We start from the raw sequence: 125,533 nt of genomic DNA, 5'->3' as shown, positions 1-125,533 counted from the left end.
AAGGTGTTCTTCACCAAATATCAAAATTTTTATATCAAGTTATATATTTGGAAGAACTTTGCAAATATTAAGGTGAGTAAGTCTACATGTTTATTAATTAATATTACAAATGCAAACTATTAATTATAATTTTGTCAATTCCTTACACAACAAATGAAGATTTCAAGCGAATTGAAGTTCAAAAACCACTAGAAACTGATTAGAACTATGCCATTCTCTTGCCTAGTCAATTTCAAAGCATAAATTCCATGCAGATTTGTGGTCATGTTATACATAAATGTTGATAGCTTATTTGAGAGAACAAAGAATTTGGACAACCAAAAGAGGAAGCCAAAACAAAGAGCTTATAGCCTTTAATAGAACATCACATTCCACATTAGTTGAACACATCATCTCTCCATTTGTAACCTTTTAACTCATTTGACAGCATATGTTATTCCAATGCCAAGGAATATAACCAATGTTAGGGAATATGAATCATACTCTTTTTTCCCTTTTAATGGCAAAATGGTTGAGGTCAAATGTCAAACATCACAACCATATTTTGTAGACTCTCCAACCAAATTTCATATATATGTCAACTCAAAGTAGGTGTTTTTTTTCACTTATTTTCCTAAATTAGTATGTATACCCTTGTGTTTAATCTTCATTAATTGGCTAGTATTTGAATATTAGAGTATAGAATTGGTATTGATGACTTTTAAGCTTTGTTATGATATTAGATTCATATTAATAACCATAACCATGATTAGTCATAGTCTACTTAAATAAACACGGAATAAATTATTTTTTTGAGGGTCACATATTTTATACTAAAATTTGTAGGAATAAATATGCTACTCCTTTTTTAGTTTTATTTTTTTGGTAAACTAAGATTGACAACTTATCAGTTTAACCATTTAATTATGAATAGGGTCAAAGATTCCTTTATAGATGCACTCTATTTGTTGATTGTAATGGCCACACTTTGGCGGGTGAGAGAGCATTGACTTTTGACTCGTAAATTATAATATTATTCTTTAATCAATTGATACATATTAATTGATCATTTTAAATATAACGATACACACAATATATGAAAAATGAAACGACACTTCGATCTGAATCAGTATATATTATCCATATTAAGTAGTATGTTGTGGTACCACAAATCTTGAACAGATTTGGATCATATAAATAAAACAATTTAATTTATTAAAAAATAAAATAAAATCTAAAAAAAAACTATTTTGTGATGAAAATTAAAGAGAAAAATTCATTCGATATATTTCGTCTGATCATTAATTTGGTTGCTAAATACTTTGTCATACGATATCTGATCAAAATCCCGTCTATTCTGATGAACAGTTGAAATCAGTGTGATCACAGAACGTGGAATAGGATATGCCCATTTCCATCAGAATCTACTCAACGGTGACAAACCCCCTCCGGTCTTTTCGCTCGCACTCCCTTTTTCCCATCATTCCACGGAAAAAGAACTCCAGCATGATGATGCCCTCCGCACTCTAAAGCAGCCGCCTTTCGCCTCTCATCCTCACACGAAACCTCAGAGCCTCCAACTTTTGGGATCTTTCTCATCATCGCATCACCACCATCCTTCGATTTTGTGATTTGTTAATGGTTTCCTTTCTGATGTTTTCGGCTCCCAACGGTTCACATCATCCGTCGCTTTTCGCGGAACGTCAACGTTACTCATGCAATCATCGCGTTCGATGTTGTTATGGGGTCGTTTTCCCTGCTTCCGGTTCGCCGCCGATCTAGATCTGTGTATATAACAGTGTCCAGTGTGATAAAAATCCTTTTTTTTTTGTTTTTAGGTAGAGGAAGTGTGGGGAGGGCGCTGAGGCAGGGGGCTCTGCTTCTCTCTGCACATGCCGATCGTTGGTTCCGAGTCGCTGCGCCGCTCGGTTTGCGAGAAGTGGGAGAAGGTATGGACGAAGCGGGCTCTGATGGGGTTGGTGCTGGGCCAGTTCGTGTCCCTTCTCATCACCTCCACCGGTTTCTCCTCCTCCGAGCTCGCTAGAAGAGGTCCCTTCCTTTCTCTCTCCTCCCTCTTCTTTCGATGCGATCATCTTTCCTTAGGGTTTTTCTTCCTCGTAAAAATACAAAAAAGGTGGGATTTCGATCGATGTGGTTTCTTGAAATGGGTCGTTGTCGTTTAACATCATCTACTCTTTTCCCCGTTTCGATGTTGTTGTTTTCGTTAAAACATAACAAAGGAGTTTTTTTTTTCTGACTCGTGGTTTCTTCAAATGGTTCGTCGTGGTGGGATGCAGGCGTGAATGCTCCGACGTCACAGTCCTTCTTGAATTACCTACTCCTCGCGACATTCTACGGCGCATTTGTTATCCGCCGAAAACGGCCGCTCCAGGTGCTGTGATCACTCCCTGCCTTCGCTTCATCTTCCCTTTTAGTTGATTGTTCTGTAGTGTCCGGAATACTTGTTTTTTAGTCTTCTCTAGATTGTACAGGTGGGTGTTTGCTTTGATCCTTGATTTTTCTCATGTTTCTGCATGTTTGAGCCTAAGAAGCACGGATACGACATGGTACGGATAGGGTGACAGGTGTCTGCGGGACGCCTTGAATCCGATGCTCATCCTGTGCTACGACCTGGCGACGAGGGTGCCCTTCGTGTTGTCGTGGGTGGAAGCCGTGGAGGAACGCCAAAGGCACAGATACGTAGTTGTCGCTGAGGCACGTGCCCAAGCGAATGGAGTCGATGAACGAAGGGAAGTTGAGGAAGGGAGTGAAGTTGCGACGGTGGTAGTCAGTGATGCTGAGGAGGAGCAGGTCGTCATCCATGCAACTCAGCACCACACGCCAGCCGCTGAGCGGTGAGGAAGGGTGCACGTGTGACACGGATATGCAGTGTCCAAAATAAAAAAAATAAATTAATAAAAACAGACATAGGTCGGACATGTGTTTGGTGGTGTCAGAACAGATACACCCATCGAATTGGCGTGTCGGTGGTTCATAGGTTTGAGCATTACAAGAATTAGTTCTTGAAATGGCAACCATTAGCTTAGTTCCTTGATCATCTTTGTTACTCATAATCAGAATCATTTTGTCTGTCTACTAGAGTCTATGTGAATGTGCATATCTATGTGATAGGTGATAACTATCTTAACTAGTCTTGGCTAACAAGTGGTTTTTGGATTTTATTATCTTGACTGCACACATGCTAAGAATTATTCTCCTTTGACTTGCATATTTCCTTTGGAGTGAATGCTAGGCGTATTTTATCCAACCAGCCGAGAGCAATGTGTTAGGATCGAGAGCACTAAGAGGGGGGGGGGGTGAATTAGTGCAGCGGAAATCTTACAGCAATTTAAAAACGAAAGCTGCGTTCGTCCGATAAAAAACTATTTCGATATAAAAGCAGAATCACAGTGCAGTTTGCGTCTAAGCGCAGTTTTGCGTCTAAGCGCAGTTTGCGTCTAAGCGCAGTTTGCGTCTAAACTCAGTTTTACGTCCAAACGCAGTTTTACGTCTAAACGCAGTTTTACGTCTAAACGCAGTTTTACGTCTAAACGCAGTTTTGCATCTAAACGCAGTTTTGCATCTAAACGCAGTTTTACGTCTAAACGCAGTTTTACGTCTAAACGCAGTTTTACGTCTAAACGCAGTTTTACGTCTAAACGCAGTTTTGCGTCTAAACGCAGTTTTGCGTCTAAACGCAGTTTTACGTCTAAATGTAATTTTACGTCTAAATGTAGTTTTGCGTCTAAAAGCAGTTTTGAACCTTGAAAAGCGTTTTACGTAGAAAGCAGTTTGCAGTTATAAATGGAATCCGAATGTAAGCGTAAACTGCAGTGTGAAGATCGTACGAAAACACGATTTACGTTTGAATGCAAATTCTGAAAGATCAGAGCTTAGAAACTCGTTCGTAAAGGCGCAGAGGGCAGTAGCAATGTAGGAGGTTTGCAGTAATGATAAAGTGCTCAAGGTAAAAGCAAACCAGAGATTTAGAGTGGTTCGGTCAGTCTTGACCTACTCCACTTTTGGCTTCCTCCTCCGACGAGGTCACCGACGTCAACTAGCTGCCTTCCTTCAATGGGCGAAGGCTAACTGCCCTTTTACAGTTTCTCTCCTTTTGACAGGCTTAGGAGACAACCTTTACAGATCCTTTCTCTCCTCTCTTTACAACTCAAGACTTAAAGAACAGAAGGAGGAGAACTTTAGGATTTTACACAAATTTGAGCTCTTAGAATCACTGAAAAGATCAAGAATTCGGTGTGGATCTATATCCTTTCAGTGTTGAATGGGTGGGGTATTTATAGGCCCCAACCCAATTTAAATTTGGAGCTCAAAACGATCAAATCCCGGAATTCCGGGATCAGGCGGTTGCACCTCTTGACTGGAGAGGTGGCACCGCCTGGCAGAGCTCGAAGACTGAGCTCAGGCGATTGCACCTCTCTGCCAGAGCTCGAAGACTGAGCTCGGTGGTTGCACCTCCTAGCAGAGCTCGAAGACTGAGCTCGGTGGTTGCATCACCTGGCAGAGCTCGAAACTGAGCTCAGGCTGATGCACCTCTCTGCTAGAGCTCGAAACTTGAGCTCTGGCGGTGCTACCTCTTGACAGAGGAGGTTGCACCGCCCAGTCTAGCTCGAAGACTGAGCCCTGGGCGGTTGCACCTCTTGGCTGGGGCGGTTGCATCGCCCAGTCCCGCTGGAAGACATGGCCTGGGCGGTTGCACCGCCCAGTCCCGCAGCCCAGGCGGTTGCACCTCCTGGCCTAGGCGGTTGCACCGCCTGGTGCAATCAGGGTCCGAATGGTTCGCTCCATTCGGCCCAATTTGAATCTTTTCAGGGGCCCAATTGCCCCAAGATTAAGCTAATGGGATCACCTCCCATTTTCAAGCTTAATCATCATGCTAACTACGATTAACTCTAAGACAACTTCTGCAGCTATGCTCCGATGCGTCAATCGCTTCTTCCGGCGAGTTTCCGACGAACTTCCGTCGATCATCCGATAAACCCTCGGTGATCCTTCTGCGGACATCCGGCATACTCCTGGACTTTGCGACGATCCACTTGGCGAGTTCCGACGAGCTTCGCTTGGCAAGCTTCTGGACTTCTCGGATCTGTTCTCGCTGAACCTCCGACGACCGTCCGAACTTCCGTCGAACTCTCGAACTCCCAACGTGATCATGATCTTGACTCCGGCGCAACACCTGCTGCTTGTCTTACTCTCATCGTAGTTAATCCTGCACACTTATCTCAACACATAGATTAGATAACAAATGACAATTGACTTCATCATCAAAATCCGAGATTCAACAATCTCCCCCTTTTTTATGATGACAATCAATTGATAAAGGAGTTGTCCTTAACTCCCCTTATCTATATGCCATAGTTGAGATAAGTCAACCTTGAATTCAAGACCTAAGAATTCAAGTGACGTATTGATAAGTTAGATCAGTTAAACTTATCAATGCTCCCATCATGATGCCCATCATGATGTATCTCTTCAAGAATGATGTCAAGGCATGACATACATCATCAAGTTTGTATGATAGTGTTTGTAACTATTCATCATGTAATCATATAAAGCTACGAAGGACTTTTTACATGATGCACACATTTGAGATTTTCTAGCAAGTTTGCATTTTCTTCACAATATAGAATATCAAATCAAGACATGATGCAAACTATAGCACATGTTCACATATCTCTTGGTGATGCAAGGATGGCATAACTATAACATTGTTTATAGCATCACTCAAGTATTTGCAACTATGACATAGACATGATTATGGCAGTTCAGCTATGACATAGTGTGTATCAATTCATATGTTTCTCCCCCTTTGTCATCAACAAAAAGCATGATAGCATTATCAAGCACATAAAGGAAGTCATGACACATATAATTCTTTGAATATCTCTTTATTGTTTGTTGCTTGAAGGAGGAAAGTCATTTTTTAAAAAAGTTTTCATAAGAGTGTACAGGAAAATCCCATTTTTAGCATACAAACCGAAAAATGAACTTCTTACATGCATTTGGTTAAAAGTATTTGTCACATAATTTGCAACATGTTATTTGATCAAGCGTTGTCAAGGCATGTAATAGTAATAACTTCCGAAAAATAATTTTAACTAGTTTAAGTATTCGGACACATCAACATTCCTAATTCTCTTCTTATGTAATCAAATTGTTCTTCACATAGGGGTTTTGTAAAGATATCAGCTAGTTGATGTTTGGTATCAATAAACTCTATGGTTACATCATGATTAGTGACATGATCTCGTATAAAGTGATGTCTAATATCAATGTGTTTTGTTCTTGAGTGTTGTATAGGATTTTTAGTTAAGCATATTGCACTCGTGTTATCACATTTAATGGGAATATCTTTAAGATTCACTTTGTAATCTTCTAAAGTGTTTTTCATCCATACAACTTGTGCACAGCATGCACTTGCTGCAATGTATTCAGCTTCGGTTGTTGATAGAGCAACCGAGTTTTGTTTCTTAGATGACCAGGATACAAGGGCATGTCCTAAAAATTGACATGATCCTGATGTGCTTTTTCTGTCTAGTCTACAGCCAGCGAAGTCCGCATCAGCATAAGCTGTTAATTCAAAATTTTCTGATTTTGGGTACCATAACCCTAGATTGGTAGTTCCATTAAGATATCTGAGTATTCTTTTGACTGCTTTGAGATGAGATATCTTAGGGTCTGATTGAAATCTAGCGCAAAGTCCTACACTGAACATGATGTCTGGTCTGGTGGCAGTGAGGTAAAGTAAACTTCCTATCATACCCCTATAGGTTTTTTGATCGAAGCTTTCTCCATTCTCATCAATTTCTAACTTAGTGGAGGTGCTTATAGGAGTGTCAATGGCTTTTGATTTATTCATTTTGAACTTCTTTAGCAAACTCACAGCATATTTGGTTTGACTAATAAAGATGTCATTGCTTAGTTGTTTGATTTGTAGGCCTAAGAAGAATGTTAACTCTCCCATTAGACTCATTTCGAATTCACGACTCATAGTTTTCGCAAAGGATTCACAAAGAGATTCATTTGTAGAACCAAAGATAATATCATCAACATAAACTTGAACAATGAGAAAATTGTTTTCAAAATTCTTGATGAATAATGTAGTATCAACCTTGCCTTTTATGAAATTATTTTCAATAAGAAAAGAACTAAGTCTCTCATACCAAGCCCTAGGAGCTTGTTTTAAACCATAGAGAGCTTTAGTTAATTTAAACACATGATTAGGGAGACTATTATTTTCAAATCCAGGAGGTTGTTCAACATAGACTTCTTCGGAAATAAAGCCATTAAGAAAGGCGCTTTTAACATCCATTTGAAATAACTTAAAATTATTACTGCTAGCGTAGGCAAGGAGCATCCTTATGGCTTCCAATCGTGCCACAGGAGCGAAGGTTTCTTCGTAATCGATACCTTCTTCTTGGTTGAAACCTTTGGCCACTAATCTAGCCTTGTTTCTAACCACGATACCATTTTCATTTTGCTTGTTTCTGAAGACCCATTTAGTACCAATAACTAGATGATCATTTGGTCTAGGAACAAGCTTCCACACTTCATTTCTCTCAAATTGATTTAATTCATCTTGCATTGCGATAATCCATGAATCATCTTTCATGGCTTCATCAACGTATTTGGGTTCAATTTGGGAGAGAAAGGCAGTATTTGCACAAAAGGTTTTAAGAGAAGATCGTGTTTGAACTCCTTTTGATGTGTCTCCTAAGATTAGCTCCTTAGGATGAGCATCTACATACTTCCAATCCTTGGGTAAGGAAATCTGAGAAGTGGATGCATCCAAGTTGCTAGTTGGAGACGGGGTCTCGTTTAAATTTAAAGAGTCAAAATTAACATCATCGTCAAGATCATTTTTCGTGATTTCAGAAGTCTCATTGAAAACAACATGAATGGATTCTTCAATAATTAGAGTTCTTTTATTAAAGATACGAAAGGCTTTAGAAACTGTAGAATAACCAAGAAAGATTCCTTCATCGGATTTAGCATCAAATTTTCCTAAGTTGTCTTTTTCATTCAAGATAAAACACTTACACCCAAAGACTTTGAAATATGAAACGTTGGGTTTTTTATTGTTCCATAACTCATAGGGAGTTTTGGTTAGTAGAGGTCTCACTAGAACTCTATTTAAGATATAGCATGCAGTATTTACGGCTTCGGCCCAAAAATATTTGGGTAGGTTATGTTCATTCAACATGGTTCTTGCCATTTCTTGTAAATTTCGATTTTTTCTTTCTACAACTCCATTTTGTTGAGGGTTTCTAGGAGTAGAGAAATTATGGTTGTATCCATTGAGTTCACAAAATTCTTGGAAATCATGGTTTTGAAATTCACCACCATGATCACTTCTAATTGACGAAATCATAGAACCTTTCTCATTCTGAACGAGTTTGCAAAACTTGGTAAAAGATCTAAGGCATTCACTTTTCTATTTTAAAAAGTAAGTCCATGCGTATCTGCTATAATCATCTATGATGACGAAAGCGTATTTGCTACCTCCTAGGCTTGATGTGGAGATGGGTCCGAACAAGTCCATATAGATCAATTGTAAGGGCCTAGAGGTGCTTACTTGATTTTTAGATTTGAAGCTACTCTTAATTTGTTTACCTAATTGGCAGGCATCACATACATTATCTTTGATGAACTTGATATGAGGAATTCCTCTTACAAGTTCTTTGGATGATATTTGAGTGATTAGCTTCATGCTAGCATGACCTAATCTTCTGTGCCATATCCAAGCATTCTCATTTAAAGCAGAAAAACATGTTTCATTACATAAATCATCGATGTCAATAGTGTATACGTTATTTTGTTTTAATGCAATCATAGATATGTTTTTGTGAGGTTTTTCAATGACGCAAGCATTAGATTCAAATTTGATGATATATCCTTTATCACATAATTGACTAATGCTTATGAGGTTATGTTTTAGACCATCAACTAGCAAAACATCTTCAATAGAAAAGTTGGATTTGTTACCTATGGTTCCTTTGCCAATGATTTTACCCTTGTTGTTGTCTCCGAAGGTGACATATCCTTCGTTTATGCTAGAGAGCTTAGAGAATTGGGATGAATCTCCGGTCATATGCCTTGAGCATCCACTGTCAAGGTACCATCTCTTGCTCCTAGCTTGCGATGGTTTAGTTTTCTACAAGAAAGGATGATGTTTAGGTACCCATTTGCTTTTGGGTTCCTCACAAATAGATCTACATTTTTTATCATGTTGCATAGAATTTGTCATGGTTCCTTTAGGAACCCATATCAATTTGTTTGGACTCAATTTCCTGAATGGACAATAATGTGTCTTGTGACCAAACTTGCAACAAAAGTTGCATTTGCTTCTAACATGTAAGATGGGGCCTTTTACAAAGGTAGTTGGATTTTGGTGAGGACTCCTCACAAATCCAATCCCACTTCTTTTGGGAGCATGACCCTTGTTTGTAAGGATCATGTTTAATGACTTGCTACCCACCTCGAATTTCTTCAAGGTGTCCTTAAGTAGCAAGTTTTCTTTTTGACAGATTTCTAGATCATGACATTTTATACATGAATTTAAACTATCATGATATTCGATTTTTAACTTATTAAAATCACAGGTAAGACTATCATGTACCTTTTTTAGCAATTTGTATTTTCTATTTATAACTTTGCATTCATCAAATAAATCATGGAAGGCATTTAATAATTCATCGAAAGATAAATCAGCATCTAATAAATCCGTTACCTCCTCTCCGATGGCCATTAAGGCGTAATGAGCAACTTGCTCGGTGTTGGACTCCTCTTCTTCAGATGCGCTCGAGTCATCCCATGTTGCTTGAAGAGCCTTCTTCTTTGATGTTCTTCTTTTGACTTGGGGACAATCATTCTTGTAGTGTCCCGGCTTTTTACATTCGTAGCAGATCACTTGGTCCTTCTTGGGTTCAAGTTTATTTTTCACATCGTTTTTAAACTTATTTTTTTTTAAGAATTTCTTAAACTTTCTTGTCAAAAGTGCCAAGTCATCATCACAGTCCTCATCACTTGAGTTTTCTCTCAAGTGGCATTCAGAAGTTTTAAGTGCCATATCCTTCCTGTTCTTTGGAAGGATGTCTTCTTGCTCTTCATGAGCTTTGCAAGTCAATTCGTAGGTCATTAATGACCCGATTAGTTCTTCAAGAGGGAAGTTGCGCAGATCTTTTGCCTCTTGAATGGCAGTGACTTTAGGATCCCAACTTTTAGGAAGGGATCTTAGTATTTTATTTACGAGTTCAAAATCCGAAAAACTTTTCCCGAGTCCTTTTAGACCGTTGGCGACATCCGTGAAACGGGTAAACATGTCGCCAATGGTTTCACTCGGTTTCATTCGGAAAAGTTCAAAAGAATGCAGCAACAGATTGATTTTTGACTCTTTCACTCTACTTGTGCCCTCGTGGGTCACTTCAAGTGTGTGCCAAATATCAAATGCAGTTTCGCAAGTTGAAACACGATTAAACTCGTTTTTATCAAGTGCGCAAAATAAGGCATTCATAGCCTTTGCATTAAGAGCGAAAGCCTTCTTCTCCAAATCGTTCCAATCGATCATTGGAAGAGAAGACTTTGAAAATCCATTTTCAACAAGGTTCCACAGTTCAAAATCCATAGAAATAAGAAAGATCCTCATTCGGGTCTTCCAGTAGGTGTAGTCCGTTCCACTGAACATGGGTGGACGTGTAATAGAATGCCCCTCTTGGTTTCCGGCGAATGCCATCTCTCTTGGGTTTTAATCCTTTAGAGAGTTAACCTTGCTCTGATACCAATTGTTAGGATCGAGAGCACTAAGAGGGGGGGGTGAATTAGTGCAGCGGAAATCTTACAGCAATTTAAAAACGAAAGCTGCGTTCGTCCGATAAAAAACTATTTCGATATAAAAGCAGAATCACAGTGCAGTTTGCGTCTAAGCGCAGTTTTGCGTCTAAGCGCAGTTTGCGTCTAAACACAGTTTGCGTCTAAGCACAGTTTGCGTCTAAGCACAGTTTGCGTCTAAACTCAGTTTTACGTCCAAACGCAGTTTTACGTCTAAACGCAGTTTTACGTCTAAACGCAGTTTTAGGTCTAAACGCAGTTTTGCGTCTAAACGCAGTTTTACGTCTAAACGCAGTTTTGCGTCTAAACGCAGTTTTACGTCTAAACGTAATTTTACGTCTAAATGTAGTTTTGCGTCTAAAAACAGTTTTGAACCTTGAAAAGCGTTTTACGTAGAAAGCAGTTTGCAGTTATAAATGGAATCCGAATGTAAGCATAAACTGCAGTGTGAAGATCGTACGAAAACACGATTTACGTTTGAATGCAGATTCTGAAAGATCAGAGCTTAGAAACTCGTTCGTAAAGGCGCAGAGGGCAGTAGCAATGTAGGAGGTTTGCAGTAATGATAAAGTGCTCAAGGTAAAAGCAAACCAGAGATTTAGAGTGGTTCGGTCAGTCTTGACCTACTCCACTTTTGGCTTCCTCCTCCGACAAGGTCACCGACGTCAACTAGCTGCCTTCCTTCAATGGGCGAAGGCTAACTGCCCTTTTACAGTTTCTCTCCTTTTGACAGGCTTAGGAGACAACCTTTACAGATCCTTTCTCTCCTCTCTTTACAACTCAAGACTTAAAGAACAGAAGGAGGAGAACTTTAGGATTTTACACAAATTTGAGCTCTTAGAATCACTGAAAAGATCAAGAATTCGGTGTGGATCTATATCCTTTCAGTGTTGAATGGGTGGGGTATTTATAGGCCCCAACCCAATTCAAATTTGGAGCTCAAAACGATCAAATCCCGGAATTCCGGGATCAGGCGGTTGCACCTCTTGACTGGAGAGGTGGCACCGCCTAGCAGAGCTCGAAGACTGAGCTCAGGCGATTGCACCTCTCTGCCAAAGCTCGAAGACTGAGCTCGGTGGTTGCACCGCCTGGCAGAGCTCGAAGACTGAGCTCGGTGGTTGCATCACCTGGCAGAGCTCGAAACTGAGCTCAGGCTGATGCACCTCTCTGCCAGAGCTCGAAACTTGAGCTCTGGCGGTGCTACCTCTTGACAGAGGAGGTTGCACCGCCCAATCTAGCTCGAAGACTAAGCCCTGGGCGGTTGCACCTCTTGGCTGGGGCGGTTGCACCGCCCAGTCCCGCTGGAAGACATGGCCTGGGCGGTTGCACCGCCTGGCTGGGGCGGTTGCACCGCCCAGTCCCGCAGCCCAGGCGGTTGCACCTCCTGGCCTAGGCGGTTGCACCGCCTGGTGCAATCAGGGTCCGAATGGTTCGCTCCATTCGGCCCAATTTGAATCTTTTCAGGGGCCCAATTGCCCTAAGATTAAGCTAATGGGATCACCTCCCATTTTCAAGCTTAATCATCGTGCTAACTACGATTAACTCTAAGACAACTTCTGCAGCTATGCTCCGATGCGTCAATCGCTTCTTCCGACGAGTTTCCGGCGAACTTCCGTCGATCATCCGATAAACCCTCGGTGATCCTTCTGCGGACATCCGGCATACTCCTGGACTTTGCGACGATCCACTTGGCGAGTTCCGACGAGCTTCGCTTGGCAAGCTTCTGGACTTCTCGGATCTGTTCTCGCTGAACCTCCGACGATCGTCCGAACTTCCGTCGAACTCTCGAACTCCCAACGTGATCATGATCTTGACTCCGGCGCAACACCTGCTGCTTGTCTTACTCTCATCGTAGTTAATCCTGCACACTTATCTCAACACATAGATTAGATAACAAATGACAATTGACTTCATCATCAAAATCCGAGATTCAACACAATGAACATGACTTTATACTGTAATTTTAAACAAACAATCCTTCCCTCTAGAAAGAAATCGTTCCCTTTGAATTTTATACTAGCTTGTTATGTTTTCTTTGGCTCTTACCATAATTTTGTTACATTGACAAGTTTGACATTAGCTTCTGCTTTAACAAAAAGATAATAATTCTTACCTTGTTTGATCTTTTGTGCAGTTAAGTTGGTACTACTATCTGGTGCTTGCTGTTGTTGATGTGGAAGCCAATGTTATTGGTGAGTAGCTTTTGTTATTAATACACAAAAACAATTATCTGCTGAGTGGATGATGTAGCTTTCTATGATAAATGTTGGTCCTTAACCAGCATGCTTGAGTTTATTATTTCTTTTATGGGGTTAACAATTTCTTACATCTATATCTTATGGGGACTGTCAATCAGGATTGATCGAGTTAACACTGCTGATGACCATGAGTTCTGGTAACAACTCATGATCACAATTATCAATGGTAGTACTTGGCTAGAACACACAAGCAGCCCCATACTGTCTGAAATAGATAGATTTGGGTGAGTAAGGGTCATTAAAATTCACTCCAAAGATAAAGGGGATAGGTTCAGGTATACCACCTGAAAACCTGAACCTGCCAGGGCAACATGTTTGGCTTATTGGTGCAGTTTGATCTAATTTTTATAGCTTATAAACTAAAATCATGGAGAAGAAAACCAGATGAATGCTCATTGGTTCTCTAGCTGCTCTAGCTTCAATGACCTCAATATTGACGTCAGCAAGATCTGAACTCTTCCAATTGTCTTTTCTTGTCAGGTAAGCTCTCCTCACCTCTCAACCATCAGCACTATGCTACCATCATTATACTGTCTCCAAAACTCTGTTTCCATACAATCCTCACTCTGCTTTTATCTATATTGCACTTTTTTCTGTAATCCAATATAGTGGATTTTACTCAGGGAGACTTGAATCTGAACAAAAACTTGACTGTATTGGTACAGTTGAGTTTGGTAACACAATTGTAAATGAGTTGGGTCCTGACAGGGTAGATTTATGCAATTTTGAAATTTGCCCAACCTAACCTGGCATTGTGGAATATTTTTCATGTTGTTGACTTGCATTAAAATGAGAGACGGTTTGGTTTTTGTTATGGTGCTTATTTAATGTATTAACTAATAAGTGTTGTAGCTGTTTAATGTTTGAGATAAATTTTAATTTATTCATTTAATTGATTATTTAATTGTGAATATACCTAAACTTTTTTGTTTTGTGAATAGTTGTCAAGGCCTACCAGTACACATCTTTGACAAGTGTCATGCTTCTGGATTGTTGGTCAATTCCATGTGTTATACTTTTCACATGGGTGTTCTTGAAGACAAAATATGGATTTAGGAAGTTTGCTGGTGTTGCTATTTGTGTTGCTGGACTTGTAATGGTTGTGTTCTCAGATGTTCATGCGAGTGACCGTGCAGAAGGTAACTTGATGCTAACTGCTTTCTGCAATTCTATTCTAGTTGTGATAGTGTCGCTATTGTCTTGGATGGTACAAGGAGTTGCCAATCTTCTTGTTGTAGTCAAATTTAGTGTCTGAATGTGTGAAATCCAATTATGATTGGAAGTCATGACTTGTGCTTTAGCTTAGAATTTTGCTGTTCTGAAGTAGTAGTTGGATGTAAAAGATATTACTAAATTCTCCCCCTTAAAAAAAATACTGGTGCTGATTACCGAAACTGGTATCCGACCAACATTTAAACCAAAGTCACCTTTACAACCTCAAACATAGCTGAACCATTTTATCCTCATCCTATACTATGTCAAATACTTTTTCATTTTTGTTTTTATTCAGAAGTAATGTTCTTCACATTATCATTTTTGTTACAATGTTATAGTATCTTCTTTGTTGCTACCATTAATTATTGAATCTATGCCTAAATAGTGAACGTTGTACATGTTTGATACAAAGGCTACAGACTAACATAGACCAATAGACTAATCTGGTCTCAGTTAGTTTGTTGTTTCTGTATCAGACATGCACAACCTTTACTATTTAGGCATAGATTCGATAATTGATGAAAGCAACAAAAAATATCCTATAGCATTGTAACGAAAATGGTAATGTGGAGAACATCGCTTATGAAATAAAAACAAAAACGAGAAAGTACTTGGCATAGTATAGAATCTACATAGAGGATAAAATGATTACGCGAAGTTTGTGGTTGTATAGTTGACTTTGGTTTAAATGTCTATCTGATACCAGTTTTGGTAATCAACGTCACCAGTTTTTTATTTTTTTTTCAAGTGGGGAATTGGTAGTTTCAGTTAGGTGCATGTTCTTTCTTTTTTCAAGCTCATTTCAGCATTACAATTTATTTTAAAATATAAATTTATTTTTAATCTAGCTTGTTAATGTACACGTGATATTATTGAATATAATGCAATAGCCCATCTCTTATTTTTAACAAATTAAAGAATGACACAACATGCTTACATCTTGCGACATTTGACACCTTTCTTATAAGAGCCTTTTGTTGGTACAAAAAAAAAATCTGGAACTTATCTTAAATTTTCTCTAACTCATACCATGAGCTCAAAAATTTTATTCTGTCATGGATAAATTTATGTTTTTGCTCTCATTTTTTATCCCTATTCTATGGTTCGCAGGAGGACCGAACCCTGTCAAAGGTGATATCTTTGTCATTGTTGGATCTACATTATATGCAGTTAGTAATGTTGGTGAGGTATGCATTTCATGTTTCCCTTCATTATTAAGAAAGCTTTTCTTTTCTAGGTTTATCAAAGCTTCCTAGCTTATCATCCATTACTTTGAATACTTTTATATATAACTTCATTTATAGAGAATATTACTTGTTAATGATGATCCCTTTTTTCCCCTTACTGTGTTGGCAATGAACATGGCTTGGTGAAGTGAACTACTGTATTTGTAATTGCTGCTAATTACTTGATCTCATTTACTTTTAATCATTGGTTCATGGTTCATTCATTGAATGGTTCATGTTCTTTGATCATTTATTATATAACTACGATGAGAAAAAAAAATGTGGAGTGAGATTGGAAAACATTGTATAGGTTAAGAAAAAGTAGGGAGAGAAAAGGCAAATCGATGGTTCTTGGTTTCTTTTATTGTATATCAAAAACAGGATTGGACTTCTCCCTTTTTGGTGTCATGCAATAGTTAAGAGAGATAGGCTTCAAGTACCTTGCTTGTTTTCCTACACTTATTTTCAAGGTGAACACTCTCTTGTTATGACCTTGTTTAATATTGGAAGCCACCTTTTTGCTGTTCTACAAATATAGTCATGATATACTAGCAAACTCAGGACTGTCAGCATGAATTTCTACCTCCAACCTTTTTTCTGTTCAGAAATGATTGCTGCATCATTTCTGAACTATTCTTTTAGTAACTTGAGGAAATTTATTATTCCCTCTTGAGTGGAAATGAAATTACTTATCTTATTTGTGCACCTAATATCTACTATGAGGGGTGTTTATTCTCCATGTCTACAAGATTAACATTTATTTAGAGATAAAGTTTGTCTCTTAGCCTTTCTTCTAGAGGCATCTAGCTCTAGTGGGACTTAGTAGATCGCATAAGTTGGAATAAGGTAGATCATTTTTATTTGTGAAATAGTTATTTGGTTTTCATGAAAGTCTCTCTATCTCGCTGGTTGACATTAGGTTGATGGCAATTGAAAAAGTTGTCGTTTGATACAAGGTTCGCAATACCGTACCGTACCGGTATTTCGACCTGGGCTTGGTACCGGTACGGTACGGTGTACCGAGCACTGTAGCACTGCTACAGTGCGGATCGGTACTGGGCGGTCCACGTACTGCTGGCCTGTCGGATCGGCACGTACCGCCCATACCGGACAGTACGATTCGGTATGGCAGACACTGGTTTGATAGAGCCTTGATTTTTATAACATACTGTAGGCAACTGCAAATTGATGGGAATAGGTTGTATGCAGGATCTTTCTAGTAGTCTGCAAGAACTGCAATTATAAAAAGTAGCAAGGTGATCAACTTTGTACATGGTTTTCTGGGGTTAGAATTGTAGCTTATCATATCTTTTGAAGATAGAGATTCATTAAGTTAGCAGGAAAATCCAGTTCTTTCCATGATAAATATTAAATATTTGAATTTTTGATCAGATTGGGATGTAGAATTAGTATTACTCCTGTGTTGTTGTACTTGCTTCCTTTGAGGTTAAACAGAACAATTTATTCTGAACTAAACATTTTCATCTTGTTTTTAACATTTTTCAGGAATTTATCATCAAGAAGGCCGATAGAGTTGAGTTGATGGCGATGCTTGGAGCATTTGGAGCAGTTGTTAGTGCTATTCAAATGTATCCTTGGTCTCTTTGTGCCTGCATGATATATTCTAGAATGCTAATTGCACTGGCAAGCCTCTATTTATCTGTTCACATCTATTTGAAAATTCAATCAGAATCTCAATCTTAAGTGCTGCAAGTGTTTAGACTTGCGAAATATTAGCTAAGTTTCTTAAAATCGATTATGACTACAAGCATTTCTGGTTCTACTTTTATCCTTCATATAGCAAGAGGCAGAAAATGTCTCACTAGGTAATATCCTTCTATTTGTATATTACCTATGTTTTTAATTCCGAATGATACTGCTCGGTATGGGTGGTACGTACCAATCCGCCCGTAGATCGGTACACAGACCGCCCGCTACTGGGCGGTATCAGTCTGTCTACGGCGAGGGAAGAAGTGTTGAGGGAGATTGCGCTCAAAGAAGAGGGAGAATTGGGAGAACCTCGACGCTTTTCGATCCGGCACCGCCCTCCCTCAACGATCTCGATCCAGGAGGTAACGGAGAGGCAACGACTTGACTTCTTCTTTGTCGTATCCTTCGCCAAAGGCCGGAGATGCTTGCGGCCTTTGCCACATTCTTCGCCAAAGGCTGAAGACATCTGCGACCTTCGATTTCGATGTCTTCGTTGAACGTCACAAATGAGAAACTGCTTTCTTCTCCTCGTTACGTCGTGCCGAAGGTCGGAGACATTTGCGTCCTTCGACGTCTTCACCGAACACCGCAGATGAGGAGATGACCGCGTTCTTCTCCTCATTGTGTCGCATCGTGCTGAAGGCCGGAGACGTCTGTGGCCTCTGCGTTTTCACCGAATGCTGCGGATGTAAAGAAGACCACGTTCTTCTCCTTGTCGTGTTACACCGAAGACCGGAGATGTCTGCGACCTTTGACGTCTTCGCCGAACGTCGCAGACGAGGAGAAGACCGTGTTCTCCTTGTCTAACGCGACGAGGAGAAGAAAAGGAGGCGACTTCATCGAGGCAGCATACACATCCTTTTTTTAATATTATATATATATATATATATATCAAGGTATGCAATACTGTATCGTACCGGTGTTTCGAGGTTGGCTCGATACGGTACGGTACCGTGAACTGAGCGGTATGCCAGGGCGTATTAAGCGGTACACCTAATTTAGGTGTAAAACCTTCCGAAAATACCTGAAAAAAAAAAGGTTATGATAGAGTTTTTAAATTAGAAATAAATATAATAATAGCATAGGTTCTGCAAAATCAATGTAAATTAGGTAAGAATAGTATCATATATCTTTTTCAGGCTTTGAAAAATATCTTGTGCAAAGTTCGTATTTCAGTCCATTATGGATTGTCTTTATGTAAACATACCTGTTGATTAGAAAGTTCTTACTCTTAATCTTCCCAAATTAGCCTCCATTCAATTCATAAATCGTTATTTTGTAAAGTTTAGGAGAGTACAAATGTGAGAAAAAAAGAGTTTGAGATAGTTTAAGAGAGTATAAAAATGTAATGAAGTAAAATATGGGAGAAGAAGGGTTTAAATACTATGAGAAAGGGTTCCAACGATCAAATTGACCGTTGGAGCATTGTATCACTGTTACCGAGCGGTTTTAAATATGACCGTTGGAGCACTGTATTATTGTTACCGAGCGGTTTTAAATATTTCTTCCTCTTACCGTAACACTGTAGCACGTTCCGTCCGGTAGTGGGCGATCCACGTACCTGTATGCCATCGGACCGGTACGTACCGCCTGTACCGAGCGGTACTATTCGAAATTACATACCTTGATATATATATTAATATATATACATATCGAGTGGTACACCCTGGCATATTGCTCGGTACGCCCGTACCATATCGTATCGAGCAAAGCTCAAAACGTCAGTACGGTACAAAATTAAAAACCTTACTATATCCTATATACTGTGGTATTTGGGCCAAAAAATTCATGTTTTTGTTAATGTTTAGATTGCCTAATCTGATCATTTGCAAAAACCCAGTAAGCTGAAACTGTGGTAGTCAGATTCATAGAAGACAGCTTTTGCATCTTAGTTTTACCATGTCAGAAATTTTATGATGCAAAGTGCTAACATAGAAAGATTTCAACTTTGGTTTTCTGAAGTTCACATTTAATTTTCTGATTTTCTTAAATTACTCCTAGAAGCATACTTGAGCGCAGTGAACTTAAAGATATTAAATGGACAGCTGGTGCAGTAAGTCTCTCTCTCTCTCTCTCTCTCTCTCTCTGTGCGTGCACATGCACATGCATTTATGTACAATTTTGTTTGTATTTCTTATTCTTGATGAACAGATATTAGATGTTTGAACCTTAGCTACAGTTGTACATGAGTTTTTTTTGTACAATTTTTTTTCGGTAAGAATATTTGCATATGCACATGCACAATTTATTCTCTTTAAGTACTTTTGTGGTAATTCATGTAATCATGCGTATCCTGGTCTGGAAGGAAGCTGTGATTTTATCAAATTTAGACACAACTGAAGATATGAAAGCTAGCAGCTTTTTTGGCATAACATGCATAAACTGAGAAAGATTTCATTTTGAACAATTTTTATTGGTCATTTCATCTAATTCTGTGACCACATTGATATTACAAAGTTGCTATGCCTTGGTGGTGAACGAGCTTGCATGATCAATATTAGTACTTGCAAGATCCTGAATATAGATGTACAGCAGCCCTTTGTAGTTTGTATAACCTAATGCATCTAGAAAACTGTGGGATACTTTTCAAAGATCATGGCTGAGATGCTATACATCTGAACTTGAAATCAATTGACATGCTTTTTAAAATTTTAAGAATATTAGCTGCCTCTTACTTGATTTCATCTTCATATCCCTGTAATCTCTATCGTCCACCAAAGTCCCCTATGTAGCTTTTTTACCCTCCAACTGGAACACTTGAATTTTGTCCAACACATGCAACAAGACAAGGCACAGGAACCTCTGCTTAGGTAGATCATCCTGCAGTTTATATGCTTGCTCAGAGTAAATATCACCTTTCAAACTTTTGGGATTAAGTGTAATGATCTAATCATAGACCCCCTATGCTTGAAATCCAGTATTCTGGTCCAAATTAATCAAAGTAACATGTAATCTCCAATCTACCTGTGGCCAAAAGACAATTTCTGGAGTCCTATACATATATAACAACTGTCCTAAAATGAATAGAAATCCCAAATGCATCATTAAAAGTTTACTTGAAGATCCAATTTTGATTTTGATCTAACCATCTTTAAATACAACTTAGTCAAATTCTAACGAATCTAAACAATTTATGTTACACTTATGTATCTTCATTTTGGTTCAAGTTCATGGATGGCTAAGAGATACCTGAAGTTTTGCTTAAATGCTATATACTTGATGTCAAAAAAGTTCACTAAGAACATTTAGGATTTGTGGATCACCAATATAGAACCTCATTTATTGGATCTCTGACATAAAAGTCCAAATTTGGGTGTTAATTGTGAAGCCTAGTTCTCATTTATGTTCTTTACTAGCACAAGTTCCAAGCATTGCCCATTAGTTAAGCCAAAAGTTGGATATGAAAAAGTACTTGATTGAAGTAAAATATGCATGTGCCAACTTCCAACGATGCTGCTATATCCTTGGTTTTTTAAAGACATTACTAGAAGTTGAAACAAAGATGCAAGTGGATGTTGAAAATAAAGCATTATTTTTTATATGTTGCCCAATCATGTAAAAAGTTGCTGTGCTTGTTTAGCATGAACCTGTCTGAGTGCCTGGAGTTTGTGAACTTTCAGTCTAATCCACGTCATGTTAAAGATGACAAAGGTCAATGTTGGTGCTATTTAGGGAAAAAGAAACACTTTTTTTCTGTAAAAAAGAGATCTATTGATTTAAGCCTGTGTTACAAACTGAAGAATTGATCGATCAGCAGCAGAAAACATAAAACGAGGGTTCTATGATCTACCATAATGTGCCGAAGAATGACTAGCAAAATTGCTTGACCTGAGAATGCGGATAACGCAGATGACATGGAGAGAGTGAAAAAGAGAAAGTATGAATAACTTCTGTAGGGACGAGGGAACAGGAGTAATTCCCGTTGCAATATTGACAACCTCCACTGAGTCTGTGTTGATCTCAATAGAGGGTAAATGAAGCTCTTGGATAGCTTTGAGTCCCTCCAAAAGAGTGATAGTTTCTGCCATTAAAGGACTCGATGCTTTGCAGCAGTTGCCCCCTAACCAAAGGTGTTCACCATCTGCAGTTTTGAGGAGGAAAGCAGAGCCTGCAGGTTGAGAAGTTATAGAAACACTTATGGGAGCCAGCAGGTTGGGAAAAGAGAAACACTTGCAAGGATAATTGAATAACCTGTCCATTGCCTGATTGAAAGAATCTTACAAGCTCATAGTGATTTATATTGTTGTAGTTTGAGACTGTTTGCACAGGGATCACAGTTGTAGACTCTCATACCTGTGAGATCCATACCAGTTGTTGTGTTCTTTAGGTTATTTCACCTCTGTTTTCCTTTTATATGTCTTGATGAATACATGATATTAATGTCTTATTTGTCTTGGTTTATTTTTTTTATTTGGAAGGAACATCGCGGCATCGATGACTTTGAACTTTTTATAGTTTGGTGATATTTTGATAACCTCATGATGGCTTGGTCATATTTTTGAATTTGCAACTAGTTTGAAACTGAAATTATGAAGTGTTTCATAGTTATCATTTCTTCAAAATATGGTAGAGAACTAGAGATATTATTTTCTAGTTGTGTATGTCAAGTAACTTTATTCTGAACATGTGATTTCAGGTGCTACCATTTCTTGGATTTGCAATGGCGATGTTCTTGTTTTACTCAACTGTTCCCGTCATTCTTAAGGTAGGATCAGAGCATGTGTATCAGTCACACAATGCATCATTACCTATATCTTGTGATAAAGATTATTAAGATCCTTTTACAAGATAAAAAATAAGTACATTGATCAAACATATGCCATCATAGGATGAGAATGGACTGTTTCGATTTCTGGATCTTGGTTTTAGCTAAAGTTGATATTTGCTAGCTCATTTTCAAGTCAAAGAATTGATTAGATGGACATGTCTGATGAATTGCAAACACGGAAACTAAAGTTGAAGAATTGTTCCAACATATTGTTAATACCAAATTGACATCCTTCTCCAGCAAAATTGATCACCACTTTAATCCTATGTACCAGGAGCAATCTCTTAGTTAACTTTGCCACAAAAGTGAGTGGGCAGAATTAGCTGCCAAATCAGGAATTACTTCCAGATAGTTATGTACCTGCTCAGCAATCTGCCGGTTGAAATAGTTAGCCATAGAATTAAGTAGAACTGGTGAAGGGAGAAATCAACCTCATTTGTTGCTTCAAGTCCTATTTTCCACTTGGTAATTCTTTCATTGCAGATATGTGGAGCAACGTTGCTCAACCTTTCGCTGCTGACCTCAGACATGTGGGCTGTTCTAATCCGCATTTTTGCCTATCACCAGAAGGTTAATATTGTTGGAATTCCTACGATTACTTGAGTGAAAAGTTCAAGGTTTATATGACAAAGCAATTTCATGTCCCTCCAGGTTGACTGGATGTACTTCATAGCTTTTGCGGCTGTTGCAGTTGGGCTCGTGATTTATTCAGTGTATTTATCGTGCAGGATCCTGTTCTTTATGCATCAAATTCTCTTCTAGAGGATTGAACTTTTTTTGTTTTTTGCATCTGTTTGTACAGACAGAGGAAGAAGGATGAGGAAGGTGCCCAAGTCGCGGAGGCCAGCGATGAGCGGCAGAAAGGAAAAGGATGAAGAGGCTGTAGTTCTTGACAATTTGACTCGAGGTTCCATTGTGGCTGTTGAGGGCCAGAGATCTGAGGATGTCAAGCAACAGCCTTCCATTACAAGTTTGCCCAAGTAAGGTTTCATCACAACAACAAGCCACTGTGGTTAGATCAAAGTGTTTCTGTGATGGTGGTTCCTTTGTTCCTTGCTTTTCTTTCCATGGGGACAGATTGAAGCAGCAGTAACGACGATCGCCCCAGCATAAGTAGTTTCCATGGAACTCCAATGCCTGCTGTATTCAATTGTGGTCTTGTTGTCGATGTAGTACTGAACTGAAGTATGATAGAGCTTTTCTTGCGTGCTTATATGGTTAGAACTGATCCAGCATCAGTGAACATATTTCTAATTAGTGAAAAAAAGATAATTTTTTCTTTAATTTTTTTGATCTCAATTTGTTTCATGTGATACATAAATTGTTATCTTTGATTTAATATTAATGTGTCAAATTTGTTTTTTTTTTTTTTTTGTATCCACTATAAATCTGCTTGCTGGTTGCAGTGACTGTGTGAAAAAAATATTTATCTTTTTTTTGTTTATTATTTAGAGTTTTTATGTAAAGAACAAAGTATTAATATCCTGAGTTGGATATGCAGAAATTAATTCAATTAATTAATCGCTAGATCGAGTCTGATTCTTAGCTGTGGCTCATGTCAATTGAAGGTTGATTGATGTTCTTTGACACTGTTGATGCCAAAGATAAGTATGGTGATTCCCTTTGATGGGTTACGCAGTTATGATCTATCACATTGATTGAAACCATGGATTAGTAAGAGGAAGAATATCCCAATTTAAGGTTTTGATGCCCCCGAAAGACCTCCATCAGTGATGCAGTCGGCGCTCTTCGAGGCAGCTGCTTGGTCAGCCCAATCTTACCGACGATGAAGCGGAAGAAGTGGAGGGAGGAGGAGGAGGCGACGCTGATCCGGGAGTACGCGGCCCTGCTGTCGCCGCCGTCGGGAGGCGCCCTCCTCCTGGCCAGGCTCCGCACGCGGGAGAAGAAGTTCCAGCCGATCGCGGACCGGGTGAACGCTGCCCACCACCTCCGCGACCCCGTGGCCTTCCCCTTCCGCTGGTCCTGGCGGGACGTCTCCGTCAAGATCCACAACATGCGACACCAGTTCCTCCACGTCAAGCGCAAGCTCCTCCCCCTCCCCGCCCACCTCCACCCCGACCACGCCCTCCACCTCTGGCCAAACTTCCTCCTCTACAAGCAGGTCTTCGGCGATCATCTTGACCCCCACCTCCGCCCCTCCTCCAAAACCCCCGCTTCCGACGGTGATCGTGAGGATGATGATAGCCTCAACGAAGAAGATTACGAATATGAAAATGATGACGTTGAGGAGGAGGACGAGGCGCAATTGGCCACCGATCTCTCTGCCTCCGATCAAGAAGTGGCGGGCGATGAGGAAAGGATCGATGCAGAACTCGTGCATCGAGAAGAAGAAGAGGAGGAAGCGCTAGGGTTGCGGCGTCTCCTTCCTCGCCGCCGCCGTGGGAAAAAGATGGGATTTTTGGGAGCCGACATGGTGAGGCTTGGCGAGATCGCGATGAGGAGGGAGGAGCGAAGACGCGAAAGGGAGGCATCGAGGGAGGAAGAAGATCGCGAAAGGGAGCGGCGGAAGAGGGCCTTGGAGCACCAAAGACAGATGGATGAGGAGGAGGAGAGGAGGGAGCAGTGGCGAAGGAGGATGAGTAGGGAGGAGAGGAGGGAAGAAGAGGAGATGGAGTGGAGGGAGAGGATGCTGGTGATGCAGATGGAGCACGAGAAGCAGGTGATGCAGATGCAAGCTGATGCTTTCCAGGATCAGATGCAAATGATCGCCATCCTGGTCAGGGTCATTTGCCAGTTCCTTGGAGGAGGGACGGCGGGTGGTGGTGATGGTGGGATTGGGGGAATTCAGCACCATGTGATGCAGCAGCAGCAGCAGAAGCAAGAGGAGTCACCAGAGAGCTTAGTGGGCGATGGTGGGAAGAATGGTGATCATTCTGGTGGGCGCTATACTTAGATTCATGTAAGTTAGCATCTTGTTACTTTGTTTTCATTATATTTTCTGACGCACTGATTGTGATAGATTTATTACAAGGATAAATATGATTTCTGTTATCTGTGAAATTTCTTGATCCTTCTTTAATATTAAGTAATGTCGCACTTGCAGAGACTTGTTGCATGAGTAGCTATATTGATTATTATTTGTGAAATTTTGTGATCCTTCTTCTAGTCTAAATAATGTTGCATTATCATCAACTTGTGTGAATTTTGATAATTATTTGTGAAATTGTGCGGACCTTCTTCTAGAACAGTGTTGCATTGTAAATTTTTATCTTCATGAAAGAATGGTCTTATATGCTACTAACTTTGTGTTTGGGTCTTGCAAGAATGAAGAATGTTTGAAAGAGAAAATCAGTTTGGTTTGGTTTGAGCTGGTTAGAATGTAAGACGAGAAAATCAGCACAGGTTCTCTACTTTGCTATGATCTGTTCATGATATCTTATATTTCTTTCTTCTTACAAAAATACTAAATGAAGGGTATAAGAAATTCATCTAGATTCATGTCACCCAGAGGAATATATTTAACGCATGTATACTGACCCTCTCCCGACATCATACTGGTGGGAGCCTTGTGCATACATTGACCCTCTCCACACCTCATACTAGTGGGAGCCCTGTGCACTAAGCTGTTCTTTTTTTTTTTGTCTGATTTAATTCTTTATTTTTGTTTCAGAACCTGGGAAACTCTAAATATTGTCTAGTGCACAAGAGGCTTACTGTTTTTGTTTCTGATAGGCTATCTGAATTTTTTTTTCTATCAATGAGAACAATATGCTGCAATATATAATACAAATATCTAGAATGACTTTCATCACCAACTAATATGAATTTAAGTTGAATCGTGAGCATGTCAAAGTTGTCAAAAATGGATGAGGTATACAGGTTGCCGATCTGTCACACAATGCATAGGGAGGTAAATGACTGCCCAATGCACAAGAATCCTTCCAATGTGGGTTTTGAGGTGGGTTTATCACTTTATAAATGTAACCTTACCATTGCATACAGGTTGATTGTTTGCATGACTCAAACCATGATAGCTTAGATGCTAAAAATAGTGAGTCCGCATATGGATTCTTGTGTCATTAAGGTATAAAATACAAAATGATTTATTTAAATTGCCAAAAAATTATGAATATTCAGACACAAATTGTAGACCAGCTCGATGAAAATGATAATGGAAGCAATGCTAACAATTTTTTTATCAGATTGAGATAAGTTACTTAAAGAAATAAAATTGTTGGCCATCAAAAGTTGAATAAGAAGAAAAGATGGAAGACTGGGAATAAGGTGTAATAGATGATGAAAAATAGATAAGAAAAAATAGTGAAGTAAAGTGGAGATAGAGGATGGGGTGGTAGAAAGTAAATATAAGGAAGAAAAAAACAAAGATATAAACTAACAAACAAACAAGATCACAAGAGAAAACAACTTAGCCTACATTATCTAAATCAGATTGCCTATATGGGCACAACCTTACTGGCTTGATCTTTGGCTTTAGATAAGAATCTTTCAGATTGTAACTTGATCTTCCAATCTCTTTTCCCTTCTCCAACAGAAATTGAAATAAAAATTATTTTTTCTAGGTTGGCCTCTTTCTCTCCCTCAAGATTTTGAACAATTTAATGTTTTTCATGCCTTCTGCTGCTATTGTTCTTGACATTTATGTGCAAACTTGTTGATTTGGCAAAATCAAAATATTTTACCTAACGTAATTAGTGTACTACATACCATGCAATTGTATCGTTAACAGATATAAATAACGTACTCTGTACCACCTACCTACTATACCATGATTAGAACTTCCACTTTCTTAGTAACTTTGTCTTTTGTCCCATTTGTTAACAAATTTAATTTTATCTCTTGATTCACACAAAAAAATATGTATTTAACAAAAGCTGTGCGGCACTGAAGACACATCTCTAAGGAGAATAGACCTTTTTTAAAAGCCCATGAGATATGAATCTAAGATGTGTTTCTGTGTGACATGTGAGCCTCCGGCGAGTCAAAAGGCTCAAGATCTGAGCTCTAGGAAACTTTGTGCATAGCCACACCTTTGTAATGCTGGTTGGAATATTATTGCAATTCCAATCTGTAACATTTCCTAACCGAAGCATTTAAACCTCTAGTTTGGTTACATGACCACCTTACTTCCAGCATCCACTTATTTACATGCTTGAATGATTTATTTATCCATGACAATATGTTGCACGAATATTTTGATGTATATATTGGATAAAGTGGCAGAAACATGCTTATGCTCCATATCAAGTGCAATTTGGTAGCCATCAGCATGAGCAAAAAATCTGCAGTCAGGAAAAAAATTGAGCAAGAAAATATAATTGATTAGAAAGAAATGTATAAAATAAGATAAGAATCCTTAGTTCACTTTGGATGGCCTTCATAAGCAATAAATTATGATCATTGAATTTTTCTGCAGCCTGTTCATATAATACTTTTGCCTTCTCCCTTTTAGCCACACATCTATTTACTTCATTCTTTTTTATTTCGACCATATGTTAGCATTTCTGTCCTAATATGATTGTTTTAGTCCACTGTGTATCTGTTTTAATTTCTTAGACTCAACCTACAAAATAACTAGATGCAGACCACTTTACTTTTTCTTTTTCGTGATAAAAAACTATTTAGCTTGCTATAAACTCATGGGTGAATCAAAGTATTAAATGTACATAATCATTAAAATTATAGAACATTGGAAATTAGCAATTTTTTTAGACATTTCCTTTCAGCCAGATATATAAATTTGTATTTTGCTTGCTATATAAGCATTACACTTGGATCCATTTTCATCCATTTTCCTCCATTTCATTTTGGTAAGTTAGATATTATGCCATTCCATAATAATATTATATGATTAAGTTGAAGATAAAGCAATGAAATGCCTAATTTTGTTATTACATGTTCCACAGTCATACTAATTGATCTTCTTTTCTACAACTATTGGTTAATTTGTTCTCAGATATTGTTGCTTCATGTTTGAGGGTCATCTTTACCTGTCTATATTACTGGCAACTACCAGAGGTTTTGCACCTTAATGTGTTTGCCATTTGTTGCAGATTCATGTGTGGTTTTTTGTTTGTCATATTATTTCTACTACTTATTTTCAGCGTTGATGACATGATGTGAAAAGCTTTCTTAATTTATTTGGTTATGCATGACTTTAAGAAGGTAATAGTTCAATTGTTGACTTTTTAATGACTTATGACAGCCACTGTCTTGACTTTTTTCTTTTCAGGCTGTATCTTATACTGACGAAGAAAATTATGTTGTATTTAATTTTCACTGTAGGAAGATAAAGAACCAAGATTGTCTTCTAATCAAGATAAGCTAGTAAGCAATCATCAAATCATGCTTCTGTTGCTTCAAATTCTAGTGACCGATAACATGATTATCAATTTATTTGACCTAGCCTTGTTAGCAGGAATAATTGCACTTTGCTTGGTAGTCCAACTTGTTCTGTACAAAGCTCATTGCTAAAGAAATCAACAAATTTTCTGACTATTTATTACAAGCATGCAGAACTTTTTTCCTTTTTGTTTGCAATGATTTAAAGAAGAAGAAATTGGTGAAAAACTTAAGCAATTTGATTATTCCAATTTAAAATGTCTTGTAGGTAGTACTCCTTTGTGCTATCTCTTGTCCAGAGAAAAATCTTAAAATGAAAATAAATACGTAATATATCTTGATAAATAGTAATTTTAGCCTAAACTCCTTGTGGGAGCTCCCAGGTTAAGGACTTCCTTAGCAATAAGGTTTTCTTTTGAATCGTATGATGCTTCTGCAAGTATGTTCTGAACAAACTTTGTCCATCTTCTAGCGTCTATTAGAAATTATGAGGGTCTATTGAGATGATATCCCTTCCTTTCTTGCACTGAAGGTGTCTCATTACCGTCAGATTCTCTTGCACTGGCAACTAAGCCCACGTGTTGATCATTTAAAGAAGAATAAATTGTAAGAGAAGAATATTGATCAAGAATATGAAACTAGAATTTAGCTTAAGAGTTGCATGGTCAGTTAAGTATGGGAATGATCCCTTTTGTTCCTATTCAAGTCTCATCTCACCAACCAACCCTGTGAATGGCAGTGATGGGACTTATGTGGGTTCCAATTGTGAGGCCATTCCTGCATCCAGTCACAAGTCATGTAGGTGAGATTGGTAAGCCATAACTGGTTATGAAAAGTAATTTTGAGTCGACAATTTATATGAATAATGGGATCTCAGTTTCTGATTTGAAATTTCATAGGTTTACTGTTAGTTGTTAACCACTTCATCGTAGTATTTACTTATGAGTAGTGTATTAGTGCAAGAAGAAGGTACATGGTGATGCTTTTATCAGCAGGATCATCAACCATGGATATAAGTAACTTTATGGTTTGTGCTTTATATCAGCAGCATCTTTCTATATGCATTCTGCTGTGATAAAAAAGAAAGTACAGAAATCTGTATATATTAATCTAAACTTAACAATATGACACAATATTTTAATCCAGCAAAAGGAGATTCATATTGTAATATGTAGGCTGTTATGGATATAGCTTGATTTACATTTAGGATAGCTTAGATTATTTGCTGGGATAAAATTGTTGGTGACTTATTGCAGCCTCCATATCGTATTTGTTGATGTTTATTTCAATAAGTCAGCTTACATGCTTGTGCAGGGAGAAAAAATAAAAGAACAACCAAAACGGTGGAGTTGCCGCAAATTGTTTTCTTTTTATTTCTGCAAATAATTTTTAATTTTCTTTTTTATGTTAAGATTGTCAACAGCCACAATTAGTCGATCATAGCACCTTGTAGGATGTAGAAGTGGCATTTTTCTTATATTTTTACCCAGAAGATTTCATAAAAGAAAATTGAATTGTGAATGATGAAAAAATTTCTGTTCTTCTGCAGGAAATTGACGGGTGTCAGCTAAATGCCCACCAGATAGACTGCCGGCTTCCACTTCCAAACTATGATGAACCACGAGTTATATGATCTTTTATTCTCATGGTTGCTAAATTTTTACGCGGAAACATGATGTCAAATTTGACCTATGGATATAGCTACACAGAATGTTTATCTCCAATTTAATTTTCCCATTGTTTCAGTAGCTTAATGGTATCCCTTTGAGTTATCCAAATGGATCAAGATCAGGTTTAATGTCATTCTGGTGTATAGAAGGAAAACTATTAGTTTCTGGAGCAGTACCTATCCGTTTACTTGGAAATTTAAACCTCTGAAACTTCACTTGTTTCATGAACCACATCAATTTTATCAGCTCAATGAATCCTGCATTGTCCATTGAGGTTTCACATTTGGGAGGAGACATGAAGTGGCCGTGTCATTATTCGGCCCACTGGATAACTGATTCCACTTGTTTGGGTCCTAACTTTTCTTTCTTGTCCAAAATGATTATACTCGTTTAATTCTTATATGTCGATTCAAATCTTATTTCACTCATAATCTTATTTCACTCTTTATCGTAACTTATCCTCCGGTCGTGATCGATAACCCTTTCTATCTTCTCATGATATCATTTGTTACCTAATCCAATCCCATAGGATTATAGATCCAGCTTTAATCTTTGATCTAAGATGCTTCCAATAATAGATTCATATTATTATTATTATTATTATTATTATTATTATTATTATTATTATTATTATTACATCAAAAAAAATTAAACCATAAGTTAAGACAGTATCTATAATTTTATGTACTTGACTAATTTGCACTAACACATAATGTCATCCATACCACCTCTCTCCCTTGTACCAAAAATCACCACCACCTCCCCCTACTACTTCAAATCACCACCTTCACTCATGCCAACACAAGTCCTCTGCACCCCCATCACCTTCTCCACCTCCACTAGAACTTTGAATCCCAATACCATTTGAAGTTACCAGTTCATATCGTTGTCACTTCCTTGCTGCAATCTACACAGTGATTACATGCCATGTGGAACTTCATTCATTGACCTTTCATGTGAATTACTATCACGATGAAGAAAGTTACAAAGCTTAGTGATTGTTTTCTTAACTCAAACTCAGATCATTTAGCACGAAAGTTACAAAGTTAACCCTCTCGAATAATAATAATAATAATTATTATTATTATTATAGAGATAGTAAAAAAAGGATTAATTTTAACAACTTTACATAGTCTTTTCTAACAGATGATTCTTCTGAATCACCCCAAAATTAACAGCCAGTAAGAACTGTGCCAAGTTAAGTTGCATCAATCCTCACCGGCCATTACCAAACCATCAGAAGAATTCTCATGCTGAGAAAACCAGAAATACTTTCACCAAAACAGATGGAAGCAATCATGATCAGGAGCAAATGCCTCTCTCCTTCTAATGCAATGCAGTCTCTTCTTTCCCAACCCTAAGCATCATTCCACACTGTGAACGGTGGAGCTCCATGGTCAGCAGCCATGCCGTTCGACCTCGACGCCATCGCCAGAGCTGGCGCATGCATCCATGCATTGTTCTGCTCGTACTCCCCGGCTTTGGCGTTGCCGGAAGACAACTGATGAGCGAGATAGTAAGCATTTCTGCTCGAAGAATAAGGATCTGCAGTCCCTTCTTCGTCGATGAGATTACCACAGCCTGCTTGGTTCGCTGCGCCGCTTTGATCCGTCACCACCGTGCTCATCGGCATCACGTACCCGCCGCCATGATAGCTTCCGCCGTACACCACCGAGTTCGATCCCGTGCTGTGTTCCAGCGACGAGGCGTCGACGCTTACAAGGCTGTGATGAAGCACCGACGACGGCTGGAAGAAGTTGTGGGTGTTGGTGCCCGAGTGGAGCTGGTGAAGGTCCTGCAGGCCGTGAGCGGTGGCCACCTCCTGCTTGCACCAACCCAGCGTCGGACCGTAGGGAAACTGAGCACCCCACCGCGGCGGCTGCAAGGGCGGCGGCTGATGGAAAGCGACAGTCGTCGGCCAGCCTTGGTGGTGAGAAGCGCCGTAGCCACCCGTCCCGTCGAACCGCGGGGCGAGACGGCTGTCTTCTGCCCTCCTCCGAATCGCGCCGGGCTCGGCGTGCTCGCCCACGTCCTTGAGCCGCTTGGCGGCGCCGCCGACGGGCAGCATGTTGCTCTCGAGGATACTCTTCACGTCGTACCGGCTCATGTCGAAGTTGGTGACTGCGTTCAGCCCCCGGAACTTGATGGCCGCGATATCGTACGCCTCGGCGGCCTCTTCTTGGGTGCCTGCGGAGTACGTAGCAACGAAGCATAGGATTCATTACGACTACATGAAGTCAACCGTTAGGGTTTTCTGCATGACTTCGACAGACAAACTTGGGATGATTAGAGTTGTCTTCTTAAAGAAACATACTGAAGGTTCCCAAATAGAGGTCTTTGTTCCCTGCGACTCTTCCTATCCTTGCTTGCCATCTTCCATGCTGATGATGCCTGCAGAATCATCTTGTATCAGCCTTGAATCAGGTAGTACGAAGAAAAGGAAGCTGGTCCCGTCGATGATGAACGCCAACAAGGGTTCCTCTCAAACATACCTTGTTACTCCACGATAAATAGATGCACCCCTAGAGAACCCGCTGCTCTTTCTGCATGAACGTCCAAAATATCATTCATATCAAGCATGTAAGAATCGAAATATGGGATCAAACAGGAACGAAAGAGTACACCTTCTGAGTGATGCAATGAATTCCTGCCTTGTCATGTGCTTCATCTCTTCCAGCTCATTCTCGTAGTTGCTTATCTAAGAACACACAAGTTGAACATGAAGCTTCAGTTAAACCAGTACACTATCCAACATGCATCGAAGAAGGAGAGGGAGAGAGAGGCACACAGGGAAGTTTGTGGTTGTAGTAGGACCCCAGTACTTGAGAGCAGCCAAATCATAAGCCCTAGCTGCCTTGTCTTCTTTGTCATAGCCACCTAAACATCACCAAAACATGAGGGAAAGGAAAAAAAGGGTCCATCTATCCCACCTTGTTTCCTACAATAAAGGAGAACGAAGGAGATGGAAGAACTCCATTGTATGCTTACCCAAATAGACTGCATGCATGGAGTTGGGGAATGAGACATTGGCCGCGCATTGTGCCCAAGAGGGAGAGTTACAAGAGAGAAGCACAAAATCAATACAAATCAAATGCTTGGTAGGTCGATTCATGAGAGAGATGCAAGTGGAAGATGTACCTTGTCTACCCTTGCGTGTCTGTCCTTCTCTTCTGCAACTGTTGTCCCATAGATGAGCCTCGTATCTACCTGTCCATCTATGCCTGGCAAAAGATATATGAAATGTAAAGGCATGTTATAGATAGCAGCTATACAATTATTTGATTGGAAGTATGACTATAAGAATGGTGGTATGTTTGATTCGATTTGCATGATATTTTCTTGATCATCCTATCCCCTAAAATGAATCATATAATATGCTCCAATCAGTGCAAAGATGACTGCTTATAAGGGAGGAATCGAAATTAAGCTCTTATAATTAGCAGTAGGAACCAAAATAGTTTCGATAAGAGATAAAAAGGGTTATACAGATGTTGAACATGACACACCAACAACCCTAGATTTCATTCGAGGAAGACGATCCGCACCTCGTCACGCCCCGGTAAATGGAAGTTCTCTGCCCAAATGTGTCCACGGCCTTCCGAGGAACTGCTTCCATTGGACCAGTCTGTGCATCTGCGCCACCTGCAGTGCCTTTCTGCTTGTTGTCCGACGACGAGCTCTGACCTCCACCGCTTACCCCTCTCACCAGTAGCGGCAGAGCCGAGCTCGACTGCGAGCCTGTGCTCATGGACAACGATAAGCCCTGGGAGTTCGTTAACGTGCCGATAACGTTGGCTACCATCGCACTGCTGCTACAGCTTGACCCTCCACCCCCGGCCATGTCGTTGGCCTGCTGCTGTGGGATGGGTTGGTTCCTCAACCACGTCTTGATCACGGACGGCCCGATGGAGTTGCTCGAAGAACCACCGTTGCCGTCGCTCATCAGGCCTCCACCGTGAGCATCGGATGACACCATGGAAGCGTCTTGCGCCTGGAAGGAGGAGGTGGAGAACATGTACTCATCGCTGGTAAGTGCAGCAGGTAGAACCTTTCGATCATGATCCGAGATCGAATTCCCACCGAGGAAGTCTTCGAGCTTGGGCTCATCTTCCTCCATAGTGTTCTGGTTACTTCTCGATCCAACCAGAACGGATAGTTCCGAGGGGCCACCGAAGCTCTTCATGTTCCAATCTGCGAGTGAAAGGGAAGAAAGAGATAAGACCAAGAAACCAGAAGAGTAAGCAGTCAAAATTTGTCGAACGGTAATGGGGAAAGATCGACCTTGGGTTTGGTGGTGATGGTGTCTGTCGAAGGCCTCTAAAATACAGAAGGATAAGTCAGGTCTCAGGGTGGGTATTCCCATCGGCGGCTCCGATGTGGAGTCGGCAGAGAAATCGTAGCAGTTGGTGGAGACATCGTCGCCGGAGATGAAGTGGGAGACATCAGCAGATGGCGAATGGCTCTGATGAGGCTGTGAGGAAGGGAGCTCATGGGGGGAGAGAGAGAAAGCCAACCAGTTATTCATGAAGAAGGCCAAATCAAGGACTCAGGTCGCAGAAGAATCGCCTGAAGTGTGTTCGAGGAAACTGAGGAAGAAGACCATGGATCAGTAGCTCTCACACTAGAAGGAAAAGCTAGACACCATGGATCGATGCAACTCCTGAGATCAGGATAGAACAACCAACAAAGCAGCAAGAGAGGTTTGGGAGAGAAGGGGAAAGGTCAAAAGAAGCTGAGAGGAGAGAACATTACAAACATCTCATCAAACAGGTGAGTTTATGTCCATGTCTCTCTCTCTCTCTCTCTCTCTCTCTCTCAATTCCATCTACTATTCTCTCTCATATGGTGCATGACAAACTGGCTGGTTGCAAATAGCCAGTAACAAAACAAAGTGCTGCTGTGAGTGTACTATGCTTGGCTTAGAAACAGGGAAACTTGCTCTAACAAATGCTTACACTGTATAACAATAGGTAACATATCTTAGATATTGTTGAGACATGTAACATGCACTGGAAACATCCTCTTTAGGAAGGGATCTTGGAGACTGACTAAATGGTCAAAAAGTAGAGAGAGACTAAAGAAACCAGTGTTGGTAAGCATGGAGGGAGGGGAATCATGAGGGCTGACATATCTGGTTTTGTGATCTAGGCATGAACAACATAGTATAAGCCTCATCCACATCAACTGGCAAAACAATAAAAGAAACATGATGTAGAACTGGAATACGTAGGATTTACATGAGTATTCAGCCAATTCATGGATTTACATCTACAGCTACAGAATGGGGATAATAATACATGTTTAACCTTGATGTGTTTTATACACTTCATGTACTTAGAACACTTGGAATAGGAGAGCACAGTAGCTAAGACTGACCAAAGATATGATCTACCTGATTAGTGTAACCTTAATAAGACTCTGGATTTGTGCTCAGTAAATACCATGTCATTTCTTTTCAGATTTGCCGAGCTTACTGAATACATTGTGCATGCATTTGTACTCCAAACTCATCAGCACGATAGAAAAAGCTAATCTCTGATAAGGGGTCACCAAAGAAGACTGATCTCATTTGTCCATCCTTCATCTCACCCATTAACTCTCTCTCTCTCTCTCTCTCTCTCTCTCTCTCATAATTACTGCCAAATCAATACATCAAAATCCGGGGACTTTCCTCGTGCGTTCTCTCTCTACGTAGACCAAGCGCCTGCTAATACCAAGAAAGGTAAAAATGAGATAGAAAGAATAACATAAGAGAGAGAGAGAGAGTAGAGAAGATGAGTGTGCTACCTGCAACCCATACGAGGACACGAACCCTTGTCTTCCGGGACCTTGGGGCTATTTCATTCTCCAAATGCTTCCCAAAGTCCTAGACATATCGGATGATACTGCTTACCCGACATAGGATCCTCCTCGTTACCTTTAATATGTTGCTTCCTCCCCTTATCACACTACCAACCTAATGTTCTTCATCCACAGTCACTACAATATCATTTAATGGTGGAGAGAGAGAGAGAGAGAGAGAGAGAGAGAGAGAGAGAGAGAGAAAGGAGTGGACTCTATCTCGGTTGATGCACAGCTTGCTGAAACTTTGACCGTCAAAGACGAGAAAGAAAGGTCGTAAAACACATGGCCTCCATCCTCTCTCTCTTGAATGCATATTATATACGCAAAAACCCTAAACAAAGAATAGTTTAATGCAGATGGTAGTAACTAATAACCTTCCAAAATGGCAAAAGCAAACAAAGGAGACACCTCTAGGGTTTCTGCCATGGCAGGACTCACGTGCACAGCCACGGTGCTTTGCGGCAAGTACCCTTTTCTTCTGTGTCTCCTTTTATTGTATGATTAAACAGCTACGTACGTCCGAGCTAAGAGGTTCGAGTGGTCTGTGCAGGTTCTATTACATGTCGAGCGGATCTTCACATGCATGCAGACATGCATGTATCTGTTCCACGTCCCAGTGAGTGTCCCCAAACGTGAGATACAAGGACTCATGCGATGGACAAAAAGTAGAAAGAATGTGTGCGCCTCTTCATCCGGGAGCCTTCCCCCTAGGGTTCGATTCAGTGCACCGTAATCACAGCCCTCTTGGACACATAGCAGAGAGAGAGAGAGAGAGAGAGAGAGAGAGACGGCTGAAGGGGGGTGGTCGGCAACACAAGAGTGTGGTGAATAATCAATGGAAAAGTGGGAACGGTTCTTGCGGTAAGTGGCCAACCAATGGCGCCTGGGAGAGAACGACGACGCTTCGTGGGGAGAGTAAAACGCAAGGAAAGGTTAAAACCTAAGGTTAAACAAAAGGAAACATAATCTATTGCCGTCACTCTTCAATCTACCACATAAACAATGGAGCAATCCACGCCCATTTGCACATTTTATACTCATACTTGAGCCATCTTTCTACTCCGGCTGGTACAACAACAGTTCACCGAGTTTTACTAAGTGGCCCATAAGACTGGGTAAAGTGAAAACAAAGAGGTGGAAGAGTGAGAGACAAAGAGAGAGCACAGTGGTCAAGGAGAAAGTGGGAGGAGTCTTCATTATTCAAAGGGGTTGGCCTGGGAGAAATCAGCGGACGCCCGTGCCTTCTCGGAAAGAATAATTCTTGAACTTTTTCCATGCACAAAGATCAATGCAGAGAGAGAGAGAGAGAGAGAGAGAGAGAGGAGGAGAGAAAAGGGTGGGTTGAGGAGGGAGAGAAGGATCCAATCCCAGCACGACCAACCTTAGCGCGATTTCCATGAACGTTACTCGGTTCTGCCATAGAGCTCGCTAGGGTTTCATACACCTTCCTCTTCTTGAGCTAGCTAGCCATGTCCAAATCCATGCACAGTCTAACCTTGAACTTTGTTTTCACTGTTCATGACCCACAATGGACATTTACTTTCACGTATTGTTGTACTTGTTTTGACCTGTTCTCTGATTAGGGTTCGTGGGGGTAGAAAGAGAGAGAGAGAGAGAAGGTGAATACATTAATTGACTGCATGCCTGTCTTGGGTTTGTCGGATATAAACCCCTCCTATTTTCCAAATCGAATCTTGTAAACCCCAAGGAAATCCTTGTATATTGCACTGCTTTGTGGAAGGAGGAGGGAGTTGAGTACTCGCACAATGATGAAAGAGTAGATTTAGATTCATGCCTTTTGACTCGGAAGACTTGTCATGTCGTTCTCCACAAGCTGGTAATTCAGGTTTGGAGAAGAAGAAACACAACATGTCGATCCTCCTGCATCACCTGCGCGCGCAGGTGAGCTCCTGCACGTAGATTCGTGCACGCAATCAAAGCCACCGTGTGCTGCGGTAGCATGAATCCACCATATGCTTCTCCTACGTCTTAATTGACATTAATCCAACATTTCATTGTTTTGTAGGTCGCCATGGAATGAATGCTTTTGGTGCACATAATATTGGATTCGGATTTTAATTGGGTGTAAATATGAATATTATTACATTAATTAACATCACCAAAGAATACTTAACCACAAACGATAGTGATACAATGATTTGCCATTGAATCTCCTTTTCCAATTAATGGTAAAGTTATTCAAAGTTTGTCATTAGGAATATATAATGAGAAATGTGAAAATAGTTAGTGATGAAAATTTTTGTGGAAGTTTTAAGAAGGATATTTTAATGATAAATAATGTTTCATCATTAAAAACTTCCTTGGTAATTAACCCATCAATAAATCACATTTTAGTGATACATCTGAATGTTTGTAGCATAAAGTTTGTGGCTAATTAGGGATATAATAAAATATTAAAACAAAAAGAAGAATGAGAGTATAATAGTAACACTTTCAATGACTAATTAGGGATTTTCTATTAGCTTATCCTTATTTAATTGTTTGTTGAATGCTAATTGGCAATAATAGCCTTTAAAAGCTCATTATGATGGTAAGAACATCAAGAGAATTTTAAACATTTAGTGTATATATATATATATATATATATATATATATATATATATATATTTGAAGAAATAAGATATTTATACAGAATTAACTTTAAAATATTAACTAAAAATTTCTTATGAGAAGTGCTAATAGTTTGTGACCTTTGGAGTTCTACTAAGTTTTTTGGGCCTATAATTAGTAGTCAGCTAATTGATTTCAGAAAATAATTTGTAAATTACTTGAAAAAAAGGCCTATTAGTTTATACAAAAATAAATAATTGATTAGTATTTGAAAAAAATAAATAATATTAGTTTAGTTTAACAATTAACCTTTTGATAAAAGGAATTAATACGCATTATATTCCTTAATATTCACAGGAATATTAATAAAGTGCATAAATAAGTGAAGTATACACATGTGTACGAATACATATGTATACGTATAGATACATGTATACGAGGCAACATGTAAAAGGCGTTAAAAGAGGGAAGATATCAAGAAAGGGGGGAGGGATTCGACGGACGGCGATGGGGATCCGATGCTTCGCCTCCCTTCTCCTTCTCCTCTCCCTCTCCTTCTCCGACTTCGGTCGAGCCGTCTCCTCCCTCGATACAGATCTCGGAACCGCCCGCGTCGTCTTCCAGGTTCTTCTCGCTCCATCCACTTCGTGATTGTCCTAGTCAATTGAATCTTGGAAATCTCAGCGTTGTTGGAATCTGAATGATTTACCGCATTTTTTAGGTCAGGGTAATAATGTGTTTGATCTGAGATCTCGCGGTTAAGGTTAGATTCTTGGGGTTCTTGGGATCGGTTGTGCTCTTGGGAGACGGAACAATCGACTTTCCTGATCTTAGTTCAGGGTTTCTCAGATAGGCTTTTTGCTGATGCGTGCGATCCGATGATGCTGCTGCATGGGTTCGCTATTTCTCGCTTATGAAATTGATGTGTACTAACAATTAATTGGTTGTGATTGTTCATCACGAACACTTTGGACGCGTAAATTCTCTTTTACTTCGTTGCGTGGATGTAGGGAAGTTACATTGAACGAGATATTCTGCAAGTACGACTCAGAAAATTAGTTAGGCAGAGAAGATATGAAACAAGAAAATTTGTATTCACCTGATGAAGCTTAAAACTGTTTAACCAATCTTTGTTATGATTTCATGGCATTATGACAGAGTTAAGACAAATAGAATAGGTTTGGTGGGAACGTTGGTGGTTTGCCCGAGAGGGGCATGGCAATATTTGTTATGATCTCTCATGGTATAATAACAGAGTTAAGACGAATAGAATAGATGTCTAGTGAGAACATTGATGGTTTGTCAGACGGGCATTGTGCAGTGATGCACAATCAGAAATAGTGAAGGAATGAGGTATTCAAAGCCAATTTAGTTACTGTTTCGAGCCTCATGGAAGTTTTTGAAATCTCATGAATAGATGTATCCTAAGCCTTCTGAAGCTAAAAAGAGAATGGCCTAACCTAAATATTTTTGGATGATTTTATGATCGGTGCTAAGGAAGAGAAGGAATAATCTACTGAATATAATGTAAAAAAAGATAATAATTTACATGGTTAACCTTGAATAGTTGCGGAGGTCATAAAACATTTCTGCTTTGTGCCATTTGTTGCTTTGGAGTCTTCAACAATTTTAAGTTAAATGAATACTTTGGCTTCTAAAATATTATTCCTTTGCCATTTTGGAGCTGAGTGAAGCTTCGGTCAACATTTGGAATGAGTTTAGCTCAGGAGGAAAGGTCAGGAACAATATCTAAAGAAACATGGCTTTGGAAGCACCTAGAGAGTATGGCGTCTTATGTACAGTGCTCCTACTGTTAGGGGAGACACTGATTGGCCGATTAATGTACAACTTCTGGTCTTTCTTGATAATAATATGCTGTGGAATGATTTGGCCATATAACTATGTATGTTAGATTGTACCTTCTTTTTTAAGAAGAAACTTTGCCTACACCACTAACCTTTTTGAATGTCTCACAACCAGTTTTTTCCAAGTTTTAAATTATAAATTTTGAAAATTTGATGATTCAATGTTGTTCAGGATATGTTTTATATAACTATATAACATTGCGCCTTATGTGCAGACAGCTTATGGTGACATTGAATTTGGTTTTTTTCCTCATGTGGCCCCCAAAACTGTCAAGCATATCTTCAAACTTGTGCGGCTTGGTTGCTATAACACAAACCACTTCTTCCGGGTAGTGGTCATAACGCTTAATTTTCTTATGTCAATACAACAATAAAATATTTAATCTTTCACAGTAAAGTTGACTGTCAATCTTGACAGGTGGATAAAGGTTTTGTTGCACAAGTGGCTGATGTTGTAGGAGGCAGAACTTCTCCAATGAATGAAGAGCAAAGGTTGGAAGCTGAGAAAACTGTTGTAGGTGAATTTAGTAGTGTCAAACATGTGAGAGGCATTCTTTCAATGGGAAGGTAACTTTCTTAATATATAATGGCTATTTGATCCTAAGATTCATTGAGATCTGTCATCAATTGCCTTTGGCTTGTATATGTGTCTGTGATTGTCTCTATTGGGATTATTAACTTTATTGCAGGGTTTTTTTCTTTCTTTTAGTTAGAATATAAATGTGTTATCTTGTTATCATTTTCTAACCATTATCATGTTATCTTAAAATGATACATGGACTGAAAGGTTTTAATTTTTGGACCACTCTAGAGGATGAATACCAATTTTGCTATTACTATGAGTCCAAAGGGGATGATCTTAAGTTTTACTAGTCATCAATTAGCATCAAAATATTTGCGTTGGATCTGGTAGATATCCAAAATTTTCATGTCAGTTTGTCAAATCAAAGTAATGTTTTTTCAGCCTATAACCATACACTATGGTAGTCTTCCTTATCAATGGATCGGTTCCCTAGATTGCTTTATATCATGGTTATGTACCTTGGACTGTTATATCTATGACTATTAGAGTCAAAGCTGCAAATAAGATAAGATATTTTCTACAGAGAATTTCACAATTAGCAAGATAGAATATGCATAAGAACAGTAATTTAAATTCTGTTCAACTGCACTAGAAGACTATATTCTAGAAAGTGTCTGAAACCTCCCTGTGAAAATATCTATTAGGTCTTATAAATGGTAACGATGATGCAAGTGGTTATTAACTTTGAATAGACTGCTTTATTCTGAAATATGTAAATGGAAGCTTTTCTGCCCTTGCATATGAGCCTTTTGCTGAGTTTTAAGTCTTCCTTTCCTCTAGGTACTCTGATCCAGATAGTGCTTCATCTTCTTTTTCTATTCTTTTAGGCGATGCACCTCACCTTGATGGCCAGGTATTGCATGCTTGTTGGTTGCTTATATATCTGAATTTCAAACTGAAAAGTTCTTCCTACACTGACATTTTTCTGACATGCAATAATGTAGTATGCCATTTTCGGAAGGGTGACTAAAGGTGATGATACATTAAAAAAACTGGAAGAGCTTCCTACTCGACGTGAAGGGATCTTTGTCATGGTAAGTTTTCCGAGTTAACCACTCGGTAATCCAAGTATCTGGCCAATCGCAACCTTTTCTCTACTAAACATTGTTCAAACGACCAACCTTACCCCTCAACCCTGTCTATTCATTGCTGTTGTACATGTACTCACTATTTGTAGGCACATCATTGACTGAACCAAATATATGCTTACCTCTATTTGTGACTCCTAGATTCTTCTGCTATGTTTTCTTTGATGAAAATCCTGTAGTTGTGTGGTAAGTGCAGGCATGCTGAACATGGTACGTAAAAAGCACCAAATAGCTGGAGCTGCATGTCCGGTCACCAGTTTTACATTATAACTATGGCTTTCTTATGTACTACTTAGTGTTGTTTCTATTTTTCCTGTTTGTGTACTGAAGTCATTCTTGCTTTTGCAGCCTACGGAGCGCATCACCATCTTCTCAACTTATTATTATGGTGAGGATGATCAATTTTTCTACCTCACATTGTTCAGAAGCACATATATCTCAATGTTGTTAAAGGAATGAACGATAGAATTCTGATGAACCGGTTTCCGCTTTTTGATAGTATCACATTAAAGTATGCTTGATCATATCATCTGTTGGTTCTTTTAATATTTTTTCTGAGTTTCATTTTTTTTCTTTGGCAAAATAAGAGTAGCCTCTTGTCCTGAGGCTATGTACTTGAACTGCATTCTGTAGTTTACTGGCTTTCTTTAGAAATTGATGATTGGCATGGACTTGGATCTTGATCAGTCAGTTCCATAAGCATTAGAATACCATGATCACCTGTTTGACATTGGTTGATATCTATTTTATGAAATTATCCTGTTTGTTGATTGCCTGTTGTTTGTTGATTATATGTTCTAACATCACTAAAACTGAATTTTAAAGTTCATGCTTAAAGTTGGAACAAACACGTCTAACCATTTTGGTTGTTGTCTTCCTAGTTTTAACTCAATTTTTCATAGGTTTCTGTTCCTTTGTAAAAGAGTTACCACAAACTCTCTGATCAACTGTCCTTTATATGGTGAAAAGGAAATCTCTCTATATTTGCAAAAAATATACTTTTTTTTTGCAACAGATTCCTCTTCAACTGGTTGCATGTTACTGTCATTTCAGGTGTAATCTCATTTGCAGCACCTCCTTACATGTCCAGGACTTACAATCCTATTCTTGTGGTTATGTGATTAGATGTTGAAATCAAGTGGTTGCAGTAGTTTAGTTAGGAATTTTAGCTTATACTGGATCAGCTTATTCTCCATGTGAAATTACACTGTTTATTTTCTTTTATTATTTCTGTCTAATTTTCTGGTATTATTGTTTTATCTCTATCTTCTAGATACCAGGGTAGAGAATTGTGAATGGGAAAAGGAAAACCTCAAGAGAAGACTTTCTGAATCTTTAATCGAAGTTGAAAGACAGGTGGGTGAAAAATATTTGGGTGTTGACTAAACCTAAAGAATCTTTCATTTGATTATTGTTCTTCTTTGTCTAATTTGCAGAGAATGAAATGCCTCCCGTAAATGGGCCAGAGGTATGTGTAGATGACTAAAGTATCTGACAGGGCAAACTCACTGGTTGATATATATATCAAGAGCTTTTTTATTTGCAGTAATGGATTTAAAAAAGAAAAACTAACGATGATTGCTCTATTGTTAAGATTTTAATGGAATCAAGAGTTAATGCATGGTGGAACACAGCCGCAACTTGGTAAATCAAGTGTTAATTACGACCCTAAATGTGTGGCCGTTTGCTTCCTGAATGTTCTGCACGGTTTTTCGTGTAAGTGACCAGTGTAAAAAGGTTGTAGTGCAGAAAGGAAGATATATTAGGCTTGGTCACTCATATCTGGAATGATCTTGCTTGTGATGTGTGTATTCTTCAAGGAGTCTGGAAGAGATTAGAGGTCAGATGAACTAGAAGGCTTGTGGTTACCTAAAAAATTATATATATATATATGCCTGGTTTTGTAATTTTCAGTGGCTCATATTCCCCCACAAGAGCTTTGGCCATCTAGTTAGGTTTGGTTGAAGTGTCAAAACAACATGGTGCTCTAAAGAAACACCACTTGATCTCCTCCGTGTCACATGATTCCAGAGCACCCAACTGTGAAATTAGTCTCTTGGCATTTTGATTGCGTGCCTCCCATCTTTGTGGCTCAAGATTTTTTGCTTCAAAATAAAGAGTTAGATTCGTCATCAGCAAGTTGTGCTTCCCCGGTTCTTTTGGGGGTGTAATACTTGGCTGAAAGCTCGTGATAATATCCTTATGTAGCATGATATCACAATGTATAATTGACATACTCTTGTTGTCAGCAACAACCCCTTGTGTGACTAACAGTGGCCATAAATTAAGCAACCATCGGTAATCTCATCTTTGAGGAGAAGCTTCTGCTCTTAATTGATAGCCCCAATGATGGGCAAGATGATTGCCTTGGTGCCATGGCCATCAAATTGCCTTATCCCGGTGCTTTATAGGTTCATAGGGATAGAAAACAGCTGACAATGTCGGCTCCCAACCAAACCGATACATGCATTTGAAATGTTCCAGATCATACTTGAGCTGTGTAACAGCTCTTTGCTTGGGAACAGTTAGCTACTAACTTTGGTTTCTCTTGTATAATGCATGAATGAAATAGTGTCAGAGATACGACCCTAAATGCTTGCATCTGTACCGGTAGTCTCAGCATGCAATGCGCGCACTGAAATCAACTGGTTAAAATCAACCTATTTGGGTTGTATAATTGCTTTTGTAGACCTTTTTTGCTGTCATTAGTCCCCACGAGCTTGTCATTGTTTCCGACACTGTATCTCATCATTGCTTGAGCTGAACTTGGGTCCCTAGGAAACCTGCCTGGACTTTGCTAATCCATTAATATTTTCCAGCTTGGATTCAAGTCGTGTTAGAGAGAATCTGTGTACCTTGCGAGATAATAAAAGTTTACTGATTTCACCTGCTTCCTTATTGAAAACTCGATGTGGATGTTTCTTAGGCTAAAATAAGGTACTTGTATAATTGCATCGACCTGCGTCCACATGATCCGTCGATTAAAGAAACAATGATTCCTGATGACTTCTGTAAGGACCTCTCCATCAATCGGGCTGAAGCTCATGTGCCCCATGATGCACGCTGCAGCAAACAGAAAGCTCAGCAAAATAATCTGTACTTGGTCGATTCCACTTCCACAGTCAGCAGCTCTAATCTACGAAATCTAAAGCAGCGCATACTGTTCTCATTCTCAAACCTCTCTAACAGTTGGTTTAGCCCAGCACTAGTTCAATTAAACCACGGAATGCTTATAGACTCAGTAGTAGTCCAAGTTCCATGATCGAGTAGCCTCTATCGTTATCATGCAAAGCTCATCATCTCCTCTTGCATGTGAAAGGCAACCTGTGGGATATTGTAGCTCTCGTTTGCCACCACACCTTGTGTAACATTCCTTCAGAGGCAACTAGTTACGAGTTTGTTTGTAATGGTCAGATATGGTAGAAGCAAGCATGAGTAAGCATGACTTCAGAAACTCCAAACATCTTTTTGCTTGCTTCACCTCAAGGGGTGTGATTCGTAGATCCACAAGCAGTGAATCTAATATTTAAGTTGGATGTAACGTGGCCTGCGTGGTTCCCCCTGACACAACCCCTGTGTCGTTGGCTGCTTCTTCGCCGCAAGTCCCACTTGCATGCACACACAGTCTCTCTCTCTCTCTCTCTCTCTCTTTCCCTCTCTCTCACATCAATGTTTAAATACGGCAATTATCTTTCTCCATGCACTTGTTTTCTCATCACCACCTTCTGTGTCTCTCCCTTGTGCCCTATTTACCTCTCTCTCTCTCTCTCCTCCTTTTCCTCACTCCTGATCGCATCCCTCTTCACCTCCTCTTCTCATTGTCTTTTCATCCGTCAGCTCACACTCTATCATCCTCAAACTCGACTGACCATCCTCTCTCCGGAAGTAAAACCTTAGAGCTCCGACCTCTTCCATCTGCAAACACATTGCTCGAACCACTCGACCGTCACCAACACCAAAGGATGTCCAGCAGGAGATCTCGATCGAGGCAGTCGGGCTCGACAAGGATCACCGACGAACAGATCAACGAGCTGATCTCGAAACTCCAAGCTGTTCTTCCTGAAGCACGTCGCGGAGGCAACGATAGGGTATGGTGTGAGACAATGTGCCTAATTAGTACTGTTGGTTTAGGTGGTGTTTAAAGTTTCGCGTTCATGGGTGCAGGTGTCAGCAGCCAAGGTGTTGCAGGAGACTTGCAGCCACATCAGGAGATTGCATCGAGAGGTTGATGACTTGAGTGAGAGGCTGTCGGAACTGCTCGACTCAGCTGACCTAAATAGCGCTCAGGCCGCCTTCATCAGAAGCTTGCTGATGTGATTCCATCCACGCCTGTTCACCACATTAGTAGTGCTCATTTCGGAGTCTTTGATCGATGTACTGAAAGCTTTGCTTGATCTTTCCCGTACTTACGTATGATCAAACTCTTCTTTTCTCTGATTCCAAGAGTTTTCTTGTTCATCTTGACCATGACTAATTGCCCGAGCCTTGATTGACACAATGAGATACAAATGCACTTGTAGAAGTGCATCATCCATTAGAGAGCTCCATTGCCAGATCGGTATGAGAAATGCCAATTGACCATTTCATTGGAGTGTAGGACAAGAACATGGGTAGTATGGGAAACTGTTGGCATGGTTTGTATCTGGGAAAGATAAATACTATATCTATGGAATTCATAAAATTTATCCATAAATTATATGTTAGCTATCTGTACCTGAAATTAAATCATATTAATCGATTACATAATATTCTTATTTGTGATGTATTTATGATCAATTACATAATAAGAGTAATTACTTTGAGACTTGAGGGCTCGCTGGCTTACACTGATCTAACCTTCAACACAGTGAAACTACTGAATTTGATCTCAAGGTCTTGAGATCCACGAAACTTAGACCCCATACTTTATCATGGATATCTTTTTTTGCTGAGGTTGAGTGAGAAGCCTTGAGTAGTCTAAAGCATCACTATGAGATTCCTCAGGCACAATAGTATGCTCATGTCCTACTCAGATTTTAACTTTTCTGATAACAAAGCATAATCATTGTTAATATCAATTTTGATCCTCCGCCCATTGGGTTAAGTTTCACATGAACAAGCTGACTTTAAAGAGGGAGGGGAAGTTTTCTCGAGGTAGAGGATGACTTCGGCACTTGATCGTAATGCCTAAAGTTTCTTCGAGATTTATGTCAGGAGTATGTCTAACAAGACTCTTTTGTCGCCCGACGTAGACGTGAAAAAAAAAAAGAGCTTACACTCGGAGAGATCATAGACTTAATTCAAAGAATATTTTTGTTAGGATCTAATAATACAGATGTGTCATGGTAAATATCATTAGTCTATGTTGGTGGGATCTGATTGACTAGGATTGATCTATCAAACTTTGATTGGTATAAAAACATTCATCATCTCAATAATGATGTTAATTGAGCTCAAACATTTATTGATGGCTGGCTTGGCATGAGCTTGAATTGAAAACAATGCATACTAAGAACTAATTTTGCTATGTTCTTTCAGTGTTACAACAGTAAACTATGTTTGTATGGAAGTCCGAATTATATTAACCATAATTTTCAGCAAAATGCACAGTTCAATATTTATTGCACCACATAAATTGTTCTGCTGATAAAGGAAGCAGAACAAACGCTGTGTCATCTGACTGCACACCTGACGGAGAACTGCTATATTCTTCCATGGTAAAAGAACAACAGAAGCTAAAACACTCACCAAACCCGAAGCACTGTCGATCACTGCCATTGGAGTCTTTGTAGGGAGACGTGGTCTTTGGGGGGCAACGAGTGGCTCCTGGGGAGTGGGAAGGGTTGTCGCCGGCGGCCGAGGCGCGGGTGCTTTGAGGTGGTATAGGGAAGCTGTAGCTCTGCAAGTAGGGACCGGGAGAAGCGTATGTAGGTTTCTGGAACACCAATCAATGTGAAGCTGAGCCTCCACATTGCTTTGGAAACCGAGGATACACACGAGGAACATTCCCTGAGAAGACATCCCTTGGGATGTGGGTAAGATTGCAGGTGACCGTGGGAACTGAAGCAGAGAGATATATGTCTCCGATAAGGAGTTCGGAGTCAAACACATGGAAAGAGACGGAACGGTGAGAGTTCGGTCCTGCCGTCAGAACTTTCAATAGAATGTGTAATCTATTTTATTTGTTGGCATCCATATATAATTTATTATTAAGAGATTTATATTAACGTTATAAAAATACATGAAAAAAATATTTATTTTGCATTTTAGACATAAATTCTTTCTCTTTTGTAAGAAATTCGAAAGAGTTTTTTTTATCTGATTTTCAAGTTAGTAGTATGAGGTATATAAGTATAGATGTGAATAGTAAAAAAATAATTAAAAAATAATAATTTTTTTTATTATGTTGAAGATGAACTTTTATACTTTGATCGTAAAGGAAAAAAAATTTCATAAAATATTTATAGGAAAACAACTTTTAATTATCTATAATAGTCTTTCATTAACTTTTTGTCCATGTGGGTAATAAGAGATAACGATAACTCATAAATCATCTATCTTGAATTCTTACCCATATAGGTAGATGGATGAAGGATGTGTTGGGCTGATGGCCCATATTCAGCCCATGTGGGCTTTATCAGCCCACAGCCCACACCCCCTCTTAACCTAACCCTAATTAAGATTAGGGGGTGTGGTGGCTACGTTTTAGAGGCAGATTAAAGCTATAAAAAGGTAGCAACGAGGCAGATCTTTGAAGCCACGAGATTCCAAAGAGAAGAAGGAGAACAAGGCAGAAAAGGAAGAGAAAGAAAGGGAAGAAGACAAGGACAACGCAGAGAGACTGTTCTCAAACATCTAGTAGTGTTCTCATCTCAGGTTAGATCAAATCTACAGTAGGCTCTTGCTGTGATTACTTGGGAGGTTTTAGATATTGTGGGCAGTGACGTGATCCTTGTATCCCAATTATTCTCTTATGGTTATTGCTAGGGTTTTGGGCAAGAGATTGAGATTTGTACATTCATTATTCTCATAGTGGATTATCTCTAGTTTGCCCCGTGATTTTTACCCTTCACATTGAAGGGGTTTTCCACGTATATCTTAGTGTTTTGTTTGATTGTGTTTCCATTTTATTCCGCTACGTATTTTGGTCTTCTAGTATTTGTTCCTATACAAAGGTTATTCCTGTTTATATCCCCATCAACTGGTGTCAGAGCGGGGTTTTGGTGATTTAATTTTTGTATTTGAACATGGAGGCCAGTAATATTTCTCGCATGATTAGTTTGAATGGAAATAATTGGATGATATGAAAACCAAGAATGAAAGATCTCTTGTATTGCAAAGATTTGTATGGACCTTTGCAGGGGGATAGTGCAAAACCTACAACTATGACAGATGATGAGTGGAAGAGGTTAGATCGAAAAACAATTGAGTTTATTAGATAGTGGCTTGATGATAGTGTCTTTCACCATGTTTCTACTGAAATTTCTGCATATTCTCTTTGGAAAAAAATGGAAAGTCTCTATGAAAGAAAAACAGCCGGCAACAAAGCTTTTTTGATCAGAAAACTTGTGAACCTAAAATATAAAGAGGGTGCTTCTATTGCTGAGCATTTGAATGAAATACAGAGTATTACTAACCAGTTATCCTCTATGAAAATGTCTCTTGATGATAAGTTACAGGCATTGTTACTTCTCAGTTCATTACCAGAAAGTTGGAAGACACTGGTGGTTTCCCTCAGTAATTCTGCACCAATGGTATTATCACTATGAGTCAAGTAACAAGCAGTTTGTTGAATGAGGAGTTAGAAGAAAGAGTTCAGCAACATCTCAGAATGATTTACAAGCACTTATCTCAGAGAATAGAGGAATGTCAAAGTCTAGAAGCAATTCATGTATGGGTAGGAGCAAGTCAAGATCAAGAAAAGATATTGTTTGCTATAACTGTGGTGAGAAATGATATTACAAGAACCAATGTAAGCAACCTAAGAAGAACAAGAAAAAGGAAAAATAAGTGGAGTCTACAGAGTCAAAGGATAATACTACAGCTACAGTGCAGGGTGGTGATTATTTGATTTTGTCTCCTTCTGATGATATTTTTTCTTGTGTGTGTCAGGATCTTGAGTGGGTGATTGACACAGGTGCTTCTTATCATGCTACACCTCGGAGAGAGTTTTTTGCTACATACAGGTCTGGAAACTTTGGTGTTGTCAAGATGGGTAACTATGGCACAGTAGACATCATTGGCATGGGTGATATCCATTTAAAGACCAACCTTGGCTGCAAGTTGGTACTTAAGGATGTGAGGCATGTGGTTGACTTGAGGCTGAATTTAATTTCAGTTGGAAGACTAGATGATGAAGAGTATGAAAGCAGATTTCACAGAGGGCAATGAAAGCTCAGTAAGGATTCTCTTGTTATAGCTAGTGGAAAGAAATGTCATACTTTGTACAGGTTGCAGGCTAAAGCTTATGATGAGCAATTAAATGCTACAGAGAAAGACTTCAGTATGGAGTTGTGGCATAGGCGATTGGGACACATGAGCGAGAAGGGGCTGCAAGCTCTTTCCAAAAGAGAGGTATTACCATATCTCAGAGGTATACATCTGAACCATTGTATTGATTATTTGGCTAGTAAACAACATAGAGTTTCATTTGCTAGTGCTGCTTTGTCTAGAAAAATGCATGTCTTAGACCGTATGTGGTCCTTTGAGGACAAAAACTCCTGGTGGATCTGTTGATGTTCTTGGTATAAGTTGTGCACTTTATTTTGTCACTTTTATAGATGATTTTTTCAGAAAAGTTTGGGCTTATGCTTTGAAGACCAAAGATCAGGTTATTAATGTCTTCAAAGAGTTTCATGCCAGGGTTGAAAGGGAGACAGAAAGGAAATTGAAATGCATAAGATCAGATAATTGTGGTGAGTATACGGGATTGTTTAATGACTATTGCAAGTCACATGAGATCCAACATGAGATGACAGTTCCTGGTACACCTTAGCATAATACAATTGCAGAGAGGATGAACCGCACCATCATGGAAAAGATCAGATGTATGCTTTCACAAGCCGAGCTACTCAAAAGGTTTTGGGATGAGGCTTTGAGGACTGCAGTTGATGTGATCAACTTATCACCATGTACAGCCCTAGATGGTGATGTTGCAGAGCATGTATGGTCAGGGAAAGATGTTTCCTACAGACATTTGAGAGTATTTGGTTGTCACACATTTGCACATATTCCAGACAATGAGAGATCCAAGCTGGATGGTAAGTCTAAAGAATGTATTTTTCTTGGTTACTCACATGATCAGTTTGGTTACAGGCTTTGGGATCCAGAAAAGCAGAAGGTGTTCAGGAGCAGAGATGTGGTCTTCTTTGAGGATCAAACCTTTGAAGATTTGAAGAAGAAGGCACTAGCCAAGACTTCTGCAGAAGGATTAGCAGATTGTGACCCAGTTATTCCTCTAGTATATCAGGGTGATGGGGGAGATGTGCAGGAAAATAGTGTAGAGCCTGATGTTGATTTACCTGCAGGACATGTTGAGCAAGAAGAAGTAGGAGATCAAGTTCCCGCAGAACCTCAATTGAGAAGATCTTCTAGACAACGTCAACCTTCCAGAAGATACTCTACAGATGAGTATGTGATGCTTACTGATGCAGGTGAACCAGAGAGTTACCAGGAAGCAGTTGAGAGTGAGCAGAAAGAGAAATGGTTAGTTGCTATGCAGGAAGAGATGGATGCTCTTCAGAAGAACCACACTTATGATTTGGTGCTGCTACCAAATGGAATGAAGGCCTTGAAGAACAAGTGGGTTTTTAGGTTGAAGACTCAAGAATATTGTTCTCAACCAAAGTACAAAGCTAGATTGGTTGTGAAAGGCTTTGGTCAAAAGAAAGGTATTGACTTTGAAGAGATATTTTCTCCTGTTGTTAAAATGTCTTCTATTCGTGTTGCTCTTGGTATTGCTGCTAGCCAGGACTTGGAGGTTGAGTAGTTAAATGTGAAGACAGCTTTCCTTCACGGTGATTTGGAGGAGGAAATTTATATGAAGCAACCAGAAGGCTTCAAAGTCAAAGGTAAAGATAATTTTGTCTGCAAGTTGAAGAAGAGCTTGTATAGGCTAAAGCAAGCTCCAAGACAGTGGTACAGAAAGTTTGATTCATTTATGACAGAAAATGGATACAAAAGAACGGCTTCAGATCATTGTGTGTACATCAAACGGTTTGGTGAGGATTTTATTATTCTCTTACTTTATGTTGATGACATGCTTATTCTTGGGAAAGATATGTCTAAAATTGACAGGTTGAAGAAGGAACTGAGTGAGTCTTTTGCAATGAAAGACATGGGGCCAGCAAAGCAAATACTAGGCATGCAAATTTCCCGTGACAGGAAAAATAAGAAGATTTGGTTGTCACAGGAGAAATACATCGAGAAGGTATTGGAAAGATTTAGTATGAGCAATGCTAAGCCAGTTGGTTCTCCTCTTGTAGGTCACTTCAAGTTGTGCTCAGAACAGAGTCCGTCAAGTGATGAGGAGAAGGAGAAAATGCAAAAGGTACCTTATGCTTCAGTAGTTGGAAGTTTAATGTATGCAATGGTATATACGAGGCCAGACATCGCATATGCAGTGGGTGTTACTAGCAGATTTCTTGCAAATCCAGGCAAAGAGCACTGGGCAACAGTAAAGTGGATTTTTAGATATCTCAGAGGGAGCTCTAAGGTTTGTTTAAGCTTTGGAGGTGGACCACCTGTGTTAACAGGTTACACAGATGCAGATATGACAAGAGATATAGATACGAGGAAGTCTACTTTAGGTTATGTACTTACTTTTGCAGGGGGAGCTGTGTCATGGCAATCCAGGTTACAAAGGTGTATTGCTCTCTCTACCACAGAAGCAGAATATATTGCTGCTACAGAGGTATGCAAAGAAATGTTATGGATGAAAGAATTCTTATAAGAATTGGGGCTGAAACAGGAAAATTATGTGGTGCATTGTGATAGCCAGAGTGCCATCCATTTGTGTAAGAACCCAATGTTTCATTCTAAGTCAAAGCATATAGATGTCAGATACCACTGGATTCGAAATATATTTGAAGAGAAGCAGTTGCAGCTTCAGAAAATTCATACAGATGAGAACGGAGCAGACATGTTGATGAAGACCTTACCAAAAGAAAGACAGGAGATATGCCGACAGTTGGTCGGCATTGCTTCACATTGTGGAGTCATGGGACAGCCTCCCTTTTGGGCTGAAGGGGGAGGTTGTTGGGCTGATGGCCCATATTCAGCCCATGTGAGCTTTATCAGCCCACAACCCACACCCCCTCTTAACCTAACCCTAATTAAGATTAGGGGGGTGTGGTGGCTGCATTTTAGAGGCAGATTAAAGCTATAAAAAGGCAGCAATGAGGCAGATCTTTGAAGCCACGAGATTCCAAAGAGAAGAAGGAGAACAAGGCAGAAAAGGAAGAGAAAGAAAGGGAAGAAGACAAGGACAATGCAGAGAGACTGTTCTCAAACATCTAGCAGTGTTCTCATCTCAGGTTAGATCAAATCTACAGTAGGCTCTTGCTGTGATTACTTGGGAGGTTTTAGATATTGTGGGCAGTGACGTGATCCTTGTATCCCAGTTATTCTCTTGTGGTTGTTGCTAGGGTTTTGGGCAAGAGATTGAGATTTGTACATTCATTATTCTCATAGTGGATTATCTCTAGTTTGCCCCGTGGTTTTTACCCTTCACATTGACGGGTTTTTCACGTATATCTTGGTGTTCTGTTTGATTGTGTTTCCATTTTATTTCGCTGCGTATTTTAGTCTTCTAGTATTTTTTCCTATACAAAGGTTATTCCTGTTTATATCCCCATCAACTGGTGTCAAAGCGGGGTTTTGGTGATTTAATTTTTGTATTTGAACATGGAGGCCAGTAATATTTCTCGCATGATTAGTTTGAATGGAAATAATTGGATGATATGAAACGAAGAATGGAAGATCTATTGTATTGCAAAGATTTGTATGGACCTTTGCAGGGGGATAGTGCAAAACCTACAACTATGACAGATGATGAGTGGAAGAGGTTAGATCGAAAAACAATTGAGTTTATTAGACGGTGGCTTGATGATAGTGTCTTTCACCATGTTTCTACTGAAATTTCTGCATATTCTCTTTGGAAAAAATTGGAAAGTCTCTATGAAAGAAAAACAGCTGGCAACAAAGCTTTTTTGATCAGAAAACTTGTGAACCTAAAATATAGAGAGGGTGCTTCTATTGCTGAGCATTTGAATGAAATACAGAGTATTACTAACCAGTTATCCTATATGAAAATGTCTCTTGATGATGAGTTGCAGGCATTGTTACTTCTCAGTTCATTACCAGAAAGTTGGGAGACACTGGTGGTTTCCCTCAGTAATTCTATACCAGATGGTATTGTCACTATGAGTCAAGTAACAAGCAGTTTGTTGAATGAGGAGTTGAGAAGAAAGAGTTCAACAACATCTCAGAATGATTCATAGGTACTTATCTCAGAGAATAGAGGAAGGTCAAAGTCTAGAAGCAATTCACATATGGGTAGGAGCAAGTCAAGATCAAGAAAAGATATTGTTTGCTATAACTGTGGTGAGAAAGGACATTACAAGAACCAATGTAAGCAACCTAAGAATAACAAGAAAAAGGGAAAAGAAGTGGAGTCTACGGAGTCAAAGGATAATACTACAGCTACAGTGCAGGGTGGTGATTATTTGATTTTGTCTCCTTCTAATAATATTTTTTCTTGTGTGTGTCAGGATCTTGAGTGGGTGATTGACACATGTGCTTCTTATCATGCTACACATCGGAGAGAGTTTTTTGCTACATACAGGTCTGGAAACTTTGGTGTTGTCAAGATGGGCAACTATGGCACAGCAGACATCATTGGCATGGGTGATATCCATTTAAAGACCAACCTTGGCTACAATTTGGTACTTAAGGATGTGAGGCATGTGGTTGACTTGAGGCTGAATTTAATTTCAATTGGAAGACTAGATGATGAAGAGTATGAAAGCAGATTTCATAGAGGGCAATGGAAGCTCAGTAAGGGTTCTCTTGTTATAGTTAGTGGAAAGAAATGTCATACTTTGTACAGGTTGCAGGCTAAAGCTTATAGTGAGTAGTTAAATGCTACAGAGAAAGACTTCAGTATGGAGTTGTGGCATAGGCGATTGGGACACATGAGCGAGAAGGGGCTGCAAGCTCTTTCCAAAAGAGAGGTATTACCAGATCTCAGAGGCATACATCTGAACCCTTGTATTGATTGTTTGGCTAGTAAACAACATAGAGTTTCATTTGCTAGTGTTGCTTTGTCTAGAAAAATGCATGTCTTACACCATGTTTATACAGATGTATGTGGTCCTTTGAGGACAAAAACTCCTGGTGGATCTGTTGATGTCCTTTGAGGACAAAAACTCCTGGTGGATCTGTTGATGTTCTTGGTATAAGTTGTACACTTTATTTTGTCACTTTTATAGATGCTTTTTCCAGAAAAGTTTGGGCTTATGCTTTGAAGACCAAAGATCAGGTTATTAATGTCTTCAAAGAGTTTCATGCCAGGGTTGAAAGAGAGACAAAAAGGAAATTGAAATGCATAAGATCAGATAATGGTGGTGAGTATACGGGATTGTTGAATGACTATTGCAAGTCACATGGGATCCAACATGAGATGACAGTTCCTAGTACACCTCAGCATAATGCAATTACAAAGAGGATGAACCGAGCTACTCAAAAGGTTTTAGGATGAGGCTTTGAGGACTGCAGTTGATGTGATCAACTTATCACCATGTACAGCCCTAGATGGTGATGTTGCAGAGCATGTATGGTCAGGGAAAGATGTTTCCTACAGACATTTGAGAGTGTTTGGTTGTCGCGCATTTGCATATATTCCAGACAATGAGAGGTCCAAGCTGGATGGTAAGTCTAAAGAATGTATTTTTCTTGGTTACTCACATGATCAGTTTGGTTACAGGCTTTGGGATCCAGAAAAGCAAAAGGTGTTCAGGAGCAGAGATGTGGTCTTCTTTGAGGATCAAACCTTTGAAGATTTGAAGAAGAAGGCACCAGCCAAGACTTCTGCAGAAGGATTAGCAGATTGTGACCCAGTTATTCCTCCAGTATATCAGGGTGATGTGGGAGATGTGTAGGAAAATAGTGTAGAGCCTGATGTTGATTTACCTGCAGGACATGTTGAGCAAGAAGAAGTATGAGAGCAAGTTCCCGCAGAACCTCAATTGAGAAGATCTTCTAGACAACGTCAACCTTCCAGAAGATACTCTACAAATGAGTATGTGATGCTTACTGATGCAGGTGAACCAGAGAGTTACCAGGAAGCAGTTGAGAGTGAGCAGAAAGAGAAGTGGTTAGTTGCTATGCAGGAAGAGATGGATGGTCTTCAGAAGAACCACACTTATGATTTGGTGCTGCTACCAAATGGAATGAAGGCCTTGAAGAACAAGTGGGTTTTTAGGTTAAAGACTCAAGAATATTGTTCTCAACCAAAGTACAAAGCTAGATTGGTTGTGAAAGGCTTTGGTCAAAAGAAATGTATTGACTTTGAAGAGATATTTTCTCCTGTTGTTAAAATGTCTTCTATTCGTGTTACTCTTGGTATTGCTGCTAGCCAGGACTTGGAGGTTGAGCAGTTAGATGTGAAGACAGCTTTCCTTCATGGTGATTTAGAGGAGGAAATTTATATGGAGCAACCAGAAGGCTTCAAAGTTGTGTGTACATCAAACGGTTTGGTGAGGATTTTATTATTCTCTTACTTTATGTTGATGACATGCTTATTCTTGGGAAAGATATGTCTAAAATTGACAGGTTGAAGAAGGAACTGAGTGAGTCTTTTGCAATGAAAGACATGGGGTCAGCAAAGCAAATACTAGGCATGCAAATTTCCCGTGACAGGAAAAACAAGAAGATTTGGTTGTCACAGGAGAAATACATCGAGAAGGTATTGGAAAGATTTAGTATGAGCAATGCTAAGCCAGTTGGTTCTCCTCTTGCAGGTCACTTCAAGTTGTGCTCAGAACAGAGTCCGTCAAGTGATGAGGAGAAGGAGAAAATGCAAAAGGTTCCTTATGCTTCAGTAGTTGGAAGTTTAATGTATACAATGGTATGTACGAGGCCAGACATCGCATATGTAGTGGGTGTTACTAGCAGATTTCTTGCAAATCCAGGCAAAGAGCACTGGGCAGCAGTGAAGTGGATTTTTAGATATCTCAGAGGGAGCTCTAAGGTTTGTTTAAGCTTTGGAGGTGGACCACTTGTGTTAACAGGTTACACAGATGCAGATATGACAAGAGATATAGATACGAGGAAGTCTACTTTAGGTTATGTACTTACTTTTGCAGGGGGAGCTGTGTCATGGCAATCCAGGTTTCAAAGGTGTATTGCTCTCTCTACCACAGAAGCAGAATATACTGCTGCTACAGAGGTATGCAAAGAAATGTTATGGATGAAAGAATTCTTATAAGAATTGGGGCTGAAACAGGAAAATTATGTGGTGCATTGTGATAGCCAGAGTGCCATCCATTTGTGTAAGAACCCAATGTTTCATTCCAAGTCAAAGCATATAGATGTCAGATACCACTGGATTCGAAATGTATTTGAAGAGAAGCAGTTGCAGCTTCAGAAAATTCATACAGATGATAACGGAGCAGACATGTTGACGAAGACCTTACCAAAAGAAAGACAGGAGATATGCCGATAGTTGGTCGGCATTGCTTCACATCGAGGAGTCATGGGACAACCTCCCTTATGGGCTGAAGGGGGAGGTTGTTGGGCTGATGGCCCATATTCAGCCCATGTGAGCTTTATCAGCCCACAACCCACACCCCCTCTTAACCTAACCCTAATTAAGATTAGGGGGGTGTGGTGGCTGCGTTTTAGAGGCAGATTAAAGCTATAAAAAGGCAGCAACGAGGCAGATCTTTGAATCCATGAGATTCCAAAGAGAAGAAGGAGAACAAGGTAGAAAAGGAAAAGAAAGAAAGGGAAGAAGACAAGGACAACGCAAAGAGACTGTTCTCAAACATCTAGCAGTGTTCTCATCTCAGGTTAGATCAAATCTACAGTAGGCTCTTGCTGTGATTACTTGGGAGGTTTTAGATATTGTGGGCAGTGACGTGATCCTTGTATCCCAGTTATTCTCTTGTGGTTGTTGCTAGGGTTTTGGGCAAGAGATTGAGATTTGTACATTAATTATTCTCATAGTGAATTATCTCTAGTTTGTCCCGTGGTTTTTACCCTTCACATTGAAGGGGTTTTCCATGTATATCTTGGTGTTCTGTTTGATTGTGTTTCCATTTTATTCCGCTGCGTATTTTGGTCTTCTAGTATTTGTTCTTATACAAAGGTTATTCCTGTTTATATCCCAATCAGGATGATCTTTATCCTCTCTTTTCGTCTTAGACACCATGTGTGGTTACGTGTCGGATGAATATTGATTGATGATGTATTCCCTATTACTATAAGATTTATACTAAACTTATAGAAATATATGAAAAATTATTCATTTTGTATGAACCATATATGGTTTAAGCACAAATCCTCTCTTCCATAATGAATTCTGGAAAGCTTTCTTTCTCCTAACCTTTGACTCGTATAAAGTTAATTGAAACTCTCAACATCAAAGTTTTTAATTATTTTAGATGAGCTCGTACAATTTTACCTTAGTTCAGACATCTTCGAGAGCGAAGAGCGAGTCAACCAATACACGATAAAAAAAAAATTTTGACTCATTTATTCTTTTAAATGAGTCAACTCGACAAGATTAATAAAAAAATTCACAAATAAAAAACCATACAAAAGGATTAATTAAACTAGAAATTAGTAGTACAAACGCGAGTCGCCTTTGAGCCCCTATGCTTTTTGTGGATTATCATGTGAAGTAGAAGAAAAATCACATTCACAACGCGTAAACATGAATACAATAAATTGCTATCACCTTCCTCGATATCTATCTATATATTCACAAGAAACCAATCTCGTTTGATGTTTGATGGAAACAGCACGTCGATTTGTCATCATACATGGCGCACGGACGACTGTGACTCGATCACTCATGGGCCCATGCATGGCATGTCCTCAAACCATGTCACTGCCACATCAACATCAACATCAACGTTGACCCACCCCCTATGTCATCTCAACTTCCAGCACCATCCTTGTGACCATTAATTTGGGACATCAACAGTGAATTCATCCAAAGCAAAAGCCATCAACGATCACTCAAGATTACATCTCGACTATGTTCAGTCGAATCCAATCGAGTTAGAATTGAAATTGTCATCCCTGATCACATGGCATCACAAAAGAATCCATCCCTAAATTCCTGCAATGGCTTTTCTCTTTCTCCATCCAATCTTTCTATGTGTAGTTTAGTTTGCTTTCTCTTTTTTAGCTGACCAACACCTTCATATTTTCCTGTGCAGTCTTTCTCGCACTTCCAGAATCTTAATACTGTATTTTTTTCTCCCTCTTCACCCATGGCCTGTTGAAGACCCTCATATAATATTGAATCATATGGTGGCCCATTTCTCACTCTACAGCATGGAGTACAACTTCATTGAGATGGACATGGCAACTCCCTTCTGAGAAAACAATAGAGATGCATCCATCTGTCTGCATCACACTGCATGAAAAAAGTAGTGAACAAAATAGGTGGAAGTATCTGACCCCATTTATCCTAATCCCAACAAGGCTTAATTTGCTTTTCATTATTAGATCATGATCATCTGTCTCAGGATTACCTGTGGCAGGAAGAATATAATAGAGTGATGATTGGAGTTGTGGAAATTAAGATCTTATGATCAGCTGGAATTGCCCCAACGATGATCAGTCAAAGTGTTTGATGTGAAAGCACAGCAGTGTGGGGTTTCAGGATAGGGAATCAGGGCAAGACAGTGCATCTCATTTTCAAAGATGGTGAGTCCATTTCCTCTCGAGAAAGATCGGCCATGCAAACTGTTAGGGCTTGTCAATTTTAGATAGAAGCCGATACGACATATTTTGGAGTCCGGGACACACCACCGCTTCCCCGGAAGCAATCACCTACAGCTCGCGAACATCCCAACCTTAAAAGTCGTTGATCGATGTCCTCAAGGTGAGCCATCAATCAGTCTGGATCTCGATCGATGCCAACCAATACTCCTTCCCGAGAGCACGATCACCTCATCATCCAACTCATTCTATAGAAAGCTCCCGATACTAACCCGCGGATCTATCAGTGCTGACTCATCAGCCATGATATATTTGTTTGCTAACCGAAACCATGACAGCTTATTTGGCATAAATTCTATTGATTTTTTTTTATTAATATCATTGCATGTAAAAGTTTAAGTTCATCGTAATTTATATTTTAATACTCTTTTTTTTTTTTTACATGGAGTAACAGTTGATTTAACTTTAATTTGAACTTATAATATTTTGGTGTAATATTATTAGATTTAAAAGTTTAAGATCTTCATTTTCATTCTTAACACTTTCCCCCTTACATAATAATCATCTCAAATTTTTCATCAATTTTATTATATTTCAAGGCTTAATTCGGTAAATGAAATATGATCTTAATTTATATCTTAACAAATTCTAATTTTGAGATACCATCTGATTAACAAGAAAATGAATCATTTGATTCTTCTGATAAGGAGTACTTCTACATTATATTTCCTCAGAAATTGTATAAAAAGGTAAGGATACAGTTTAGAATATATATATAGGTTTCTCCATAGTAACATTTGCTCAATTTTTCATGTTGATTTATCCTTTGCTGCTTATAACATGCAGAAATTGTCTTCTCTCTTCTCAATACCGTATCACATATCCATATTCCCAACCCTCGCACACACACACACAATCTCTCTCTCAAATCCTCCCCCACCTTCCTTGTGGTCTCTTCCTTTCCCTGTCATTGTGTCCTTGGCCTGGTGACTCTTCCACCCTGTATACTGCAGCAGATGTCCTGCAATGGCATGGCCTCTTCCTTCTTCCCCTCAGCCTTCATGTTCCAGCTTCAAGCTCCCTGTGAAGATGACCACCAACTGGTCAGCCCTGTCCGCTCCCTCATCCCCACCAACCTCCACCACCTCAGAGGTGATCTGCGGCGGCTGCCATTTCCAAGCTTCCGAAACCGTGGTGTTTCATCTGGTTGATTTGGTGGCGGTGCATGCAGGTGTAGCTCCGGCGACGGGGAAGAGATCGGCGTCGTTCTCAGGGGCCGAGACCTGCGAAGAAGCGAACGGCGATGACGAATTGTCCGACGACGCTTCGCTGGCCGGAGAGAAGAAGAGGAGACTCAACGTGGAGCAGGTGAGGACGCTGGAGAAGAGCTTCGAGCTGGGGAACAAGCTGGAGCCAGAGAGGAAAATGCAGCTGGCTGTGGCGCTCGGGCTGCGGCCGAGGCAGGTGGCCATCTGGTTCCAGAACAGGAGAGCGAGGTGGAAGACGAAGCAACTGGAGAAGGATTACGATGTGCTCAGGAGGCAGTTTGACGCCATTAAAGCCGAGAATGAAGCTCTGCAAGCCCACAACAAGAAACTCCAGACTGAGGTAGTCACCAGATTTCTTGTCTTCCTCTTCGTCAGTTCTTTCTCCCTCTAATAAAAATCTATACAGAGTTAGCATTGCTGCACAAGTTTTGAGGCATCGAGAACGATGCCCGCTTGTAATTGGTAACCACAATACCGGCAATGATGTCTCTGAGAGATCTCCGGTGATTAGATTGCTTTCCTCGTCTCCTTTCTTGTACTTTACCTCTGGCAATGGTGCCCAAGAAAGAGTTGATCATCATAAGGTCTTCTACATTTCTTGATCATTTGCTCTGGCAATGATCAGAGAAAAAGCACAACAAATTGGTCTATCTCAATCGCAAGAACAACGAGAACGGCGGTAGCAGCAAACCTCAGAGCTCTGCTTTTGATCTCTTTCAGATCAAGAGATCTTCTACTGGTAATTTAAGACCGATCAAACATCACTATGATCAACTTTAGAATTATCGGTTAATCGAGAATCATATCTTGCAACCTTGTTGGAGGAAAGCTTGCGTTTAATTTTCTAGTAGAGAAAATTATGCTTTTGGTTGTGTCTCTCTCTTTCTATTTATGCGAAGGTCATCAAGCACCATCGAGGAAATCCTCTGTCCTCTTTAATTGTTTGATTGATCGACGTCCTGTTGTTATCATGCATCTTGTTTATGGCTCGAACCAAGTTGCATGTGCAGGCCTTGGCTCTCAGAGGTAGAGAAGCATCAGATCTCATCAATCTCAACAAAGAGACCGAGGGTTCTTGCAGCAACAGAAGCGAGAACAGCTCAGAGATCAACTTGGACATCTCAAGAACATCGGTCGCCGAAAGGTCCTGTCCCCCTCTCCAAATCTTGCCTTACTTCCAATCAGTTAGGCCAGCTGACCCAGACTGCCCGAAGGTCGAGAATGACGCCCCAGAAGGCAGCTTCAGCAACTTGCTGTGCAGCATCGGAGATCAATCTGCCTTCTGGCCATGGCCTGATCACCACAACTTTCATTAGCCACAACATCTGTTGGGCGAACTGTGGAAATCACTGCTGCATTTTCGTCTCTGGTTGAATTGTATTGCAAGCTTATGTTTGGAGTTCAAGTCCCTGATGTAGAAAGAAGAACACTTGGAAGGAATCAATAAGGAAACAAGAGTTCTTTGATGCTTGTGCAACCTTTAAATTGCAGGAGCGTGGAACACTGTGATGAGATCAAGCCTTTGTTGCTTTGCATGCGCCATTAATGAATGGTATCTCTGTCTCTTTCTCTCTCTGTGTGGTATTTGCTCAGATGTTCTGAAGAAAGTTCAGAGTAGCAACCGCTTGATGCTAAAATGCTTCAAAGCAGGCCAACTTTTTCTCTTTGTGAAGTTTGCCAACTCAGTTGCAGGTTTAGGAGAGGGAATATAGATGCATGTAGACAACCAGTTCTGATTTGATCCTTGGCTGTCACATGGTGCATGTATTATAATGTCCACCTACCTGAAACCTTCAAGAATGAAAAGAAGAAGAAGCAAGAGAGAGAAACTCAATGAAAGCATCTCTCCCCAGTACTTCCCTCTCTGCCATCCACAAGAAAGAAACATGCGACTCACTGAACCCACATTCTCAAGGCAGTGTTGCTGGTAAGGAAAAAAGAAATCTAAGAACCTCAGGCTTGATTCAATTCTCCAATTCTTAATCTATCTTTTCCAAGGTGCAATCAAATTGCTATGTCACAGTGGAGTTCATCCTGAGCTATCAGCATAATCTAATGCAGTGAAGGATCTCCCCTGGCTATCAATTGCAGGAAGAAGAAGATACTGAAATCCACAGGGCAACTTTCCTAACATGTTCAGGAACAGCTTTGAGGAAATTTATTGTGTGTAACTAAAAGATTCTGTGCACTGCAAGTGGCCTGCTAAAAGCAGACAGATCTTTTAAGCTTGCAAAAGTCTAAGAAGAGGGAAAGATGTGAAGAAGATGCAGCTCAGGAAACACATGTTTTGGTGCACCCTTCCATGAATCAGAATGGGTGGATCAGAGCACTCAGGACAAGCACAGGAATGATCCATCCCATATCATATATATTCCTTACCCTAAGGGTGATAGCATATCTGCACATGATGGGAGTCATGTTTGGAACCCCTACTATCATCTTCAGTACATGTATGTGATCTATCATTGCATTGCTTATTCAATGTATTTGTTCTCCTTTACACCTTTCACAGAGTGGTGTGAGCTTGACATTTTCTCTGTCTTGTTTCCTTTCAGACCAATGATAGCTTCCCCAAGTTCCTCTCACTAAGGAATTGAAAGATCAAAAGAGTGAGTTAGTGAGATCCTTTTCTGGATCATATCAAATCCAATAAGCTAATGGACTTACCATAATGTGTCCTTATTTCCATCTTGCACTGGTTCTTTAGGACAAGTGCACAATTTCTTTGGGGGTGAAGTTAGCCCCCCTACAGTGGAAACAAGTGAGGGCTCAAAGGGAAGCTGGCGACCATACCCAACATAAGGTTTGCAATGATTGGGAGAGGACCATGGAGGGTTGTTTGAATCTTATGACAGGCAAACCATGCTGATACTGATCCAGTGATTGGCTCAAGAGTTCTGCTCCATGTGGGAGTGCAAGGACCAAGTGATTGCATGGCCAAGAAGGTTGCCACAACAATGCTCTTCTCATCATGTTTGGCTCAGAAGAAGTGGGATCTCCTGTAGGGTTTTTCACAGTGGAAAGGTTGGAGGTCAAACCTTCTTTTGCCCAAAGAAAGAAAGAAGAAGAAGGAAATCATAGTTGTTGGGTCAGCCATGATTGCTCCAGGTTGCAGAGTGAAACATTCATCTTGGATACACTCAGAGAGAGAGAGAGAGAGAGAGAGGGGGGGGGGGGGGGGGGGGGGGAGAGGTTCAAAGGGGGAAGTGTGAAGTATCAGAAGATTTTATGGTTGATTTATTTTTTTTAAAGGTAAATGATCAAAGTAAGATTCAAATTTAATGTTTTGTAATAAGTTATCGAGATCTTTATCAGCTAAATTAGCTTAGATCATTGTGCTTGAAGAACAGTAAAAAAGAGAATATTATCTGTATCATTAGAATCAATCTCATCTGGAGAAGGAATGATTGCTTGAAGCAAGTGGGGGGCTCCAATTCCATGCTTAGTTGACCAATGAGCAATCATGTCAAAAGTCAATAACAAGCTCAATTAATAATAATGAGGATGGTTTGTTAGCATCATCCAAAGCATAATGTACATAAATATGTAGATTAATGGGGCTTTGGGTTCAACTATTTTGGTGGCATGTACACACATGTAATCTGATGCTTGTATGGGTAAGCATCATGCATGTGTTGCCAACCAGGCTTTGGCACCTTCTTCAGTAAGTGTCCTCTCCTCTCTTGTGGCTGCCAATTCTATATTCTCTGTTCTTTAGGTGCATGTGAGTAGATCACCAAGTTAATAATTTCACATGAAGAAGATGACATATGATACAAGAGTTTTTGGCTTTTGACACTCAAGATCGATTACTTTTGAGATATTAAAACACTTGTGTAGTACTTCTTTTCTAATGTCATAGCTTGGATTGTTATGATATTTCAAGTCCCTTACAAGGGATTCTCCATTCCATGGATCATAGAGTCATAAGGTATTATGAGCTTGAACTGTAATACATTGTACAGATGATAGTAAATTATCTAATCCTTATTCTTTTTTAATGTGAGATTAAATCATGATATTACATTTAATGTTGTAAATAATATGTGATGGTTGTAGAACATGATGATTAAGAAGACTTCAGAAGCTTGCTTACTCGAGAGGTACTCAGCAGTCAATTTGCTAAGTCCTGTTGGATGAGGAGGACCTCAAGGAGTGTTGCTGTACATTATTCTTAGCACTACCAAAACTGGCACAATAAAAGGCCTTAGATCATTTATTAGTAATTTTAATTGTAACACTCTTAAGTTTACTTCTATATCTCAAATCGGTAAAGAGTTAAAAAATAATCATTAACATGAGTTTAAAATTTAATATATTAATGATTAAAATTTAATATATTAATAATAGTTGTACTATCAAATCATAACAAATGATACAAAATCAACATTGACATTGACATGACATGATAAACGGAGAAAAAATTATCGCGAACATCAAACTCAAAAATTATATTATGGTAAATATATTTAGTCACACTTCACGAACAATTGAATTGAATATTAGTAACTTAATAAGAGTATTATTATCAAACTATGTTTAGACATCGATTAGTGGTTTGGTCTCACAAGAATAGATGATCAGTTAACCCCTGACAAATTGGATCGTAATAAATGATATTAGAATAAACTTAGTATTAGATATTGAGTGAGGTTCAATTAGAAAATAAATACTCATAGATCATATTAGAAGATATGCATAATATCTCGATTAGTTTCACATTGGAATTGAGCTATTATTATAAGGATATGATGGATGTATTATTATTAATTATAGTTTAAATATTTTAAATAATGATTTCGATCAAACAAAATTAATAGTTATTTCATGAAATCATAAATAACATCAAAGTTGACTTAATATTGGGACAGATAAAAGTTCGAGTAGGAAAAAACTATTCGTAAACGTGACAGAAGGCACGAGAGTTATCATCGAATATTTGATATAAATTATATTGGATCTTCACAAGGATGTCAAACCATGATAACATACTTCAAAATGAAGTTTAGTTTAGTTATTGGATAGTCACCTTCTTAAAGTTAAGGTGGAAAGATATCAAACTCTAAAGGCATCCTAAGTTTGATACAACAAAATTAACTTATAATGACTTCACAAATGTATCACTATTAGTGTTATCCTAAGTAGTTTTGGATCAGTGACTAAATTAAATAAGTTAATAAATCAGTTAATCCCTTTGAATAAGATGAAATCTTGAGAGTCACACTTCCTTCTCATTTTATACAATTGTCTAGTGTTGGTTGATTCACCCATAATCTATTTAATGGATGCAGTCATTCCTTCAAAATACAGACTTAGGTGGTGGAGTACAAGGGTGCAAATTACATTGGCTTGTGCTTGTCCACCTCCTGATATTGTCTGAGAAAGGGAAGTTGGAAGAGCAGCACAGCTAGAAAGTGGGTCAAATAGTCAAGCCAGGCACCATTCAAAGATAGGAATTCCATGATCACAAAATAACCCATGTTACAGGACATAGTGATTACTTTTCCTTCTTCCAATGGGACCTTTGCATCTACTGCTTTTGGATGGCTCCTGGTGTTCTTTTCCTGTAAATATCACAAAAAACAACCTTTAGAAATATTGAAGGAAAATGTGCTAAAATCACATGTTTTTTGTTGTACTAAGTTTTAATATAAGATGTATTACTCCTTTCCATACTTTTTATCAATGTTACATGCAACATTTCTCTTAGGTTCCATGTTAGAAATTTGCTTAGCCTTTACTGAGAATTATATGTCAGAAAATTTGGCTGTTGATTGCAGAATCTAATTATTGATGCATTAAACCCAATGATGTCATATGACCAAGTTATCATCATGCTACTTTTCTCAGGTCTACTTTATATTTTGACCAGTGAAAAATCTCTTTCCAAAGTGATCTCTCTTCTTTTTTTTTTTTGCCTAATTGTCTCTTTCACCTCCTTTTGTTGGCAAGTCTTTTAAGCCTTCTATATTGATCATTCTTCTTCTCTCTTGTGCTAATCTTACCTTCTTTTTTTTTTTCATCTTCTCTTCATCTACTACCATAATCTTCACTTTCTCCTCTCTATTCCCTTTCTCCATTCTCTTTCTTTATCGCTTATTCCCATTCTTGGTCGTTTGTTGTCCCTCTCGTGATCATCATTGAAATGAACAATAATGTTTAAGAAATTTTTATGCAGCACTTCTTATTGATGAGATAGTACAACAGCCGACATGTCTGGGCTGATCATGGCAGGACAAAGATTGAAATCATGAGGTTTGATGTAGTAACTTGTTTAAGTGATGGATGGTCATGGCTGATTTAACATTTAGAAGAGAGAGAGAGAGAGAGAATTTTTAATTAAACCTTCAAACTTTAACAGCTAAATAACTCCAGTCAGAGGAAACAACAGGGTGATTTTCTATTAACCTTCTTTTTGGATTAAAGAATTGTCTTTGGTTGAAATTTTTTATGAATGCAGTCTCCTTAGAGATCAAATCAAGAAATTTTTTGTGTGTCCAGTACTGAACCTTCATCTTTGCTCTCCTCACTTCACTTTGGTGGCAAATTTGATGAACAACAAAAGAGAATGCTATTCTATTTGACATGACTTCCAACAGCTGGAAGAAGCTTGTGGTTTTTGGAACATCTAATTTGAATGATAACAATTGGCCTTCTTGTGTTCTCCTGCAGGAGAGGGCATTTCCTGCTTAGCATACTTGATTTGTCATCCCCGGGCATCAGCACCAACTCCTTTCAGCAACCATCTTAATCTGTGATATAGAATGTTCAACTTTATTGCTCTGATCATTTTGTTACTTCATAATTCAGCCATCAGATTTCCCTCAAACCACACAGATTTTTCTGTAGTTCCATTCTTCAGCTCAAGTTGCAGACATGTCCTGGTCTCAAACCACATAGATTGTCAGCTTTCTTTCCTCTTCCCATTCACCATTCTTTTGTTCTTCTGACAGTCGTGTACAACTGATAATTAATTATTATAAGAAATTCCAGATCAAATATGATGAGGAAAGAATTGCTCTCTCTTCCATAAGCTCTTCTGTGCCACCAGTTACTTTGTCTACTCTTGTTGGATGTCTGCCACCACCCATGCATGAAAAGAGACATCATGGCAAGGAAAATTACAATTTGTGGTATGGCATTATTGGGTGAATACATTAGCATGTAAAGTAATGTTCTTTTGGAACCTTTAGACTAGGAGCTTTGATTGAACATGAGAAAAGAAATAAAGGTAAGAATCTGCATGATGATGATGATAGTGTGTGTTAAGTGCTGGAGAAGCATCACTTTCCAACTCTGATCTTTGAGCCGGTAATCTGCTACCTGAATTCAATCCCTACTGGAGTTGTCCTTTTGGAACCTTTTAGATTCTTGAGAATGTATTTACTGTATTCAATCGAATTGTTTGTTTACTATAAGCACACTAAATAAAGCTAATCATTGCTTCCATGGTCGCTATATATACCCAAAGTAGAAGCTGGTCTCTGCTCTTGTTCTACTCTCTCTAGGTTTGAAGCTGTGAAGGCATCCATGGGAGACTCCAAGGAGGTGACTTGAGCTTTCTTTTCTTCTATATCTGCGCTTATTGTTACTTTTCTTTTGTTTTTTATGTTGTGGATTTCGTTTCTCTTGAACTCTAAAGAGAGGGGTGATGGTGTTTGCAGGGTAAAAACAATGGCAACAGCAGTGGATGGATGGCGGTGCCGGCGTTCGGGGAGTGGGACATGAAGAACGGGGTGCCGGATTACTCCATGGACTTCACCAAGATTCGGGAGATGCGGAAGCAGAACAAGCACCCCTCCCGGGCCAGCCTCGGCAACGACGACGAGCTCCAGCTCCCCTCCAACAACAACAACAACAACAACAACGAGGGGGAGGCGGAGGAGGAGCCCCGCCGCCGCCGCCACCGCCATGGCTCCCCCACAGTACGTTTCCGGTTCTCCTCTTCTCTTCTACCCGTGCTCATGGGGAAGCGAGCCGTCGATGGCATCGAGGCTCTCTGGCCGCAGTGCAACGAAGGCCCCACCGGCGGGCCCGAGAACGGCAGACCATGGGCAGACGCTCGGCCGGGATCAGGCCAAATAGATGGAGACAGGGGGTGGGGTTGGGTGTCATTGACTGAGACTGACCTAAAGCAGTTGGTGCCATAAAACCGTCTTCTCAAAAGATGCCATTAGCTTTAACTCTTTCTCTTGGCTTCTACAGGGGAGGAAGAAGAAGTTGATGGGCTGCTTGCGGTGCTGTACAGGTGCATGAGGACAGTCACACTCACTGCTGATGACTCAGTGCTCCTTCTCTTCGCTAACAAAAATGTATGCTTTGAGAATCTTAAATCTTCAATGCCACTCTGCATCATCTACTTGGATTTAGCCAATCTGGGAAGAACTTTAGAATGTAGCAGAGATTGATGAACACCATGAGTGTGCTGCTCTGAAACCTAATCCTATTTTGTGGTTCTGTTGCAACTTCAAATTTATTCTATGCAAGTAAAGATCGTAAGAACTGGTACATGACAGGATTAAACTCGTAGCATACGATCAACACGCTTGTGGAGTTGAGAGTCCTAGCAAGGCGGCATGTAGCGAGGTGGAGACAGCACCTTCTCCTTTGGGCCTTCGCCATCCTTCACTATCAACACGGTGTTCATTCCCCAAATCATGTGGCGCTCGATATGGCAATGCATGAACCACACCCCTGCAACACCACAATGTCACAAACATGCTTCAGGGATGAGGCTGATGTGGTTTGGTTGTCTTCTTCATCTGTGTGAAGTCACGAGGGGGTTGGGAACTCACCAGGATTGTTGGCTGTGAATCTGACGGCCACCCATCCGTTTATGGGAACTCCGATGGTGTTCTTGAATGGTGGATCTTGCAGATTGTACCTCAGGGGATCTCTCTTCTTGTCGAAGTTCCCGTAGCCCCAGCCCACCACGTAGAAGCTGTAGCCGTGCAGGTGCATGGGATGGTTGTCCCCCATCACCAGCGACGTCCCCTGGAACACCACCTCCATCCTCGTCCCGTACTCCAAGACCCTGACTTCGGTCCCCAGCGTCGGGAGCAAGAGGCTCAGCGGCTGGTCCGTCGCCGTGAAGTTGTAGTAGTACGGCGGCATGCTCGGGAAGTTCTCGCCGAACACGCCGCCGATCCCCGCGTAGTAGGCTTCCAGTATGTCGATGGGAGGGTCCACGAAGCTGATGTTGTTGAGGCTTGCCCGCAGCCGCGTCCCGTTGGGCCCGGCGCACGACGCCTGGGGGCACTCGAGCTCGTTAATGGCGACCGCGATGAACATGTCTTGGTCGACCGTCTTGGGGACATCCACCGGGTGGGCGGCGTTCGCTGGACTACGGAGCGCGAAGGAGAAGTTGGTCGCCGCCGCGGTATCGTTGTAGTAAGGAAGGGTTGGCAGGAGGGGTTTAGTCGACTCCAAGGGGAGGTCAGAAACGTACTCGACGATGGCGGTGGTGGCGGTGGTGGGAAACGAGCCGAGGGAGAGATAGCTAAACGCCCGGCCTGCCATGTAGTAGAGTGCGTCGGGAGGCTGGTTAGCTTTCAGTAGCAAGTCCATCGTTTCCCCGGGCGTGATCATGATGTAATCCGAGGACAAAGGTTTGACGTAGTTCCCGTCGGATCCTACGACCACGAATGTATGACTGGCGACGGAGAAGAAGAGCCCGTTGCTCATCGCGGCGTTCACGACGCGGAGGAGGTAGGTCTTGCCGTGCTCCACCAGCATTCTGAAGGTTCCTGGACGAGATGTCAGAGGACAAAGCGTTTGATCTCTGCAAGACGAGAGCAAGAACCAAAGGGAATCACTTCCGACAAGTCGACACCTGCAGACGAGCAAGGGTAGAGATCGCCCGGTCGTCCATTAATGGTGAAAGCGTCGGAGCTGTTGACTTCACCTCCCGTGCTAAGAGCCTCTTCCAGTATTACATTGGCGCCCCGGTTCCACCACTCCCCTGCAACGCAGCAATCAACAGAACAAACTGTGAGTAGAACAGGCGGTAATCGTCGTCTTCTCCACCATAACCGATCAGAATCTATGACGACCGAGCATGATGACGAATTCTTGGAAGGGGTGTGGGAAGGGGTAGCGCGTTCCGCGCCGGGGGCGAACGACGATGGCGCCATGGACGGTGGCTCGATCGAAGTCGTTGTGCGCGTGCCACCAAACGGTTCCTTCCTCGGTGGAGAGGATGATGGTGTAGGTGAAACTGGCTCCAGGCTTAATGGGGCACTGCGTGATGAACTCAGGGCCATCTAACCATGGATTCCTTGGCTGCTTTACTCCATGCCTGCATGTTTCTTCGATCAATTGTCGTGTACAAAGGCAAACTCCCAACGAGGATTTACTTGATGATTAGCGAAAGCCGTCAGTAATCAATGGCCATACCAGTGGATGGTAACATTCCTTGATGCATGGTTGTGGACCTTCACAACAATGGTATCTCCTCTGTGAGCATACAGATTGGGTCCTGGAAACTGCCCATTGACTGTCAGTATGCTCTTCGTTCTACACAGCCGAGTACGAGGAACTTCCTCCACCTACAAACAACAGCATTCCAAATCACACTCTCATTCACAGAACATGAAGCAGAGAAGAGAGTGTTTCAGAGGAGTACTCACATTGAAGACATGGGAATGAGTCTTGCCACATGCTTGAGTTGAAGCAAGACAATGTAGCAGCACCAACAGAAGACACAAGAAATCCATCTCTGCAGAGTGGAAAGACTGCTGCTACTGTCGTAGCATTTTTATAGTGGACACAGAGATGCAGAGCTCGGATTACAGGCTGCCTTCTGATGGAGACATTGCACCTTACATGGACCTTCTTTCTTCTCTGAGTTCATTTAGGAAAGAATTGGTGAACTGAGGCATTCCACAGCCAACTCTACATTTCTGGTACCTCTGAGGGCTCATTAGGTCCTCAAATGTAAACTTTTCTTCTTCTACTATTTCTTGCTTTTAACTGTGACGGTGAGACTACACTCATATCAAAGAACTTATCTGTCATCCATTGGAAGCCTTTGTTTCGATCAAAAGGTATAACACAAAGCAGGTTGGCAATTACGAGTCATGGTTACCTGGACTTCGTATGAACTGAACAATAGAAAGGATCAGCATTAACATCTACCAATTTATCTCAATCATCTGCCACAACCACCTGATGGAGTTTTTCTCTGGCTGCATTTGCTGCTTTGTCAAATATGATTGATTCCAACAAGCATTTGGCTTTAAAGAGTAGAAAGGAGGGACTCATATTCCATGCTTTTGATTCAAAGAGGCCATCTTCGTGTTGATTTCTTCTCATGCAGGCTAGTTTTCCACCACCCCAATTAAATCTCAAGATGGATGTGATGGTAACAAGCACTAGAGAGGCTAAAAATCTACCTTGTGTTAGTTGAGTTTGGGCTGCATTGACTTCTTACTCTCTTGGCAAGCAGCTAAGAAAGCAAAAACTGGCTGGATGAAGAAGATGACCTCTTTACTCTCTTCACAGTGACAGTCACTAAAGAATCCCCCATTCCTTTTTAAGTCAGCTCTCAACCCCCACCATTACAGCAAAATGTTCATCATTTAATTCACCAGCTACTCCCAGGAAAAACTGGGGGTGAGATCATTATTTGCATCTATTCTTGTTATAGAGGTACAGAAGAATAAGAGAACATTGAAAGGTTGATATGTTGTACTTATCTAACAAAAGATGCATGCAATCTTCACATAAGATCCCTTCAGCATTAAGGATTTGTTTGTATCCAGACCTCTTTATTCAATGACATGTTAATAACTACCAAGATCTCTGATCATAGCCCCATTTTTCCTCAATAGATTTTGCAAGACTCATTGTGTCACGAAGGGAGAGGAGTAGAATATCCAAGTCCAAGAACTCTTCCTACTTAAGTTTCTAATCTAAATTCCTCTAAGTAGTTTGAATTTGATTAGGATATCTTCTAAGTAATTAGAATCTAATTAGAATTCCTAAAATACTTACCAACCATAACACATTGGATGTAATCTGGTCATTGTCCATTATCTGAAAGCAATATCAGAACAGTGCCTCATTAAATACTACAAGGATGAGTTGCAGAAGGAAGAGTAGCTGCATCTTTAAGCTTTAGACCGTAGAAAACTCATGAGCTTGGTATCGTATCCTCCGTCTCCGGTTCCATGGCTGCAACTGATGCTAAGGAATATGAACTACGCCTCTTAAAGGGCACAATTTGGTAGCACGTCCCTAGCCAACCATCTACAGCCACATCAGTGCTAACATAAAGTTTCGAAGTCGATGTGACAGACCATATCAGTACGACACCACCCCGCAAGGCGTAGAACGACGTCGCTTGGGTGTGACAGCAGTGCTGCTTGAGTACAACATCATCCTGCAAAGAGTGAAACGATGCCACCCCACAAAGAGTGGAACGGTGTCGCTTGGGTGCGATGGCAGCACCGTTCTTGTATAATGCCATCCCGTAAAAAGTGGAACGGCATTGCTCGAGTACAACTCCGCCCCGTGAAGATAGGGATAGCGTCGCTAGGGTGCAACACCGTGTAGGACAACTGATGTCAGCACGAAAGGTATGGATTCGTCACTTAAGAGGTCGACGACCATTAAAAGACTGGGGGCAGCCAACCCCCGTGGGGAGGCATAAAAACCCATCGTTTAGTCAACACGAAGGAAGGATTTTTTTCTACTCAAGCATTATGCTCTCACTCATTCAACCGAAAGCTGACTTAAACTTCTGAGGAGTCGAGTCGGGAAATCTCCCTCCCAACCTCGACCTGTGTGTAGGAGCTCAGCAATAAAAAAGATGGTCTTCCTCAGGAGACAACGTGGGAGACCCTACGCGCCAAGGGCTTCGAGACAAAGGGCTGCACCGAACACAGAATGGCCGACGCTAGCTTCTGAGACCCGAGCTCTAGACCGAGCAACCTTGCGTATTTGGGATCCACCCTAGCCGTACTGACTCCCCGGAAATTTGTGCACATTGAAGCTGGTAATTGATGCATTAACAAGTAAGAGAGTGTTGGGATTGATCAAGGGAACTCAGAATTTTATGACTGGGTTAATGTGTACTGGTTTTTGGATTCATAAGGACCCAAAATAATCACTAATTTCACTCCTTTATAAAGAAGTTTCAGTATATTTCTATCATCTGAATCATCCATTAGAAATTTCTTATTTTTCACTTTCTCACACTTAAAGGAGATTTCTCATACATTCACTCCGCGAGGTGGTGACGGTCGCCGGCCAGGAGGACAGCTCACTGCAGGCCTCGGTGGACATCTCCATGGTGGTCGGACGGAGGACTTTGCACGGGTGTTTCTGGGTGGCTTGGAGGGCCACCGAGACGGCAGCAATAACGTGGGAGGGTGATCGCATGCGGTGGAGTCAAAAAGCAGTTTAGCTTCATTCGCTCACTTTTTTCTACTGACTTCGTATGAAGTGGATCATCAAATATGAATCCACCCACAATCATATTTGTGAGACGATATCCAAATCTGTAATTTCATTATCATCAATTTTCTCATATTAAATAGAATAAAATAAAATAATGATAAAAAAACAAAGAGAAGCAAATATAGGATTTTGTCTCAGAAAAATGTCCTAAACGAAAAAAAGAGTTTATCATCGCACGACAAGAATACCTCAATCCTCATAAATGAACTCGTATGTACTAATGTATGGGGGATGAAGCATGTGGATAAGACGGGTCGGATCGACTCTTAATTGATGGGAGTCAGGCCGATCCTCTTCGACTGGGCTCGGCCGTCCTGACCCGATCCAATAGCAGTGGCGTGTTGCGGATAAGATAAGGCAGCTGAACGCAGTCACGCACAGCCGAAAGCTCAAGTATTAACAAGAATGCCCCAAACCCCGCGTCCACTTCTCCTTCTCCTTCCACGTCTCGTCTCTCTCTTACCATGAAGACTCTTCTACTCTCTCCTCTCCCTAGCCCCCCTTTCGCTCCGCCCAAAACCACACATGTTCCCCTCTCCCCCTCTCCTCACGCCCTCTCATCCTCCGCCGTGACCCCCTCCTCCCCCTCCACTGCCGTCGTCATCGGCGCCGGCCTCTCCGGCCTCGCTGCCGCCACCCACCTCGCCTCCGCCTCCGTCCCGTTCGTGCTCCTCGAGGCCTCCGACGCTGTCGGCGGCCGCGTCCGCACTGACTCCCTCAACGGCTTCCTCCTCGACCGCGGCTTCCAAATCTTCCTCACTGCCTATCCCGAGGCCCGCCGGCTGCTCCATTACCCCTCGCTCCGCCTCCGCCAATTCTACCCCGGCGCCCTTGTCTTCCACGACGGCCGCCTCCACCGCGTCGCCGACCCTTTCCGCCTCCCCCTCTCAGGCCTCGCTTCCCTCCTCAACCCTATCGGTTCCATCCCTGACAAGCTCCTCGTCGGCCTTGCCCGCCTCGCTGCTGCCTCTCGCACCGACGCCGACCTCCTCTCCGCCCCGGAGACCACCATCGCCCAACGCCTCGGTGCTGCCGGCTTCTCCCCCTCCATCGTCGAGCGCTTCCTCCGCCCTTTCCTAGCCGGCATCTTCTTCGATCCGGACCTCGCCACCTCCTCCCGCCTCTTCGACTTCATCTTCAAGTGCCTCGCCCTCGGCGACAACACCCTCCCCTCCGCCGGCATTGGCGCCATTCCAGAGCAGCTTGCAGCCCGGCTTCCCCCAGGGTCGCTCCGCCTCCGATCCCGGGTAGCCGCCGTCGATCCGGGCGGCGAGTCCGTGACGCTCGAGTGCGGCGAAGTGGTCTCCGCCGACCTGGGAGTGATCGTAGCCGTCGAACAGCCGGAGGCAGAGAGGCTTGTGGCCCAATTCCTGCCGCCCAGGAAGGACAAAACCGGTGCGATTCGGAGCACGGTTTGCCTCTATTTCTCGGCCGACCGGGCGCCGGTCACGGAGCCGATCCTGATCCTGAACGGCTCCGGCGAGGGGATCGTGAACAACATGTTCTTCGCGAGCAACGTGGTGCCGTCGTACGCGCCGGAAGGGAAGACGCTGGTGTCAGTGTCGCTGGTGGGGGCGTTCCCGGAGCGGTCAGACGACGAACTGGCGGCGGAGGTGGTGCGCGAGCTGGCTGGGTGGTTCAGGCCGCAGGATGTGGGCGCGTGGAGGCACCTGCGGACGTACCGGATTGGGTTCGCGCAGCCTGACCAAACGCCGCCGACGAACCTGACAGCACGGGAGCCGAGGGTCGGGGCGGGGCTGTATCTCTGCGGCGACCACTGGAGCTCCGCCACCTTCGACGGGGCGCTGGTGTCCGGGCGGAAGGCTGCGGAGGCGCTCCTCAGAGACCGCGGCATGGTGCAGGCGTGACCGCCGGGCCTCCATTCATCCGTTCTATTTGATTCGTTTCCGTATAAATTGATCGTTCAAATGTATGTATGAATACGTGTGTACGTACATGAGCTCTTTCTTTTGCAGCCGAGAATGCAATGTTGGCAAGTGCTCGATGGAAGAATTTTTTGTAGCACAATTTACCGACATCACAATTAGAACCAGCAGCGGATTTCTCGAGTTATATAAATTTACATTTATTTAATCTACAGTATTTTTTATTGTAGTTAATCCCATCAGCTAATAACTATTAGAATATCAGGGGTATTTCAGATATTCTATATTTTTACATTTATTAGATATTGATTTAACATTAAAATCATTTGAATATATATATACACACACACACACACACTTAAAATCATTTGAATACACACACACACACACACACACACGGTCGACATTTCGAACCGTCGAACCAAACTTCTCCGCTGTTCCATTAAATTTGAATGCTGCTTTTCGAGCCTCAAGCAGCCATAGATGGGCTCGATGAAGTAGTCGAAGGCGGCCAATGGCTTCTGACGGCAGTGGCGCCACTCGAGCTCTTTTGCCGGGACGTGGGGGGGGGTTGGTGTTTCCGGTGGCGCTGCCCCTGGAAGTGGGTAAGTTCATCATTTCCGGTCTTTTATTTCTGTATCTGTTATTGGCAATTTGTCAGATTCAGGTTTAGGGTTAGGGTTAGGAGTAGCGTTTGAGTGAGAATTACTTTTCAGGAAAATTTAGTGCTAGAGCAGGTGAAGGGAGGTGTGAATGAGAAGTTAGGATTTGGAAATGGTGTTTACAGGTATTACTGGCTGCTCTGTTAACATATCAAAAAGAAATAAAGAACATAACCATATAAGGTGGATTAAATGTTCTCAGAAAAGACCAACAAATGCACCAGCTGAACCAAATGAGTAATTATAGACATGTAGTGCCGTGAGACAGATTACAAGCTTAAGATAGTCTTTTAAAATCTTAATAAAAACATGTTTGAGCATCTTTAGATTCAATAGTACTACCCTCAACAAAGCTTAATAGCAGAGAACTTTTCATGTAGTTGACCCCAAAAATATGCAAATTATAGCTGGTTTTTGGTTAGATATCACAATATCGATGATGGTGGTGGATGTCAGGATCACAAGCGTGGTTGATTCTACTTGAAGCTTTTCAATTATTTGCCACCTGCTTCGTTGATGTGAAAGTTGCAACAAAAATTTCTTAGTTCCTCGAAAATTAGAAGTCATTAGTGTATTGGGAGAAGCAAACATTCTCTAGAATATTCCTTAAACGTGAGGAGTTCACAAAAGTCAAGAACATAGCAAAAGAAGAACTCGGCCGATATGAGATTGATATATGGTACTTCTCTCCCTTTTCTCCAGAGTACAGAGACTCTTGAAACCCATATTTCTGTGAATTTCGCCACAATTTCATGAAGCACAAAGAACATATAGAGGATACGATAAGCTGTATCCGAATTTCAAGTACTTGCTAGCTTTAAGAAAGTGGCATGGACACTTTTTAATTGAAATTGAATTTTGTGACCATTCATTAATATTGTTTTCCCTGTAAATTGTCTGTTAATATGGAGTATCTATAGACTTATTATGCTGCAATTTTTTTTTTCTCAATTCCTTCAAAGAACTTGGGTTGCCTAGCTGATTTGAAAAGTGCACACCTACTGGATTATGTTAAGCTATTTGTACATGATATGATTTATTTTCTTCTAGACATGGCACGTTATGAATTATACCTATGATATTAGTCTCACTGGCAAACCATAACATGATATGAATCGTCGCTATGACATTATTTTGAAGCTGCAGTTGTATCTGATTTAGTATCTGCCACTTAACTTTGTAGTCCTGAACAATTTCTGGAGGCCAGAATAATCAAACATTTTGCATGTTGAACCCTGTAATTTGTTAGTTATGCCTCTTCTTAATGCTGCTTTTTTTTTTTTCTGTGTTATTGTTCAAAGGATGTTGGCTTCTCACAAATGCTACCTCTTGCTTGGCGGAGAAAATGTGACCTTGAGCATCCTCCAGGTTGCAAGATCCACAGAAGTGGAACCCTTTCTACGTTGGAGGTGAGCTTGTTTTCGTCGAATGTGCATTTCTTTTCCTTCATCAACCCTGCAGCAGTAACTGTGTATGTTTTCCCTTGCTGATGAATAATATTGGATTCATGTCAAGGTTTTTGAATTTGTTCATCTTTGAAGCTTCTTATCTTTTTAGATTTATGCAGTAATAGGACCTTTTTCTTACTCAATCCAGTCTGGTTGTTTCTGGGAGTCCTGCAAACACATTTTTTCATCACTTTTCTTGTTAAATTATTTTGGTTTTGTTGTCCCATTGCCTTCTTCCTGGTGCTGCATGTGTTTACTCTCTTGTATTAAAGTTGGATATCTACGTAGGTCATTCAGTTTGCTTTGATCTATTTCTTTTCAAGGCACATAATAAAAATTGGATATCCAGAGCAGCCACTTTCTGATATTGGACTGTTAAGCTATACAGAGGATTCTTTGCCTTGACAGCATCTCTATCAAGGTGAGCTTCCCTGTGCATCCTGTTCTTCTCCAGCGTCAGATGTTTTCGTACTTCCATCTGTTCATCAATGATTTATTTGCCTTGACAGCCGCTCCTCTCTTTCTCCGTTCATCACCGCTTGTGTTTTCTGTGTTGAAGGTTCTCTCTGCAAGTTGAGTCCACCTTGGTGTACATGTTCGACCTCGTGGTGCCTGGGTGATTTAGCACGTTGGGACAAGAATACGAGCAGTGCTCGAGTAGTCACGGAACAGCGCGTGCATCAGGTGATTGGCCCACCATGCCCACCAATATATCTCTCATTGGCTGATAGCCAGAGAGCTCCGCAGTTGAAGCGGCTCACTGCTGGGCTCGCCAGAAATATGTACGCTTCGGAGGTCCCACCCAATTCGCCAATGGGAAAGGGAGACGCAAGGACCCGTCCTCGCATCCAGGTGGGGCCCCATAAGGTTAATGTTACCTGATTCATCGTTCGTCTAGATTATAGTTCATATAATCTGCGCAGGGCATTATATCGTGGATTTCAGCAACCATTTGAATGAACTTTACACGATTTGCCATCGAGCCTACGTAGATAAGATGGCAATTGATGTGTTAGCACGGCTTGATTCATGGTCGATGTCGGGAGTCTTCGATCGTCTAAGCTAGTTACCGAGGTCGGGAAGCTGATTGGTGGCTCTTGTTCGAGACGTTGGTTGATGGCTCTCCGTCGGGATACTGGTCGATGCATTGGGGGGAAGCAATCTCTCTTGATCGAGATGATTTTGCTTTGGGGGTGATCGTTCTCCTGCATAGAAGGCCCCGTCGGGTGGTTATCGACTGTGGCCCCTCGACGAGTAAGTCAGTGTGGGGTTTTGCTTTCCGCTCCTTTTTGCCTCCTGGGCCGGATGCCGGCCAGGGGCTTTTATACTACTGTACAAGAGTCGATCATATGCGGGTTTGGCGTGGTGCTCGATCCTCGAGGGGTGAGATGGTACCTTTGTGTGGTCGCCATCCCGAGACGTGCGGAATGGCGCCATGTGGCGCCGTCTCGGGCTTACCGGGACGGGACATATCGAGCGGCGTCTTGGTACGGTTGCTGGCTCGACGCGTGGGGGTGCTTCTCTTGCTGACTTGGCTATAGCGTGGCGTGACATCGATTGTGACGTGGCATGGGCCCGAAATATACCTTGTCACTTCTCCCCCCTCATCAAAGCGTGTCGTGGGGTCCTTGAGGGGGCGAGAGGCGCGCCTGGGTTGGAATGCCACAATTGCGTTGATTGCTCGCAGGGGAAGCTAGATTGGCTTGTTGTGAGGCGGTTCGAGGGAGGCGCCCTGTGCTTTGGGAATGATTTTGTGTTGTCGGTCGAGTGGCTGGGCCCATGTAGGATGATGCTGGTGAGTCGCTGGTCAGGAGACCGGGCTGTGTGAGCTGGGAGGAGATGGCCTGTTGGCCGAGTAACTGATCTCGAATTTAGGATTGTGGTTGGCGAGTCGCAAGTCAGGAATCGATCTGGAGCGACTCAAGCAAGGATTGTACCTGTGGGTTGAGTGACTGATCTCAGATTTAAGATTGTGGCGGGCGAGTCGCAAGTCGGGAACCGATCTGGAGCGACTCGGGCAAGGATTGGACCTGTGGGCCGAGTGATTGATCTCGAGCTCAGGTTTGGTGCCGACGAGTCGCAAGTCGGGAATTGATCTGGAGCGACTTGGACAAGGATTGGACCTGTGGCCCGAGTGACTGATCTCGGGCTCAGGTTTGGTGTCGGCGAGTCGCAAGTCGGGAACCGATCTGGAGTGACCCGGGCAAGGATTGGACCTGTGGGCCGAGTGACTGATGAGTCAGCACGGATTAGTGAACAGATGTACCGTGGCTGATGAGTCATCATGGCTTGGTTCACGAGTCGATGTCGGGAGTGTTCGGTCGTCTGAGCTGGTTGCGGAGGTCGGGAAGTTGGTTGGTGGCTCTTGTTCGAGACGTTGGTTGATGGCTCTCCACCGGGATGCTGGTCGGTGCGTCGGGGGGAGGCGATCTCTCTTGATCGAGATGATCTTGCTTTGGGGATGATCGCTCTCCTACACAGAAGGCCTCGTTGGGTGGTTACCGACTATGGCCCCTCGATGAGTAAGTCAGTGTGGGGTTCTGCTTTCCTCTTTGCCTCCTGGGGTTCCTTGAGATAGTGCCCGAGGTGACCTCTTCGGACCAGGTCCTCGATTTGATTCTGGAGGTCACCACAGTCTTTCGTGTTATGGTCGTAGTCTCGGTGGAACCTACAATATTTGGACCGGTCTTTGTGAGTAGCTTTCATGGGGTTGGGCTGTCGTAAGAGGCCCTTCTCCCTGATTTGGAGAAAGATCTCGGTACGAGATGCGTTCAGAGGGAGAGGCGAGGGCCTCGGGAGTAGCTGCTCTTGTAGGTCGGGCCTCCGGCGGGGTTGCACCGGGGCTGTTGAGGTCGTTCCTCGGGATTGTTCCGTCCTTGGCCTCTTTCCGTCCACGCGCTTTCCCGCCACCAGAGCTTCGGCGACGATGTACTGGTTGGCATGCTGGAGCATCTCGAGGATGGTTGATGGTGGCTTCTCGATCAACGACCAGAAGAACCTTGAAGGCTTCAAACCCATCAGAAACGCTTGCATGATTAAAGAAGGATGAGCGTCCGGGAATCCCTAGATTTCAGTAGCGAAACGTGCCACAAATTGAGAGAGCGACTCGTCTTCGCGCTAGGATAATGCGAGCAAGGTGGCCATGGAAGGCTTGGTTGTACACTGGCGAGGAAATTCTGCTCGAACTCCCTGGCGAGCTGGTCGAAAGACGAGACCAAGGACAGGCGTAGCCGGTTGAACCACGCTCGTGTCGATCCCCTGAAGGTGGTCGGGAATACCCGACACATCAATGCATCAGAGGTGCCATAAAGGGCCATCTGAGCCCGAAACACGACGACGTGCTCTGCAGGATCGGAGCCGTCGTCGTACGTCTCCAATGCCGGCAGCCTGAAGTTGAGGGGTATAGGCTTGTCCTGTATTTCCTGAGTAAAAGGGGATCCGCCAGAGCTGGCTTCGCTTGACTCACCCCGCGACTTTTGGAACTCGCATTGGAACTCGTCCAGGCATTGGTTGACCCGGGACAATTGGATCCTGAATGAGTCATCCGCCGAGTCGGATGATATGGTGTCAGGCTCGGAGTGGGGCGGAGTGATTCGCCAGGGTGTGGGTATGCTCTGCTCGGGCGGACCTCTCGAGTCCATCGTCTGCTCTCGGGCTTCTCCCGTCCCGATTTGCTCCCTGCTAGGCCTTTGCCGTGTCGGGTCGGACGGGGGAATCGCTAGTCGCACGATCTGGGGAATGAGTGGGACGATCGTCTGCATCATCCCCGCCATTGCATGTACTTGCTTGGTCAGGCTGAGGAATGCCTTGGGCGACATAGCCGAGGGTCCCGTGGTAAGTCCGGGGGGCGATAGCCCTGGGTCGTTAAATAGGTGCCAATAGTGATCTGGCGTCGAGGGCAGGATCCCCCCGTCTCTAAGGACGGGGAGGGATTGATCTTTGGGCCCAACAAAGGGGTGGCCGGCCGATGGTTCTCCCTCGGGGAGAGCTCTTGCGAGATGCTCCTGCGACATGGCCCTCCTTCTAGCGCCAAAAATGTTGGTGAACAGATGCACCATGGCTGATAAGTCAGCATGGCTTGGTTCACGGGTCGATGTCGGGAGTCTTCGGTCGTCTGAGCTGGTTGCCGAGGTCGGGAAGTTGGTTGGTGGCTCTTGTTCGAGACGTTGGTTGATGGCTCTTCGCCGAGATGCTGGTCGGTGCATCAGGGGGAGGCAATCTCTCTTGATCGAGATGATCTTGCTTTGGGGATGACCGCTCTCCTGCATAGAAGGCCCCGTCAGGTGGTTACCGACTGTGGCCCCTCGACTAGTAAGTCAGTGTGGGGTTCTACTTTCTGCTCCTTTTTGCCTCTTGGGCCGGATGTTGGCCAAGGGCTTTTATACTACTATACGAGAGTCGGTCGTACGTGGGTTTGGCATGGCGGCCGATCCTCGAGGGATGAGATGGTACTTTATGCGGTCGCTATCCCGGGACGTGCAGAATGGTGCCATGCGGCGTCATCCCGGGCTTACCGAGACGGGACATACCAAGTGACGTCTTGGTACGGTTGCTGGCTTCGCGCGTGGGAGTGCTTGTCTTGCTAACTTGGCTGTAGTGTGGCGTGGCATCGATTGTGACGTGGCCTGAGCCCGAGATATACCTTATCAGTAATGATATTATGAAGCATTTTCTCAGGACAAATGGTTAGTTTGTTTTCTCTTTTGGCTTAGCTTTCCAAATAGCTAGAGATTGGGTTAAGCAAAGATATAAAGTTTCCATGGACTACTTGTGTAGAAACCTTTGGTAAACCCTGGCACAACATTTCAAGGTGGAAGGGCCCCTTACAATGTGCCCCTGGTGTTTGTTGAAATGACCTAGACACATATTATCTTTTCGGTTCACAGTCCTGCTTTACGGATTCCTTATGCCCTTTCAAACAAGCCAAGTCGAGCCATTCCATGCATGAAACCAGGAAGAAGAAAAGGCTCATGTCAATTAATCAAACCCTTACAAAATGTGCAAGATGGAATCAGCATGCAGGAGCCTGATGGACCATGAAAGAACAAAGATGGAGAGGATCGAGGGACATGGTGGGGGGACAACGAGGTATGTAACGTTAGAGGACAGATTAATTTGGCCGGTGAAAAGCATCTTTTCTTTTTCTAGGTTGCTTTTTCATGATTGACAAGGAAAAAAATCATAGTTTACAGAAATCAATCAGAATATAATGATAAGAACAGTACTGATGGTAGGATGATTGAAATCTCCCCATCTTCTGATTTGAAAATTCCATTATGTCCTGATAAAAAATTAGTATCATCATCGATATACACAATAATTAATGGTTTCTTGGCTTGTTTGGATGTGAATAAATTTTAAAAATATATCTAATATTATTAAATGGATTTTTTTTATTTGTAATATAATATAACAACAGTTATATTATTGATTTTTGTTATTGGTTTTTTTTTATAGAATGAGATGAGCTAGATGGGACTGCACAAGTTTAGGATGAGGATAAATGACATCATTCCTGTCCCAAGGTAATGTGATTGTGAAAATTTATTTCTCCTCATGTTTTTATGTCAAAATTGGCCAAACCAAATTGCCGTGATGTTTTTTTTAAACCAACTCCTTTTTAAAGTTCAAGTATCATGGTCTCTTGGAGTAGAGGAAAAACCACTTCCTTTTCTATACTTTTATGTCTTCTCTCTCTCTTTCTCCACTTTTTTTTTCATCTAATTCTCTCTTCTTAACAACAAGGACACTCCTTTTCCTCTAACACCATAGTGCCACAATCACTCCTTGATCCTTCTTCACCACAACAGCACCACTGGCACAGTATTGTTTTAACATTAAAAATTATCCAACTATAAGCAAGTTGAGAGCAATCACCATGGAGATTTCACACTTTCACATATTGTAGCAACTGAAAATTTTTCGTCCCTATTCAATTAAAAATTTTCTTTCTGACTCCAGATGTTTTTCTGTTTTCCCAAAGAAAGTGAATCATCACTTTCATATGTAACCATTACATAATCATGTCTTCATTTAGAATGAGACTCAGACTCTTGAATTCTTAATTCTTAATTGTGCATGTAATATCTTACACAAATGTTTTAGCTTTTTACTTGTGATATGCTCTTATCGCCTCTTTCAACAGAAAAGAAAAAAAAGGAGAAATGAGGTCTTGTAACTCAAAATTTTAGTGTGTAACTGGTTCATGATATGCACACCTTGGGATCTGTTGAATATACAACCATGCATACACATTAATACTAGGTGGTTCCTATTTCATAGCTTTGCCTGCCTTTGCTTGTGCTTAATTGTTACTGTTATCCATGTATTCATTTGACGAATATAAATATCCTAGAACACTGCTTGATAGATACTGTAGATCTCATAGTATTCAGCATAAGTACGCACAGTTTTTGGTAGTTTTGTGTAAGTAGTTGAATTTTATGCAGTATGTTGCATGGTTTCAGAAGTTACTTGAAGGATTAAGACAAGTTCTGCCAAAAGATCTACCAACCACCCTTGTTCATCCCACCTACATGTTTGACACAGTAAATGGGACCATCATGTGTACATGAGAAAGAGCATTAGAGAGCAAGGAAGGAAAACACAAGAATAGATATCTCTGCAAAGTCATATAAGTACAGGGCAACCCAGGTCAAGTCCCTGCACTTTCTGCACGCATGTGCCCGCAACAGATGGGCCACCTCCATTTACTCTGTGAACCTACGGAGGCCCAATGGCACATGGCATAAGGGATGCACATGGAGAGTGGCAGAAATCAGAAATCTAAGTTGGATGACTTGATTTGTTCTCACATCTTGCAGTAGCTGTGTGTTTTTTCTCTCCGCTGCAAACTCAAGAATAGTTGATGTGAAGCAACAGCAGTGAATCCTCTGCTGGAGTCCACCCTGAGAAGCCTCTCCTCCGACAGTGTGTGTCTTGGAGTTTTTTAAGGATAGTTGGAGGTAAGTCTTCTTCACAATCATGCCATTGAGGAGTTGGAATGTGACCTAACTATAAAAAAATAATGCCTTATGCAACCTTTTCTCATATAGAAAATGATTGCATGAGTTGCCATGACATTCTGCATACATTTATAATGTCCTAATGCAACTCTCAGTGCCAGCCAAATCCCACCATTGTCATTTGAAGAATGCTATGCTGGACCAGCCTAACCATTCAACCCAACCACAGAACACCTCTTGCTTTGCTTGCACCTCACACACTAATCATTCATTACATCTCATTTAAGCTAATAAAGTGTTCTTTTACTACCTTTGCTAATGACATTCCCCATAAATGAGATTGCCCTTGTTTTCATCAATATTACATATAACATAATCATAGAGCATTATATCCATGATGGTGATTATTTCTAATCTCTCTTCCCTATCATTTACAGGTCCATGATCATCATTGCAATCACCCTAAATTCCAAACGGAGGTAAATGTCAACTCAAAAGTCAAAATAACATGATGATCCTAACTGTTTGCAGATAAACCAATCAAATCTGTAGACATACTGCTAGGAATATGTTCTGCTCTATCAAAGTTGAATGCCTCTATATCTATATACTAACAAGGTGATTTTTGGAATTACCTCTCTAAATTTAAAGTTTAGTATATATGTCCCTGTAGAACTCAAACATGTACATTTGCCATTCGAATTCTTTTGTCTCTTCATTGTTGATATAAAGACATTAACACTCAATCTAAGATCAATATCCCTTTCAAAAAAGTTAAGAAAAATGAGGAATTAAATAATTAATGAAAGCAATAAAAAATATTGACATATTGAAAATGTTTATTTTTTAAAATTTAATAGTAATTAGTAGTAATAGATGGATGGTGACATTTTTAGAGGGATGTATTTGCAATACCAATGTTTTAAGATTTAAATAAAGCAAGAGAGAGAGAGAGAGAGAGAGAGAGAGAGAGAGAGAGAGAGAGAGAGAGAGAGAGAGAGAGAGAGAGTGATTAGGTGATGGAAGAAAGTAGAGAAGGAGAAAGGAACACATGCAAGGCCCAATATGCACACTGCAGACCCCAATCCATCATGTGGGGTTGTGGTGTTTGATCTTTTTCTCCATTTGTATTTTTTGAGTCTAAGCTTCTTTCACCGTCTGTAGCTGTGTTTTGTTATTGTTCTTGTTGTTTGTTCCCTTCCCCGTGTATTCATACGGTTGTACATGTAAGACTTCCACCCCCCCTCTCCCCTTCTCCTTTATCACCGGTCTTCTCAACTCTTCTTTCTCTTCTCCGTTTTCCCCATTCTTTTCTTCTCTTCTTTTCGAGCCATGGCTGGGTTTTCCTCCCCTGCTTACCCCAATCCGTGAGTGGAGGAACCCTCGGAGATGGATCCCTACCTAGGCGCCCTCCTCCTACTCTTCCTCTTCTTCTCCGCGGCCTCCGCCGCCCCGGACGAGGACGCCAGGTCCCTCCTCGAGTTCAAGAAGGCAATCTCCTCTGACCCTTCCGGCCGCGTCCTCGGCTCCTGGAACCAGGCGCAGCCCGGATCCACCGTCTGCGGCGCGTGGTACGGCGTTTCCTGCGACGGCGACGGAAACGTCGTGGCCCTCGCGCTCGACCGCCTCGGTCTCGCCGGCGACCTCAAGCTCTCCACCCTCACCCGCGTCGCCCACCTCCAGAACCTCAGTCTTGCCGGCAATGCCTTCACCGGCCGCCTCGTGCCCGGCCTCGGCGGCATGTCCTCGCTGCAGCGCTTGGATCTATCAGCTAACCAGTTCTACGGGCCCATCCCGGGCCGGATCACTGAGCTCTGGGGGTTGGAGTATCTCAATCTCTCTTGGAACAACTTCGAGCAAGGGTTTCCGACCGGGATCCAGAATCTACAGCAGCTCAGAGTGCTGGATTTGAGATCCAATGGCTTGCGGGGCGACATCGCCGGGTTTCTTTCGGAGCTCAGAAACATTGGTTACGTAGATCTGAGCAGCAACGGCTTTACGGGAAACCTCATTGTTGATGCGGGAAACCTCACGGGTTTGGGGAATACAGTCAAGTACTTGAATTTGAGCAATAACATGCTCAGTGGAGGCTTCTTTTCGAATGATGTGATGCATGTGTTCAAGAATTTGGAGGTTTTAGATGTGAGCAACAATCAGCTGAATGGGGAGCTTCCGCCTTTCGGTTCAGTGTTCAGCTTAAATGTTTTTCGAGCTGGCCGAAATAAGCTGTATGGATCTATACCAGGAGAGCTGTTTTCAAGCACACTGCATATGTCAGAACTTGACCTTAGTGAAAATAGATTTACAGGTAAATATATTGTGATATGTGGCAAAAGTTAAAATAGCAAAGCTTAGTAGAACTGAGAGTTTTGATTGAGCTTTTCCATAGATTCCCTCTTTGCAAGATCAGCACTGCTAGTAAGAGCATAGAAAACTTGTCTATATTTATGTTTCTTAGAAAATATCAAAATAAAAAAAAGATACATAGTCATCATGTACAAGAATCATCAGGATGGAGGATATTGCTTGTCTTCAACTATTCTTACATTAATATATTGAATTTCTTTCTTTGAAAAACTTGGAATATCCATTTTTGATGCCTTTAGAGTACTTTTATCATACAAAAATACTGTTTCACAACGTTGTTAATACAATTCTTTTTACAGTTTCACAATTCTTTATGAACTTGGAAGTTGGAAATAGTTGTCACATAAAACAAGTCAGCTGAATACCCTCTTTAATGGTTAAAATTATCCTGCTTCATGGTGCAAATGCTAGTTTCTGTGTCAATGTTTGGTAGTTATAGTTTTCAACTGAAGCATCGTTCTTTGCTTTAGAAAGTATTTTCTGCACATTTAACTCCTGTTTGTTATCGAAGATCAACTAAATAACATGTTTATTGCCTGTTCAGGTTATGTCCAGACTATTAACTCTACATCCTTGAGGTTTCTAAATCTGTCCTCTAATATGCTATGGGGTGTATTGCCCTCAAGTATTGGGGTGTCTGTATCAGTGGATTTAAGTAATAACAACATATCTGGTGATCTGTCTGCAATGCAGAGTTGGGAACACACTTTGGAATTGATCGACTTAAGCTCCAATTCATTGTCAGGAAACTGTCCTGAGGCATCTCAACTTCAGAACCTCACATCCATAAAGATTCGAAATAATTCTTTAGTTGGTTCTCTTCCTGCTGCATTGGGAAACTATCCTGGGTTATCCATAATTGATCTCAGCCTAAACAGATTCTCAGGACCAATTTTGCCAAGATTTTTTACATCCTTGACCTTGACTAGCTTGAATCTTTCGGGAAATCAATTTTCTGGAGGTATTCCACTTCAGAGTTCACATTTAACTGAATCACTTGTTCTACCTTCTTATAGCCATCTAGAGATTCTCGATTTGTCGGATAACTCATTATCTGGTCCATTGCCTCCAGAAATTGGTAATGTGCAAAGACTTAAGCTGCTCATTCTTCGCAATAACACCTTATCTGGAGAGTTGCCCAGTGAGCTAGGCAGGCTTGTTTCTTTGGAAATACTTGACCTATCAAACAATCATTTTGAGGGTCATATACCTGATATGCCTCAAACAGGTGTGAAGGTTTTCAATGTTTCCTACAATGATCTATCAGGCACTATTCCCCCGAGTTTGCAGAGGTTTCCAAGCACCTCATTTTATCCAGGAAATACGTTACTAGTTTCTCCCAATGGCATGTATTCAGGAAGCAATGGTGAAGATGTTGGAGGTCGTCGTCTAAAGTATAGTATTCGAATAGCTGCCATTGTTGGCTCTATTGGTGCTGTCATGTTAATCTTGTTTGCTTTATTGACATTGTATGTGATAAGGTCCCAAGAAATTTGCGGAAGGAATCGATCTAATGACCAAGCCACTTCTATGGAAATAAAGCTTGGGAGATTTGATCGTCCGAAGATGTTTATGTCTTCAAAAGATAATCCTGTGACTACTTCAATGAGTTTTTCAAATGATCATTTGTTAGATTCTGCTACCAGATCGGTGTCTGCACAGGAGTTACTGACAGAAGCTATTGAATATGGTTATTCTGATAAGAGAACTTTGGAATCTACTATGGTTAATATGCCACCTAATTTTCCTGCAAACATGGGAGAAAAGTCTTCTCCAGGGTCACCACTGTGTTCTTCGCCTTGTTTTATTGATTTAGGTGCATCAGATCAACCAGTGATGTTAGATGTGTATTCACCAGATCGACTAGTTGGGGAACTCTTTTTCTTGGATAACTCTTTGATATTTACAGTAGAAGAATTATCTCGTGCCCCTGCAGAAGTTCTTGGTAGAAGCAGTCATGGGACTTCCTATAAAGCAACCATCAATAGTGGTCATTTTTTGACTGTGAAGTGGCTAAGAGTTGGCCTTGTCAAAAACAAAAAAGAGTTTGCTAAGGAAGCAAAGAGAATTGGAACAATTAAACATCCAAATATCATCCCGTGGAGGGGTTATTATTGGGGCTCAAGCGTGCAAGAGAGATTGATTATTTCTGATTATGTTAACGGAGATTGTCTGACACTTCATCTTTATGGTAAGATCTCTTGTCTTCATTCTATTTTAGCTGCTTTTCAATCAGTTACTAGCTTGTTATTTGACTTGTTTTCTTCTTTGATAAAACTAAAATGTTGTTTTGCTAACTCTCTCTGTGGACTTCCCCTTTCATCTTGTGCCAATGTTCTTCAATTTTAAGATCCCGGAGTTAATTCACATATCTTTTATCAATAAGCAAACCTTGAAATATTTCACTTGACATGGAGAGCACTAAATGTGTTTAGATTCTGGAGAAAAGGATATTAGCGTACTACCAGAAATGTGGTGTTTCATATCTTGGGTGGATTATTCTGATAAAGGTGTCAACTAGTTAAGGTAAAAAATTTCCTCCTGGTGCCTATTGATCCTCTCAAGTTTTTAAATGCATACCAGAGGTTAGGCATATTGATCCAGTATGAGAATAACTCTAAAAATTATCATAATATAATAATCCAATGCTACTTGATCCAATTTAAGTTGCACGTTGAATAATATAATTTAAGGTCAAAAACTTCCTTTAGTGCCTATTGATCCTCTCAAGTTTTTAACTGCATGCCCGAGGTTAAGTATACTAATCCAGTATGAACATAACTCTATAAATTATCATAATATGATAATCCAATGCTACTTGATCCAATTTAAGTTGCACATTGAATAATATCAATTAAAGTCTACATAACATTTTGTAAAGAAACATTTGCCACATGGATTCAGTAAACTATTGTTGTCAAATAAAAAGTAAGTTGTCCCCAGTCTATTTCTGATGAAAAGGAATAATTAGAGGAATTGTTATGCTCTTTGAGTTTATCTTATTATGCAAAAAACCAGTGATTGCAAAAGGCGCTCGGGCGAGGCGAGGCGAGGCCCGAGCGCCTCACTAATGTCCCAGGCGGCGTGCTTCAAATAGGCGCCGCCTGGGCGCTCGCCCGAGCCCAGGCGCTGGGCGCTTCGGGCGAGCGCCTGGGTAAACCAAGGCGACCGAACCAGAATTTTAGGTCTGGTTCGGTCCTGGTTCGGTTGTTAGTTGGTTCAATCGAACCAACTAAACCGATATAACCCCAACCCTAACCCTAACCGAACACTAACCTGCTGCCGCTCTCGATCCCGATCCCGATCCCGATCGCGATCTCGTCGCTCGCTGCCGCTGCTCGCCGCTGTCGCTACTCGCGCCTCCCGCGAGCCCTCTCGCTGCTCGCGTCTCCTGCGAGCCTTCCCGCTGCTCGCGCCTCCCTCGAGCCCTCCCGCTGCTCACGCCTCCCGCGAGCCCTCTCGCCTCCTGCGAGCCCTCCCGCGAGCCTTCCCGCTGCTCACGCCTCCCTCGAGGCCCCCGCTGCTCGCGCCTTCCGCTCCCTTTCCCTTTCCCGCTGCCACTGTCGCCGTTGCTGCTGCCGCTCGCTGCTGCTGCTACCGTCGCTCGTCGTCGCTGCTTCCTCGTTTCTCCATCAGGCTCAGTATACTCTTAATATTAAGTTTATTTGAATTTTGAAATGATTAATTTTCTGTTAATAGATTAATAATATATTAATTTGATTTTAATGTTGTCAATTTTTATTTATTTGAAATTATTGTTATAATTATATTATATATTTTTATAATTTAGATAATTTTAAATAATTATATTATATATTTTTATAATTATATTATATATTTTTATAATTTAGCGCCTCGCTTCGCTCTAGCGAGCGCCTAGCGCCTCGGGCGTTTGTGGACCTTGGCGCCTTTTGGCGCCTAGCGCTTTTTAAATCACTGAAAAACTACTTGTTTTAATTTTTGGTTTCTGTTACTGACATTATGATTGCTAGTTGAATAAGAATTAAAGGGCAGATTAGGCTGGAAACCATGGAAGAAATATCACAGATGTGAGATGGGGTATCATTTACAAGCTTGGGCAAAATGTGGAATGTGACTATCCGAGGATTGAAAATGGTTCAATACGGACATGTAACAAGAGCATTAGGAATTGCATAGATATATGTGAAAGCATAATTTAGATTTAGGATATAGAAATTGGTAAACTATGAAGTCTAATGAGCTTGCTTACCAAATATCTGTCCCATTTACTGCCTTTACAACCTATAGAGATAAGTTCATATTTAGACAAACAAGTGATGTTGGATCATGTTGCAGAAGCATAATTGGTGTATATATTCGAAGTCCAAGTTAGTGATATTGGATATACGATATTGATATCTTTGTTTATGTGCAGTATTGTCAAAAACGCTAGATGCTAAAAGGTACTAAGATTCCAAAATATTCCAAAATCCCCAGGGTCGCCTAGGCCTGACCCAAGGGAAGCAAGATATGCACCATATATAAATTATAAAAATAGCAAAATATATTTAAGGATAAAGATAATTGTTAAGAAAAAAAAAAATCAATCAAACAGGATTACAGGAGCTTCATATCTAACAGGTGAAAGGCAATCTAAAGTGTCTAGAAGACTATTGAGATCATGGAAAGTGGTTGCTTTTGTCGCTGTAGAAACAACAATAGAACAAACACTACTGCCTAATAGGGTAGTGGCAATTGTTCTTGACTTGAGTGTGCTTGTTGGCATCAGTGACAACTGCTAAGTAGCAGGCTAAATAGGGAGGCTAGTGGCGATAACAACTAAAGAGTTTCTTCATATTGGAAGCAACAGAAGGAAAGAAAACTTTGCTGCAATAGATGGAGACTAAGTTTGTTGCAGACTGAGGAGAAGGGGAGGGGGGTGACGAGTCAGCCGTGAACAACAAAAGTGGCAGAGTCCAATGGAATGTGGCCTTGGGTCATTCATCTCTGACTTTCTTTGGTGGTAGATGGAGCAGAGCAGAGATATGCTCTAGAGAAGAGAGGTAGGTGCATAAGAGCAAAGGTGGGTCAGTGCTATTAGATCCCTAGGTCAAATGTGGTCAAACTAGGAAATGCATTAGTGAAGAAGAAGCATTCATCGAATAATATGTGGAGAGTTGTCAGTGAAATTAGGGCTTAGTCGTAATTGCAAGAAGTGGAACATGGCGTAGAAAGCGAGGGGTGGTGGGGAGACAACATTATCAACCCAGCCTTAGTCAATTGAGCCAAACCAAGTCGTGGTTATGGCTCCAATCAAGCTAGGTGGTCCGAGCTCGCTACCCCTAAATCTAGCCTTAGTCAGTTAAGTCAAACCAAAATCTTAGTCAGGCTCAGGTCTAACCACCAGTTTGGTGCGGATCGGGCTCCCTATGCTAGGTTGGTCACTCCCAGCCTAAGGTGCTCGCTGGGATGGTGCTCAAGCAAAGGCGCCCCGCTTTGATAGGTTTGAGGTGCTTGGACGAGGTGAGAGCACCCAAGCTGAGGTGCTGGCCTAAGTGGTACCTAGGCAACGATGCTCGCCTAGGTGGCACCTAGGCAAAGGTGCCTCGCCCAGAAAGGTTTGAGGCGCTTGAACGAGATGAGAGTGCCCAAGTTGAGGTGCTCATCCAGGTGGCACCTAGGCAAAGGCACCTCGTTCGGATAGTTTTGAGCCGCTCACATGAGACAAGACAGCCTTAGCACCCACTCCACTATTATGTGTCAAGTTCTATTCTTTTTTTAAAGATCTTTTTACTGCTTAACATCTTCCAGCATACATGACTTGCTATTATAGATGCTTTATTCAGTTAATTTTTTCTTTGTCACTATTGTTTTTTTAACGAAAAACAACTGAGTGTTATTAATCAAAGGGAGCTGATTACAAAAGGATCAGATAGGGAGTGATCTCCCTCCTGTATGGTGTTGCTGGGAGAGTTGAGGCCCCTCTTTGCTAGAAGATGAGCCTCCTTATTGACATTTCTTTGTCACTATTATAGATAAGGCAATGACAGCAATGACAAATTTAGTACAAAGATAGACTTCCATAAATTAGATTATCTGTCTTGGACTATGTATATCCACTTTCTATCAGTTAAAAACATCAGGTACCTACAAATATGGATAAAAAAATCTTAGAATCAAAGAATATTTTGTTATTTGTTTTATACAATGATCATTTGCAAATGATGAATGCTTTATATGGCAGCTAGGATGACACTTGTAGGATGTGTAATTTTCTGTTATTCAGCATGTAAATTATTTATTTTCTGTTTCTGTTTTATTCAGCAGAACCCCATTATCTCCTTTTTCAGTTTGACCTACTCCATCTCAGCATTCATTTCTATACCCTTTTTTCTGGAATTTATCATTATTCTTTTCCTCTTATGCATTGCTGTTTGGTGTTTGGCCTTTAAACTTTTTAGGTTTTAAAAGAACATGTATGCACATTTGCTTTTCCAGGTGATCATTTATGTGAGACTTCTAGTTGGTAACAAAAGATTATCTTTCTTCAAGAGTGGGAGTATCTTATATCGACTTGTCATTTTTCTGCAGAGTCAACATCTAGAAGGTACTCTCGCCTATCAGTGAGCCAAAGGCTAAAAATTGCTATCGACGTGGCTCGGTGTTTATTTTACCTCCATAACGAGAAGGGCCTGGCTCACGGAAGTCTAAAACCAACCAATATCCTCCTGAGTGGCCCAGATCTCACCGCTAGGTTGAAAGATTACAGCCTTCATCGTCTTATGACACAAAGTGGGACTGCTGAACACATACTAAACTTGGGAGCACTTGGTTACCGGGCACCCGAGCTACAAAGTGCAAGCAGGCCATTCCCATCATTCAAGGCTGACATATATGCATTCGGGGTGATCCTAATGGAACTACTAACCCGAAGAAGTGCTGGTGATATTATCTCAGGCAAGACCGGTGCGGTTGATCTCACTGATTGGGTTCAGATGTGCAACAGGGAAGGCAGAGGAACCGACTGCTTTGATAGAGATATCACTGGCTTGGAGGAAGCTCCAAAGGTGATGGATGAATTGCTTGCTATATCACTTAAGTGTATTCTTCCTGTAAATGAGAGGCCTAACATCAAGACGGTCTTTCAAGATCTCTGCGCCATCACATTGTGAGGTTTTCTTTTCTCCCCTTCTTTTGTACATATAACTTGAATTTGTTGGCATCCCCAATTTTTCGGGTTCTGCATGTAAAGAGCTTGATCCATTGGTTGATTTGATATCGATAGGAGTGTCGTGAGTTGAGTTGCAAAGGATGTGTTCTCATTTTACTGATATTTAAGCGTCTTTCAGTCTTAATGTCTCTGATTTTGGCTGTTGATTGTTTTGGAAGTCTACCGCAAGCATAACGTGATGACAGGTTGAAGAAAAAGTCAACGGTCAAATCCACAATCCGATTTTGACCAGAATCAGTCAAACCTCGAAGGGTAACCGATCTCGTCAATTAGCTCCGCTGTGCGCCCCACTGGATGTGCTTCAGGTGCTTCTCCGGGACTCAGGCGGTCGAGTCGTGGCACTGTCGGATCACACCTTTGCTGGCTTCGTCCACGTCGTCTTCCTCAAGCAGTCGGCTGTTGAGGCAGCACATCAGCTAGGTTGAGGAGCTGCAGAAGAGGAGCCGCCCCTCCCCGAGCGTGGCCATGACGTGCACCGCCTCGACAAGCAGACGGTCCGCGGCAACGACGGGGAACGCGCGGGCGAGCAGAGGGAAGCCAGCCCCGTCTCGGAGCCGGAACGCCTCGTCGGTTTTCGTTCCCGCGTCGTCCATCAAGCCCACTCGCCTCTGAGACAAGTCGTCGGTCGCCTGCCCCGACGAGAATAGCATGCTGGTGACACCCGTAGAATAACATGGCTAAGCTGGCATGGCATTCCTAGTTACCATTCAATAACAATTTTAACTCTCAAATAAACTATTTTAAAAAAATCTAAAAACATATATTAAAGTTGATGTGATATACAAAATAAATATTTATTTAAAATATATAAAGATCTTCTTATTTTTATTTAAAATTATTTTAAAATTTCTTAAATAGATCGTTGTCGTCGAGGAAAAGTACACACTTTGAGTTAGCCTAGCTTGATCCATATTCGAAAGCGTAGAGACGTCTAAGATCTCCTTTGGGCTACCTTAAGATATCTAAGGTGGCTCCGAAGTGGAGTTGCAATCGCTTTGAGATGGACTTGTGGTTGCTCTAGAGTGGATTTGCATTGGCTCCAAGGTGAGGGTTTGACTTCTAGGGGATTTCCTGCACAAAGACCAATGTTGGGAGAGGTTTCTTGACCCAATCTCTCCCACGCTCAAGTTAATCTAAAATTTTTATGGGGTATGTGATGTCCTTCAAAAGGTTGTCTCTCGGGCCGATGCCAAGAGTTGATTTTTATACCTGGCCAACTGAGGGGGCCTTCTGGAACGGTCTCAACGTCTCCCCTTAGCATTTTGTACATGAGGACGATAAAGGGGGGATGAACCCAGGGGCCGATAAGTTATAACCATTCCTACATTAGTAATAGGGGGAGGATGACGAGGCCCCTTTCTTCCATGTCAACGCCCTTGGGGTGATTAGTTGGCAAGTGGGAATTGACTATCAAAATATTATGTATCATTTATTCCACGATTCACACACATCAAGTACATTTGGTCCCAAGTTTTCACCGTGGCAAATCTGATGGCATGGGTTGGGTTTTCTCAACTGATATCTCAAGTATATCCGACCTAAAGTCCTTGTTATAGCAAATCTCAAAACCTCCACCATGATAGATTTTGAGATTTTTCGTCATAGCGAATCTCGAAACCTTACTTTGTCATGATGAATTTTGGGCTTTTTTATTGTAGCAGATCTTGAAGCCTCACTCCAACATGGCGGATTTTGGGCTTTCTCGTTATAACGAATCTTGAAGCCTTAGGTCATCGTGGTAGATTTGGGTTTTCCCATTGTAGTGGATCTTGAAGCCTCACTCTACCTTAGTGGATTTTGAACTTTCCTGTCGTAGCACATCTCGATGCCTCACTCTATCGTAGCGAATTTTGGGTTTTCTCACTGTAGCGGATCTCGAAGGTCCACCATGGCAGATCTCAAAGTCTCACTCCACCATGGTGAATTTCGAGCTTGCCCATCATAGTGAATATCAAGGCTCCCCCACCATGGCAGGATTTAAGCTTTTTCACCATTAGAGCCTCTTAGGTTTTGTCCCTGAGGGGATACCCGACTTGATCATAGGAGGAGAGAGATTAATAGCTTTTAAATTCCTCACATATTAAGGAACATGACTCATTCTTCACCTAAGCCTTCAGAGTCCAAAGACTTTGGGATCTCAGGAGCTCCTGGTCTCACCCCTTTGCATCTTCGAAGAAGCATTTCTCGCTTAGCCTTGGCAAGGCAAGTCGATCTTCGAGTCCCACCTCTCGGTGTCAATTTTGCTTTCTTGTCTCAAGTCGGGATGTCTTTCTTATCTTGCACTAGTTCTTTTGGATCCTCTAGTCATCAATCAATCAAGGTTCATGCTACATCTTCGGGTAGTCGGGTCATCCACATCAGAGGGGGCATCTCTCAAAAACTCGAAGGCTCTTCAGGACCAAGAGTCTATGAGGAATTCTCATGACTATGATTTAGTGGTGAGCGCACCTCTCTTGGATCGCCTATGAACCTGATATTGCATCCCGATCGACTTTAAGCTACATGCTCCTTGACCTAATCAACACTCGTTCAACCTGGTTCCAGGGGTGTTATGTTTGTCTTGTGACACCCTCAAGGTGGGGCTCTACTTTTCCCTCCATTCGGTAATAGTTTCATTCCTATAGTGGTGGAGGATTTCACCTTCTCATATGACGCCCAAGTCATGGCGCTATCTCATAGTGTTCATTGGGGAGTGCTGATGTGTCGACATTATCTCAACCCGCACCCTCTTTGCCTCTTGTTTCCGGCTATGCAAAGGGAGGAGAGGCTACCATTTAGTTGCCCGGGGAGGTTTTAAAGTGGGTGGCGCCTCTTTTAAACAATAAAGGTAAGAGAGAATGTTACTTCTTTGTGAGCGCAAACTGGAACTAGGGATTCATCCTCACTTAGTTGATGAACTCGACGAATTTTCCTGAACCAACCTCGAAGGCACACTTGGATACATTGAGATGCATGTTGAATTTTTTCAAAACTCGAAACGTCTCGATCAGGCCCGCCAAGTGCAGGTTAGCCATTCTACTTTTGACTATCATGTCATCTACATAACTCTACATTCCTCTATATATAGTGCTAAACATCTTATTTATCATCCTTTGGTACGTTAGCCCCATATTTTTTTAACCCAAATGGTAATATACACCTCGACCATAAGTGTCGGTGATGAAGGAAATATGCTTCCGATCCTGGGATACTATTCTAATCTAGTTATAGTCTGAGAATGCATTCATGAACATAAGAAGCTCTTGACCCAAGGTGGCATCTACTAGTTGATTGATCCAAGGGAGAGGATAGTTGTCATTCAAATAGGCTTTGTTGAGATCGGTATAATCAACACATTCTCTAATTCTCATTAGATTTTTTGACTAGTATAACATTCGAAAGCCAATGGGGGTATTAGACCTTGATAACGAACCTCACTCTCAACAACCGACAACCGATCAACTTCATTACTAATTGTCCGTTGGCATTCGAGAGCAAATCTACGAGGCATTTACTTCACAGGTCGAGCCTCGGAGGAGATATTTAGGTGGTACTGAGCCACATTTGGATCTATGCTTAGCATGTTTTTTGATGACTAGACAAACACCTTGATATTTTTTTGAGGAAGTTGATGAGTTGTACTTACTTCATCTCAAGAAGCACTGCTCTGGCCTTGACAACCCAATCAAAACAAGTCTTATCAAGTGGTGCTTCAATCAGCTGCTCCATTGGCTCCGAGTTTGGGAGGAGTTTAGCAAAATCTCGGGGATCCAGTGGTGGCATCTTAGACTTAACTTTCTTTGAAAATGAGGCTATCATCAAATAACACTAGCGGGACTCCCTTGGATTGCTCTTCAATTTCCCGACGTCAGTCCTCCTTGAGAACTTCATCACCATATAATAGGTCATCATGGCATTTAGTCGATTGAGAGTGGGTTGACCTATAATCACATTGTACGCTAAGAGGATTTTAACCACTATGAACTTGGTCATCACTATCTTGGAGCAGGGTTCCTCGTCAAATGTGATGTGTAGGCTTATGGTCTCCAAAGGGTAGATAAAATCACCCGTGAATCCCATCAGTGAAGACTCTATTGGGGAGAGGTTGTTAGCCGATAACCCAAGTTTTTGAAAAGCGTTGAAATAGAGTATATCAATAGAACTATATGTATCAATCATGACTCTTTTTCCTAAAGCATTAATCATCCTCATAGAGACCACCAAGGCATCGTCATGATTCAAATCAAGGCACTTTGTCTCTTCTTCTTTGAAAGTTATTTTCACGCCTTCTCTTGATCTCGGATTTTTTTTTATTATGGCTCGACCATATGCCTTATGCCCCGAGGAGGTATCCCCTCCTTGAAATCATTATTTCTACAATTATGTACTGGTTAGCTCTTTGGAGAATCTTGAGCACTATCATCAATGGCCTCTCCACCAATGATAAAAAAAAATAAGTAGGCTTGAGGCCTATCATAAAAGTTTGAATCACGAGGGATGGGTGGGTTTCCTACATGTCTTGGGTGAACCGTGTAATAAAGTCAAAGAGGGTTTCTTCCTTCCTTTGTTTGAGCTCGAGCAGCATTACCATAGACGGTCTCAAACATATGTTCATGAGGAAGTCGAGCTCAAATTCTTTTGTGAGCTGAGTGAAAGAGCCGACTGTAAGTGGCTTCAGGCAACTCTACCACTCCCGCATCGAGCCTCTTAGCATTATTGGGAATGTGTGATACATCAAAGCATCCGAAGTGTCATACAAAGACATTTGAGTGCGAAAGGTGATAACATGCTCTACTGGTTTGGATTATCGTCAAAAGCTTCCAATGATGGGAGGCAAAATTTTATCAGGATTGGTCCTCTCGGATATTCTGAGTGAACGAAGAGTGGCCCGAGGTGGGATCAACTGAACCTTCCCTCTTGGACTGTTGGAACTCTCAACGTATCTCGTATAGGCGTTAGTCCATTTGTCGTAATTGGGCCCTCAAGGAGTCGTCCATCGAATCCATCAATTTGGTTTTTAATTCGAGTAAGTTAGGGCACTAAAGTGACGGCACGGTGAACTTCACGGTTGAGGATGATCCTGAGTTGCCAGTGCTATGTCAATTGGAGGAATTCTGATGGTCATGGGTGCCAATGATGGTTGGGACGTTGAGACGACAATGTGGTTTATTAAGCTAGTTGGGGAAGGAGTTGGGCGATAGCCTATATTATGCCCATGAGCATGAGTGAGATTCGTAAACTCTTTGACCATAACAATCAGGTGTCTCGCATTTATCCTCAGAGGTGAAATTCCTGGGTCATTAATGCTAGTCATAGGTGCCCAACAAGCCAATCACATGAGTGATGGCACGTGTGACTTGATACAGAATCTTTTTGCTTATTATATTTTGGCATATATCACTTTATAACTATTGCATATATATATATATATATATATATATATATATATATATATATATATATATATATATATATATATATATTGTGATGTCCTTGGATTTATATAATGGGAATCGGATCGTGATGAGATCACGATAATGAGATCAATTCACCTTTAAACGCATATCCTAAATAATCCCGGTCATAAGTTACTCGAGAGGGACATCGTGATAACCGGACAGACTGGTGTGCTGTATACCCGTCCATATGATGGATGCAGTTGGTCTCATAGCTGCTCGTGTACGGACACTAGGGATACAATACAGGTGCTTATTGGAGAATGTGTTCACTGATTGATCCGCTTACGGAATGCTGGATGGTTGATGATGCCTTATTGTCAGACAGTGATTCCGTAGTCCTAGTGGTGTATCTGGTCCTTAGACTTGAGACACCAAGGATATCCTGTATGAGTGCTCCACTCTTTGATACCAGACTTATAGGTTTGGGTGTCCCAGATCTAGTACAGCTGGTCATTGGGAGTGGTAGTCGACCTTACGATGGCTATTGAGTGTCGATAGAGGATCATCCACTCTTGGCGTCATGAGAGGAATATCCCATGTATTCTTGCTCAGACAAATCCCTGGCTAGGGTCATTCGGGTTGAGAAAGAAAGAGTTCTCCGGGAGAATCCGATTAGAGCGAGACTCGAGTAGAAACCGTATGGGACTGACAGCACCATGCTCGATATACGGTCTCTAGGATATTAGATGGATGAGGTGCTAGTCATAGGTGCCCAGCAAGCCAATCACGTGAGTGATGGCACGTGTGACTTGATACAGAATCTTTTTGCTTATTATATTTTGGCGTATATCACTTTATAACTATTGCATAAATGCATATATATTGTGATGTCCTTGGATTTGTGCAATGGGAATCGGATCGTGATGAGATCACGATAATGAGATCGATTCACCTTTAAACACATATCCTAAATAATCCTAGTCATAGGTTACTCGAGAGGGACATCGTGATAACCGGATAGACTGGTGTGCTGTATACCCGTCCATATGATGGATGCAGCTGGTCTCATAGCTGCTCGTGTAGGGACACTAGGGATACAGTACAGGTGCTCATTGGAGAATGAGTTCACTGATTGATCCGCTTACGGAATGCTGGATGGTTGATGATGCCTTATTGTCAGACAACGATTCCGTAGTCCTAGTGGTGTATCTGGTTCTTAGACTTGAGACACCAAGGATGTCCTGTATGAGTGCTCCACTCTTTGATACCAGACTTATAGGTTTGGCTGTTCCCAGATCTAGTACAGCTGGTCATTGGGAGTGGTAGTCGACCTTACGAGGGCTATTGAGTGTCGATAGAGGATCATCCACTCTCGGTATCATGAGAGGAATATCCCATGTGTTCTTGCTCAGACAAATCCCTGGCCAGGGTCATTCGGGTTGAGAGAGAAAGAGTTCTCCGGGAGAATCCGATTAGAGCGAGACTCGAGTAGAAACCGTATGGGTCTGACAGCAACATGCTCGATATACGGTCTCTGGGATATTAGATGGATGAGGGACTATAGGTACATGGTAACTGAGGACAGACAGGTCCAATGGATTGGATTCCCCTGTATCGTCTGGGGACTACGGCGTAGTGGCCTAGTACTTCCGTAGTCGATGAGTCGAGTGAATTATTACAGAGATAATAATTCACTGAGTTAGAAGGAGTTCTGACAGGTATGACTCACGGCCAGCTCGATATTGGGCCTAGAGGGTCACACACATATGGTAGGCATTGCGATGAGTAGAGGTTCAGATATGAGATATCCGACGGAGCCCTTGTCTTATTGGATGCAGATCCAATACCCACTAGGGAAAGGACCCATTAGGGTTTTGACACGGGATCTCTATAAATAGGAGGGATTCACAGCCTCATAGGCTAGAGTCTTTGCTTGCCCTTCCTATTCTCCTCTCCCTCTCCACCTCAGAGTAGGCCTGGAGTTTTGAGGAGCGTCGTCGCAACCCTGCTGTGTGGATCACCGCTAGAGAGGAGGACGCTTGACCTCCTTCACCCTCTCCTAAGGATCTGCAAGGAAACAGGGATATACGATCTCCCTAGGTAACACAATCTCTATGCGCAGTTTTGTGTTTTTTGCGGATTTTGCGCACCAATCTTCGCACGACGATGAACATCTTTTTGGGAATCGGGGATTTTTGTTTTCTTGTTCTTCCGCTGCGCATATGATGTCGCCCCCCCTATGATTTCCCAACAGTGGTATCAGAGCCAGGCTGTTCGTGCGAATGATTGGTTTTTGAACTGCGTGTGTTGTGTTTAGGAAGAATATTGACGTCAAAATCGTTGACGCAAAAGCAAGGAAGGGCAGCAACAGTTGCTGCCCTCGATCTGCATGCCTGCAGCCAGCCGCAGCCGTAGCCAGGCAGCACAGCGCCGGCGCATGCGCAAGCGCTGTGCCTGCAGCAGCCGGCCGGCGGTCTGCTTGCAGCAGGCTTGCGGCCGGCGGGGCTGGCAGCCCGCTCGGTAGAAGCGCCTACGGCCACTGAGCCCGCGGGCAGAGGCGCCGCGGGGCAGCAGCGCGGGCTGAGGCACCGCAGGGCAGCGGCGCCTGTGGCCGCTGCTCCCACGGGCAAAAACCCCGCAGGGGCGGCCGCCAGCGAGACAGCACCACCTGCGGGCGCTGACTCGCGGGCAGAACCGCCCGCGAAGGCGGCGGCGCCCGCGGGGGCGCCCAACTGCAGCGGCAGCGACCCCAGCGGGCGTGCCACCTGCAGGCGAGGGCAGTGCCCTCGCCCTCGCCGCACAGGCCACCGCCAGTAGGGTGGCGGCGGCGGCGGCGCAGCAGCAAGGGGGAGAAGGGCATTAGGGTTTTCTGGGCAAAAAGACAGTTTTGCCCCCTCGGAATTTGAGAAATTCCAGTTTCTGTCTTTTGTCCAAATTACGAAAATACCCTTAGGAATTGAGAAATTCCCTATATATCCCTGATTTCAGAAAATATTAATTAATTAAAAGGTTTAGTTGATTATTATTTTTATTATTATCTAGTAGTCCTACATGATGATGATTATTTATACATGTGATGTATGATGAGTGGACGGATGATCATGGACCGTGTGATGTGTGTACTTGTGATTATTATTATTGAGGTCTGCGAACCTCCATTATATTTCTCGTTTATTGTCGGGCCTGCGTGCCTATGATTAAGTTGTAATCACATGAGGAGGCGCAACGGGAGCGTGGAAGCCATAGCGGGACCCACGAGACGGACGATCGTGATGTATGGAGATGCATCAAGATGTCGACGGAACCGACGATGACGAGATGGACGATCATAAGGCATGGAGATGCATCGTTGCACACATAGATCTTGATGTGAGTGATTAGGCCTACTGGCTCGGGCCTAATCATATTAGGTTGTGGTCCATGATCATCTGGTGTGATTGCTTATACACATACTAGATATGTATATATATTTGCATGCGATGTAGATATATATTAAATATGCATATGTGTGACATGTCATATTAGGAGACCAAATCATAGAAACATCTCTCGATAAAATTAAGTCGGTAAACGTGAGGCAATTAGATTGACCCACGTGGCCTTCCATCGTTATGAGTAGGAACCGAATCCCGGTGTAGGTTGAGTTGGTCGAGTCCCTCGAGACTCACCTATATCGCGATTCGCTATCTTGCTTACGACATAGAGATGTCACCGGTGACCTGAGGGCATGATATGCTTGGTCGAGTCCCTCGAGGGTATATCATCAAATCAGACTCATCTTGTAACGAAGGTGTTGACTTAACCGAGCATCATGGTTGGTCGAGTCCCTCGAGGCCATGGTGATTCGGAGGCCGAACAGGACGGGAATCACAAGGAGTTGTGATCGGCAAGAGTTGTCTACCTTTTAGGCTTAGTGTGATTGGTCGAGTCCCTCGAGGTTACACTAAGACGCTGATTGGATCCTGATCCCCACTAGAAGTCTGCCGGAGACTTTCGTTTCACGTGCTGAGGGTGTCGCGTGACTCGTTAGTAAAATAGTGGGAGCATATTAAGATAGAAGTCCATATCTTGATAGTTTATTTCTTGCAAAATCTGCATGTTATTCATTTTTGCTACATCTTTATTTTCAGAAAATGTCGCTTTCAAATCCCTTACGTGGCATACTTGATGTCAACCGCCTCACTGGTCCAAATTATACGGATTGGCTCCGTAACTTGAGAATTGTTCTCACAGCGGAGAAAATCGTGTACGTCCTTGATACAGTGATGCCTACGCCCGAAGAAGGGGTAAGCGAGGATGAGATCGCTCGCTACGTGAAGTACATTGATGACTCCACTCTTGCTCAGTGCTATATGTTGGGCTCTATGACTCCAGAGTTACAGAGACAACATGAAAAGATGGATGCCAGATCCATTCTCCTACATGTCCGTAAATTGTTTGAGGAACAGGGAAGGACTCAACGATATGAGATATCCAAGAGCCTTTTCCGCGCTAGGATGACTGAGGGGACACCGGTTCAGAACCATGTCCTAAAGATGATTGAGTGGATAGAGAAACTCACAGGTCTAGGAATGGTCCTAGAGGATAACTTGTGTGTGGACATTGTGCTTCAGTCCCTACCAGATTCCTTTTCACAGTTCATAATGAACTTTAATATGAACAAGCTTGAGGTGACTCTCCCAGAGCTCCTCAATATGTTGAGGGAGGCAGAGAGTACTATTAAGAAAGAGAAGCCAGTTCTCTACACTGGTGAGACCAGAAAGAAAAAGGAAAGCAGAAAGGTCCCTTAAGAAGGGAAAGGGCAAGGGCAAACAAGGTAAAGCAAAGGTTGCTAAGAAAGACCCAACAAAGGACAAAGGCCAGTGCTTCCACTATGGTAAAGATGGGCACTGGAAGAGAAACTGCAAAGAGTACCTTGCAGAAAGGGCGAAACAAAAGCTTGATGAAGCTTCAGGTACATTCATGATCAGTCTCCATTTGTCAGACTCTTATGATAACACATGGGTATTAGATACCGGTAGTGCTTATCATATATGTAATTCGTTGCAGGTTCTGGCAAGGCCTAGGAGACTAGAGAGAGGCGAGATGGACCTCAAGATGGGTAATGGAGCAAAAGTTGCTGTATTAGCTGTTGGCGAGGTCGCCCTACATCTGCCTAGTGGAGCTTTTATTGCATTAGATGCATGTTATTTTGTTCCTTCTATTATCAAAAACATTATCTCCATTTCATGTTTAACAGTTAGTGGATATAAATTTGTTTTTGAGAACAATGGTTGTTCGATATTATTAGATGATAAGATCATCACGAAAGGAACATTGCATAATGGTTTATTTATGTTAGACACCACTCCACATATCATGAATATAAATGTGTCCAAAAGGAAACGAGATGAGTTGAACAGTGCATACCTGTGGCATTATAGGCTAGGTCACATCCATGAAAGAAGGATTCAAAAGTTGCTAAATGATGGATATCTAGATCCATTCGACTATGTGTCATATGCAACTTGTGAGCCTTGCATTCGTGGAAAACTGACCAACTCTCCATTTAGTGGAACTGGAGAGAGAGCCACTGAGTTGTTGGAACTCATACATAGTGATGTATGTGGACCCATGTCAACTCATGCCATTGGAGGTTACTCCTACTTCATTACATTTACTGATGATTTCTCAAGGTATGGATATGTGTACTTAATGAAGTACAAGTCCGAGGCCTTTGAGAAATTCAGAGAGTATAAGAATGAGGTGGAGAACCAGACTGGAAAGAGTATCAAAACTCTTCGATCAGATCGAGGAGGTGAGTACTTAAGTACAGAGTTTACTCACTTCCTCAAGGACCATGGGATATTATCCCAATGGACACCTCCTTATACACCTCAGCTCAATGGTGTCTCTGAAAGGAGAAATCGTACATTATTAGATATGGTACGGTCCATGATGAGTTTCGCTGACCTACCCATCTCATTCTGGGGATATGCCCTAGAAACCGCAGCTTACCTTCTGAACAGAGTTCCAACTAAGTCGGTGGTGTCTACACCATATGAGATATGGAAAGGGAAGAAGCCTGATCTTAAAGTAGTTAAGATTTGGGGCTGCTCTGCCCATGTTAAAAGACACAACCCCGATAAGTTAGAATCAAGGACAGGGCGATGTAAATTTGTGGGATACCCCAAGGAAACTTGTGGGTATTACTTCTATCATCTCGAGGACCAAAAGGTCTTTGTAGCTAAGAGAGCAGTGTTCCTTGAGAAGGAACACATTCTTGACGGAGACAGTGGGAGAATGATAGAATTGAGCGAGGTTGGAGAACCAAGCTCAAGCACCACTCTACAGCCCGAGTCTGTTCAGGTATCTAATACACAAGTTTCAACTTTACGCAGGTCTGATAGAGTATCCCATCCTCCTGAGAGATATGTGGGACATATTAGAGCAGAGGATGTAGAGGATATTGATCCTCAGACCTACGAGGAGGCTATTATGAGTATAGACTCCGGGAAGTGGAAAGAAGCCATGAATTCTGAGATGGATTCTATGTACTCCAATAAGGTTTGGAACCTAGTTGATGCACCCGAAGGTATTGTACCCATCGGTTGCAAGTGGATCTTTAAGAAAAAGATCGGAGTAGATGGAAAGGTAGAGACCTATAAAGCAAGGCTAGTGGCTAAGGGGTATCGTCAAAGGCAAGGTGTTGACTACGACGAAACTTTCTCACCCGTAGCAATGCTAAAATCCATCAGAATTCTATTGGCTATTACAGCACACTATGATTATGAGATCTGGCAGATGGATGTGAAAACCGCATTCCTCAACGGGAACCTGGAGGAGGAGGTGTATATGATGCAACATGAGGGATTCGTGTCCAAGAACTGCCCAGATAAGGTGTGTAGGTTGCTTATATCCATTTATGGACTAAAGCAAGCTTCCCGAAGTTGGAACATAAGATTTGATGAGGCAATCAGATCTTATGACTTCGTTAAGAATGAAGATGAGCCTTGTGTATACAGAAAGGTAAGTGGGAGCGCTATTAGCTTTTTGGTGTTATATGTGGATGACATCCTCATCATTGGGAATGATGTAGGAATGCTATCCACAGTAAAGACTTGGTTATCTAGACACTTCTCCATGAAGGACTTAGGGGAAGCATCTTATATCTTGGGGATTAGAATCTATAGAGATAGATCCAAGAGGATGCTTGGCTTGTCCCAGTCCAGGTACATAGAAACCATTGTCAAAAGGTTTGGCATGGAAAATTCCAAAGGGCAAACATGAATATGATACCTTATGCCTCAGCAATATGGTTTATCATGTATGCCATGCTATGTACTAGGCCTGATATAGCGCATGCTCTGAGTGTCACGAGCAGGTATCAGGCGGATCCAGGCTTGGAGCATTGGAAAGCAGTAAAGTGTATCCTTAAGTACTTGAGAAGGACTAAGGATCTTTTACTAATATATGGAGGTAATAGCCTTAAGGTTGAAGGCTACACTGACTCAAGTTTTCAGTCTGATGTCGATGATAGCAAGTCGAATTCAGGGTATGTGTACACCTTGAATGGAGGAGCAGTGTGCTGGAAGAGTTCCAAGCAAGATACCACTGCTGACTCGACCACAGAGGCGGAGTACATTGCCGCATTAGATGCAGCAAAGGAGGGAGTTTGGGAGTCGATACAGATAGCGACAAGTCGACTTCCTTATATTGCGACAACTATGGGGTGATTACTCAAATAAGGGAACCCGGGTCTTATCAGAAGTGTTCTGAGGAGGTTCCAGCTTATAAGAGAGATCGTAACCCGAGGAGATGTAGCAGTGGAAAGAGTTCCATCCGAAGATAACATTGCAGATCCACTGACAAAGCCGTTGTCTCATTTTGTCTTTGAACATCACAGGGGTCTGATGGGGATCAGACACATAGGTGATTGGCTTTAGGTCAAGTGGGAGATTGCTAGTCATAGGTGCCCAGCAAGCCAATCACGTGAGTGATGGCACGTGTGACTTGATACAGAATCTTTTTGCTTATTATATTTTGGCGTATATCACTTTATAACTATTGCATAAATGCATATATATTGTGATGTCCTTGGATTTGTGCAATGGGAATCGGATCGTGATGAGATCACGATAATGAGATCGATTCACCTTTAAACACATATCCTAAATAATCCCGGTCATAGGTTACTCGAGAGGGACATCGTGATAACCGGATAGACTGGTGTGCTGTATACCCGTCCATATGATGGATGCAGCTGGTCTCATAGCTGCTCGTGTAGGGACACTAGGGATACAGTACAGGTGCTCATTGGAGAATGAGTTCACTGATTGATCCGCTTACGGAATGCTGGATGGTTGATGATGCCTTATTGTCAGACAACGATTCCGTAGTCCTAGTGGTGTATCTGGTTCTTAGACTTGAGACACCAAGGATGTCCTGTATGAGTGCTCCACTCTTTGATACCAGACTTGTAGGTTTGGCTGTTCCCAGATCTAGTACAGCTGGTCATTGGGAGTGGTAGTCGACCTTACGAGGGCTATTGAGTGTCGATAGAGGATCATCCACTCTCGGTATCATGAGAGGAATATCCCATGTGTTCTTGCTCAGACAAATCCCTGGCCAGGGTCATTCGGGTTGAAAGAGAAAGAGTTCTCCGGGAGAATCCGATTAGAGCGAGACTCGAGTAGAAACCGTATGGGTCTGACAGCACCATGCTCGATATACGGTCTCTGGGATATTAGATGGATGAGGGACTATAGGTACATGGTAACTGAGGACAGACAGGTCCAATGGATTGGATTCCCCTGTATCGTCTGGGGACTACGGCGTAGTGGCCTAGTACTTCCGTAGTCGATGAGTCGAGTGAATTATTACAGAGATAATAATTCACTGAGTTAGAAGGAGTTCTGACAGGTATGACTCACGGCCAGCTCGATATTGGGCCTAGAGGGTCACACACATATGGTAGGCATTGCGATGAGTAGAGGTTCGGATATGAGATATCCGACGGAGCCCTTGTCTTATTGGATGCAGATCCAATACCCACTAGGGAAAGGACCTATTAGGGTTTTGACACGGGATCTCTATAAATAGGAGGGATTCACAGCCTCATAGGCTAGAGTCTTTACTTGCCCTTCCTATTCTCCTCTCCCTCTCCACCTCAGAGTAGGCCTGGAGTTTTGAGGAGCGTCGTCGCAACCCTGCTGTGTGGATCACCGCTAGAGAGGAGGACGCTTGACCTCCTTCACCCTCTCCTAAGGATCTGCAAGGAAACAGGGATATACGATCTCCCTAGGTAACACAATCTCTATACGCAGTTTTGTGTTTTTTGCGGATTTTGCGCACCAATCTTCGCACGACGATGAACATCTTTTTGGGAATCGGGGATTTTTGTTTTCTTGTTCTTCCGCTGCGCATATGATGTCGCCCCCCCTATGATTTCCCAACATGAGGGACTATAGGTACATGGTAACTGAGGACAGACATGTCCAATGGATTGGATTCCCTTGTATCGTCTGGGGGCTACGGCGTAGTGGCCTAGTACGTCCGTAGTCGATGAGTCAAGTGAATTATTACAGAGATAATAATTTACTGAGTTAGAAGGAGTTCTGACAGGTATGACTCACGACCAGCTCGATATTAGGCCTAGAGGGTCACACACATATGGTAGGCATTGCGATGAGTAGAGGTTCGGATATGAGATATCCGATGAAGCTCTTATCTTATTGGATGTCGATCCAATACCCACTAGGGGAGAACCCATTAGGGTTTGACAAGAGACCTCTATAAATAGGAGGGATTCAGAGCCTCATAGGCTAGAGCCTTTGTTTGCCTCTCCTATTCTCCTCCCCCTCTCCACCTCAGAGTAGGCCTAGAGTTTTGAGTTTTGAGGATCATCGTCGCAACCTTGCTGTGTGGATCACCGCTAGAGAGGAGGACGCTTAACCTCCTTCACCCTCTCCTAAGGATCTGCAAGGAAACAGGGATATACGATCTCCCTATGTAACACAATCTACTCTATACGCAGTTTTAAGTTTCACGAATTTTGTGCACCAATCTTCGCACGACGATGAACATTTCTTTGGGAATCAGGGATTTTGTTTTCTTGTTCTTCCGCTGCGCATGTGATTTCGCCCCCAAGATTTCCCAACAATTAAATAGTCATCGGTAATACCCCGGTGTCTAGCAAAAGTGGATGCATCCACATGGGAAAAGGAGGGTAGCTACCCCCCTTGAATAAAGGTGCTATAGGTTGAGGGTAGAGCCTCCTCACTAGAGTGTTTGTTGAGAGGGTTAGTGGGTGGACATTTATGCCCTTTTTCTAACGCCAAAATGTTGAGAGAAAGTATCGTCGATACTTGAGTCGGCCTGACTTGGTCCATACCTCAAATCTTAGAAATGTCCAAGGTCACCTCTAAGCTACCCCGAGATATCTAAGGTGGCATTGAGATGGACTTGTGATGGCTCTAAAGTGGACTTGCGATGGCTTTGATGCGAGGGTTTAACTTCCTACACAAAGTCCAGTGTCAAGAGGGGTTTTCTGATCTAGTTTTTCTAACGCTCAAGTTAATCCGGGGTTTTTATGGGGTAGGAGATATCTTTCAAAAGGTTATCCCCTATGCTGACGTCAGGATTTGATTTTTATACTTGACTAACTAAAGGAGCCTTCTAGAATGACCTCAACGTCTCTCCTTAGCGTTTTGTCCATAGGGGTGACAAAGGGGGGAACAAGCCTAAACGACCTCCCTTAGAGTATTATCCATAGGGACCGACAAGCTATAACCACTCTCACATCAGCGATAGGGAGGATGATTGGACCCCTTTCTTCCACATCAATGCCCTTGGGGCGATTAGTTGGTGATGGTGTTATGAATACTATCAACTGATGAGTCGGCACGATGGGTCCACTACCAAAGGTGTAGACTCATCTAAGTGCCTCTTCCTGGCTAACGTGGGAGACTTGGTGAGGTGAGACCACATGGGTAGTCCGGTCGGAAGTGGTTTTGTCAGTGATGACCCGATTTGGGATGGCTGGGTAAGCAGACTGGGATCTTGCTGGTGGCATGGTTCCTCCCAAGGGGGCTAGGTCGTCCGGATGTCTTAGGGCAAAAGGTTGTCTCATGATTGCGATGCTGCATCATAACAACACCGAGGGTTGCCCGACGCAATCCCTCCGATGCTTAAGTCAACGAAAGAGAGAAGATAGCAATATAAGCTGTATGACTGAGTTAGTGTGTAGAGAGTCTCCCCCCTCAACATGAGCTAAGGGGTTCCTTTTTATACCTGATCCTTGGGTCTTTTTTACTAGCTGGCCTGGGATAAGATTAGGTAAACTGTCGATCATTCTCTAATCTTGATAAGGTATGATGGTTATTATCAATTATTGATACGGTGCATATTGGGACGCACTATGGTACTATTTTAGGGCTAGTGACTTAGGGCTTTGTCTAGGTGTTAACCTTTGTCGTAGATAAGCTGGTACGAGGCAAAATCACTGTAACTTGGTAAGTGAGAATTGACAATCAAAATATTCTCTATCAATCACTTTATCAAATTTTAAAATATTTAAAAATTAATAATTAAGATTAGCGAAATTTTTGACTAATTAAGTTTCGGTTAGTGTTTCCATAAAGTGCATCCAATTGACAATGTTACGTCTTTTTTATTACCATACTTCTACATTAACAGATATAAATATTATAATATTTTATGTATATTTTTCAATATCATAATGTTATATAAAAAAAATAAAGATATATTATCGTCTATTTTGAAATATATCACAAATCTTTTTTAATTTCCATCCAAACAATAAATAAACGTCACCAATTGAAACAATAATACACATTGGAAAGTTCACTTAAGGTCGACAGAGATTTAAACTAATTAGAATTAGATTACAATTTTGTTTAATGAAGTCACAATCTTCCTTACTACTAAATAAAAAAATACCTTTTATCCTTTTCAAAATATTGTAATCAATTAGGTTTAATCTTTTACCAGCCGATTCGATTTAGCTGGATTTCGTTGCATATCCGAGCTGTTAGTTAGGTAATGCCATCATTTTCAGAGTAATTTCTCATGTATTTTAATGTATATATATGCGACTCGTTCGCTCAACTCATTGCCAATTCTAATTACACTTAGAACTCGGCCGAGTCGTCTCGGAGACACCACGGTGCTATTGGCCTCGCACCCACCTGCGTTCTCCCCCTACTCCCCCTCTCCTTCCCCAATCCTAACCCTAAATTTTGCGTCTCCTCCAATCCATCCATCCATCCGCCATGACGAATCACAACAGCAAGAAGCGCAGGCGACCCCTGAAGACCAAGAAAAGTAAGAAGAAACCCCCGGCGCTGCGGCCGCAGAACGCGAACCCCGCCCAAGACGACGATCCCGTCCTCTTCGGCGGCACCACCGACGAGGACCGACCCTCTGCCGCTCCCAACTCCGAAGTGATCCAGGACCTCCTCGAGCTCTGCACCAAGGAGCAGCTGATCGGCTTCCACGTTGACGCCGCTGCCACCGACTCCGACCTCCCCGCCTGCATCCGCGCCGCAGCCGACCGCGACGTCTCTCACCGCAAGGTCTTCGTCCACGGCCTCGGCTGGGACGCCACCCGCGACGCCCTCCTCGAGGCCTTCGGCACCTACGGCCCCGTCGAAGACTGCAACGTCGTAATCGACAGAGCCACCGGCTGCGCCAAGGGCTACGGCTTCGTCCTCTTCCGCACCCGCGCCGGCGCCGTCAAGGCCCTCAAGCAGCCGCAGAAGAGGATCAGGAACCGACCCGTGTTCTGCCAGTTCGCTGCAGTCGGCCCCGCCTCGACCGGAGACACGGCCGGGAGGAAGGTTTACGTGAGCAACGTGCCCGCGAACGCAACCCTGGATAAACTGAGGTCGTTCTTCTCTCGTTTCGGCGAGATCGAGGCGGTGCCTTCTGGTTTCGACATGCTCACGGGGAAGTGGAAGGGTTATGCCATCTTTCTCTACAAGAAACTGGAGGGAGCCAGGAAGGCGCTCGAGGAGCCCTACAAGGTGTTCGAGGGCCACCGGCTGCACTGTCAGCCGGCTGCCGAGCCTTCCCAAAGAGGGAAAGCACCAGCTCCGTCCACCAACACTGCTTCCTCGGTCGCTTTGTTGGGACCGGCCCTGCAGCCGGTGCTGGCGGCCGTGGCGGCTACGCAGAATCTTATGTTGTACCGCCAGAACCCCGCATACGCGGCACTGCTGGGGCGTAATCCGCTTCTGGCAGCCGCGGCCCTCGATCCTGCTGCAGCTGCAGCGCTTAACCCAGCGGCGGGAGCAGGATTGCTTTCGCCTCCGGGACAGGGACTGAGGGGAGGGGGTTGGCAAGCGGAGCTCCTTCGCTCCTTGGGCCGTATTGTCACGAACGGTCGTCGCGCACCCGCAACAACTCCGTTCAACGAACCGTTCGTCGCTCACACCCACATGTACAGCTGCTTGACAGCATGTTTTCTCATGGTTTTGGGTCATTTTGCTGTAAATATGTAAGTTCGAACCAGCTGCAGTGTTGCAAAAGCGATCGCTCACCGAACCGAGCAAAACAGCCCCAAAACAGCCCAAAACGGCTCCGTTTTCGCGTGCCGCGGGAGGTGAGCGGAGTGCTGCCTCCGCTCACCAAAATGTCAGCCATCTCAGCACCCAGGAACCCCCCGGGTGGCACATGGCTGGATGGGGCTTCGGTTATATACCGGGCGTTGAACACTCTTTCGCAAGTTCGCACGTGACCTTTACGGGAACTTGGTGTTGCGCCTGGGACCAGGTGAGCGGCTGTTTGTGGGCTTGCAGCTGTTCGTTCATCCTTGAAAGCCTTGTTTTCCTCCCTCTCCCTCTTTTCTCTTGTGCACACAAGGTGTTCGACGATTTGCTTGTAAAGCTTCCCTTTTCGCGAGACTTCGGGACTTGTCCGTTGCTCGTTCTTTCGATCTAACTTTCTTTCTCTTTTACAGGTCCTTCGGGACCTGCGAGAGGTTACAAAGTGGCTGATCCTTGCGGAGCAAGATCGCAAGGGCGAAGCGCGACTTAGGCAACGCAAGCTAAGTTCGCGTCTTTGCCGCACGGGTGACCCGCGACTTTGGCAACGCACGCTAGCTTCGAGTCTTTGGCCGCAAGGGTGCCTCACGCCTTAGGCAATTCCAGCTAAGGTCGTGACATTGTGGTATCAGAGCGGGCAAGCTCTTCGATCGAACAGCGAACGAACTTCGCAACTTCGCCATGGCAAAGCATCGTGGCGAATCAAGCAAGACGGGGCAAGCCGGAACCTTGCCCCAAGCAGCCGCAGGTGGGCTGCATGTGCACACTCGCTCTCATGCTGTTGGAGCCGCTCACGAGGATCGCGGCAGCGAACAGGATGAGCGAGAAGTTGGCAACTCTCTGCGAGCGGAGGAAACGCAATCTGGTGCGCTAACGGGGAAAAAGAGTCATAAGGAGAGACTCACGACGGCGGAAACCCGCCTGGATGTTCTGGAAGCGAGCATGGAGGAACTCTACCATGGCCAACAAAGGCTTGTTGGGGTAGAGAGCTCGCAAGAGGAAGCGGAGTCCAGGATCGACAAGGTCGAGGCCCTAGTCGACCGACTGTCTGATGACACCAAGGACTCCGTGCTACACTTACAGGATGTTGTGGCGGAACTCACGACAAAGGTGGTTATGCTCACAAGAACGCTAAATGCGAGAGGAGGCAACACCCGCGTTGCACCGCCACAAAACTTGAGGGCACCTGAGCCCCATGGATACGGAGGGGCTAGAGATGCCAAAGAGCTCGAGAACTTTTTGTTCGACATGGAGCAATACTTCCGAGCTACGAGGCCCGATTCTGAAGATACCAAAGTTTCTATAGCAATAATGTATCTGAACGGAGATGCGAAACTTTGGTGGCGAACTCGTTGGGAGGAGATCCAACACGGTCGGTGTCGAGTCGACACATGGGAAGACTTGAAGCGGGAGTTGAGAACTCAGTTCCTACCGGAGAACACAGAGTTCGTCGCAAGAAGGAAGTTGAGACAACTCCGCCAAAGTACCACCATCCGAGACTACGTGAAGCAATTTTCTGCACTAATGCTGGACATACAGGACATGTCCGAGAAGGACAAGTTGTTCAGCTTCCTTGATGGTTTGAAACCATGGGCCCAACAAGAGCTGAATCGAAGGAATGTTACCGATGTGGTCGGGGCAATTGCAGCTGCAGAAAGGCTCACCGACTTTGTTTCCTCTGAAGACCCGGCGAGAAGGAAACAATCTTCAAGCAATCGCCCTCCAAAACATTCTCGAGGGAAGGAGCTCGGGGGCGAACAAAAGAAGAAGAGCTCACACAAAGGGCCGAACCCTAAAGGCAAGGCCTCAAAACCTGGAGGATGCTTCTTGTGCGGAGGACCGCACATGGTAAGGGAGTGCCCACAGAAACAGGCACTCAATGCTTTGACGGCTTCCATCCACCCTCCCCGATCGGACAAGGGCAAAGCTGTTGCTCTTAGCTCGAGCAGTTCAGAATCCAGCAACGATGACGAAGAGTCGCAAGGACCCCGAATGGGAGCAATGCGTTTGTTGAACGCTATGCGGGGTCAAGTGGGGGAGAACAACAAGACAAAGCAACAGAAAGCAGGAAGTGGTGAGTTGATGTACGTAGACATCAAGCTGAATGGCCAAATGGCCCGTGCAATGGTGGACACGGGCGCTACCCACAACTTCATAGCCGATCGTGAAGCACAACGACTTGGGTTGATCTTGGAGAAGAGCCCAAGCCGAATGAAAGCGGTGAACTCGGAGGCCAGGCGAATCTCCGGGTTGGCGAAGGGTGTTCCTATCAAAATCGGGACTTGGAGCGGAAACACCAACATGATGGCCGTGCCACTGGACGACTTCCAAGTGATTCTTGGAATGGAATTTATGCACGCGGCGAAGTTGGTGCCGATGCCGTTCTTGAACTCCTTATGTATGATGGGAGGCGATGACCCCTGCGTGGTTCCCGTCTCTCGGAGAGGAACCCAGGAGCCCCAACATATTTCGGCGTTACAATTGAAGAAAGGGGTGCGAAAGGGCGAACTGACATTCGTGGCTGCTATGAAGCTAGAGCCACTCAACGAAGAGGCCATTCAAGAACCTGCTGTGGTGGCGAACGTCCTGAAGGAGTTCAAAGACGTTATGCCACCCGAGTTGCCGAAGACTCTTCCACCACGCAGAGGCGTGGATCACAGTATCGAGCTGGAGCCAGGAGTGAAGCCTCCAGCGAGACCACCCTACCGCATGCCCCCGCCAGAGTTGGCAGAACTCAGAAAGCAGTTAGGTGAACTGCTAAGCGGTGGTCTCATCCGCAGCTCAAAAGCACCTTTCGGAGCTCCAGTTCTCTTCCAGAAGAAACAAGATGGGAGCCTCCGATTATGCGTCGACTACCGAGCCCTCAACAAAGTAACAGTGAAGAACAAGTATCCCATCCCGCTCATTGCGGACTTGTTCGATCAATTGGGCAAGGCGAAGTATTTCTCAAAACTCGACCTTCGGTCGGGATATTGGCAGGTGCGCATTGCTGAAGGCGACGAAGCAAAGACTACTTGTGTGACCAGATACGGAGCGTTTAAGTTCTTGGTGATGCCTTTTGGCTTAACCAACGGTCCGGCCACATTCTGTACTCTCATGAACCAGCTATTCAAGGAGTATTTGGATAAGTTCGTGGTCGTCTACTTGGACGATATCGTCGTCTACAGCCAAACGCTCGAGGAGCATGTCAAGCACCTTCGGACGATTTTCAAGGTTCTCAGGGAGAACACGTTGTTCGTAAAAAGGGAGAAATGCTACTTTGCTCAAACTGAGATCCTATTCTTGGGGCATCGAATCGGTGATGGCTCCATTCGGATGGACAAGTCGAAGGTGCAAGCAGTTGCGGAATGGCGAACTCCAAAGAAGGTGCCAGAGTTGAGATTCTTCCTTGGTTTCGTCAACTACTATCGACGCTTCATTGCCGGGTATTCGAAGCGGGCAACCCCACTGACGGAGTTGCTGAAGAAGGAGCAGCCTTGGAAGTGGTCGGACAAATGTGAGATAGCATTCCAAGACCTGAAAGCTGCTGTCCTAGAAGAACCAGTGCTCAAATTGCCAAACTATGGAGAGCCCTTTGAAGTCCACACAGATGCTTCGGACTTCGCTATTGGAGAGTACTCATGCAGGAAGGTCATCCGGTGGCCTACGAGAGCCGCAAACTCAACGAGACCGAGAGGCGGTATCCAGTGCATGAGAAGGAGATGACAGCAGTGATTCACTGTCTACGAGTTTGGCGACACTACCTTCTCGGGTCGCGATTTGTGCTGAGGACAGACAACATCGCCCTGAGTTATTTCCAAACTCAGAAGAAGCTCTCCCCAAAGCAAGCACGGTGGCAGGACTTCCTGGCTGAATTTGATATGGCAATGGAATACAAGCCCGGGAAGGCGAATGTCGTGGCCGATGCGCTGAGTCGGAAAGTGGAATGCGTGAATGCTGCACAACTGGAGGGCAGAGGCCAAGCAAGTCAGTTACACTCCAACTTCCTTTCCCGAATCAGAGATGGACTGTATAGTGATCCCCAGGCAGTTATCCTGATGCAGCTCATCAAAGAAGGCAAGGCACGACGATTTTGGGTCCAGGAGGGACTTGTTTACACAAAAGGGAATAGGGTTTATGTTCCCCGAGTGGACAATTTGAGGCGTGAACTCTTAAAAGAGTGTCACGATTCCCTTTGGGCTGGACACCCCGGCATTCACAGAATGTTGGCTCTCGTGGAGAGGGCCTTCTACTGGCCAAAGATGGGGATTGATGTGGAGGAGTATGTTCGAACATGCCTTACTTGCCAACAAGACAAGGCGGAGCAGCGGAAGCCGGTGGGACTTTTGGAGCCGTTGCCCGTACCAGAAAGGCCATGGGAGAGCATTTCCTTAGACTTCATATCAAGTTTGCCACCTGTAGGGGGACTTGGATCGATACTCGTGGTGGTCGATCGGTTTTCAAAGTATGCAACTTTCATTGCTGCCCCCCTACATTGTTCAGCTGAAGAGGCGGCTAGACTGATGATGAAGGGTGTAGTGAAGTATTGGGGAGTCCCACACAATATCATTAGTGATTGGGATGCTCGGTTCCTGGGACGATTCTGGACCGAGCTATTCAAATTGTTGGGGTCAAAGTTATACTTCTCTACAAGCCTCCACCCCCAGACGGATGGTCAGACTGAAAGAATAAATTCGCTCTTGGAGCAGTATCTCCGGCACTACGTGAGTGCCAATCAACGAGATTGGGTGAAGCTGTTGGACATCGCCCAATTCTCCTACAACTTGCAGCGGAGCTCTGCATCCAACAAGAGCCCCTTCGAAATTATCACAGGACAACAACCGTCGACTCTGCACACTATGGCAATTGGGTATACTGGGAGTAGTCCATCAGCCTATCATTTCGCAAAGGAGTGGCATCGAAATACCGATATTGCGCGAGCTTACTTGGAGAAGGCGGCAAAACGGATGAAGAAGTGGGCAGACTTGGGAAGGCGACCACAAGAGTTCAAAGTTGGCGATTTGGTGTTGGTAAAGCTCCAACCAGCATCACTCCAATTCTTCAGGAACAGAGTTCACAAAGGATTGGTGCGTAAGTATGAAGGGCCCTTCCCAATTATCAGCAGAGTAGGCAATGTTTCTTACAAGTTGCAGCTGCCGGCGTGGTTCAAAATTCACAACGTTCTTCACGCCAGCAACCTGAAGGCCTACCATTCGGATCCGCAAGACGCTTCTCGAAGTGTTCCAACTCGGCTTCCTCCCATCACAGCCTCCTACGAGAAGCGAGTGGAAACCATTCTGGCGGATCGTAAGATAAAGCTACCCAGCGGAGCGGAACAGACAGAGTACTTGGTGAAGTGGCGAAAGCTTCCCCGAACTGAAGCCAGTTGGGAGCCTGAAGACGCCCTGCGACATGAAGAAGAAGTCATCAACAACTACCAACAAGCGTCGACGAGGGCGTCGACAGTTTAAGTGGGGGAGAATGTCACGAACGGTCGTCGCGCACCCGCAACAACTCCGTTCAACGAACCGTTCGTCGCTCACACCCACATGTACAGCTACTTGACAGCATGTTTTCTCATGGTTTTGGGTCATTTTGCTGTAAATATGTAAGTTCGAACCAGCTGCAGCGTTGCAAAAGCGATCGCTCACCGAACCGAGCAAAACAGCCCCAAAACAGCCCAAAACGGCTCCGTTTTCGCGTGCCGCGGGAGGTGAGCGGAGTGCTGCCTCCGCTCACCAAAATGTTAGCCATCTCAGCACCCAGGAACCCCCCGGGTGGCACATGGCTGGATGGGGCTTCGGTTATATACCGGGCGTTGAACACTCTTTCGCAAGTTTGCACGTGACCTTTACGGGAACTTGGTGTTGCGCCTGGGACCAGGTGAGCGGCTGTTTGTGGGCTTGCAGCTGTTCGTTCATCCTTGAAAGCCTTGTTTTCCTCCCTCTCCCTCTTTTCTCTTGTGCACACAAGGTGTTCGACGATTTGCTTGTAAAGCTTCCCTTTTCGCGAGACTTCGGGACTTGTCCGTTGCTCGTTCTTTCGATCTAACTTTCTTTCTCTTTTACAGGTCCTTCGGGACCTGCGAGAGGTTACAAAGTGGCTGATCCTTGCGGAGCAAGATCGCAAGGGCGAAGCGCGACTTAGGCAACGCAAGCTAAGTTCGCGTCTTTGCCGCACGGGTGACCCGCGACTTTGGCAACGCACGCTAGCTTCGAGTCTTTGGCCGCAAGGGTGCCTCACGCCTTAGGCAATTCCAGCTAAGGTCGTGACAGTATGGTTCTCAAGGAGCGATAGGTTTGCATGGTATGCAATTGCACCAGGTGTCTCAGCTCCGGCATTCATAACCCACAAGGCTTAGCGGCTAGCTGGTTCTCCTGAGGATTTCCTTCACATCTCTGGTAACTGATGTTTTCTTGATTTTTCTTCAAAGATTTTGTGTGTTATCTCTCTCTCTCTCTCTCTCTCTCTCTCTCTCTCCAATCTATTTATTTTATATGTGCCTTTTAAGGGGCTTAGCTTCTTGTATCAGAAACAAGAAGGTACAAACCTTTTGTTGTTTGTTTTGCCTTTGGATATTTAAATTAGACCATACAAAAGCATTTTTGTTTCAGTAATTTGTTTTCGGTTAAGGATTTCTAATTTCAAATACATAATATTAGCCATCACATTCAGCCGTCCTTTTTTTCCCTTCTGTTTGATAATTGTGAAGATATTGAAGATGGTTTGTTTTCTGAAACCTAAAGACCTACTACAGTTTAATTCAAGGAAATTATATTAGTTGGGGCACTGTTACACCCAATTGAGAATTAAAGTGTTTGATGCTTTTCATTTGGAAGATGGTTAGAAGATTTGCAGAAGGCTTCCATGGAGCCTCATCTTGTCGAGTTGCTGCAGGACTTTCTAGTTCCTAGTAGCAAAGCACATTCTGGGCATACACATTGTAATGTGGTAATCAACCATACATATAGCGATGCACACCCTAGAGTATGGGTCTAACTTAATCCGCTTGAAAAACAAAAAGGTTTGTGTGTAAATTTAGTTTGTTGTTCAGATGTGGACCCTTGATATGCCTGGTAAGATCATCTATAACGAGTGCAAAAAGATAATGGTGATGCAACTTTTACCTTGTTAACACACTTTGGACAGTGATATCTGAGGTCAAGTGGGTAGTGTGTGTTTAAAACCCACTGAAAACATCAGGTGTGTGGGTGTACAATGGGCGTGTTACCAGAATGCCTGATATTTTCTACTTGATTTAGCTCCAAATCCCTTTAAAGTAAAGTGAGTAGGGACTGAACCATAATATATACCTGAAGACCCAAGTGGGTGTATCTTTTGGTGGGTGGTAACTGGTCAGATCCCAAGCGAATTTTATGTTTAATTGAGAGTGGTGACTTAGAATATAGTATCACTATGTTATCATTAATATGCTGACATCTTGTAGTTTATTGTCTACATAAGTTATAATTAATTAGTTATGGTGAAACTAATACATGTGTATGTTTATATATACCCTGTACAATGTAAAATTAAGTTATCAGCTGCATAGTTGCCTAAACCACTGAAAAATCCCCCCTAGACTAGCCAAAATGGCCAAAGTTATTGAAACTACTTTTTATCAGCGAAAAAGTTACTGTATAGAACTCTGAAAATTAAAATGCTAAGTTGAGCTGCCAACTAGTTTCTAAAGAACTATTATATAATAGTTCGAGGCATGTGAAATAGTTGTGAATACTTTGTTTTTAGTACCTTAGTTGATGAAGATGAGCAATTCTGCTCTAGAATATGATTGGTAAGAATTTCAAATCCTTGTATCATTTTTTTATACAATGATTCTTTACTTTTTAATATCTATGACTTTTTAATGAATGACCTTTTTCTATCATTTCTTTCTACCTATTATGTAGTTTAACCATTTGGCGTTTGCTCTTTTCCCCTCTGTTCTATTTGTTTATTGTGGAATATTGGCTTTTAGCCATGCTATTTACCATATCAGAACATAATCAGTATGTGCAACAATTATGATTCATTTCTTTAGTGAAACCTGCCGGTTTAGAAAAGTTCATGAGATATTTTATTCTGATTTTTTGATGTACTTTGGACCCTCATTTACAGATGTGTTGAAGCAAGTACATGTTATCATCTTCAAACATTATAGCATTCTATGGATGCAGTTCATTTCTTTAGTGAAACATGTTGTTTTGAAAAAGTTTATGCAGCATTTTCTTCCACTTTGTTGACATACTTTGGACCCTCATTTGCAGATGTGATGAAGCAAGCACTTTCTTATTATATGATAGCACTTCAAGAAGTACAATTTTATATCTTTAAAGAAACATGTTGATTTTAAAAGAAGTTTGTGCAGTATTCTCGTTGACTTTGTTGACATACTTTGGACCCTTATCTGCAGGTGTGATGAAGCAAGTACGTGGAGGAACTTATTGGCATCCTCAAGGGTGTTTCAGGAGGTCACATGATAATTACGTATGGATCTCACTTTTGAAATGTCCTTGACTTCTTCTAATCTAATTTCACCTTGTCTCGTCTAAGCTCTTGTGGAACTTAACAGAGTTTATCCTGCTACTTTATTACTATAATTATAATATTTTATGTGTTTTTTATATATGATTTTTCCATTTCTTTTCTTGAATGCTGAAGAACCATTTAAATATGTCATGATTATCGATCATACAAAAAGAACTCGATACTAGTCATGATAAAGTTCACTTTCATGTCTAATCATCATGCCTTAAAATCAGGAGAATATGACAATATACTAGGATATGAATTTAGACCAATACGAGCGTATAGAGACAATGCAAAACCCTTCCTTGAATATTTGAGGAATCTAAAAGCGGAAGGAAAAAAAAAAGGAACAGAATTAACTCACTGAGAGAATGCTCGGCACCACTGATAAATTTTCAGATGGTGAATTCAGCCATTTATAGATTAGCTTCCTTGATACAGTATGCATTGGACAAGTTCACCATTAGAAGTATCCCTTGACAATGTGCTCCTGTAGTTCTTCAAAACTCCATGCATCATCGACTGAAAATTCTCCTGTAGAAGAGCATAATGGATGTCAATATCAAGCTGAGTCAGCTACATAGGTCTCTAGAAAACGAGAAGGTGATCGCTTGTCTTTCTCAATATCCACGAGTAGCAGCGATAAGATACCATGGGCACATCTTTCAAACTCAACAAGAATAGCAACCTATTTGGTTTAATTATTTTTCATATTGTCAATCTTCTCAACTCCTTTTTAGTTCTTTACATTTAGATTATTTTGCTTTGGGTTGGTACTTGCTTATTTTGTCATTCTTCTGCTGTCATGTAAGCATGTATATGGTTACTGCTGAATTGATCCCGTCACTCTTCTTTCAAGATTACTTTAGATAGCTTCTTTATTTGGCTTAGTGTTTGCTATATGAGAAAACTTACTTTTTGCACCTTGTTATGGATTGTGGAAAAACACCATACTACCTAAAGTACATTTTGGACCGGAGTTGATTATGATGAGTTTCTTTTTTATAATTTGTACATGAAAATTTTGGTTGAAAGTTTAATGTTGTGCAGGCTTACACAATATCATCGAAAAGGTGTTTCTTTTTTCTAATTTATTTTTTGTCTGCTTTAAGGAATGTTCTTTTCGTTGCATCATTTCTTGCAAAAATTTAGTGTATTTATGGCATTAGTATTCTTAATTTATAATTTAAAACTAACCTCATTTCCAAACGTGTCTTGTGTTTCCAAAACTGTCTTCCCAAATTTTCTCATTTTGTGGTATTGGTGGTGAACAAGTTGACGGTCATTTTCAGTGACATTTTCCTTTCCATTGAGATATTTTATACAGCAGGCAAATTTGCTTAAATGTTAGTCCTCTGGATATTAACATATACATCTCTATCAATATAGATCACATCCATTATTATTTGTATGTGCAGTTCTTCATGTCATAATATATTTGATGGTTTGTGATCCATCACTGAGATTTCCATGCTTTTGTTCTCGTCTTCATAGAAGTAGTGACCATTTGAAACTCGAATATCATAGATGGGTGATAACTGTTCTGAAATCTGTAGAAGTGGTGATCATTTGAAATTTGGATATCTTCGATGGGTGGTAGCGACACATCTGCATGCATCAGCACTAGTAAGATTCATCATACCGGGGAGAATGTTTGATCGTTTCTGTCGACTCCATCACATCCACCCTATGACTGCAAGTCTCTAATTCAGAGATCTTAGCGCTGCTCCTAGGTGGCCTCAATTCAATTCCATCATAGAAATCATATTTGCTCCTCTACATGTCATAGTATGATTCAGCTTTCTGATCATGGGATCCATATAGTTTTATGATTATGAAATTAATTGTGTTTGTTATGCGGCTAGCTGTAGACTCTATATAGCTTATACAAACAGATCTCCTGAGACTGATAGGAAATGATGAATCATTCAAATACTAGTCTTTGTAGTGAACTGAGTAAATTGTAACAACAGAGGATGAATTCTGAGACCGGACACAAGCAAAGTGTCACTGCAGAGAGGCTATTATCCTGCTGCAGTTTGTATGCAGAGGGACGATCGGTTTAATCATGAATTTTATCATGTTGTAACCTTACTATTTCCCTGTACAATCTGCAGGTCAATCCAGCCACATGATCTGATGAAGGCTCTCTCTTTCTCTCTCTCTGTACACCGATTCAGGAATCAGTTGTAAGATTGAAACGTAGCTTATAATTCAGTTGGGTTGGTTGGTTTTACGTAGCTTATAAGTGTACATAACTGTTTGAGCAACCAACAATGGCAACTGATTCAAGTTCTTGATATATCATACAAATCATTGCTGATGGCACAAAACACCTCTTATGATTGATTCTTTTGGGACATGGTTTTCACTATAATCGACTACCTCATGCCTCCCTCCCTCGGTTGCTCTGTGACAGCACTGGGAAAAGAGTTATACGAAATAGCGAGACTTATTTGAGGATCTAAGTGGACTTTGGGTGTAAGTTGCTCTCGACTCAACAGCTTTATTTGCTGCACTTATTAATCGTTTTTCTTACGATGCGCTCATGCAATAGGAATAGCATAATATAAAGTAAGGACTTCAATCTTAATCTTTATGTACTCTCTCATCATAAGAAAATATTTAATATATATGCTCTCATTTTAATCCAATTTTGTTTTAGAATGTTTAATAGAGTTGGATAGACTCAATAATTCATTGCATATCATTTAACGATAAGAACAGTAACAAATATAATAACTATTAATTTCACCATTCAAATCCCTTATTTAGGAACCTAAGTGTAAGATCTCATCCAAACTCGAGTTGAAGCTCAACTCTGGTCTATATTCCATGGTAATTTTAATTAAAGGCTCTTCGAATTTAATTTAAATTCATCACTAGAAGGGTGGAAAATAAAACATGGGTTTCCAAGAGTGGAACATCATTACTTATATTTCATTTACATCAAGATTGTTCTGAGAGAACTATCAAA

The 125,533-nt window shown here is 42.2% G+C and overlaps 11 protein-coding genes across 17 annotated transcripts; 9 read left to right on the top strand and 2 right to left on the bottom strand.

Annotated features, from left to right (window-relative positions):
• Window positions 1–1,469: 1,469 nt before the first annotated feature.
• LOC135633686 (uncharacterized) lies at window positions 1,470–23,285 on the top strand. Of its 2 annotated transcripts, none has more exons than XM_065143458.1 (12): window positions 1,470–1,725; window positions 1,818–2,028; window positions 2,277–2,371; window positions 12,959–13,016; window positions 14,024–14,221; window positions 15,408–15,484; window positions 17,030–17,112; window positions 19,235–19,286; window positions 21,870–21,938; window positions 22,485–22,571; window positions 22,653–22,714; window positions 22,804–23,285. In XM_065143458.1, the coding sequence occupies exons 2-12, from the start codon at window positions 1,872–1,874 to the stop codon at window positions 22,874–22,876; spliced, it is 1,011 nt and encodes a 336-aa protein (XP_064999530.1). In that variant the 5' UTR covers window positions 1,470–1,725; window positions 1,818–1,871; the 3' UTR covers window positions 22,877–23,285. The 2 variants fall into 2 exon arrangements, with proteins under 2 accessions (XP_064999530.1, XP_064999529.1); XM_065143457.1 differs by having other exon boundaries at window positions 1,470–1,744.
• A 277-nt stretch (window positions 23,286–23,562) lies between these two features.
• LOC135633685 (uncharacterized) lies at window positions 23,563–30,070 on the top strand. Of its 2 annotated transcripts, XR_010495091.1 has the most exons (3): window positions 23,563–24,921; window positions 28,213–28,307; window positions 29,872–30,070. XR_010495091.1 is itself a non-coding variant. In XM_065143456.1 (2 exons), exon 1 carries the CDS (start codon window positions 23,788–23,790, stop codon window positions 24,913–24,915), a length of 1,128 nt encoding a protein of 375 aa, XP_064999528.1. In that variant the 5' UTR covers window positions 23,567–23,787; the 3' UTR covers window positions 24,916–24,921; window positions 29,872–30,070. The 2 variants fall into 2 exon arrangements, 1 of the variants encoding a protein (XP_064999528.1); XM_065143456.1 differs by lacking the exon at window positions 28,213–28,307 and having other exon boundaries at window positions 23,567–24,921.
• A 967-nt stretch (window positions 30,071–31,037) lies between these two features.
• LOC135633554 (AP2-like ethylene-responsive transcription factor BBM) lies at window positions 31,038–34,967 on the bottom strand. Its single transcript, XM_065143121.1, has 8 exons — window positions 34,274–34,967; window positions 33,538–34,183; window positions 32,981–33,213; window positions 32,781–32,869; window positions 32,617–32,690; window positions 32,485–32,535; window positions 32,307–32,383; window positions 31,038–32,179 (listed from the first exon to the last, which is right to left on the bottom strand). The coding sequence occupies exons 1-8, from the start codon at window positions 34,515–34,517 to the stop codon at window positions 31,350–31,352; spliced, it is 2,244 nt and encodes a 747-aa protein (XP_064999193.1). The 5' UTR covers window positions 34,518–34,967; the 3' UTR covers window positions 31,038–31,349.
• Window positions 34,968–38,866: 3,899 nt separating this feature from the next.
• LOC135632720 (peptidyl-prolyl cis-trans isomerase CYP23-like) lies at window positions 38,867–43,850 on the top strand. The gene is made up of 8 exons (XM_065141432.1): window positions 38,867–39,031; window positions 40,488–40,601; window positions 40,691–40,839; window positions 41,636–41,708; window positions 41,800–41,889; window positions 42,292–42,331; window positions 43,217–43,299; window positions 43,380–43,850. Exons 1-8 carry the CDS (start codon window positions 38,915–38,917, stop codon window positions 43,398–43,400), a joined length of 687 nt encoding a protein of 228 aa, XP_064997504.1. The 5' UTR covers window positions 38,867–38,914; the 3' UTR covers window positions 43,401–43,850.
• Window positions 43,851–45,644: 1,794 nt separating this feature from the next.
• On the top strand, window positions 45,645–46,380 carry LOC135632721 (transcription factor ILI6-like). The gene is made up of 2 exons (XM_065141433.1): window positions 45,645–46,031; window positions 46,108–46,380. Exons 1-2 carry the CDS (start codon window positions 45,906–45,908, stop codon window positions 46,258–46,260), a joined length of 279 nt encoding a protein of 92 aa, XP_064997505.1. The 5' UTR covers window positions 45,645–45,905; the 3' UTR covers window positions 46,261–46,380.
• Window positions 46,381–60,734: 14,354 nt separating this feature from the next.
• Window positions 60,735–62,611, top strand: LOC135632716 (homeobox-leucine zipper protein HOX21-like). 2 transcript variants are annotated; one of them, XM_065141423.1, is made up of 3 exons: window positions 60,735–61,029; window positions 61,109–61,485; window positions 62,144–62,611. In XM_065141423.1, the coding sequence occupies exons 1-3, from the start codon at window positions 60,894–60,896 to the stop codon at window positions 62,459–62,461; spliced, it is 831 nt and encodes a 276-aa protein (XP_064997495.1). In that variant the 5' UTR covers window positions 60,735–60,893; the 3' UTR covers window positions 62,462–62,611. The 2 variants fall into 2 exon arrangements, with proteins under 2 accessions (XP_064997495.1, XP_064997496.1); XM_065141424.1 differs by having other exon boundaries at window positions 60,737–61,029; window positions 62,156–62,611.
• Window positions 62,612–68,485: 5,874 nt separating this feature from the next.
• LOC135632789 (uncharacterized) lies at window positions 68,486–69,800 on the top strand. 2 transcript variants are annotated; one of them, XR_010494783.1, is made up of 4 exons: window positions 68,486–68,693; window positions 68,810–69,070; window positions 69,351–69,457; window positions 69,662–69,800. XR_010494783.1 is itself a non-coding variant. In XM_065141560.1 (3 exons), the coding sequence occupies exons 1-3, from the start codon at window positions 68,676–68,678 to the stop codon at window positions 69,399–69,401; spliced, it is 330 nt and encodes a 109-aa protein (XP_064997632.1). In that variant the 5' UTR covers window positions 68,492–68,675; the 3' UTR covers window positions 69,402–69,557. The 2 variants fall into 2 exon arrangements, 1 of the variants encoding a protein (XP_064997632.1); XM_065141560.1 differs by lacking the exon at window positions 69,662–69,800 and having other exon boundaries at window positions 68,492–68,693; window positions 69,351–69,557.
• Window positions 69,709–71,860, bottom strand: LOC135632535 (laccase-15-like). Its single transcript, XM_065141148.1, has 6 exons — window positions 71,774–71,860; window positions 71,541–71,692; window positions 71,198–71,442; window positions 70,978–71,106; window positions 69,941–70,891; window positions 69,709–69,839 (listed from the first exon to the last, which is right to left on the bottom strand). The coding sequence occupies exons 1-6, from the start codon at window positions 71,858–71,860 to the stop codon at window positions 69,709–69,711; spliced, it is 1,695 nt and encodes a 564-aa protein (XP_064997220.1).
• Window positions 71,861–75,011: 3,151 nt separating this feature from the next.
• LOC135632788 (15-cis-phytoene desaturase, chloroplastic/chromoplastic-like) lies at window positions 75,012–76,619 on the top strand. Its single transcript, XM_065141559.1, has one exon. The coding sequence runs from the start codon at window positions 75,071–75,073 to the stop codon at window positions 76,472–76,474; it is 1,404 nt and encodes a 467-aa protein (XP_064997631.1). The 5' UTR covers window positions 75,012–75,070; the 3' UTR covers window positions 76,475–76,619.
• Window positions 76,620–86,638: 10,019 nt separating this feature from the next.
• Window positions 86,639–95,171, top strand: LOC135633699 (probable inactive receptor kinase At5g10020). Of its 3 annotated transcripts, XM_065143506.1 has the most exons (4): window positions 86,639–87,875; window positions 88,479–90,125; window positions 90,370–90,460; window positions 94,487–94,624. In XM_065143506.1, the coding sequence occupies exons 1-3, from the start codon at window positions 86,957–86,959 to the stop codon at window positions 90,453–90,455; spliced, it is 2,652 nt and encodes an 883-aa protein (XP_064999578.1). In that variant the 5' UTR covers window positions 86,639–86,956; the 3' UTR covers window positions 90,456–90,460; window positions 94,487–94,624. The 3 variants fall into 3 exon arrangements, with proteins under 3 accessions (XP_064999578.1, XP_064999579.1, XP_064999577.1); XM_065143507.1 differs by lacking the exon at window positions 90,370–90,460 and having other exon boundaries at window positions 86,640–87,875; window positions 94,394–94,530; XM_065143505.1 differs by lacking the exon at window positions 90,370–90,460 and having other exon boundaries at window positions 86,643–87,875; window positions 94,487–95,171.
• A 17,463-nt stretch (window positions 95,172–112,634) lies between these two features.
• LOC135633878 (UBP1-associated protein 2B-like) lies at window positions 112,635–114,463 on the top strand. Its single transcript, XM_065143849.1, has one exon. The coding sequence runs from the start codon at window positions 112,777–112,779 to the stop codon at window positions 114,004–114,006; it is 1,230 nt and encodes a 409-aa protein (XP_064999921.1). The 5' UTR covers window positions 112,635–112,776; the 3' UTR covers window positions 114,007–114,463.
• The last annotated feature ends 11,070 nt before the right edge of the window (window positions 114,464–125,533 follow it).

The sequence above is a fragment of the Musa acuminata genome, chromosome BXJ3-3 (assembly GCF_036884655.1).
Source record: "Musa acuminata AAA Group cultivar baxijiao chromosome BXJ3-3, Cavendish_Baxijiao_AAA, whole genome shotgun sequence".
Lineage (NCBI taxonomy): Eukaryota > Viridiplantae > Streptophyta > Magnoliopsida > Zingiberales > Musaceae > Musa > Musa acuminata.
The sequence above is the reverse complement of the archived record's forward strand: the minus strand, read 5'-3'. Positions and strand labels throughout refer to the sequence as shown.

What these genes read in the sequence shown, in the direction of transcription:
- LOC135633686 (XM_065143458.1), top strand. Translation starts at nt 1,872, where the DNA reads ATGCCGATCGTTGGTTCCGAGTCGCTGCGCCGCTCGGTTTGCGAGAAG. An exon ending in TGTGGAAGCCAATGTTATTG is followed by an intron (nt 13,017 to 14,023) that starts GTGAGTAGCTTT and finishes TTTTGTGAATAG; the next exon opens with TTGTCAAGGCCTACCAGTAC. An exon ending in CTGTTCCCGTCATTCTTAAG is followed by an intron (nt 21,939 to 22,484) that starts GTAGGATCAGAG and finishes CTTTCATTGCAG; the next exon opens with ATATGTGGAGCAACGTTGCT.
- LOC135633685 (XM_065143456.1), top strand. Translation starts at nt 23,788, where the DNA reads ATGAAGCGGAAGAAGTGGAGGGAGGAGGAGGAGGCGACGCTGATCCGG.
- LOC135633554 (XM_065143121.1), bottom strand. Translation starts at nt 34,517, where the DNA reads ATGAATAACTGGTTGGCTTTCTCTCTCTCCCCCCATGAGCTCCCTTCC. An exon ending in CCATCACCACCAAACCCAAG is followed by an intron (nt 34,184 to 34,273) that starts GTCGATCTTTCC and finishes TTTCACTCGCAG; the next exon opens with ATTGGAACATGAAGAGCTTC. An exon ending in ATTTATCGTGGAGTAACAAG is followed by an intron (nt 32,384 to 32,484) that starts GTATGTTTGAGA and finishes ATGATTCTGCAG; the next exon opens with GCATCATCAGCATGGAAGAT.
- LOC135632720 (XM_065141432.1), top strand. Translation starts at nt 38,915, where the DNA reads ATGGGGATCCGATGCTTCGCCTCCCTTCTCCTTCTCCTCTCCCTCTCC. An exon ending in CCGCCCGCGTCGTCTTCCAG is followed by an intron (nt 39,032 to 40,487) that starts GTTCTTCTCGCT and finishes CCTTATGTGCAG; the next exon opens with ACAGCTTATGGTGACATTGA. An exon ending in GGCATTCTTTCAATGGGAAG is followed by an intron (nt 40,840 to 41,635) that starts GTAACTTTCTTA and finishes CCTTTCCTCTAG; the next exon opens with GTACTCTGATCCAGATAGTG.
- LOC135632721 (XM_065141433.1), top strand. Translation starts at nt 45,906, where the DNA reads ATGTCCAGCAGGAGATCTCGATCGAGGCAGTCGGGCTCGACAAGGATC. An exon ending in GTCGCGGAGGCAACGATAGG is followed by an intron (nt 46,032 to 46,107) that starts GTATGGTGTGAG and finishes TCATGGGTGCAG; the next exon opens with GTGTCAGCAGCCAAGGTGTT.
- LOC135632716 (XM_065141423.1), top strand. Translation starts at nt 60,894, where the DNA reads ATGTCCTGCAATGGCATGGCCTCTTCCTTCTTCCCCTCAGCCTTCATG. An exon ending in CAACCTCCACCACCTCAGAG is followed by an intron (nt 61,030 to 61,108) that starts GTGATCTGCGGC and finishes CGGTGCATGCAG; the next exon opens with GTGTAGCTCCGGCGACGGGG. An exon ending in ACAAGAAACTCCAGACTGAG is followed by an intron (nt 61,486 to 62,143) that starts GTAGTCACCAGA and finishes GCTCGAACCAAG; the next exon opens with TTGCATGTGCAGGCCTTGGC.
- LOC135632789 (XM_065141560.1), top strand. An exon ending in ACCGCCATGGCTCCCCCACA is followed by an intron (nt 69,071 to 69,350) that starts GTACGTTTCCGG and finishes TGGCTTCTACAG; the next exon opens with GGGAGGAAGAAGAAGTTGAT.
- LOC135632535 (XM_065141148.1), bottom strand. Translation starts at nt 71,860, where the DNA reads ATGGATTTCTTGTGTCTTCTGTTGGTGCTGCTACATTGTCTTGCTTCA. An exon ending in AGAATTCGTCATCATGCTCG is followed by an intron (nt 71,107 to 71,197) that starts GTCGTCATAGAT and finishes GCTGCGTTGCAG; the next exon opens with GGGAGTGGTGGAACCGGGGC. An exon ending in ATTCACAGCCAACAATCCTG is followed by an intron (nt 69,840 to 69,940) that starts GTGAGTTCCCAA and finishes GTGGTGTTGCAG; the next exon opens with GGGTGTGGTTCATGCATTGC.
- LOC135632788 (XM_065141559.1), top strand. Translation starts at nt 75,071, where the DNA reads ATGAAGACTCTTCTACTCTCTCCTCTCCCTAGCCCCCCTTTCGCTCCG.
- LOC135633699 (XM_065143505.1), top strand. Translation starts at nt 86,957, where the DNA reads ATGGATCCCTACCTAGGCGCCCTCCTCCTACTCTTCCTCTTCTTCTCC. An exon ending in TAGTGAAAATAGATTTACAG is followed by an intron (nt 87,876 to 88,478) that starts GTAAATATATTG and finishes TTGCCTGTTCAG; the next exon opens with GTTATGTCCAGACTATTAAC. An exon ending in TCTGACACTTCATCTTTATG is followed by an intron (nt 90,126 to 94,486) that starts GTAAGATCTCTT and finishes ATTTTTCTGCAG; the next exon opens with AGTCAACATCTAGAAGGTAC.
- LOC135633878 (XM_065143849.1), top strand. Translation starts at nt 112,777, where the DNA reads ATGACGAATCACAACAGCAAGAAGCGCAGGCGACCCCTGAAGACCAAG.